At 48.2% G+C, this 143,358-nt stretch overlaps 1 protein-coding gene and 1 long non-coding RNA gene across 6 annotated transcripts in view; both read left to right on the plus strand.

Moving 5' to 3' along the window:
- Positions 1 to 9,128: 9,128 nt before the first annotated feature.
- On the plus strand, positions 9,129 to 117,845 carry IL1RAP (interleukin 1 receptor accessory protein). 5 transcript variants are annotated; one of them, XM_079977892.1, is made up of 12 exons: positions 9,129 to 9,217; positions 11,277 to 11,416; positions 44,775 to 44,842; positions 56,114 to 56,399; positions 58,256 to 58,448; positions 64,521 to 64,686; positions 68,935 to 69,006; positions 72,299 to 72,428; positions 77,372 to 77,520; positions 80,982 to 81,131; positions 84,122 to 84,265; positions 116,764 to 117,845. In XM_079977892.1, exons 3-12 carry the CDS (start codon positions 44,776 to 44,778, stop codon positions 117,492 to 117,494), a joined length of 2,088 nt encoding a protein of 695 aa, XP_079834018.1. In that variant the 5' UTR covers positions 9,129 to 9,217; positions 11,277 to 11,416; position 44,775; the 3' UTR covers positions 117,495 to 117,845. The 5 variants fall into 5 exon arrangements, with proteins under 5 accessions (XP_079834018.1, XP_079834022.1, XP_079834019.1 ...); XM_079977896.1 differs by lacking the exon at positions 116,764 to 117,845 and adding an exon at positions 107,205 to 109,429; XM_079977893.1 differs by lacking the exon at positions 9,129 to 9,217 and adding an exon at positions 9,310 to 9,621.
- Positions 117,846 to 138,576: 20,731 nt separating this feature from the next.
- Positions 138,577 to 143,358, plus strand: part of LOC307217218 — a 671,692-nt gene continuing 666,910 nt past the window's right edge. The window contains exon 1 of the long non-coding RNA XR_013839447.1: positions 138,577 to 139,382. This is a non-coding gene — a long non-coding RNA (uncharacterized lncRNA). The remainder of the gene's footprint in view (positions 139,383 to 143,358) is intronic.

The raw sequence follows: 143,358 nt of genomic DNA on the forward strand, positions 1-143,358 counted from the left end.
GCACTCACTCAGGGGAGTCCTCCTGGGCAGCAGGCAGCAAGCAGCAAGCAGTCCTTGTGAGGCTTCAGGCCCCGCCCCAGGCCAGATGGTAAGTGGCAAGAGCAGGGCCCTCAAGCACTCACTCAGGGGAGTCCTCCTGGGCAGCAGGCAGCAAGCCACATGCAGTCCTTATGAGGCTTCAGGCCCCGCCCCAGGCCAGATGGTAAGTGGCAAGAGCAGGGCCCTCAAGCACTCACTCAGGGGAGTCCTCCTGGGCAGCAGGCAGCAAGCACCACGCAGTCCTTATGAGGCTTCAGGCCCCGCCCCAGGCCAGATGGTAGGTGGCAAGAGCAGGGCCCTCAAGCACTCACTCAGGGGAGTCCTCCTGGGCAGCAGGCAGCAAGCAGCAAGCAGTCCTTGTGAGGCTTCAGGCCCCGCCACAGGCCAGATGGTAAGTGGCAAGAGCAGGGCCCTCAAGCACTCACTCAGGGGAGTCCTCCTGGGCAGCAGGCAGCAAGCACCACGCAGTCCTTATGAGGCTTCAGGCCCCGCCCCAGGCCAGATGGTAGGTGGCAAGAGCAGGGCCCTCAAGCACTCACTCAGGGGAGTCCTCCTGGGCAGCAGGCAGCAAGCAGCAAGCAGTCCTTGTGAGGCTTCAGGCCCCGCCCCAGGCCAGATGGTAAGTGGCAAGAGCAGGGCCCTCAAGCACTCACTCAGGGGAGTCCTCCTGGGCAGCAGGCAGCAAGCACCACGCAGTCCTTATGAGGCTTCAGGCCCCGCCCCAGGCCAGATGGTAGGTGGCAAGAGCAGGGCCCTCAAGCACTCACTCAGGGGAGTCCTCCTGGGCAGCAGGCAGCAAGCAGCAAGCAGTCCTTGTGAGGCTTCAGGCCCCGCCCCAGGCCAGATGGTAAGTGGCAAGAGCAGGGCCCTCAAGCACTCACTCAGGGGAGTCCTCCTGGGCTCAGAGGTCAGAGTGAGTCCAAACCAAAGGCCAGGCGGAACAGCTCTGTCTTGCAGGCCCTGTGGAAAGATGTCAAGTCCCGCAGGGCCCTAGTCTCTTGTGACAGAGCGTTCCACCAAGTGGGGCCAGTACTGAAAAGGCCCTGGCCCTAGTTGAGACCAATCTAACCTCCTTGAGGCTCAGGACCTCCAAGATGTTGTCATTTGTGGACCTTAAGGTCCTCCGTGGGGCATACCAGGAGAGGCTGTCCCGTACGTATGAGGGTCCTAGGCCACATAGGGCTTTAAAAGTCAAAACCAGCACCTTAAACCTGACCCTGTACTCCAGAACAGGACAAATTCATTGAGGAGAGGGCTATCAGTCGCTATTAGCCAGGATGGTTACGCTCTACCACCACAGCAATAATTCTGAATCCCAACTGCTGGGGATCATGAGGGGAGAGCTGTTCTTATGCTTAGGATCCTAGAATTCTAGACTTGCAGAGTTGGAAGGGAACCCCAGGGGTCATCTAGTCCAACCCCCTGCAAGGCAGGAATGAAAGCTGAAGAATCCCTGATGGGTGGCCACCCAACCTCTGCTTGAAAACCTCCTGTAACGGTGAGAGTGTTAGAATTCCTGCTCCATGATTGCAGTCGTGGGATTGTTGTCTATCACATGACGGTGTATGTTTTGACTCCACAGATTTGGAAGTGACAGAGACAGGATGTTTGTGTTCCTGTGTTCTGTGAAGTGGGACTATTGTCCTTTGTTCTTTCTCTCTTTGCTGTCTGATGCTAGAGAGAGAGGGAGCCACGTTGCAGGGCTCCGTGTGTGTTTAGATGTAAATAAAGTAGATTAGCCAAAATGCTGAGTTGCTGAGGTCTCTTACGCAAGCTGCGAAGGCTCTGTGGATCCCTAAGTGTGCCGGTGTCTGTTGGCACCGGTCGCTGTGATGTTGGGGCTGAAGAAAGCTTTTGAAGCTCCCGAACGATCGACCAGGAAGGAGAGAACATGCCAGTTGGGCATGTGTCTCTGCCAGGGTCCGACTTGAGTGTAGGACGAGCTCCTGACAGAGAGCCCACCACCTTCTCGTGTAAGTCTTTTCCCTCCACTGTTGAACTGCTCTTACTGTCAGAAAGTTCTTCCTGGTGTTTAGTCGGAATCTCCTCTCTCGTAACTGGAATCCTTTGGTTCGATTCCTGCTCACCGAAGCAGCAAAGAGCAAGCCGGCTCCATCTTCCAGCCAACAGCCCTTTAGGTATCTGAAGATGGCTCTCGTATCACCTGTGGCAGTGGCATCATATCAAAGCTGGTAGGCCAGGTCCTTCATGATGCCTAAGAGAGCGGCAGCAAGAGGGGTCAAGGATCTTGAGGGCTATGAATATGCAGGGGCTCTCTCAAAGCTAATCACTGCATATATGTCAGCAGGGCCAGATTTAGGTTTGATGAGGCAAGGGATGAGGGTGGCAGTGTGGTTTAAAGCACTAAGCCTCTTGGGCTTGCCGATCGGAAGGTTGGCGATTCAAATCCCTGCAATGAGCTCCCATTGTTCAGTCCCAGCTCCTGCCAACCTAGCAGGGAGCCGGTGTTTGTCCACTTCCACAGTTTTTCTGGGTCATGTGGTCAGCATGACTAAGCTGCTTCTGGCGAACCAGAGCAGTGCATGGAAACCCACCAGAGTGTTACCTATTTCTCTACTTGCACTTTGACGTTCTTTCGAACTGCTAGGTTGGCAGGAGCAGGGACCGGACAATGGGAGCTCACCCCGTTACGGGGATTCGAACTGCCGACCTTCCGATCGGCAAGTCCTAGGCTCTGTGGTTTAACCCACAGTGCCACCTGCTTATACTATATATTAAAAGTGCCATGAGTTTATATGAGTTATGGACCTTTCCCAGGACGAGATTTGGCCCCAAAGACTTAATGTCTCAGAAGAGGGAAGTTATGTGTGGTTGCAAAGAGGGTACAGATACGTAACTCTCTCTCATGTTAGCATGACTCAAAATACATAGCAAATTCCTGGATCTTCCTCCACGATTTCACAACCAGGGCTGGGAAATTATAGGAGGCCTTCACATTTCCTCCCCGCTCTGTTCTGTTTGTTTTTAATAATTTGGGCCTCAAGTGTGTTTTGTCTCCAGAGAAGGAGCTGAAATGAGAAAGCAAGCAAATAACCAACAGGATTATTTTTCTTTACTTCAGCCTTCTACTTCACTTCATTGAAATGAGGAGGAAATTCTCAATGGGAGGAAATAAAACTTTAACAGAAAACATGGAGGTGGCCCAGATACAAAGCTAATCTTTTGGTCCGTGAGCCTTGAGGGGCTGGATCTGCAGGCAAGGTTCTCCATCAACAGGGCATCCAAAAAGAAATGTTTCCCAAACAACAGCAAGATGCAAATATTTTAATAAAACAAGGCTTTGTGTCAACATATAGCACCTGTGCCCAGAGATGGCACTGGTTTCCGATTTGCTACTGGGTCAGGTTCAAGGTGGGATCACTTAACCTACAAGATCACCTCACCCATATATGCACAACTTCTAGTGTGGCAGCACAGAAACTATGGAACTCCCTGCCTCTTGAAATAAGGGAGGTGCCTTCACTGTACTTTTTTTGGCGCCAGATGACAAGATAGTTGTTTCGACAAGCCTACTCAGATGTTCAGAAAGTTCATTCAAGTTTGAATATGTTTTAGTCTATTGTTATCATCACTTATTGAAAGTTTTGAACTACAGTACTGTGCTTAATTTACTGTGTTCTTTTTTAAAAAACCACTTTGGCATGTGGTCCTAACCAATGTTGATGACCTGGTTAGTGGGGTAGAAGTGGAAGGATCATTAGGCGTGAGTGATCATGCTCTTCTGAAGTTTACTATACAGCGGAAAGGAGCAGCCAAGCATATTAGGACTCAATTTCTTGACTTTAAGAAAGCCGACTTCATAAAACTTAGGGAAGTGCTGGGTGAGATCCCATGGACAGTAATACTAAAAGGAAAGGGAGTTCATGATGGCTGGGAGTTTGTTAAGAGGGAGATAGTAAAAGCACAACTTCAGGCAATACCAATGAGACGGAAACATGGAAGGTGCCTAAAGAAGCCAGGGTGGCTATCTAAAGAACTTTTAACTGAGTTAAGATTAAAAAAGGATGTGTACAAAAAATGGAAAAGGGGGGAAACCACCAAAGAGGAATTCAAACAAATAGCCAGCACGTGTAGACACAAAGTCAGAAAAGCTAAAGCACAGAATGAACTCAGGCTTGCTAGAGAGGTTAAAAGCAACAAAAAAGGCTTTTATGGGTATGTTCGTAGCAAAAGGAAGAACAAAGAAACAGTGGGGTCACTCAGAGGAGAAGATGGTGAAATGCAAACAGGGGACACAGAAAGGGCTGAACTCCTCAATGCCTTCTTTGCCCCAGTCTTCTCCGATAAAGAAAACAATGCCCGACCTGAAGAATTTGGAGCAAATGATTCAGCAGAGGAAACACAGCCCAGAATAACTAAGGAGATAGTACAAGAATACTTGGCTAGTCTAGATGTATTCAAGTCTCCAGGGCCAGATGAACTGCATCCAAGAGTATTAAAAGAACTGACAGATGTGATCTCAGAACCACTGGCAGTCATCTTTGAGAATTCCTGGAGAACAGGCGAAGTCCCGGCAGACTGGAGGAGGGCAAATGTTGTCCCTATTTTCAAAAAGGGGAAAAGAGAGGACCCAAATAATTACCGCCCAGTCAGTCTGACATCAATACCAGGGAAGATTCTGAAGCAGATCATTAAGCAAACAGTCTGTGAGCACCTAGAAAGGAATACTGTGATCACCAATAGTCAGCATGGATTTCTGAAAAATAAGTCATGTCAGACTAACCTGATCTCATTTTTTGACAGAATTACAAGCCTGGTAGATGAAGGGAACGCAGTGGATGTAGCCTACCTTGATTTCAGCAAGGCATTTGACAAGGTGCCCCATGCTATTCTTGTAAAGAAGCTGGTAAAATGCGGACTTGACTATGCTACCACTCAGTGGATTTGTAACTGGCTGACTGACCAAACCCAAAGGGTGCTCATCAATGGTTCCTCTTCATCCTGGAGAAGAGTGACTAGTGGGGTGCCACAGGGTTCTGTCTTGGGCCCGGTCTTATTCAACATCTTTATCAACGACTTGGATGATGGACTCAAGGGCATGTTCAAGAAGGACACTGACAAACTGGAATGTGTCCAGAGGAGGGCAACCAAAATGGTCAAAGGCCTGGAAACGATGCCTTATGAGGAACGGCTAAGGGAGCTGGGCATGTTTAGCCTGGAGAAGAGGAGGTTAAGGGGTGATATGATAGCCATGTTCAAATATATAAAAGGATGTCACATAGAGGAGGGAGAAAGGTTGTTTTCTGCTGCTCCAGAGAAGCGGACACGGAGCAATGGCTCCAAACTACAAGAAAGAAGATTCCAGCTAAACATTAGGAAGAACCTCCTGACAGTAAGAGCTGTTCGACAGTGGAATTTGCTGCCAAGGAGTGTGGTGGAGTCTCCTTCTTTGGAGGTCTTTAAGCAGAGGCTTGACAACCATATGTCAGGAGTGCTCTGATGGTGTTCCCTGCTTGGCAGGGGGTTGGACTCAGTGGCCCTTGTGGTCTCTTCCAACTCTATGATTCTATGATTCTGTGTTGTTGTTGTTTTCAATCAAGTGCTTTGTAAATTTTATGAAATAATGATAATTTTAAAATAAGTGTTTCTCTTCCTCTGAATTCAATTGCCGAAATAGGGTATTGACATGTGTTTGTGGGGGGAAAGTAAGAGAGTTAAGGGGGTTAGTTTCTAAAGGCAACAATGTGAAGTAACAGCTTGCCCAACTTTGATACTTCACATCCTGCTTTCTAAAACAAATAAGCATTTCTAAATGCAACCTCTTCACCTCTCCCTGCCTACCAATGAGAAGTCAGCAGAAGTTTGAAGAAAAAATTTCCTCTGAGTCTCATTTGAGCTGTAGCTATGACACGCCACAAGAAACTCTTTTCTGTTCCACTGTTCCAAATAACAGGGGAAATGGGGAACGGCGGTCTTGCAAAATGATCAAAAGCATTGCATGTTATTATAAGTAGAAGAAAGTGCGGAGAAGGAACGGCTGTCAGTCCTTTGGGGGAAAGAGTGAGCGTATCATTAATGGTGCCGGCGGATCCACGTTTCACTATCGGATGGATGCCTGGGATTAATTGATGCCTTCGCTGCTTCTGGCTGTTTCAGGGAGGGCGCGTGTGCAAAAACATCTGCCCACCTCTGGATTCAGCAGCTAGAGCCTATGCTTTGCATGGAGAAGAACATCTCAAGTTCTTTCCTCAATGGCATCTCCTGGTAGGGCTGGGAGAAACCTCCCTTGGAAACTCTGCAGAGCCAAATGAGCAGTAGAAGAGCCGGCTGGGCCAGGCCAGTGGTCCATCGAGTGCAGCATCCTGTTCTCACAGTGGCCAACCAGATGCCCCAATGGGAAACCCGCAAACGGGATCTGAGCACCAGAGCCCTCTCCTCATCAGTGGTGAAATAAGTAAATGTACCAAGCAAACACGTACATAAATATATAAACCACATGTCTGAAGCAGCACAGGAAAGCAGTCCTGGAACCATTTGGGCTCCCAGACTGACCAAATGGTTTCTTTGCAAGGTCAAAGGAAAATGGAAAAGCCTCCCCATTGTCTTGTCGTTCACAAAACCGGTCTTAAGGGTATATCTGTGTATGATTAGGGTGAGCCTGTGACCTGGCTCAGGAACTAAGTATTCGTCACTACAAAAGACTGGCCAGGCTCCGCAGGGTATCCAATCAAGTAAGCATTAACAGGTAGCCTGCCAGACAGGAGCTAAACAATGCACTCAGATTTCTGTTGTAAACCGCCCTTTCTGTGATGTAGGTATGATGTATCGGGGTGTGTGTGTGTTGGGCTACACTTCTTCTGTGGTGTATGTATGATGTTTCTGGGGGTGCTCTTGGACGCCAGGCTGGGCAATTTAAAATCTCTATAAGGGCAGACACACCTTGGTTCTGGGTGCTGGGCAACAGTTCAATAAAGATCAGGCTTACTAGCTGCTTTCTTCTCAATATTCTCTGCTTGGCCTCTGTTATTTTCTCTGACTGATGGAGAACCTGCAAAGGACTCTATAAGGGCTCTTGTGTCCCCTATAAGGGAATCAGAGGAGATTTTCGTTTATTACAGTGGTTTCCAGCAACTAGTATTCATAAACATTACTGTCTCCAACTGCAGAGGCAGAGCAGAGCTATCCTGGCTAGAAACCACTCATAGCCCTCTCCTCCTCCACAAATTTGTCCAGTCCTCTTTTGAAGCCATCCAGGATGGTGGCCAGTGGTGTAGCGTGGGTTGTCAGCACCCGGGGCAAGGCAAGTAATTTGCGCCCCCTAACCCGTGGATTTGCGCCCCCTAACCCGTGGATTTGCCCTAACCCCAGATGTTGTGCCCGGTGCGGCCGGCCCCCCCTGCACCCCCCACGCTACGCCACTGATGGTGGCCATCACTGACTCCATGGGAGTAGCCAGGGGGGCAAGGGGGGGGGACAGCTGCCCCACAAAATACAAATCAATACAAATCAAAGCTTCTGCCCCCCCCCAACAAAAGCCTGCCCCGTATTCCTGGCAATGCCCATGACTACCTCCTGCAGGAAAGAGTTTCATAGTTTAACTGCTTCCTCTTTCTTTGGCGATCCCTCGTAGCCGAGGAAGATTGTCTTCCATAAATACGGTTTTAACATTGAGTCCATAAGTGACTGTGGAGGCCAATTCTGGATCCACACGTCCTTCCACAGTGGGGAATATGCATTGCAGTCTTCTGAACTGTACGAAAATTAATTTGCTCATACTCAAAATACAAATGGAGGCAGCCATTTGTCAAAGGAAGCAGTAAGCTTTCCATCGGCCTTCCCCAACCTGGTGCCCTCCAGCTGTTTTGAACTACGGATCTTATCAGCCCCAATAAGCAAGACTGAGCCTTGCTGTTCTTCTTTGGCGATCCCTCGTAGCCGAGGAAGATTGTCTTCCATGAACACGGTTTTAACAATGAGTCCATAAGTGACTGTGGAGGCCAATTCTGGATCCGCACGTCCTTCCACAGCAGAGACATAGGTTTCCGGGCAGGAGCTGATCACGGTGTGGATTTGCCAAGCGTGCCTTCTTCTTAGCAAGTTTCTCCCTTGTGTCCTGAGTTCGAGTGTCTTCAAAGCCCATGACACCTTTGGTCAAGGCTGTCCTCCAACTGGAGCGCTCGCAGGCCAGTGTTTCCCAATTGTTGGTGTTTATACTACATTTTAAAGATTTGCCTTGAGACAGTCTTTAAACCTTGACTTTATTTCGCCTGTCCTGAATCTTCCACTTTTCACTGTCCTCGAATGTCCCCAAGTTTTAGTGTTAGGAGACAGGGAGAAAACCTTCTCTCTAAGCACTTTCTCTGTGCTATACCTAATTTTACACATTTCTTTCTGCTGCCGTCGGTCAGTCTAGAAACAGTCTAGAACTTCCAGGCTCCTTGGTTGGGCGTTCATTGGCAGCCGCCTCTTAGGACTTCTGGCGTGGGACTTGGGGGAGGGGGGAGAGCATGCCTTGTGGGCCAAACTCTGACCCAAGCTAAGCTTATGTACATACTGTAAATAAAAAGCAAATCAAGAGTTAACGGACAATAAGTTTCTGGTCCTGCGCGCCAAGGAGCCGGGTTTAAATGCAGCTCAGTGACAGATGACGTGCAGCAGATCCCATATACTTACTCCAGAGGAGGCTGGCAGCAGCAAAAGGCAAATATTGGAGAGGACAACACTTTGTACTTAATAGATAATTTATTACGGTCAAAGACCAGCTCACTTTGTACATAGTAACTGTTTTTTTTGTTTTAATGCAATAAAGTTTGCATTTTTTTAAAAAAGGAATGCACTTAGCAGGTGGCGCAATCGGAGCCTCCGCGCTGGGCGCATCTGGGAGGCGGCTCGCGCCCTCCGGGGGCAAAGGCGGGCCGTGCCGCGCACCTCCCCTTCCCCTCCGGCATCTGGAGGAAGGCGCCGCCCCGGCCTCCGCCTCCCCGGCCGCCTGGAGCGCCACCCCGGCCCGGCGCCGCCGCTCCGCCCCGCTCGGCCCCTCCGGCCGCCCGCTGCTTTGCATACCGCCACGTCACCGCCAATCAGCGCGCCGGAGAGGCGAATGGGGGCCGAAGGAGGCGCCGCCGCCGCCGCGGAGCAAGCGAGCGAGGCGGACCGGCCGAGGGAGCCTTCCTCCGTCGGCAGCGCGGCAGCCGCGACGGCGCCCCCGGAGGGCGAGGTGAGCGAGGCCGGGAAGGGCGCGAGGGGGGCGGACGCCGGCTCGGCCGAGGAACCCTTGCCAGGCTCCGGGACGGGGGTGCCTGCGCTGCGCTGCGCGGGGCAAAGCCGGGGCGCTTCGGGTCTTGCGCCGCTGCCGCTCGACGGCGCGGTGTCCGGGCAAGCGAAGGGGACCCGGACCCGGAGGAGTTAATCCGGGGTAGCCCCCCAGGTTCACACGGGAGGGAGGCAGAGCCCCCATCCCCCGGGTCGCAGCTCCGGGGCAAAGCGCCTGCCCTCCAAGGTCCCGGGTTCAAATCTCGGTTGCGTCTCCGGAAGGGCGGGGAGAGAGGCGCCTTGCTTGCTTGGAATCCCGGAAAGCCGCTGCCGGCCCGTGCAGGCATCACTGAACTAGGCGTAGCAAAGGTCGGTTTGTGGCTTCCACGCCGGTGTCCGTGGCGAGCGATCCCCGGGAAGGGCTCTCTGTTGCGCAGCGCCCGGAGGCTTCCAGGCACGGCTGGGTGCTGGTTACGTGGTTCGGTTCGGGGAGAGAGATGCGCTGCTTCGGGTCCCGTCCTACCTTTCCGGGCTGTCGTCTCTCCAAACCGCGCCAGGCTCCAGTTCCGTCCATGCGCCCTTCGGAAGGCGTTTATTTTTTCCAAGAAAACCAGATTGCGAGCGTAGGGGCTCCGATCCGGAGAAGGTAACGCAGGGGAGACTTTAACTCCCTTATCCTCCTCCACCTCCCACGAGATCGGGATCCGAATCCGGATCCCTTTTCAGCTGCGCTTTGGGTTTTCTGTCTCTTTGGGGAGTCAGAAGGATGCGCCCGGCTCCTGCGCCAACTTGCCGAGAGCCTTCCCCGCCTCCGGGGCTTCCTGGTCGGCGGCTACGAGCTGGAGCGCCGCGCGCTGGAAGAGCCACCCGGAGGATTGGAGGATGGAGGCGGCAGCTGCGCTCGGAAGGTCCTTGCTGCTTGGACAGCTGCCAGTCTTCCCTTCTCCCTCCACCCCCTTCTCCCAAATCGCCTAGGATAGGAAGGGGAATTAATGTTAACCGGAGGAACGTCTGGCTGCAGGGTCCGATCCAAGAGGGCCTTCTTGGTAGTGGCGCCTGCCCTCCCATCAGATGTCAAGGAAATCAACAACGCTCAGACTTTTAGAAGACATCTGAAGGCAGCCCTCTTTAGGGAAGTTTTTCCAAGTCTGATGTTTTGTTGTATTTTTAATATTTTTTTGGAGGCTGCCCATAGTTTATACCACATGGGCAGGGTATAAATACATTATATTATATTATTATTATTAATTAAGGCTCTGCTCTTCCAGCATCCTGGTCTGACAGTGGACAGCCAGATTGCCCCCCCCCAAAGCAGGACCCTAGCGGGACAACAACAACAACAACAACAATAATAATATTTATACCCCGCCCTTCCCGGTTCAAAAACCGGGCTCAGGGCGGCTAACAAATTTAAAACACTTTAAAACATTTAATTATAAAAGCAGCATAAAGTACAGTATAAAAACATGAATAACAATAAAATTCAAAAATCAATTAGATAATCCCCAGGGCTAGCTGGCCGAATTGGTCCTCCTTGGGCCAGTGAGGAGGCCAGGGGAGAATTAACAACAGTTCTTATTTCCTGCACCTGGGGGTCATCTCGCATGTGATTCTGACAAGCAGCTTCCTGGGGGCAGTGCAATGTTTGTAAGAACCTAAGTGCTTGCAGGATGAGGCCAGAGGCCCCTTTAGCCCAGCATCCTGTTCTCAGCCAGAGGCCCATGACAAGCAGGATCCGAGCACGGCAGCCACTTTCCCCTTCTGGTTTTTCCAGCGACTGGGGCTCAGCAGCATTGCTGCCTCTTACCATGGTGGCAGAGCAGAACCATCGTGGGCTGGCAGACATCGATAACTTCCTCCTCCTTCTCTGTGGATATGTTTCCCTTCCTCCAGCGCAGTTTCCACCACTGCTTTCTGCGGCAGCGAGTTCCAGAGTTTCCACTTTTGAAGGCAGGCGCATGTTCTTGCCATCCGAATCATACCACATGGGGAAGACTAACTCCCGTTGCTTGACTTTGCTACAGGGTGGAAGCGGGAGGAGGCCTGTTCAGAAACAGCAGCGAGGCTGCAGATGACCCCCCTCTCTGTGGAGGAGCATCTATATCATGTTTTCAAGCCCTTGGAGGGTTTTGTGTTTGTGACCACGAGGATCTTCAACTGCAAGGTAGGCCAGTGTGATTATTGTCCTGTTACAGGTGTGGGGGGCAGGTGCTCTGGGGGCAAGAAGACAGTGGCTTGCTTAAGGATGCTGCCCAAGAGAGATTTGGCCCGGAGGACCTTATTTCTAGCTCCCCTTTCTTAGCTGTGTCTCTGTGCCACCAGCCGCTGGACCCCCGACAGCTTCTGAGAACCAAAATGGCGCACACTGCAAGGATGAGGGTCATGTGGTCCTCCAGGTGTTACTGGACCACAGCTCTCATCATCTCTTGAATTTAGCTGTCTGGCTTGGGACTAAAAGGGGGGGGGAATAAAAACCCTCCTCCCCGCAGCCTTTAGCCTTCCTGGCTTTTCTTAGCCTCTAAAGGACCATCCACTGTCTTTGCACCGTGTGTTTTGCCTTGGCGTAGATCTTTTAGGTTCTGTGGTTTTTTGTCTTTTCTGGCAATGTTTTTACTGTCTCGCCGATCCTCGCGCAGATTGCCTTGAGTACCTTGTTCATTGCAAAGGTGATTCCTAAGTTTTGAAAACAAACAAACACACACGTTTTTCCAGCTGCCTGTGGAGAGCTTTCCAAGTACCTGTAGGGTAGCGGCTTGAGATCAACAGTGAACATAAGAACTGTAGAGTCGCTTCTGACTTCATTGGGATTAATTTGCACTTTCCTTCTGAGCAAACACAGGCTCCTTACCACTGGGTTGTTTTAAACTTGGTATCGTTTGATGTTCGTTGTCCTGGGTTCGTTTGGTAGGAACGGTAGGATAGAAATTCAATGCATAATAATAAATAATGTCTTGCCCCTAGAATCAGACCCTCTCTCCTCCCCCCCGCCTTCCTACATACATTTCCTCTCCCACCTTTCCTGATTGACCTTCATTTGTACATCTTGCAGGCAAGGCCAGTTCCAACTTTTAATTTTTTGCACCTAGCAATTTCAGACACGTTAAATGATGCCTGGTTAGGAGCAAGCGGAACTTGATGTTTCGAAGAGGAGTGAATGTGATAAGGAGATAGATTGCTATCTCCCAACCTAATCAGCCCTCTAATCAGAAACAAAGTCATTTCCCTTCCAAAAACCCAGAAGCTCACTTCTTTTAAAAATTAGCCTCGTGAGCTTCAGTAGCTGAGTAACTCAGACAATTGGGTGCGTGTCTGTGTGGCACAAGGAAGGGACATCATCTTCACTGCATCGGATATCTATGGCTTTTCAGGGTGAGTTTAGGCATTGCTGAATGTGACTCAAGTATTGTGTGGGGATTCCCTGGTCCTGAATGGGGCAACTGTGCCCCTGAAGGACCAGGTGTGCAGCCTGGGAGTCATTTTGGACTCACAGCTGTCCATGGAGGCGCAGGTCAATTCTGCATCCAGGGCAGCTGTCTACCAGCTCCATCTGGTACGCAGGATGAGACCCTCCCTGCCCGCAGACTGTCTCGCCAGAGTGGTGCATGCTCTGGTTATCTCCCGCTTGGACTACTGCAATGCGCTCTACGTGGGGCTACCTTTGAAGGTGACCTGGAAACTACAACTAATCCAGAATGCGGCAGCTAGGAGTGGCCGCCAAGACCGTATAACACTAGTCCTGAAAAATCTTCATTGGCTCCCAGTACATTTCCGAGCACAATTCAAAGTGTTGGTGCTGATCTTGAAAGCCCTAAACGGCCTCGGTCCTGTATACCTGAAGGAGCATCTTCACTCCCATTGTTCAGCCTAGACACTGAGGTCCAGCTCTGAGGGCCTTCTGGCGGTTCCCTCACTGCGAGAAGCCAAGTTACAGAAAACCCAGCAGAGGGCCTTCTCAGTAGTGGCACCCGCCCTGTGGAATGCCCTCCCACCAGATGTCAAAGAGAAAAACAACTACCAGACTTTTAGAAGACATCTGAAGGCAGCCCTGTTAATAATAATAATAATAATAATAATAATAATAATATATTTGTACCCCACCCATCTGGCTGAGTTTCCCCAGCCACTCTGGGTGGCTTCCACAGAGACCAAAAATACACTAAAATGTCACACATTAAAATAAATTAAAAAAGATATGCATAATTAAGGGAAGCTTTTAATGTTTGATGCATTACTATATTTAAATATTTTGTTGGAAGCCACCCAGAGTGGCTGGGGAAGCCCAGCCAGATGGGCAGGGTATAAATAACAAATTATTATTATTATTATTATTATTATTATTATTATTATTATTTTCAATTTATATACTGCCTTTACCTCCGACTGGAACTCAAGGCAGCTTCCACAAATTAAAGCAACACGGATAAAATACTGGACTACTGCAATGTGCTCTGTGTGGAGCTTCCCTTGTGCTTGATCCAGAGCTTGCAGTTAGTGCAGAATGCTGCAGCCCAGTTGCTGACAGCAAATGTCAGCAAATGATACCTGCGCTCAGAGTCCTGCGCTGGTTTCCGAATTGCTACCGGGCCAGGTTCAAGGTGTTGCTGTTGGGGTATAAAGTCAACATCCCACATGCGTCCACCGCACTGCTTGGGTGCATGGAATTAGCACTGCCACAGCTGCCACATAATACCTGTTCCACATCTGTAAGGAACTTGTTCTTTTAGTCTGGCAGCCCCTGCCTATACTCTGGAACTCCCTGCCTATTGATATCAAGCGGGTGCCTTCGCTGTACTCTTTTTGGCACTTGCTAAAAACATTCTTGTTTAGACAAGCCTACCCAAAGGCTTAGAAAGTGGAGGTAATTTTAATTTGTTTACCTTTTTAACATGTGTATGTTTTAAAGTATGATATGTATTTTTTCTTGGTTTCATTGTTCTGCCCTTTTGTAAACTGCTTTGAGATGTATTGTTTCTTTGAAACAAATGAATGAAATAAATAGCCAGCGCTTCAAATTGTGCCTGGAAACAGGTAGCCCGGCGAAGCTTTTGCAGCAGGAGAGTCATGTGCCCCTTGTAATGTGAGAGTGAGCAGGTCTTGCTGTGGCTGCGTACCTTTGCATGACTTAATAATAGTGCTCTGCATTTTTGACATTTCTGCCGTGCTGCTGGTGTGGTTGAAGTGCTCTGCGCACAGCTCCCCAGATTCCAAAGTGATGGTCGTTGGTTTGGGGGTGAAAGCAGCCAGAAATTGCACCTTGCAGCTTCTTAGTGGATTCCAACTTACTCTCCCAATGTGTTACCAGCAGATTTGAGTTGCGTGGACTTGGCTGGGTCTTGCATTAGCTCTGCCAATGGGGCGTGGCTCTCCCTTGCAGCTCCTCACTTTTCATGTGTGATTTTTCAGTGCATAAGACTAGTTTTTTTTCCCGTTAAAAAAGTCGTTGTCAGGGGCTCAGGAGCAGAGGCACAGGGAAGAGAGGAGATGGAGAGCGAAGGGGAAGAATCCGAGGGGAGCGTAGGAGAAGAGGACAGTGGACCGAGGGATTCCATGAGCCTCTCCAGCGAATCGGAAGATTCACAGAAGGGGGCGCCAGTGGCCAGGGGTAGGGGGTTCCCAAGGGGAACGCCCCAGGAGCAAGGGGGCAGCAGGGACTCCCAGAGCAGTAGTTGGAAATCAGGACCAGCTTCCCCACCAGAGCAGAGTGGGGGGGAAGAGTCCCAAGGATCGGGGCCAGTGCATTCCCCACCAGGGAGAGAAGATAAGGCAGGGCTGACCACACCTCCATCGGAGAGTCAGACAACGGAGGGGAGGTCAGATCCGGCCAGTATCCCGGAAGAGGGAAGCAGTGACAGAAGTAGTGTAACGGTCAGGAGGAAGGTCACTGGGTTGGCGCGAGAGGCAAGTTCAAATGTACAGGAGCGCGGGACAGCAGAGAATGAGGATTGGGAACCGGGTCCTAAAGCCCGCCGGAGGCAGGGGGAGGAGTTAAGCGACTCAGCGTCAGAAGAGTCCAGAAAGGGCAATGCCCCAGCGGGCAGGAGGACCCAGAGGAGGAGAAAGCAGCGGAAAAGGTGGAGCAGGGCTAGGATCTTAAACTGGTGTCAGAGGGGAGGAGATTCAGACGGGACTTCGCCGGTCTAGGGTTTAAGACGTAGAGCTGCGCGCTGCGGCTTTGAAATGGAAACTGAACCTCAGTACAGACTTTTGTACATAACGACAGCCTCGCGTTGGTCCTCTGTGAGCTGGGACCTAGAGGCAGCTCTGACAGTCGTGCTAAAAATGGGGGTCATCTTATACATTGGTGGTGCATAGGGCAGGCGTTTGATTGGTTGCTGCCATGGCTGTAACCATTGTGCCATGGCCATTGTGCATGTTACTGGTTGCTACGTCAATGGGTGGTGTTGATTAGCTGACGCTGCGGCAATTGGGCATGCGATTGGCAGCTTCTTCTGACAAGGGGACAGCCAAAAGGTGAATTTAGTGATGCTCAACAACTCTGTGCCATCTCCCCCCATTTTCTTAAATTTGAGTCCCCCAAAAGAGGGGCGTGTTATACACGGAAAAGTACGGTATATATTTACTGTCTGCTCAGTACAGTGGTGCCTCTGGATGCGAACGGGATCTGCTCCAGAGCCCCGTTCACATCCTGAGTAGAACGCAACCTGTGTCAGCGTGGATCGTGATTCGCCGCTTCTGCGCATGCACGTGATGTCATTTTGAGCGTCTGTGCATGCGCGAGTCGCGAAACCCGGAAGTAACCTGTTCCGTTACTTCCGGGTCGCCGTGGAGCGCAACTTGAAAACACTCAACCTGAAGCGTATTTAACCCGAGGTATGACTGTACTGTCTCCCGCTTGATCCATGTGATGAAGAGGACTCTGCCCTAGAAAAGTGAACTATCAAAATAAATTCGTTTGTCTTTAATGTGCCTCAATATCCTTTTTCTCTTGGGTTATATATAATCTCATTAGCCTTTACAACTACCCTGTGAAGTGGGCCAATGTTATCCTCCTCATTTCAAGTTGGGGGACTGAGGCAAAGGTGGCTGGAATGAGACCCTCCGAAGAATTTGTATTTAGCAATCTGGAGAGTGCTTGACCTACAGTCTTAAGCTGTGGGTGCCTGCTTAGGCATGTAGAATGTGGATGTACGTTTTAATTCAGTTTTTGGTTTATTAGTCAAGTTCTGTTTTGAATGATTTAAACAGTTTTTAAGGTTTTTTGCTGATAATTATATTGTTCTCTTTGTAAACCGCTTTGAGGTGTTTTTTTTTAAAATCAATAGAGCAGTGTATAAACTCTTTAAAAGAAACAGACATTGTGGAAGTTTGTAAGTTTATGCATGGCATAAACAAGAACTGGGGGAAATGCAGTGAAACTGAATCCTGGAAGATTCAGGAAAGATAAATGAAAAGTCCTTCATGCAGTGTGTAGCCAAACTGTGGAACTCCCTGCAGAACAACCCAGAAGGCTTTAAGATTACTGCAATGCATTATACATAGGGCTGCCTTTGTAGACAGTTCAGAAACTTCAGCTGGTGCAGAATTCAGCAGCCAGGCTGCTCACCAGACCAAGACAGTCTGAGCATATTGCACCTATCCTGGTCCAACTGCACTGGCTCCCAGTTAGTTTCCGGGCCCAATTCAAAGTGCTGGTTTTGACCTATAAAGTGCTAAACGTCTCAGGACCCTGAGATCATCTTCTGAGGCCTCCTTCGTGTGTCTCCTCCTTGAGAGGTTCAGAGGGCGGCAACACGAGAGCGGGGACTTCTCAGCAGTGGCTCCCCATCTGTGGAATGCTCTCCCCAGGGAAGTTTGCCTGGTGCCTTCATTGTACACCTTTAGGCGACAGGCAAAAACGTTCCTTTTCAACCAGGCCTTTGCCTTGTCTTGATCTACATCCTATATACCCTTTTAAAAAATGCTGACTCTTTGGGGTCTTTTTTATTGGGTTGTTGGTTTTTCTCTTGATTTTATGTATTTGATATTTTATGGGAACCATCCTGAGACTTTCGGGTGTAGGGCGGTATAGAAATTAAATAAATAAATAAATAAATAAATAAATAGTAATAATAATAAAAGACGCATTCACAAAGGACAAGAGGGCTATCGATAGCTCTTGTGCACAGATCCTGCTTGTGAGTTTCCCGTAATGGGCATCCGGTTGGCCACTGTGAGAACAGGATGCTGGACCAGAGAGGCCACTGACCCGATCCGTCAGGGTTCACCTTATGTTCTTATGTTAGTACAGTGGTGCCCCGCAAGACGAATGCCTCACAAGACGGAAAACCCGCTAGACGAAAGGGTTTTCCGTTTTGGAGGCGCTTCGCAAAACGAATTTCCCTATGGGCTTGCTTTGCAAGACGAAAATGTCTTGCGAGTTCCTGTGGGTTTTTTCCCCTCCCCCCCCTTTTCCTAAGCCGCTAAGCCACGTCTCCACCCCCATTGTTCAGCCCAGACACTGAGGTCCAGCTCCGAGGGCCTTCTGGCGGTTCCCTCATTGCGAGAAGTGAGGTTACAGGGAACCAGACAGAGGGCCTTCTCGGTAGTGGTGCCTGCCCTGTGGAACTCCCTCCCATCAGATGTCAAGGAAATAAGCAGCTATCTTCTCTTTAAAAGATATCTGAAGGCAGCCCTGTTTAGGGAAGTTTTTAATATTTAATGCTGTATTGTTTTTAACACTTGATTGGAAGCCGCCCAGAGTGGCTGGAGAAACTCAGCCAGATGGGTGGGGTATAAATAATAAATTATTATTATTATATGATTATTTGTGCAGGAGGCATGTTTGCAACCCCCCAGCGCCGCGATTCTGCACTTCTGTGCATGTGCAAAGCGCAATTTAGCGTTTCTGTGCATGCGCAAGTGCCGAAACCCGGAAGTAACCGGTTCCGGTACTTTCGTGTTTCAGCATGTCCATAACCCGAAAACGCACAACCTGGAGCGTCTGTAAACCAAGGTATGACTGTATACACAGCTAAAAGCTTCAGAAGAACTGCTGTGCTTGCCTGATATTTCTTTGCAGTCGGCATCCATTCCTCTGTTTGCTTTCGGCATCCATTCATTGTTACTAAAGAATGAATGAAGCGGCAGGTTTTATGCAGGAAAAAACAAAGCACTGGGAGATATTCTCTGGCTGAGGGCCATCCAAGTGGAGGAGGCAGGAAGACAAGGCTCTGGCACAGTTTAGGCAAAAGGCGAGTCCCATCCTTCAGAAACATTCATTCTAAATTTAGAGTGGGTCAGGCAGCGGAGAGCCAACTGGAACAAGCGATTGTGTACGAGAGAAGAGGCAGCTCCGGGCTCTCATTGAGCATAAATCCAGCCTGACAAAAGCAGCCCATTCAGAAACACTGTTGTTACTAAGCAATATACCTGCTTCTTTGAAAGAGGGCAGAGGGAGAGAAATGAACTCATCCACAATGCACGTAAAAAATAACTCCCGAGAGGATGAGTTTGTTGCTATTGGGCTGGTAGGTGTACAAATTCATGAGCTGCAAATTCCGGGCTGCATTTTGAGCAGACCTGGCAGTATCTCTGCCTCTATATTGGGTTCAGGGTTGTATTAGGGTGGCTCTGTGGTCTAAACAACAGAAAGGGTCAGTCAGTTTTATTGCACATAGCCAAAGGCTGCCACAATGGACACAGAATCATTCAACAGTCTAAACCACAGAGCCTCTTGGGCTTGGCGGTTTGAATCCCCACGACGGGGTGAGCTCCCGTTGCTCTGTTCCAGCTCCTGCCAACCTAGTAGTTTGAAAGTACACCAGTGCAAGTAGATAAGTAGGTACCGCTGTGGCAGGAAGGTAAAAGGTGTTTCTGTATGCTCTGACTTCCATCACGGTGCCCCGTTGCACCAAAAGCAGTTTAGTCCTAGTCCTGGCATTTGTTGTGTACATAAGCTTCAAAGTCTCCTTTCCTTTTTAAATTTATTTTATATTTTGCAATGTTTTCCCTCAATATTTAGTAGTTTCTCCATGTTTAGATATTTTTCTTCGGTGAAGCGAAATTACCTAGATTACCTATTGATTTAAAATACAAAAAATAGCAAAAGTAAAAAAAACAACAACAAATTGATGTTTTATAAACCCAGGAAAAGAATTTTCAGCACAGTACAAAAGTATAAAGCAGAGGAGGGAGAAAGGTTGTTTTCTGCTGCTCCAGAGAAGCGGACACGGAGCAATGGTTCCAAACTACAAGAAAGAAGATTCCACCTAAACATTAGGAAGAACTTCCTGACAGTCAAAACAAAATAAAAGATCTGAAGAAGTGTGCATGCACACGAAAGCCCATACCTAGAACTAACTTAGTTGGTCTTTAAGGTGCTACTGGAAGGAATTTTTTTTCTTTTATTTTGTTTTGACTATGGCAGACCAACACGGCTACCTACTTGTTCCTGACAGTGAGAGCTGTTTGACAGTGGAATTTGCTGCCAAGGAGTGTGGTGGACTCTCCTTCTTTGGAGGTCTTTAAGCAGAGGCTTGACAACCATATGTCAGGAGTGCTCTGATGGTGTTTCCTGCTTGGCAGGGGGTTGGACTCGATGGCCCTTGTGGTCTCTTCCAACTCTATGATTCTATGATTCTATGAAAGCATTCCTTTCTTTAATTTTGTAATTTACTGTGGAAAATGCTCCAAATATCGCTACTGCTGTAGTTAGCAGTAGGAATTGATAGCTGAGCAAAGAGACATAAAAATTCCTTAATCACTGAAAAAGAAAAGAAAAGAAGCAGAAGCAGTTTAGTCCTGCTGGCCACATGACCTGGAAAGCTGTCTGTGGACAAATGCCGGCTCCCTCTGCCTGAAAGCGAGAGGAGCGCCGCAACCCCATAGTTGCCTTTGACTGGACTTAACCGTTCAGGGTACCTTTACCTTTACCTAGATTTATTTTTCATTTCCATATGCTAGGAAGCAAACTTCTTCTCGCAGCGCAGAGTTAAACTATGGAACTCCTTGCCACAGGAGTCATTGGTGGCCACCAACTTCAGAGGGGTTTAAAAGAGGACAAATTAATGGAGGAGAGGGTCATCAGTGGCTCCTAGTCAGGATGGCTTGGCTCTGCCTCCAAGTGGCCATGGTTCTGAACACCAGTATCTGGAAACCCCAGGAGGGGAGGGGGCTCTTGTGGGTTTCCCATAACGGCATCTGTATGGCTACTGTGAGAACAGGATTCTGGATTATGTGGTGCCCCCTTGGGTCTGACATAGCAGGCTCTTCTTAAGGTTTTCTGGGGTCTCCCTCCCCACTTTTGTCTTATCTGGTTTGGGTGTGTAATGGTTCTAGGGGGTTGCTCATGCGTAAGTCCTCGCCACACCTGGCTGAGTTACCTGGGTGAACCCTTTCTGTCCGGACAGCCACCCATCCATGGCTGTCTCAATCGCTGGCAGAATCCGTCAGTGGGCGTTTCTTAAACTTCTTCCAGCAAAGAAGTTCTTTGACGCCAAGTCTCCTCCTACTCTCCCTGCATGGAAGTCTTCTGCGCAGGGAGGGTGTGGGCAGCGGAGGACCCGTGCTCTCCCCACTTGTCTCCGGTGAAGAGTCCTGGAGCCTTCTCTCCAATTCCCCCATCTGCCCCCTTCACCCCTGGTGTTACGCTGATTTCCTTCCCCAGCAGATGGGCTGCCTCTCTCCCTGCTGGGACCCTCTCCGGCATCGCTCTGGAGCCTTCCCTCCGCCTCTGGCTCCGATGGCAGTTCCCTGACAGGGTGTCTGTTGCTTAATGTGGATATGTGATTTTATGTACTGAGGTATGCACACACATACAGATATATGGATAAAGGTAAAGGTAAAGGTACCCCTGCCCGTACGGGCCAGTCTTGACAGACTCTGGGGTTGTGCGCCCATCTCACTTAAGAGGCCAGGGGCCAGCGCTGTCCGGAGACACTTCCGGGTCACGTGGCCAGCGTGACATCGCTGCTCTGGCGAGCCAGAGCCGCACACGGAAACGCCGTTTACCTTCCCGCTGGTAAGCGGTCCCTATTTATCTACTTGCACCCGGAGGTGCTTTCGAACTGCTAGGTTGGCAGGCGCTGGGACCGAGCAGCGGGAGCGCACCCCGCCGCAGGGATTCGAACCGCCGACCTTTCGATCGGCAAGCCCTAGGCGCTGAGGCTTTTACCCACAGCGCCACCTGCGTCCCAGATATATGGATGGGGAGGTTTAAATAGTCACATTTTTCCTGATGTTGCAGTTTGAGAACAGAGAATGTAAAGATTGCATAATAATACAAGCAATCCCGATACTTTCATCTTGGAATGGTTCATCTCATCGCAAACTACTTAAACAAGTACAGTGGTACCTCGGGTTAAGAACTTAATTTGTTCCGGAGGTTTGTTCTTAACCTGAAACTGTTCTTAACCTGGAGCACCACTTTAGCTAATGGGGCCTCCCGCTGCCACTGTGCCGCCGCTGCATGATTTCTGTTCTCATCCTGAAGCAAAGTTCTTAACCCGAGGTAATATTTATGGGTTAGCGGAGTCTGTAACCTGAAGCGTCTGTAACCCGAGGTACCACTGTACATTTGAACATTGCTGCCTCTTGCACACATTCTGATTTGTTTGGGGAGAAGTGGAGGTTTCCTTTTGGGGAGGGTTGTTGTTGTTTTTTCTGCATTTTTCTGCAGCCCAGAACTTCACGTGTGCCTGAGCATCCCTGACTCTGAAGCAACCCTTATGTGCACAATTATTATGCCGAGCAGAGATGTTTTGATGTTAACGGGTGGCGACAGACGCCTCTCTGAACAGTACTCTTTCATTTCCCCTCTATCTCCCAGCTACATTTACTGGAACCCCAAGACAACTGATGAATTCCAACTTGCGGAGAGAAATACGGTTAGAGTTTTAGAGCATAACTTTGGGATGATAGGTATTCAGGCATGGAAGAGGCTATAAATTCAGTGGAGTGCTACAGTTAATGAAGGGGGGGGGGGAATACTGCTCCTCCCTTTCAGTGTCTTCTTTCTTCAAATATTCTTCCTTCCTGCGAAAGTTCTGTTTTGTTTTGACCTGAGATTTCAGTCATTGCTTTCCATGACCTTCTCTTTCTTACCCTAATTCCTTCTTGTTGTTGCTGTTTTCAAATCTCAGACCTGCTACTGTTCAGCTGACTTGCACCTGGAAGTGCCATTCAGGTCCTGAACCAGGTTTTCCTGCGAAGGATCAGTGCTGTTATCATTTATCATCCTTGCTGAAGGCAATCTGCAGGTCCATGTCACACCCATTTATAGTGCCGTATCTTTGAGAGCCCAGGGAGAGTTGGCTTATTATCGAGTCTTGTCCCAGAAAAAAAACCGTTGCAAACTCCAGTTTGTGAGTGTCAGTTCTTGGATGCTCACCTTCCAACAGGTCACCTTAGGCCACTACCCCAAACGCAGCCCCTTTGGGCCACATTTGAGAGCCAGTTAGAGCTTCTTAACCCCACCAGTTTGGTTGATTACCTGAGACTGAAAAACAGGGGGGTTGCTGAGCGCTTGCCAGACCAGAAGCGATGGCCGGCGGTGGTCTTCCAGACCGGTGGGGTGCCCATTTGTACAAAGTGTATTTTTGGCTCTCTTCGTGCCCAGGTACAGGTTCTGCCACCTGTTTCCTGGGGAGAACGGCCCCTGTGCTCCATCTTCTGATTTGTGCAGCCGGTCTGTTTTGGCCCCTGTGCCCCAAACCGAATCCAAGGTATGAGCTCATGCCTTTTCCGCTTGACTGTCCTCTACTGTCCCTCCTGTGTCTTGCTGCGGCTTTGCGTCCGGCCTGTGGAGATGGCAAGTAGGCAGGGAGGTCAGGCAGGCAGCAGGAGGAGGCTGCCTTGAAGGCTGAGCCAGGAGGAGAAGTTTCATTGTAGGTGAGCATTTCAAGCTGCCTGCCTGCAGCCCAGGAAGGCAGGAAGCTCTCTTCTACAGGGTCAGACCATAGTGGGGACATTGGTTTCTGGGTGGGAGTTGATCACAGTGAGGTGTCAGCATCGCCCTTGAGCCAGTGTCACCAACTGGACTCATGCACTTCACCCCCGACTGGGCTAGGCGAGCTGGGTAGCACTTCCAGAGACCACCTTTTACCAAAGTGCTGTGGACTCACAGCTTAGAGTTGTGAGCACCGGATTCACTTCCACAATACAGTCGTCGCACAGCAGAGTATAGCAGAGTCTAGCAGTGTATACACGACTTGGAGAGCAGCTCTGTAGAATATCTTCTTTTATTCTATAACTACAACTATAATACAAAACTATATACAGAGCTAAATAGGTCTAAGCATAAATGAATGCTGCACTGAGTGTCTGCAGCTGCTCTTAGCAGCAACCTTATCTCTACACACGATCTCTAACACTCAGTCTCTCTCTCTCTCTCCGACACACTGACTGACTGACTGACTGACTTGGTGCTGGAGCTGAATAAGTAGAAAGCAGAACACTGCTCCTCCTCTCTGGAGAATCAGCAGACTCGTCAGGAGATTCTTGGATATGGGAGGGGTGAAATCTCCTCATGAGGGTCTGCCAAGCGTGCCTTCCTCTTAGCACATTTCTCCCTTGCGTCCTGAATTTGAGTGTCTTCAAAGCCCAGGATACCTTTGGTCAAGGCTGTTCTCCAACTGGGGCGCTCGCCGGCCAGTGTTTCCCAGTTGTCAGTGTTTATACTACATTTTTAAAGATTTGCCTTGAGATAGTCTTTCAACCTCTTTTGTTGACCACCAGCATTACGCTTTCCTTTTTAAAGTTCGGAATAGACTAGTTGCTTTGGAATACGATCATCAGGCATCCACACAACATGACCAGTCCAACGAAGTTGATGTTGAAAAATCATTGCTTCAACTCTGGTGATCTTTGCTTCTTCCAGGACACTGGTATTAGTTCACCTGTCTTCCCAAGTGATGTGTAAAATTTTTCGGAGACACCGTTGATGGACTCTTTCGAGGAGTAGGAGATGGCCTTTATAAGTGGTCCGTGTTTCACAAGCATACATGTTAAAACCCTGTTTATGGAAGACAATCTTACTCGGCTACGAGTGATCGCCAGAAATGAAGAAGAATACCTGAGAGCTTTCCCAGTGTTTTTGTCAAGGCTTCCTTCCTTCCTTCCTTCCTTCCTTCCTTCCTTCCTTCCTGTAATGGTAATAGGGGTTGCTCGTGCGTAAGTCGTCGCCACACCTGGCTGAGTTACCTGGGTGAACCCTATTCTGTCTGGACAGCCACTCACCCATGGCTGTCTCAGTCGCTGGCAGAATCCGTCAGTGGGCGTTTCTTGAACTTCTTCCAGCAAAGAAGCTCTTTGACGCCTAGTCTCCGCCTACTCTCCCTGCGCGGAAGCCTTCTGCGCAGGGAGGGTGTGGGCAGCGGAGGACCCGTGCTCTCCCCGCTGGTCTCCGGCGAGGAGTCATGGAGCCTTCTCTCCGATTCCCCCATCTGCCCCTCTTCTCCACTGGTGCTACGCTGATTTCCCTCCCCAATAGATGGGCTGCTTCTCTCCCTCCTGGGACACTCTCCGTAATCCCTCTGGAGCCCTCCCTCTCCCTCTGGCTCCGATGGCAGTTCCCTGACACTTCCTTCCTTCCTTCCTTCCTTTTATTTGAAGGCCCCTTTTCCACACATGCAAAAATCCGGATTAAAGCCTTTTACAACAAAGAAAGCAGGCCTTATTAGAAAAACTAACCAACAAACTGAAACTGATGCAGGGACAAATAGAAGAAGACGCCTTCACCCTGGTGTGGTTCCCCTTTATCACATACACAGCCCAACAAGATGACAACAAGAATCTGCCGACAGCATATGAATCAGTCTGGCTCACCTGATCCAAACACACACACACACACACACACACACACACACCCTGCTCACACACAAAAACAAATATCACTACAGCCACCCAAAGACAACCAGCCACCCCCTAGACCAACCCCAACCTCTCTCACCTCCAAGGAAATACAACAAGCGAATAGTAAGAGAACCCACACAAGTGACGCTGAAACAAAACCCCACACATACACTAAGTAGAAGAATAGAAGTTTTCCCACCCAACCCCACTCACCATTCCCCCCTCCACCTCTTTCCCCCTTTTCTTCCTAATGTAACACTAATGTTTCACAACAAACGCAGCTGATCTGTAGAAAACACAACTTGAAAAAAGAGGCAATGCACGTATTTTTGTAAACTAAGAAATCTTTAATAAAAATATTATTATTTTTTAAAAAGCAGGAGTGCACATCAGAACCTAGCATTGCAAAAGCAATTTCATAACTGCACAGCAAAACAGCTCAATAGCAAACATGATAACATGCAAAAAAGCAACATTTCTGTATGTTAAATAGACCAGGACTGCATAAGCAAAATCCGGCAACCGTAGCTAAAACAGCAAAGGAGTTTGATGGTTTCCCTGTGGTCCTGGAACACCCCCCCCCCCGCCCCCGGTGATGTGCCTCCATCACTAGGCGTCACTTAGTTACTTTACTGAGGAGACGCAAAGAGTGAGCAAGAGAGCAGATCCATGTGCAGAAATATGCGCTCCCACAGCCTGGGTCTTGAATTGGGAAGTGATGTGGAATTTCTGCAAAACACATTATCAGTGGGGCTGGACTGGAAAAACTGGTAAAATCCGGTTCAGGAGGAACCTTACAGCTGAACATTAAACTTGAAAACAGCTCCATGCAAATTGCAAGGAGGTTTCTGTTACATACAGTGGAAATGGGGGGAGTAAATCCTGTTGAAATTTGCACCCAGCAGTAACCTTTGAGTTTCTGTTGAACCGAGAGCGATGCTCACAGACCCAGTTTTCTTTGGTTTTACTCATTTAAAAAGTTACTGTTTAGGGCTGGGGTTGTCAAGGCTTTCTGTAAAGGACCAATGATGCAGCAAGCTATACTCTGGGTCTCATCAATTTCCCACTGTATTTCCATTTAGAATGGCATCCTTAGAGAGACCATTATCAGACAGGGCATTGCGTTTCTGAAAGGTAGGAAATGAATCCCATCCACTCTCGTGTCCGCAGTATTATTTTGCACGATTGTCTTGTGACTCACACAGGGGCCCTGAAGTCCTGGACTTTGATTAAGACACTTCCTGCAGTTTTTAAACTGGGTTTGATCAGTTACAAATCCAATGAAAGTGTGTGTGTGTGTGTGTGTGTGTGTGTGAGAAGAATCGCTGCAAAGACATAGCTGTCAACCGTCCCTTATTTGGCGGGAAAGTCCCTTATCCCAGTGCTGTGTCCCGCTGCTGTCCCTTACTGATGATGTCCCTTAAATTTCCCGGGTTTCAAAGGAAGCAGCTCCACTCCCTCCCTGCCGGCCAGGGAGGAGGAAGGCTCCAGCTGTGTTGCTTGGCTGTGTTGCTCACCCAATAAGGAGTCTAAGAACGACTGGGGGGTGGAGCTTGCCTGCCTTGTGCCAATCAAATCGGCCGCGTTGCCTGGGGACTCGCCTTTGCTCAGCGCTTCCCAGCGGAGAGGTGACGGTGGTTTTCCTTGCTGCATCCCCTTTGCCGGGTTGCTGTGCTGTGGGAACCCCCGCTTGAGGCTTCGTTTGGCTGCTGGCTGGGTTTTCTGCCTTTGGCTCGGAGGGGCTCAGAAGCTGAACATACCTGTGCTGGGAAAATCCCTTATTTTGGCTGCTGATCCCTTATTTTAGAGGCAGCTGGTCCCTTATCTTCAAATGTGTAAGTTGACAGCTATGTGCAAAGACCAGTCATAGCTGACTTAATATTTTGGAGTGCAGTCCTTCTCCATGCTGTCTTCTACAGAGAAACAGAGCAGGGGTTGAACACAAGTGTATCTATTTTCTGCACAGCAATAAACTGCATTTTCTGTTTGTCTCGTGCCAAGGCTTTTTCCACCTCTTCCGCTGGCAGCGGAGGTTGCTTGTCGTACGGTAGCTGCTAAATCAATTACCTTAATACAAGCTGGGATTTCAACCCTCTCCATCAAGGGGAGCAGAGGAGCTCTCCACTCTGCAAGACACTTGCTTAAATTGCAGAGTTTAAGATCACATTGACATTGCAACGGTTTGTGCCATGGTTTGGCAGCTCTGGTGGAAATCCACAGAATCTTAGAATTGCACAATTTGAACGGGCTGCCCCCCAATGGTCATCTATTCGAACCCCCTGCAATGCAGAAATTGCAGCTAAACTTAGAACCAAAATTGGATCTTTCATGAATCTAGGTGGCATGGCTGCTTTGGCAATGGAGGGGAGGCAGTGTTATGGGTTGGACAGCAGGAGCTGAGCAGATCTCTCCAAGGGATCTTAATCCACTGGGAAGTTCTCTTGCAAAAGGAGGGAGCCAACTTGTTTTCTGCTGCTTCAAAGGGTAGGACCAATGTATTATTAAACTGGCAAGAAAGGATTCCGGCTAAACATTCAGAAGGGCTTTCCGATGGCAAGAACTATTCAACAGCAGAACAGACTCCCTTAGAAGGTGGTGGATTCTTGAAATATGCTCAGAGTCGAGAGTGGATTTCATGCTCTTTATTCAGCTCATAGTGGTGAGGAGGAATGGAAGTTCCCCCAGAATGTCTGCTTTATATACATTATTTACACAATGGACCCCACGTGATTGGCTAATTCCGGGATTCTTCTGTAGCCCAATCAGGTTGCAGATTCACTTCCACCTGGAGCTGAATTGGGTGGCTCCTGTGGACCAATCAGACTGCTGCATTCTGAATCCTATTGTTCTAGGACCAATCAGACTGCTGCATTTTGGATCCTATTCCACTCAGTACACAACATTTCTCCTGAACTGGAAGTTTTAAAAGAGCATTTGGAGGGTCATTTGTCAGTGATCCTTTAGCTGTTACTCCTGCATTGCAGAGGATTGGGCTAGATGACCCCCAGGATACCCCTTCCAACACTGTAATTCTGTGTTTCTACCTCCCTGCTATGGAAGTGAGAGCTGGACCATCAAGAAGGCTGATCTCCGAAGAATGGATGCTTTTGAATTCTGGTGCTGGAGGAGACTCTTGAGAGTCCCATGGACTGCAAGAAGATCCAACCTCTCCATTCTGAAGGAAATCAGCCCTGAGTGCTCACTGGAAGGACAGATCCTGAAGCTGAGGCTCCAAGACTTTGGCCACCTCATGAGAAGAGAAGACTCCCTAGAAAAGACCCTGATGTTGGGAAAGATGGAGGGCACAAGGAGAAGGGGACGACAGAGGACGAGATGGTGGGACAGTGTTCTCGAAGCTACCAGCATGAGTTTGACCAAACTGCGGTAGGCAGTGGAAGACAGAAGTGCCTGGCGTGCTCTGGTCCATGGGGTCATGAAGTGTCAGACACGACTAAACGACTAAACAACAAAAAGGCTTCAAGTCTCTCTTTCCATTGGACTGCATTATATTTGGGTGACATGAGGGGGCGATAGGAAAAGACCTCTTCCTGTGCAGAAGGTGGTCTCTGGAAGTGCTACCTCAGCTCGCCTGGCCCAGTCGGGGCTGAGTGGATGAGTCTAGTTGGGGGCACTGGCTCAAGGGTGAGGCTGACAGACACGACTAAACAACAATCAACAACAACCTCCCTGCTGTGAAAAGCTTCACCCACTTTCTGAAGTTCAAGCTCCAGTTAGAAGGTCAAGAGGCAAGCCAGGCTGGCTTCTGCTCAGTTGGCAACCTTTGTATGGTCTTTCTCTCTCCCCCCCCCTCTGACAAGGGGAGTGGTTGTGGGCGGGAGCTGAGCTCCGCCCCTAGCAGGGGGTGATAGCCCCCTGCCTCCTCCTCTCACCTGGCTGGCGCCCGCGCCCCTCAGCAGGCACCCAACCAGGTGCCTCCGAGGGGGCGTTTACAGCAGCCTTTTGTTGCGGTGCCAGCCTCTCCTCGGCCTCATTCTTCTCCGTCGTCTCGTCGCGACTCACCCACCCTCCACTCCCTTTTAGCTTAGGGTCTTAGTTTTATGGCCTTGCTATGGACCTTAGGTTGGTCGCCCTGGTTGTCCGGGGGGCCTGGTAGGAATTTTTCCATTTGGCATTAGGCTTTTGGGTTTTTTCGCCTACCTCATAGCAATCGTCACAACTTTCGTGGTATTGGTGGGTAGGTTAGGCATTGGAATAATGTGTTGTGGTGTGTCAAAGGGTTAGGTGTGGCCATCGCCTATGCCTTCAATTTTTGGGTATTCCGTTAAAGGAATCTGGAGGTTGTGTACTCTGTCCGATGCCTGCTTGGCGGGAGGCCATGGCGCGACCCTCGGTGACATCAGGGGAGAGCCTATAGTTGGATGAGCATCAACAGGCTCCACCTACTGATGAATAAACCCACTTGTTCTAGACATCCAATGCCTAAGCCAATACCTTTTCACTGCTGTAATCAATAAAGTTGTGGCCTTTTCTTGCCCATTAACCTTATATCGCGTGTCCTTGTGTATTCATTTCACATTGCAGGGGTCGGGTCCTCGAACCACAAACATCACAGAAAGGGGCCAAATGCCCCAGCCAAAATGGCAGATGTAATTGCACTGGGGAATTTGTTCCGATTGGCTGCCCTGCTACCATGTGACCAGGCTACCCCATGTCCTTGCCTGCTCTCCTTGAGGAAATTAGCAGTTTCCCCTAAGTGAAAAGCTTTGGAACCTGCCCAAAATATGCTCTGATTTATTACTTGGAGAGTCTTTTCCAAGAGAAGAGCGATCGCTCAGACGTTTCTCTGTCCCCATGGCTTGCAAGAAATTCGGGAGGATATTCATCACGTGGAATTTAATGAACCACAGTTAATGAAATCATCCGGAGGAAGCCTGAGTGATATTGTTTAACCAGGAAAATGTTGGCTGTCACCAGGCTGTGCTCCTGCAGCATTTTCCCTGAACTGAAGGTGTTTTTCCAGACCTTTGAGACCTGCCCATGGACTTTCTAAATGTGTTAATGAAAGCTTTTGCCAGGCTTTGCTCTTCTTCTCTGCCAGGTGTGAATTGGTGGGAAGAGAACATCTCTCAGTTCCATCACATCTGACCTTATGAGATGCTCTGAATTCCCTGTGGAGATGACACACGGCAGAGTGAATCAGCACGGGCTAGGGATGGCTCTGGACATGAGAACACGAGAAGAGCTATGCTAGATCAGCCGAGAATAATAGAATCCTAGAATTGTAGAATTGGAAGGGACCCCAAGAGCCATCTAGTCCAGCCCCCTGCAATGCAGGAATCTCAACTCAAGCATCCATGGAAAATGACCATCCAACCTCTTCTTAACAACCTCCAAGGAAGGAGAGTCCACCACCTCCAAAGGAGACCGTTCCACTGTCAAACTGCTCGTACAGTGGTACCTTGGTTCTCAAACACCTTGAGAACCTCAAACACAACTTAGAACCCAGACACTGCAAACCCGGAAGTAAGTGTTCTAGTTTTTGAACCCGAAGCCGAACATGCTCCATTTTGAGTGTTATGCCTCTGATTTGAGTGCCACACTTCCGCTTTGAGTGTTACGCTGAGGTCTGTCTGTTTTTGCTATTTATTTTGAGTTTTTGTGGATCTCTTTTTTGTGTGTGTGACACTGTGGACCCCAGTTCAGCTATTGATTGATTAATTGTGTGACTGCAGTACATTGTTCATTGCTTTTGTTTTAGGGATCAGTTTTCTCATTAGAGAGTAAAATTCATGTTAAACTGCTGTTTTGGGGGTTATTTTGAGAAGTCTGGAATGGATTACAGTCATACCTCGGGTTGAAGTAGCGTCGGGATGAATATTTTCAGGTTGCACTCCACAACGACCTGGAAGTAACAGAACCCGTTACTTCCGGGTTTCACTGCTTGCGCATGCGCAGACACTCAAAAAGAAGAAGAAGAGTTTCGATTTGATATTCCGCTTTATCACTACCTAAAGGAGTCTCAAAGCGGTTAACATTCTCCTTTCCCTTCCTCCCCCACAACAAACACTCTGTGAGGTGAGTGGGGCTGAGAGACTTCAAAGAAGTGTGACGTCATGTGCATGCGCGGAAGTGGCGAAACGCGACCCGCGCATGCGCAGACGTGCAGTCGCGTGTTACTTTCGCTTCAGGATGCAAACGGGCTCCAGAACGGATCCCGTTCGCATCCAGAGGTACCACTGTAATCTGTTTTGCATTACCTTCTATGGGAAAGCGCACCTTGGTTTTGGAACGGACTTGCGGAACGGGTTAAGTTTGAGAACCAAGGTACCACTGTACTGTCAGAAAAGTCTTCCTAATGTTTGGAATCTCCTTTCTTGGAAGTCGAAGCTTTGAGTCCCTCCAGAGCAGGAAGAAAAAAGGCCTGCTCTGTCTTTCATGTTACCTGCCAGGGATCCCTTATCTGTGCTCTTTACATTACTGGGGGTGGGGCTAGATGACTTTTGGGCTCCCTCCCATCTCTACGATGCTATGAAAAAATAGCAGTGGTACGCCAAGTTCCAAGCGATGGAACCTCTCGCTGGAAAGCTTGAGAGAATCCCAGATGGCTGTGCCCATGCCAGGCATTGCAGCCCCCAGTTTCCACAGCCCCCGCTGTTTTCTCTGCATTGTGTTCTCTGTTCAAGAGCTTTGGAGGATCAATTGTAGCGTGTTCCTTCCCTCCAGGTAATACATATTGATGAAGGACATTCACGCCAGCCTTTCCGTGTCCTTACTGGTGCAAGGCTCTGCATGCAGAAAGCTTTCCAGATAGACCGTTTAGAGAAGGGCTGTAACTCGTAAGAAGCGCAATCCATCACAAAAACGGAGATGGTACTCAGCCTGTTCTTAGTGTGTGTGTGGGGGGGAGGATTTCATCACAAGGGGCTGGGCAGGTGGATTTTCATGAGCGCTGCCTGTTGGAGCCAGTGAGTAGGGAAACTGTCATGTACTGAGTTGAATAGGATCCAAAATGTAGCAGTCTGACTGGTCGTACAACAATAGGATCCGGAATGCAGCAGTCTGATTGGTCCTAGAACAATAGGATCCAGAATGCAGCAGTCTGATTGGTCCTAGAACAATAGGATCCAGAATGCAGCAGTCTGATTGGCCCTAGAACAATAGGATTCAGAATGCAGCAGCCTGATTGTCCCTAGAACAATAGGATTCAGAATGCAGCAGTCTGATTGGCCCTAGAACAATAGGATCCAGAATGCAGCAGTCTGATTGGTCCTAGAACAATAGGATCCAGAATGCAGCAGTCTGATTGGCCCTAGAACAATAGGATTCAGAATGCAGCAGCCTGATTGTCCCTAGAACAATAGGATTCAGAATGCAGCAGTCTGATTGGCCCTAGAACAATAGGATCCAGAATGCAGCAGTCTGATTGGTCCTAGAACAATAGGATCCAGAATGCAGCAGTCTGATTGGTCCTAGAACAATAGGATACAGAATGCAGCAGTCCACAGGAGCCACCCAGTCCAGCTCCAGGTGGAAGTGAATCCGCAACCTGATTGGCCTATAGGTGAATCCCGGAATTAGCCAATCACATGGGGCCCATTGTGTAAATAATGTACAGTATATAAAGCAGACATTCTGGGGAAACTTCCATTCCTCCTCACCACTATGAGCTGAATAAAGAGCATGAAATCCACTCTTGACTCCGAGTATATTTCAGATCCCGTACCCTGTTGAGTGTCACGATCATTCGATCATCAGAGCTTGTGAAGATTCTTGGCTTGCAACTTCCTTCAAGCCAGGCAGCTCATGCCAGGGGTCAGGGATGGCAGGAGGAGTGATCCGAGGTGAGAATATTCTCTGCTAGAAAATCCTCGGGCAAATATTCTCCACAAGCTGTAAATTCTAATGTCAGAACCAGTTTGACAACCCACATTTAAAAAAATCTAGGAAAGAATAAGTCAAGCTGTGATATTTCTGGTGTAAGTAATGAAGAACGGTTGTTGGTTTTTTTGATCCAGTTAAACGACTGGGCATTGTGTCATTCACTATTGGCAGTTCTGAAATGTGAGCTACAGAAAACATATATTATTATTATTATTTTAGTTTTTAAAATGCTAGTCATTGAAATTGATGAACATTTGAATTCGTATGTATTTCAGCTACATACAATAGAGGGAAATGGCTTGGGCTTAGATTTATGTTACTGAAATCTGAAGTGGGGGAAGGGAGTGTGGACAGAAAGAAGACTGAAAATAAATAAGTGTGTGCACTACTTTGGTATTGCATTCTAGAAACGCCAGAAACCACTTTATGCAGAGTCAGATCATTCGTCCCCCCAGTTCAATGTTGTCTACACTGACTGCCAGCAATTAAGAACATAAGAATGGTCTTCTGGGACAGAGCTCACTCACCCGACTGACTGCTTTTGAAATAAATAAATGCTGGTTTTGATGGACTCGTGATCTGGCCCAGCACATCTATTCTCACATTGCAATTCCTGAACCTCCTCTTGCCCTCAAACATCAATGATACATTTTGGAAAAAATGTATTTTTGTTTTTGATTTATAAATTATTATTATTGGTTTTACATATAATCACACTGGGACGCGGGTGGCGCTGTGGGTTAAACCACTGAGCCTAGGGCTTGCTGATCAGAAGGTTGGCGGTTCGCATCCCCGTGACGGGGTGAGCTCCCGTTACTCGGTCCCTGCTCCTGCCAACCTAGCAGTTCGAAAGCACGTCAAAGTGCAAGTAGATAAATAGGTACTGCTCTGGCGGGAAGGTAAACGGCGTTTCCGTGCGCTGCTCCGGTTTCGCCAGAAGTGGCTTAGTCATGCTGGCCACATGACCCGGAAGCTGTATGCCGGCTCCCTCGGCCAATAAAGCGAGATGAGCATCGCAACCCCAGAGTCAGTCACAACTGGACCTAATAGTCAGGGGTCCCTTTACCTTATAATCACATTACATAACATCATACCCTCTTATTGGTTCGGCTGAGCCTAACAACTTCCCTCCCTCCCATCTGATGATTTACAAAATTAAACTTTACATCTTTACATTTCGCTTTGTTTCCTATCCTTGTTATATCATTACCTAAAATATTATACAGTGGTGCCTCACAAGACGAAAAGAATCCGTTCTGCGATTCTCTTCGTCTAGCGGTTTTTTCATCTTGCGAAGCAAGCCCATTGACGGCTTAGCAGATTAGCGCTATTAGCGGCTTAGCGGCTTTTAGCGGCTTAGCGGATAAGCGGATAAGCGGCTTAGCGGCTTAGAAAAAGGGGGGGGGGAGGGAAAAAACCTGCAGGAACTTGCAAGACATTTTCGTCTTGCGAAGCAAGCCCAAAGGAAATTTGTTTTGCAAAGCACCTCCAAAACGGAAAACTCTTTCGTCTAGCGAGTTTTCCGTCTTGCGAGGCATTCGTTTTGCGGGGCACCACTGTATTATTCAACCTGAATAGGTAGCAATTTCACCTTGCAGATCTTCAGATAACCCAGCCAGTGATGTCAATTGCTTACAGTTCTCTGCCAAATATAATATAAATTTGTTCCAGTCTTTTTGGAATACTTGGTCTCACTGGTTCCTGATTGTTCCCGTCAGTTTTGCCAGTTCTGCAAAGTCCATCAATTTCGCCTGCCGCTCTTGTTTTGTTGGTAACTCCTGTTGTTTCCCTCTTTGGGCTAAGAAAATTATTGCCAGAAAAAATGCTTCTTGTTTGCTTTGCATTTGAAAACCTCATCGTAACCAAATTTTGCAGGCTTGCATCTGCATTTGAATACAGTTTGGCACTGTTCTGAAATGAGGTGGCACACTTGAACCTTTCAAAAGGTGATTTTAGCTGCTGATTCCAAAACTGATTTCTTAGAATTCTGATTTTTGTTTGTTTGTTTGTTTGGTTTGCAGAAGGTTTCTTAGAATTCCTAAGCAGATTCTGAGATTCTAGGTAGGAATAGGATGTTAACTTGACTTGTACCAATATGAGGGTTGGGTGAATCTGTCAATTTCAGTTTCCAATATTTCCATTCTCGCGTTCAGTTCTGTATATTTCCCCATCAAATTAATCAGTGATTTTTCTGCTAAAATGCATTTTTTTTGTATGCACCTTTGCCCAGTACAGTCATACCTCGGGTTAAATATGCTTCAGGTTGAGCGTTTTAATGTTACACTCCACAGTGACCCAGAAGTAACGGAACGCGTTACTTCCAGGTTTCGCTGCTCGCGCATGCACAGACACTCAAAATGATATCACGTGCAGGCGCGGAAGTGGCAAATCGCAACCCACGCAGTTGTGGGTTGTGTTCCACTCAGGATGCAAATGGGGCTCCGGAACAGATCCCATTCGCATCCAGAGGTACCACTGTAATTCATATTTTTGCAAGCACTTTCCACTGATGAAAAAGCATTTCTATACACATTACTCCTGGTACATGTGCTTTGGAACACATGGCTTGGCTTGAGAACTGCATTGCAAAATTCAGCACATTGCTAATTTGGGCGGATGGTTGTGTTTGGGGTTTTGTAAATCAGGTAGCTTTGCCTTTAAATGTGAACTGGGTTGACTTTCCCCTGCCCCCCAGCAGGCACCATTGCTGCAACAGATTTTGCAGGGGCCCTTCCCATTTATTTGGAAAGTTTGCATAGCACAAAAGCAAGGAGCAAGTAGATCCTGTTGAAAGCAGCAATTTTGTCTTTCTGGGACTGCTGCATCAGCAATGCTCTCTGCTAAGCCAGGGAAATAAAAAATAAATGTTGTCATCCCGTCACGACCTTGAAAGGCCATGCCCTATTATGTCGGGGAGTCTGGCCGCTTGTCAGTCTGGTCTGTTTGCTGTAGCTTGTCGTTCTGCTTGCCGGGGCTCAATGCAGGCTCTGTCCCACTGATCCGCCTGCCGAGGTCCCGATAAACTCTGATAAAACGGCAACTGATGTTCAGAGGCACCAATCGCCCCCAGAAGAGCAATCTGGCTCCCTGGAATGTATTTTCTATTCCCCGCTCAATGGAGCCCAGATGGCTTCTGCTACAGTAATTTTCTCCATTGTCCAATTTCCGCAAATCCCCCCCCCCCCACCGCCTTATTTTCTGCAGATCCCGGTAGTAAGAAGCAATAGCATTTCCTGGAGGGTCTGAAGGACCTTTTCCAGTATCTGTTCAATTCTGAATCCCCTCCCTCCCGCCCACTGTCTCGCCTTTTGTCAGCTTCTTGAGTAAATTGTTTTCTCTTTCTGTGATTTCCTCATTTTCCCCCACCCTTCACTCTCGCAGTTCCCTGGATTTCATTATTTCATTATCATTATTTGTATACCATCCTTCAACCATAGATCTCAGGGCAGTTGCAGCCTAAAATTACAATATAGGGCAGGGGTAGGCAACCTAAAGCCCGTGGGCTGGATGTGCCTTCTCAGTCCGGGCCACGGACGGTCTGGGAGTCAGTGTGTTTTTACATGAGTAGAAAGTGTGCTTTTCTTTAAAATGCATCTCTGGGATATTTGTGGGGCATAGGAATTCGTTCATTTTTTTCTTCAAAATATAGTCCGGCCCCCTACAAGGTCTGAGGGACAGTGGACCGGCCCCCTGCTGAAAAGATTTGCTGACCCCTGATATGTTCTTGTTGTTTAGTCGTTTAGTCATGTCCACCTCTTCGTGACCCCCTGGACCAGAGCACGCCAGGCCCTCCTGTCTTCCACTGCCTCCCGCAGTTTGGTCAAACTCATGCTGGTAGCTTCGAGAACACTGTCCCACCATCTCGTCCTCTGCCGTCCCCTTCTCCTTGCACCCTCCATCTTTCCCAACATCAGGGTCTTTTCCAGGGAGTCTTCTCTTCTCATGAGGTGGCCAAAGTCTTGGAGCCTCAGCTTCAGGATCTGTCCTTCCAGTGAGCACTCAGGGCTGATTTCCTTCAGAATGGAGAGGTTTGATCTTCTTGCAGTCCATGGGACTCTCAAGAGTCTCTGACCCCTGATGTAGGGAAACACAAAAAAACTAAGAACAAAAACAGCCCGGCCCTGATATAACCTGTAACCCAGTGCGCAGAGTCTCGCGTGTGACTTTACCTATAATTAAAGGTGCTCTTGAACCACTTAGATGAGGAGGAGGTTTTGGGAGAGAGAAAACTGCTCAACTATATGCATGTCTTTTTCCTTGATCTCACCTTCAAACACTTGTGTTGGCCTCTCCTTCCCAAGGATGCTGAAGGCTTTGTAGACAGCATTGAACCATGTTGCAATGTGACACTTGTGCTCTCCCTTGCCCTTGGTGCAGGGGCTCCAGGTTGGGGGGGGTGAGGGGTCTTCGGCCCCTTGCCTGATGTTGTGTGGGGAGGAGGGGGCTGAGAGTGGAGTGCCAGTGGCGGGGCATATGCCCCCGCTGCCCAGGGTTGGCGGGATCCCAGGTTTTCACCCCCCCTCCTCCTCCTCCTCCAGGGGTTACTCAGATTCCTTGCTTCAGCCTCTGACAACCTGGCATCATCCAGATGTTTTGATCTACAACCCCAGATGAAGAGTCAGAATGAAAGGCTGTCTTAATCACAGAACTGGAGAGATGGAAGGGACGTCTGCAACGCAGGAATCGCAGCTAAGCTGGGCCCATGGCAGAGGCCCCCAATTCCTTTCCCTTGGTGACCCACTGAGGGCTCTCAGGGGCCCAGACCCACCCACCTCCCGTGTCGAAGCAGACAATTGACCTGACCCCATGGCAGCCAATCTGGTCACAGAGCAGGAGGCGAGTTTTCTTTTTCAGTTGCTGTGCTGCTTTGCTGCCGGCACAAAGGGGGGGGGGGTGACATTCAGCACGCCCACGACTTAGACTCCCACACCTTGTTGTTTAGTCGTTTAGTCGTGTCTGCCTCTTTGTGACCCCCTGGACCAGTGCACGCCAGGCACTCCTGTCTTCCACTGCCTCCCGCAGCTTGGTCAAACTCAAGTTCGTAGCTTCGAGAATACTGTCCCACCATCTCGTCCTCTGTCGTCTCCTTCTCCTTGTGCCCTCCATCTTTCCCAACATCAGGGTCTTCTCCAGGGAGTTTTCTCTTCTCATGAGGTGACCAAGGTATTGGAGCCTCAGCTTCAGGATCTGTCCTTCCAGTGAGCACTCAGGGCTGATTTCCTTCAGAATGGAGAGGTTGGATCTTCTTGCAGACCATGGGACTCTCAAGAGTCTCCTCCAGACCAGAATTCACAAGCATCCATTCTTTGGCGACCAGCCTTCTTTATGGTCCAGCTCTCATTTCCATACATCACGACTGGGAAAACCAGAGCTTGAACTCTACGGACCTTTGTTGGCAAGGTGATGTCTCTGCTTTTTAAGATGCTACTCCCACACCTACCCTGAGCAAAGTGGCGCAGCAGCTCCCCCCTTTCCCTGGTGGCTCATACCCCTTTGCCGCTTTGCTTGTGGAGGCATGGGAGTCTGAGTCGCGGGCGGATGGCCCGGCCCTCAGAGATGACAACCAGGGCGGTGCACACGCCCCCCCCCGCACCCATCTTCTTCTGCCAGTGTGGATTGCGGAGCCCAGATCCATGCTCCCCATTCCCCACCCAGCGCATCCGGGCCCAGGGGCTGGATGCCTCACATGTCTTGTGGCACAACACATCTCACGATGAGCCACCGCAATGTGGGGGGCAAGTCGGCGCCCTTGCCTTGGTGGACCTTGAGGTGGGCATGTCTGCAATTTCCAGAGAGAAAGCCAAGCAGCCAGTCTGCAGCACAATAACAGGCCAGATCACGTTGCAGAGTTCTTATCTTCCCATCTCCAGAAGGCTCTTGCAAGTGTGGTTGACTCAGATAAGAATGTAAGGAGAGCCTGAATGTTCAGGCCAAAGGGGAACCACCTAGTCCAGCATCCTGTTCTCACAGTGGCCAATCAGATGCACCACTGGAAAAGCTGCAAGCAGGATTTGAGATCGAGAACAACAACTCTCCCCTCCTGCAGTTTTCAGCAGATGCTATTAAGAAGCACTGCTGCCTCCAGTTGTGGAAGAAGAAGAAGAAGAGTTTGGATTTGATATCCCGCTTTATCACTCCCCTTCAGGAGTCTCAAAGCAGCTAACATTCTCCTTTCCCTTCCTCCCCCATAACAAACACTCTGTGAGGTGAGTGGGGCTGAGAGACTTCAGAGAAGTGGGACTGGCCCAAGGTCACCCAGCAGCTGCATGGGGAGGAGCGAGGAAGCGAACCCGGTTCACCAGATTACGAGACTACCGCTCTGAACCACTACACCACACTGGAGGCAGAGCAGAGACATCCTCTCAAGTAAAGGTAAAAGGTAAAGGTAAAGGACCCCTGGATGGTTAAGTCCAGTCAAAGGTGACTCTGGGGTTGCAGCGCCCATCTCTTTTTCAGGCTGAGGGAGACGGCGTTTGTCCACAGACAGCTTTCTGGGTCATGTGGCCAGCAGGACTAAACTGCTTCTGGCACAACGGAACACTATGATGGAAACCAGAGTGCACAGAAACGCCACAGTGGTACCTATTAATCTACTTGCGCTGATGTGCTTTTGCATTGCTAGGTTGGCAGGAGCTGGGACAGAGCGACGGAAGCTCACCCTGTCATGGGGATTCGAACCGCCAACCTTCTGAGCTGCAAGCCTAAGAGGCTCGGTGGTTTAGACCGCAGTGCCACCCGCATCCATATGCTGGCTAGTAACCATCAATAATCCTAGCTGCCTCCATGAATTTGTCTCATCCTCTTTTAAAGTTATCTATCTTAGTATATAATTGCACATTGTATTAATTAACATTATTTTTTAATATATTAGTGGCCATGTGATGATTTTAGCCTTTAAATTTTATTGTTTAACCTGTATATTAAGGTATTTTTATAGCTCTGTTTAGAGTAGGTCATGTCTTGATAATATAAATGTTTTAAGTTTTTTTTATTAATCCAGCATATTTTCTTTTAATTGTTGAATGATTCTGTGTACATTGCGGCAGCCTTTGGCTATGTGCAATAAAACTGACTGACTGACTGATCTAGCTTAGTGGCCGTCAATTCTTCCTGTGGGAGGGAGTTCCGCAGTTTAATTATGTGCTGCCTGAAGAAGTCCTTCCTTTTATCCATCCCAAATCAGCTTCATTGAATGTCCATGAGTTCTAGTGTTATGACAGAGAGAGAAAAGAGTTTCTCCTCCACTTCTCCATGCCAGATAGCTGGGAAGAAGGGATACAAATGGGTATTAATTTGGTGGCTATCCAGTTCTGGCTCTGTGACTCCCGAAATTCCCCCTAGAAGTTCCACTGTGAGAACAGGATACTGATCCTGCACGATGCTCTTATGCTGTTTAGGGAGTCCTCCTCTTATAATATCATATAATGTGGATTTTTAACCCTCCCTGGACATCACCACCAGGTTTTGAGAATTGGTTGGTGTTACAAATTTGTGACGTACACAGAACTATTAACTGAATGTGGTATAAAAGGAGAGCCACTGCAAGCTTCTGTTTAGGATTCTGCCGTAGTTCTCCAGTATCCAGATATTAAGGGTAATAGTAGGTAAAAAGTGGGATAACAAAGACAGTTTTATTTCAGCAAGCCTCTGGGAACTGCCTGTTGTTGTTTTTTTAAAGGCTTTTGATAGTGCTGTGCATTTTAATCTACCGGTTATTTATTTTTAATTCCATCAGCGTCTGATTACTTTTTTAGCCATTTTCTTTCGTATGTTTTTCACTTTTTCTGTTTTATCTGCATTGTTTTAATTTGTCTGAGCCGCCTTGAAGCATGGGGGAAATTGCAGGAGATAAACAAGTATAATAATGATTAATAATAGCAAAGGTGCAAAACGGTTTGGTCTGTTTGGTTGCGTCCTTCAGTCTTCCATTTGCAGTTTGCTTCGGAGCCTTCGGGTCAGTCGCAGGTGCTTAAAGCAAAATGAAAACAGATCATCTGCATTTGGTGTGACGGCTGGTTGCCACGGCATTTGTCTTTCGTTGCTGAGGGTCCGGTGGTTGAGTGGCAGGTTGCTGTTCAGCCTTGCCCAGGGGACAACTCCGTGGTGGGACTTCGGGAAGGACTACCAAAGAGGGGACAGAAAATCCTTGGCAAATGGAAACAGGAGAGTGTATACAAGATTGGATCCAAAAGCTGACAGAATTTGCAGAATTAGACTATCAGGAAAAAATAAAGAAGAAATCAAAACAGGAATTTGTTTCAAAATGGGAGGTTTTCAAAGAATATTTGAAATATAAATATAGTAGTTTAAACTCGGTTGCAGCATTCGAGGAACTTCAGTAATAGTGGAAAGGCAGATATAAGAATTAAGATATATTAAGAAAAAGTTTAATAATGATAAAGTGTGTACAGTGGTACCTCGGGTTAAGAACTTAATTCGTTCCGGAGGTCCGTACTTAACCTGAAACTGTTCTTAACCTGAAGCACCACTTTAGCTAATGGGGCCTCCCGCTGCCGCTGCGCCGCCGGAGCACGATTTCTGCTCTCATCCTGAAGCAAAGTTCTTAACCCGAGGTACTATTTCTGGGTTAGCAGAGTCTGTAACCTGAAGCATATGTAATCTGAAGTGTATGTAACCTGAGGTACCACTGTACTGGCAATACAATATGAAATCAAAATATGGAATAGATGGGAGGTTCGGTCTTTAGTGTTAAGACCAATTTATGTCTCATTTTTTGTTAAGAAAATTCAGTATCTATTGTTATTCTTGTGTGTAATTTGGTATTTGTGTTTTCCCTTTTTTCTTTTCTTGCTGTATCAATAAAAAAAGAAAAGAAACAAGAAACAGGAGACTGGAGACTGGCCCAACTTGGGATCTTGACATGGTCTCTGTCCAAGGTGCTTAGTGGATGGTGCTGAGGGGGCTTCAACTTAATGAATCAAGGGTCAAATGGAGCCAATAGCTTTGTCACAGAAGGTTTAATATATATATACATTGATTTATTGCATTTTAGGGGAGTTAGGGGAGGGGATGGTACCTCTGATACAGGACACATCATGCTCCTTCTGGTGTAGCTTGTTTACCTTTCGTCCCCATCCTGCACTCAGCCTTCACCTGGGGCTCCTAGAAGCTGTCAGCAGGTGACAGCGGCTGTATCCTGGGAATGGTTTTGACTGGCTGACTGAGCCAGGTTAGGTGAGCCAATAGACCTCAAACCCTCAGTGAGGGAGCTACTGGCATACAACTAACCCAGAATTCGGCAGCTAGACTGGTGACTGCGAGCGGCCGCCGGGACCACATAACACCGGTCCTGAAAGACCTACATTGGCTCCCAGTATGTTTCCGAGCACAATTCAAGGTGTTGGTGCTGACCTTGAAAGCCCTAAAGGCCTTGGCCCAGTGTACCTGAAGGAGCGTTTCCACCCCCATCACTCTGCCTGGACACTGAGGTCCAGCGCCGAGGGCCTTCTGGTGGTTCCCTCCCTGCGAGAAGCGAGGTTACAGGGAATCAGGCAGAGGCAGATGGGGCTCATGAGCCTGCGAAGTCAGTCCACGTAGGAGAAGGAAAACTCTGATCCTAAACTCCTCCTGTCTTACAGGATCTGAAGTGGCAGGGAGTTCCAAAGTTCATGCCACACTAATTTCATGCACCCTGACGATGTTTAAACAAATGTGGCTGGCCCCATCATTTCTGATTTGGTATTGAGAAGCGGCTCTGGGCAGGATCAATGTCTTGGGTCTTTGTTGTTTAGTCGTTTAGTTGTGTCCGCCTCTTCGTGACCCCCTGGACCAGAGCAGGCCAGGCACCCCTGTCTTCCACTGCCTCCCGCAGTTTGGTCAAACTCATGCTGGTAGCTTCGAGAACACTGTCCAACCATCTCGTCCTCTGTCGTCCCCTTCTCCTTGTGCCCTCCATCTTTCCCAACATCAGGGTCTTTTCCAGGGAGTCTTCTCTCCTCATGTATTGGAGCCTCAGCTTCAGGATCTGTCCTTCCAGTGAGCACTCAGGGCTAATTTCCTTAAGAATGGATGCATTTGATCTTGTTATTCATGTTTTTATACTGTATTTTATGCTGCTTTTATAATTAAGTGTTTAAAGGTGTTTTAAATTTGTTGTTAGCCGCCCTGAGCCAGGTTTTTGAACCGGGAAGGGCGGAGTATAAATAAAAATTATTATTATTATTATTATTATTATTATTATTTATTATCATCTTCATCTGCCCCTCTTCTGTCATTGGTACTTCTTCTTGTTTCCATTTTGGGGCTAAAAGAATTATTGCCACAGTTGTTGCATACATGAACAGTCTTTTATCTTTTCTTGAGATCTCTTCGCCTGCTATACCCAGTAAAAAGGCTTCTGGTTTTTTTTAATAAAAGTGTTTTTAAACATTTTCTTTAACTCATTACATATCATTTCCCAGAAAGCCTTTAAATGGCATGGAGGTTTTTTCCCCTTTCCACTAGAACTCGCCTAGTTAACCTGTGGAACTCCCTCCCACAGGAAGTGGTGATGGTCACCAAACTAGATGGTTTAAAAGGAGACTGGGCAAATTTATGGAGTAGGAGAGGGCTGTCAATGGCTACTGGCCGTGATGGCTGTGCTCTGCACCTCCACATTTAGAGACAACAATGCTTCTGAACCTCATGTAACCTATAGCCTCTGGGTTTAGGGCGGTATATAAATTTGATAAATGAAATACAGCAAATGGGGGGGGGAATGAAAGTTTGTGGAAACCACAGGAGGGGAGAGTGTTGCTGTTGCTCTCGAATCCCACTTGCTGGTTTCCCATAGGCATCTGTAATAATAATAATAATAATAATAATAATAATAATAATAATAATTTGTTATTTATACCCCACCCATCTTGCTGGGTTTTCCCTGCCGCTCTGGGCAGCTCCCAACAAAATATTAAAATATAGTAATGCATCAAACATTAAAAGCTTCCCTGAACAGGGCTGCCTTCAGATGTCTTCTAAAAGTCTGCTAGTTGTTCTTCTCCTTGACATCTTTTGGGAGGGCGTTCCATAGAGAGGGCGCCACTACCGAGAAGGCCCTCTGCCTGGTTCCCTGTAACTTGGCTTCTCGCAGGGAGGGAACCGCCAGAAGGCCCTCAGAGCTGGACCTCAGTGTCCGGACAGAACAATGGAGGTGGAGACGCTCCTTCAGGTCTACTGTGAGAAGAGGATGCCGGACTAGATGGACCATGGGCCTGATCCAGCAGCCTCTTCTGACCTAGTTATGCAACCATCATTATCACTTGAGGCTCAGGTGTCCTCTGTGGCTAGAAGTGCTTTTTATCAGCTTTGGCTGGAGTCTTAGCTGTGGCCCTGCCTGGATAGGGATTTTCTGTTTGAACGGTTTTTAATTACGATTTTTAAATTGTCGGCACCTTTTTCTTGGGTCAGGGACCTGCCTGCATTGCCTTTAGACTATACCAGGTGCATTGATGCTTCTTTATAAATACACTGTTTAAAAAAGCCAATGGGGGCGTGTTGTAGTGTTATATTTATTATAATTATTGCTATGTTTTAAAAGAGATGGTATATAGCAGGCACCCCCAAACCCGGCCCTCCAGCTGTTTTGGGACTGCAATCCCCATCATCCCTGCCCACTGGTCCCGTTAGCTAGGGATGATGGGAGTTGTAGTCCCAAAACAGCTAGAGGGCTGAGTTTGGGGATTCCTGGTATATAGCTTTTAACTCCATCAATGCTGAATTGTATTTTAATAATTGGGTTTTCTATGTTTTTAGTGGTTCTTGTTTTTATGTCTCAGCTGCCTTGAGTCCTGTCAGGGGGAAAGGTGGGTTATAAATATAAGTACATCATCATCAACAACAAAATCGCTGAAATAACCATTCTGTCCCCTGTGGTTGTTTTTCTGTCTTTGCAGGATGAAGGTCCACTGCCTCCTGCTGGCAGCTCTTTGGCTCTGCGCCGTTGACCTTGGCAGCCCCTCTGGTAAGTGACCCCATCCCACCTTGGCCTTGGGCAGGAAGCTACAGGTAGAGCTTCCCTGGAAAATGCAAAATAAGCATCTGGCAGGCATGTCCAACCAGTCATTCACGATCTGCCGGTCGATTGCATGGCGTCCATGGCTGATCCCGGTTGATTGAGGGATCCTCTTTTTTCCCCAAAATTTTTAAAACTGGTTTTCACAACATTATAAACAAACAAACACATATGACAAACAACCATAAATCATAGCCTTATTGAAAATTACACTTATTAACATTGTTAAGTGACTTCCTCGCTCCCCCCTGGTTGAATTTCATTGCATATACTTTTAACGGTTTTCCAAATCACAGTTCTTATAAAATTTAACTTAAACATGAACATCCTTAGATCTTCACATTATGAAATTAAACATATTAATTCATCACTTAACATAAATAAACTCCTAAGCCAATTAAGTATCTGCAAGATGTCTTCAGTTAATTTAACTTAACATATTTAACTAAATAATCATTAAATTTAATCCACTCTTCCTGATACTCCTCCTCCTTCTGGTCACAGACTCTTAGATATCTAAGAGTTGATATCTCCCCCCCCCCCCGAAAAAGAAGCTCAACAGGTTTGCCTCCCCCAAAAAAAAAGCTCAACAACTATGCCTCCCCCAACTTTGTCTCCCCAGCTTTGACATTGAGTAGATCACAGCCAGTATTTTTATACTGTGAGTAGATCACAGTCTCTTGGGAGTCGGACATGCCTGGCATCTGAGATCCCAAGAGCTGCTCCTCTGAGCATGGACAGAGGCAAAGGACCCAGGCTGTCCCACGGTGATGCAGAGAAGCATCCCCCCTTCCTATTGCCAAAGTCCAGGAGGGCGCTGAGTGTGCAAACGTGAAGCCCAGGACGGAAGCCAAGTGCCTACCGTATTTTTCGCTCTATAGGACGCACCTTTTCCCCTCCAAAAATTAAGAGGAAATGTGTGTGCGTCCTATGGAGTGAATGCAGGCTCCTTGGCTTCAGTGATAGCAACGCGAAGCCTCCGGAGGCTTCGCGTTGCTTTTGCTGAAGCCTGGAGAGCAAGAGGGGTCGGTGCGCACCTTTGCGCTGTGCCCCGACCTGGCCTTTGGGGCTGGCGGTGGGGGAAAGCAGCGCTTCCCCCTGCCAGCCCCAAAGAGCAGGTCGAAAGGAACCCGAAGCCTCCGGAGCGCAGCGGGAACTCCCGCCATGCTCCTGAGGCTTCGAGTTGCCTTCACTGAAGCCTGGAGAGCGAGAGGGGTCAGTGCGCAGTGACCCCCTCTCGCTCTCCAGGCTTCCAAGGTAGCCGCCTGAAGCCTCCAGAGCGCAGCAGGAACACCCGGTGTGCTACGGAGGCTTCGGGTGAATGCACCTTGAATGCACTGGACACACCTTGTTTTAGAGGGGGTGAACAAGAAAAAAAAATTCTCCCCCTCTCTGCGCAGCACCCCTTCAGCGAAGCGGCAGGAGAAATGGAAGGGGCTCTGTTTCTCTTGCTGCTTCGCTGGTGTGGTGCTGAGCAGAGAGGGGGATAAAAAAAATTTTCTTGTTCTCCCCCTCTAAAACAAGGTGCATCCTATAGAGCGAAAAATACGGTAACTGAGGGGTGCAGCCCCCTCAGTTCCCACAAGGCAAGGCTGCCCCCTCCTCTTTTGCAAAGCGGGGCGGTGGTTCGGGGCTCTGTCGGCCAAGGGCTCCCTTGAGGGAAGCAGATGAGCCCAGAGCAGAGTGAGATGAACATGTCGGCATGCAATTAGCCAGATCCGCTGACAGGCCCATTTGTCACAGTCAGGAGGAATCAACTCTGGGGATTCCCAGGTCCTGAGTGATTCCGGCTTCCTACTGATGGGTCTCTGGGAGTCCGAGAGAAATGGACTTATCCTCTCTCAACGATACTCTTTGCTCTCCTCATGGCCTGATCATCTTTGGGAAAGTTTTGCTGCAGCTTGGATTAGGGATGGCAGGTCCTGTCAATTTTGGGTCTCTTTGTTTCTCAAGTTTCCAGTCCTAAATTCATTCATTATCCACATTTTGCAACAATTTGCAATTGGGGGGGGGGACACACACACATTGGCATTTTAGTGCGAATTTTTCTTTGTTAAACATATATTTGCATGTGGTCTTGACTAATGTATTTGCAAGCAATTTCTGTATGTATGTTATTTCTATGATTATCTTCATTTCTGTGCACACTTTCCCCAAAAAATGTGCATTCTTAAAATGCTGTTTAGGGAACTGCATTGCAAAATTCAGATAACTGTGAAATTCTAAGGACAGAATCATAAAACTTTAGAGTTAGAAGGGACAACCAATGGCCATCTAGTTCAGTTCCCTGCAATGCAAGATTCAGGTAGGTAGCCGTGTTGGTCTGACGTAGTTGAAATAAATAATAATAATAATAAAATGTCCAGTAGCACCTTAGAGACCAACTAAGTTTGTTCTGGGTATTAGCTTTCATGTGCATGAGGAAGTGTGCATGCACACAAAAGCTTATACCCAGAAGAAACTTAATTGGTCTCTAAGGTGCTACTGAACAATTTTTAAATTTTATTTACCGTACTTTTCCTTCTATAACACGCAGAAATGTCTGTGCGTGTTATTGAGCGAATGTGTGGTCCCTGGAGCCAAATGGCGCGAGGGGAGGCAAAAAAAATCAGGCGAAAATCAAATTGCGCGTCTCGGAGAAGGGAAACCTGAAAAGAGGAAGCGGCTGCTTTCCTGCATTCTGCCTCAGGGTCTTACTGCCCACCCTCCTCTGTTTCCTTGCTGTGTTTGCTCAAACGGAACAAAGAGCAGGGAAAGCCCCTCCCCTCCAGGCAAGCAGAGGGGAAAGCAGAGTGTCGTCTCTGTGCTCCGTGCTGCTGAAAACATGCAGAAGGGAGGGAGGGAGGGAGAGAGAGAGAGAGAGAGAGAGAGAGAGAGAGAGCGCTGGCTGGCTTGGGTGGGTAGGTGAGGGAAAACTTTTGCCTTCCTTTCCTCCCTCCCGTTATACCCCTCTCCTGCATTCTTAGCCAGCTGCTTCTCTGCACACCCCTCTCGTGCTCCTTGTCCCTTCTGTGTTTTTCCTTCCCTCCCCACTTAAAATGTGGTTAAAAAGCATGGATCCACATGGATCCTCAGGATCTTTGCATTGGGTCACCCCAAATTCACCATCAGATCACATAGCATGTCCATGGCTACAGCCTGCCCCTCCCCCAAATCACGCACCCACTGTTGCCTGGGGCTGCAATGGTGCAAAAACGTGGTTACAAAACATGGATCCACATGGATCCTCAGGATCTTTGCATTGGGTCAGCCCAAATTCACCATTAGAGCACATAGCATGTCCATGGCTACAGCCTGCCCCCCAAAAATCACGCACCTACTGTTGCCTGGGGCTGCAATGGTGCAAAAACGTGGTTACAAAACATGGATCCTCAGGATCTTTGCATTGGGTCAGCCCAAATTCACCATCAGAGCACATAGCATGTCCATGGCTACAGCCTGCCCCCCCAAAACCACGCACCCACTGTTGCCTGGGGCTGCAATGGTGCAAAAACGTGGTTACAAAGCATGGATCCACAGGGATTCTCAGGATTTTTGCATTGGGTCATCCCAAATTCACCATCAGATCACATGTCTGTGGCCACAACATGAAGCACAAAAATGATACATCCACTGTTTCATTCAGAATGTTTTTCCCCTTGTTTTCCTCCTCTAAAAACGATGTGCGTGTTATGGTCAGGTGCGTGTTATAGAGCGAAAAATATGGTATTTATTTCGACTGCAATGCAAGGCAGCTGTGTTTTGGTTCCCATGTTGTTTTTGAAAGTGCAAATTCAATATTTGGCTTTAAATGCATACTGAATCAAAGTTCTACTCCATCCCGAGCTGGGATTTCTGGGTGAGGAGTCCTTGCCTCCGCTTATCTTGTTCTTCCTGTTGGCCGCTGAGCTGAAGATTAATAATGGACCACTTTAAATGGTGTTGGGGGCAGGGAAGTGGACGGCAAATATTTGGGCCCACAAGAAAGGATAAAAACACAAGAAAAGCATACTGGAACAGGTCAATGGCCCATCTAGTCCAGCATCCTGTTCTCACAGGGGCCAACCAGATACCCATTCTGGGAAGCATCTCCAGGGACAATAACAACTCTCCCCTCCTGCAGTTTCCAGAAACTGAGATTCAGACGCATTGTTGCCTCCAACTGTGGAGGCAGAACAGAGCCGTCCTGGCCAGGAGCCAGTGATAGCCCTCTCCTTTTCCATGAATTTGCCTAATGCCCTTTTAAAGCCATCCAAGTTGGTGGCCATCCCTGCCCCTTGCAGAAGTGAGTTCCACGGTTTGTGCTATGTGAACAATATGGTCTGAAGCTCAACATCAAAAAACCTAAGATCGTGGCCACTGGTCCCATCACCTCCTGGCAAATAGAAGGGGAAGAAATGGAGGCAGTGAGAGATTTTACTTTCTTGGGCTCCATGATCACTGCAGATGGTGACAGCAGCCACAAAATTAAGAGACGCCTGCTTCTTGGGAGGAAAGCAATGACAAACCTAGACAGCATCTTAAAAAGCAGAGACACCACCTTGCCTACAAAGATCTGTATAGTTAAAGCTCTGGTTTTCCCAGTAGTGATGTATGGAAGTGAGAGCTGGACCATCAAGAAGGCTGATCGCCGAAGAATGGATGCTTTTGAATTATGGAGCTGGAGGAGACTCTTGAGAGTCCCATGGACTGCAAAAAGATCGAATGCATCCATTCTTAAGGAAACCTGAGTGCTCACTGGAAGGACAGATCCTGAAGCTGAGGCTCCAATACTTTGGCCACCTCATGAGAAGGGAAGACTCCCTGGAAAAGACCCTGATGTTGGGAAAGATGGAAGGCACAAGGAGAAGGGGATGACAGAGGACGAGATGGTGGGACAGTGTTCTCGAAGCTACCAGCATGAGTTTGACCAAACTGCAGGAGGCAGTGGAAGACAGGAGTGCCTGGCGTGCTCTGGTCCAGGGGGTCACGAAGAGTCTGACATGACTAAACAACAAAAGGGAGCAAGGGAAGGGGATGACAGAGGACGAGATGGTGGGACAGTGTTCTCGAAGCTACCAGCATGAGTCTGACCAAACTGTGGGAGGCAGTGGAAGACAGGAGTGCCTGGCGTGCTCTGGTCCAGGGAGTCACAAAGAGTCGGACACGACTAAACGACTAAACAACAAAATGTGAACAATTCCTTTCTTTTATCTGTCCTGAATCTTCCAACCTTCAGCTGCATTAAAGGTAAAGGTAAAGGTACCCCTGCCCGTACGGGCCAGTCTTGACAGACTCTGGGGTTGTGCGCCCATCTCACTTAAGAGGCCAGGGGCCAGCGCTGTCCGGAGACACTTCCGGGTCACGTGGCCAGCGTGACATCGCTGCTCTGGCCAGAGCCAGAGCCGCACACGGAAACGCCGTTTACCTTCCCGCTGGTAAGCGGTCCCTATTTATCTACTTGCACCCGGAGGTGCTTTCGAACTGCTAGGTTGGCAGGCGCTGGGACCGAGCAGCGGGAGCGCACCCCGCCGCAGGGATTCGAACCGCCGACCTTTCGATCGGCAAGCCCTAGGCGCTGAGGCTTTTAACCCACAGCGCCACCTGCGTCCCTATCTCAGCTGCATTGGACGTCCACAAGTTCTGGTGTTATGAGAGAGGGAGGGAAACTTTTCAATAGTCACTCCCTCCATGCCATGTATAATTTTATAAACTTCTATCACATCGCCTCTTACATGACTTTTCTCTTTGAGAAAACTCCCAAATGCTGCAACTTTTCTTCATACGTAGGGGAGTGACTCTGTCCTCCTGGATCAATTTCGTTGCCCTTTTCAGAACCTTTTCCAGCTCTGCAATATCCTTTTGGATGTGGGGCAACCATAATTGTACCCATCTGCGTTTCCACATCGAGAGATTCTGAAGAGTGTAAAATCTTGCATAACGCGGGGAGTCCTTGCACACTTTGAGCAATGTTCAACTTTCAGGATGGCGAAAGTATACGAAGTGAATGAATTTTCCTTCCTGCTCCTTCACGGTTTCCTGAGTGGGGAGTGAATGGGTGCTTTGATCTTTCCTGCTATACAATGAGCTCCATCTGCCTTGCGTATGATTCATCCTTTCATTAGAAATCGGAAACGATTGCAGAGAAGAATGCAAGAAGCTGCCTAGGATGATGTCAGACCTCGTATTATGTCAGTCACCCAGTGACTGGCAGCTGCTACTCTTCAGCATGGTCTCGGGCAGAGGGGTGCCTCTCCCCTCCCTTGCTCCCTTTTGTTGTTTAGTCATGTCAGACTCTTCGTGACCCCCTGGACCAGAGCACGCCAGGCACTCCTGTCTTCCACTGCCTCCTGCAGTTTGGTCAAACTCATGCTGGTAGCTTCGAGAACACTGTCCCACCATCTCGTCCTCTGTCATCCCCTTCTCCTTGTGCCTTCCATCTTTCCCAACATCAGGGTCTTTTCCAGGGAGTCTTCCCTTCTCATGAGGTGGCCAAAGTATTGGAGTCTCAGCTTCACAATCTGTCCTTCCAGTGAGCACTCAGGGCTGATTTCCTTCAGAATGGAGAGGTTTGATCTTCTTGCAGTCCATGGGACTCTCAAGAGTCTCCTCCAGCACCATAATTCAAAAGCATCAATTCTTCGGCGATTAGCCTTCTTTATGGTCCAGCTCTCATGTCCATACATCACCACTGGGAAAACCATGGCTTTAACTATACAGACCTTTGTCGGCAAGGTGATGTCTACTGCCCTTATTAATGTGAAATCTGCCCAAGGTGGCGGTTACTGTTTGCCAACTTGGACGTGCAAGAGTTCAGAGGAAGGTGGGACGGCTAAAGATACATCTGTCAGAATCAGTCATCTCTTTGAGGGCTGCGCGTCACCTCGACTTCATACATTGCTGAGTCATGGAGCCCATTTCCTTCCTTCCTTCCTTCCTTCCTTCCTCCCTGGGCAGGCAGCCACAATGGTTCAACACCCGCTCTGTGTTAACGGAAAATGCAGCCAGATTTCTCCTTGGCGCTGGGCCAAGGTCAGCTCCAAGCCAACGGGCGCTTTTCTGCCTCTTTGCTCGAGATTAAAGAGGCTGCTAGAAGCGGACTCCTCACATCTGCAAGACTCCTTTCTTTTTAAATTGAGAACGCTGGGATTCTTGTGAGGCCGAGCTCTAGGAATTTGGGGAAAGTCTAGCTTTAATGTATGTTTTATTGGGTTGGCGGGTTTTGTGTGTAAGTGTCGTGATACTATACAAAACGCTATGTTCTTCTTCTTTTTCTTTGGCGATCCCTGGTAGCTGAGTAAGATTGTCTTCCATAATCACGGTCTTAACAGTGAGTCCGTAAGTGACTGTGGAGGCCAATTCTGGATCCACACGTCCTTCCACAGTGGGGACATTGGTTTCCGGGTGGGAGTGGATCACGGTGAGGGTCTGCCAAGTGTGCCTTCCTCCTAGCACTTTTCCCGTTCGCATCCTGAGTAGAACGTAACACACGACTGCGCATCTGCATGTGCGCAGGTCGCTTTCCGCTGCTTCCGCGCATGCGCATGATGTCATTTTGAGCGTCTGCACATGTGCGAGTGGCGAAATCCGGAAGTAACGCGCTCCGTTACTTCCGGGTCACCACAGAGCGCAACTGGGAAATACTTAACATGAAGCTACTTTAACCCAAGGTATGACTGTATTATTATTATTATATCTCCTCTCAGTCTTGTACGCGCAGATGCGGGTTGTGTTTGCTTCAGGATGCGAACGGGGCTCCGGAACGGATCCCATTCACATCCAGAGTACATCACTGTACATCGTTGACTAGATTAAAATATACCTAATTGCTATAGACGTCCCTTTGCTATATATCAATGCAATGCAATTAGAAATATTATATTATTATTTTTTATAAATCCCCCTATACCCCCCACTCCCCTTCACCCATGTGTGATCTCAATATATTTTTTTTAACTTCTTCCATCTTGTTGTTGTAGTTTAATAATTATTCAGTTGATTCTTTTATTGTTTCCTTGCTTACCCCTGCACGTTTTACAGATTATCTATTAATATTCCAGTTCTGGAACCATATTTTTTCATGTATTCCTTCACTCCATCCCACTCTTTAATTATTCTCTGATTTGAATGGCCTCTAACGATTGCCGTCAAAAAAATGTATTCCTTTACGCAACAGCAGCGGCCAGAATATTGATCGCAAAGAATTGGAAGGGGAGAAAATACCATCATTATTAGAATGGCAAAGCAAGCTCTCTGAGTTTGTGGAAATGGCCAAATTGATTATCAGAAACATTTTCATTGAATCATAAAAGTTGGAGGGGACCACGAGGGTCATCTAGCCCAACCCCCTGCCATGCAGGAATGTTTTGCCCAATGTGGGGCTTGAACCCCTGACTGAGGTTAAGAGTCTCATGCTCTAGTGACTGAACTATCCCTCTTTGTGCATTTTGTTCTTAGAAATAAATAAAATTCTGACGCAAAAGTTGCTGTAGGCTGACCGTATCTCTCTTTTGTGACTTGAGTATGCATGGATTGAACTGCCAAGGGCCCATCCCATCTAGACCTCAAGGAAAATAGAAAAATGTAGGATTATACACGGTGTGACGAAAGCAGGCAGAAAAATGTGTGTGTCCCCCTGTAGAAGTGCAAATATCCAGAGTGTGGGGTCAGGTGGGATTACTATTATAAAATATGCATCAAGCCATTGTGTCCATGATGAATGCATTGTGTTGACTAGGTTTGATACGTTGACAATAATTTCTAATCAAATCCCACAACCCTCCGCATCTCTGGCCATTTCCTCTACTGCCCATTTCTCTTGCTTGACCAGTCATGTACACAGCCCAGTTGCTTAGCCAGGTAGGCATCCTGGGCCATCAAAGACAGTGAGCAAGTGTTTTATTTACCCAATGCTTAATTAGTTTTGGTAGTTTAACTTTGTCCCCACGTGGGGTTTGTTGAAATGCTCAGAAGAAATCTGATTGTTTCTTACAAACACTCTGTAAAAAGCTCTTTTGTGACCTGGGCCAGGGCCTGGAGGGACAGAGATTATTATACGCACCCTTCCCAGGGACTTGCTGGTTCAAGCCTCTGTGTCTATTCTTATTAATCAGAGTTCAATCCTTCCTTTACTTTGGGAACGCCTCATCCCCCTTTCTTATAACTGTAGAATTTGTGGGCATCCGCAACGAAACACCCAACAGTTGGGAGATTCAGAACAGAGTCAAGAACTGCATGGACTTTATTTTCCATAATGGGCATGATTCTATGCTTCTCTGAATCCTGCTTCAATTCTCCCATTTGGTAACAAGATTAGACCCTGCGCTATTCTGAACTGGGAGCTCCGTGAATGGCGTTGTGCCCCAGATCCATACCTTTGCAAGATAAAACTTATTAACATGTAAATTGAGAATCCCGGGAGGGAGAGACAGGCCGGACGAATGCATAAATATGCTCGCCGAGTGTGACAGACAACATTCGGCCATGGTAAATTAGACGTGGAATTAAATCTACACACGCGCCAGTTGCCAGCGACTGCCGCCAGACATCTTGCCAGATCTCGGAACGATTCCTGCTGTTCCACAGGGTCCAAACCCGCAATCCGACTTTATGCTGATTTCTGGGAGATGTTTGGACAAAGTCCTTCACCCAAAGGCTCTTGCGTATGAATATAGCAATCTGGGGAGGCTAGATTATTTTGCAGATTGGAAAATCGGTTCAGCAGTGCAAATCTGAGGATGGGGCAGTTATAAGGATGGAGGGAAATAAGAATTGGGTTCAAAGCAGCATTTCTGCCCAGGAAAGTGTGCAGAATATGTTTTGACCTGCATCTTTTTCAATCATTTTGTTTCCTCCCCGCAACATATGGCTGTTTTATACCCCTCAGCAAGTGGCCGATTCTCTGTACCACTTGACTTAAACCATTTTGATTTTGTAATGGGTAAGGTGTTTGAGCCCTCTGCCTCAGTGCCATTCCTCCACTTACATAGTCGACAAATTAAATGCATTTTTATAAAATTATTTTGTTTAATAAAATTTGCACACTGGTGGGTTGCTTAAGAAAAAAACTGTCAAAGCACTTTAGAGTAAGCAAAAACAGTAAGATCAAGGAGAAAAAATTCAACAGTGTTTTAAATATTTTCCTGTAGGACTAATTGCACACATTAACAGTCGTCAACTGGTTGACCATACCCATACTATCCCTTGCTTTTTCCTGTAGGACTAATTGGAGTTGTTAACAGTCGTCATGAGTCAATCACCCATCTCCTAAAACCCCACCCCACCCTCCCACTATATATAAGGGTCTGGTGACTTCTGCTTCAGTGTATCTGAAGAAGTGTGCATGCACACGAAAGCTCATACCCAGAACATACTTAGCTGGTCTCTAAGGTGCTACCGGACAATTTTCTAATTTTATTTATTTATTTATTTCGACTGCGTCAGACCAACATGGCTCCTGCAATTCATTTCAACAGTATTTTAAAACATCCTGAAGTTAAAATACTAAAACTGATTAGCATTAGCTGGTTGAGCGTGAGACTCTTATGGGTTTGAGCCCAATGTTGGGCAAAAGATTCTTGTGTTTCAGGGGGTTGGACTAGATGACCCTCATGGTTCCTTTCAACTCTAAAATTCTATGATTCTATACTTCAGCTTTCTAAGCATGTAAAGGGGTGAGAAAGAACCACCCTGCACCCAGTCATCTTCATGGAATGGTCCTGAATATTGCGTAACAAAAAATTATATATAATTATATATATATATAAAGTTTTTATCGTTAAAATAATTCAGCATTAATACAAACATATTGCGAATATACAAGCATACAAACATACATTTCATACAATCCTTAAAAATGTTCAAACATACCTACACTCAATCCCACAGATAATTCCTTTTCCCATCACCATCCACCACCCCTCACCCCACCTTTGTGTCAGACTTCCAATCTACTCAATTGCAGTTTCTTTCCACTTCTATTACTTTCTTTCACACACCTTTAACCTAATTCCATGCTTCTTTTTCTATTACACATTGTTATCCATCTTATTTAGTATTCCAGTATTTAAAACGGAACTTGTTTATTCTAATAGGAGTTCTGAATTTTCGATATGGTTTTGCAAGTATACTTTAAATAAAATTATATTTTTATCCCAGCAATTTGGCAAGCAGCGTTCTTTCTCTGTTTACCTTCATAACAACCCTGTGAGGCAGGTTAAACCAAGTGCCAGTGACTGCAAATTTGTCTCCCTGCCCCCCTAGAGCGCTGTGACGACTGGGGTGTGGACACCATGAAGCACAAGCCGGTCTACAACGGGGAGCCGGCCAAAATCAAGTGTCCTCTCTTTGAAGCCTTCCTGAAGTACAACTACAGCACTGCCCACTCCGCGGGCCTCACCCTGATCTGGTACTGGATTGGGCGAGGCCAGGACATCGAGGAGCCCATCAATTTCCGCCTCCCCGACAACCACATCAGCAAGGAGAAGGACACACTTTGGTTCCACCCCGCTCTGCTCAACGACACCGCGAACTACACCTGCATGCTCAGGTAAGGAGGCCGATGGAGAGGGGGCCATGCTTGTAGGGAGGGGTTTTAAGGTTGGAAGATTGAAGGTGTTTGGGTCATCTGATCATCTTTCTTGCTTTTTCTGTGATTGTTTAGAAAATTGTTACAGCTGCTTTGTGTTCTGCTTGAGAGGAATTTGTTGTTGTTTAGTCGTGTCCGACTCTCTGTGACCCCCTGGACCAGAGCACGCCAGGCACTCCTGTCTTCCACTGCCTCCCGCAGTTTGGTCAAACTCATGCTGGTAGCTTCGAGAACACTGTCCAGCCATCTCATCCTCTGTCGTTCCCGTCTCCTTGTGCCCTCCATCTTTCCCAACATCAGAGTCTTTTCCAGGGAGCCTTCTCTTCTCATGAGGTGGCCAAAGTATTGGAGCCTCAGCTTCAGGATCTGTCCTTCCAGTGAGCACTCAGGGCTGATTTCCTTCAGAATTGAGAGGTTTGATCTTCTTGCCGTCCATGGGACTCTCAAGAGTCTCCTCCAGCACCATAATTCAAAAGCATCAATTCTTCGGCGATCAGCCTTCTTGATGGTCCAGTTCTCACTTCCATACATCACTACTGGGAAAACCATAGCTTTAACTGTACGGACCTTTGTTGGCAAGGTAATGTCTCTGCTTTTTAAGATGCTGTCTAGGTTTGTCATTGCTTTTCTCCCAAGAAGCAGGCGTCTTTTAATTTCGTGGCTGCTGTCACCATCTGCAGTGATCATGGAGCCCAGGAAAGTAAAATCTCTCACTGTCTCCATTTCTTCCCCTTCTATTTGCCAGAAGGTGATGGGAGCAGATGGGAGGAATAGTGGCAGATATAAATATGAAGAAGCAAACAAATATTTATTGGTTTGTTTAGCTTGCAGATTACTTTGTATTTCAAGGAATCTCTACGCTGTTTACATATCTCAGTAAATATATATATATATATATATATATATATACACACACACACACACACAGAGAGAGAGAGAGAGAGAGAGAGTGAGTATATATACATATGTATATGTATATGTATGTGTGTATATATATGTGTGTGTGTGTGCATATATATATATATATATATATATATATATATATATACTGTACGTGATAAAAGTACAAATTCCACATTCAGTACAGCTACTGCTGCAAATAATCATAACTATACATTTTTAGCAACTTAATTGCTGTGATAAATCTCTGAAAGCAATGCACATAAAATAAGTGAAAGCAAATTGCATTCAGCAGAAAAGAACGTCAAGGTAGAATGCCAGGATAAAATATAATTATAATATAGGTCTAAAAAGAAAATTACCAACAGAAAGAAAGCTCTCATGAGTCAAATTGGGAATTCAGGAATTACAGTGGTACCTCGGGTTAAGTACTTAATTCGTTCTGGAGGTCTGTACTTAACCTGAAACTGAAGCACCACTTTAGCTAATGGGGCCTCCCGCTGCTGCCGCGCCGATGGAGCACGATTTCTGTTCTCAACCTGAAGCAAAGTTCTTAACCTGAAGCACTATTTCCGCGTTAGCGGAGTCTGTAACCTGAAGTGTCTGTAACCTGAAGCGTATGTAACCCGAGGTACCACTGTATTCTTTCAATCACCTTCTCTCTTTGCACCCACCACACCCCATGGGTTGGACCAAATGACCCTTTAGGTCCCTTCCCATGCTACTATTTTTGAAAATTCTATCTCATCCCTGCATCCTCTCAGTTCTCACTTCAATAAAACACTAAATTCTTCAACAGCCGACAGTCACATGCAAGAAAGATATTCGGGTGACCGGTGAGTGCTTTTGTATTTTGAGTGTGAACCTTCCCTCTTAGCCTTGTGGTCGAAACCTTGAAATCTCTTTTTTTCATGCAGAAACACCACCTACTGCAGCAAAGTCGCTTTCCCGCTGGAAGTCGTTGACAAAGACCCCGGTTCCTGCGTCAGCCAGGCCAACAGGCCGGAAGAAGTCCTTATGTACCTGGACTACACAAACAAGAACCTCACCTGCCCAGATGTGGAAGGGTTTTATCCAGCCGGGACCAAGCTCAAGGTCTGGTGGTATATGGTAAGCTCTGGAGCCTGGGGCTGGAGGCTTCATTTTGCAGAGGGTTTTGACTGTATGCATTTGCAAGTTTATGAAGCTCTGGACGAGCGTATTGGCAAGGCAGCTGCAGCGATGGCTCGCTTCTGCAAAAGGGTCTGGGAAAATGTGATGCTAACATCCAATACCATGATGAAGGTCTATCAGGCCTGCATGTTGTGCACACTGATTTATGGAAGTGAGTCATGGGCCACTCACAGCTTCCAGGAGTGACGCCGCAATGCCTTCCACATGGACTGTGTCACGAGGATTTTGGGAATCCGATGGCAGGGCAGAATGCCAAACAAACATTCCCAGCATGCTTGCACTTCTGTCTCAGTGACCTCTAGGTAAGGTAAAGGTAAAGGTAAAGGTAAAGGACCCCTGGATGGTTAAGTCCAGTCAAAGGCGACTATGGGGTTGCGGCGCTCATCTCGCTTTCAGGCCAAGAGAGCTGGCCTTTGTCCACAGACACCTTTCCGGGTCATGTGGCCAGCAGGACTAAACCACTTCTGGCACAACAGGACACCGTGATGGAAACCAGAGCGCACAGAAACGCCGTCTACCTTCCCGCCATAGTGGTACCTATTTATCTACTTGCACTGGTGTGCTTTTGAACTGCTAGGTTGGCAGGAGCTGGGACAGAGCAGCAGGAGCTCACCTCTTTGCGGGGATTTGAACCACCGACCTCCCAATCGGCAAGCCCAAAAGGCTCAGTGGTTTAGACCACAGCACCACCTGTGTCCCTACACAGCGACGTCTCGCTGACTTGGTCACGTCCACAGAATGGAAGTTGGCAAGATCCTCAAGGACATCCTCTATGGGGAGCTGGCTCCCGGCACAGACCCGTTGGCGGACGAAACATGCCCACAAACATGACCTGAAGGTTGGAAGCATCAACCTGCCAGGTTGGAATTCTCTTGCAGACAATCACAGTGCATGGAGACAGACAGTCGGGTTGTTCCTCTGCAGCAGTGACCAGAGGAGGAATGTCTATTGGGAGGAGCACAGAGAGAAGAAACATCCTCTGCATCAGCATAACTGCATGTCTTCTGCCCCAGCTGCAACAAAACATGTCTCTCCTATATCGGTCTCTACAGCCACAGCAGACGCTGCAGTTTGCCAGCGGTTTGACTTCACTCCTTCATTGCCTCTCGAGACAGACAGACGCCAACTCACAATCACAGGCAATTGAAGCCATCCTCAAGTTACTTGTGATGTTGCTGGGCTGTTCACAGTACTGCTAAAAGCCATGTTTCAGTTTTGTTCTTCATCAGTGGTTCCCAAACCGTTTTTGGCCTCTGCCCCCTTGGTTACATAAACTCATTCCCAGAGCCCCTGGCCCTGTAAGAATCATAAAATTCTTATAGTGTTGGCAGGGACCACAAGAGTCATGTAGTTCAACTCCCTGCAAGGCAGGAATCCTTTAGCCCAATGTGAGACTCAAATCCATAACTCTGAGATTGAGTCTCATGCTCTATGGATTGAGCATTTTTCAGAATAGTGGGTTTCACGACCCACTAAGGAAGACAGTAACCCAACAAAACTCAAAGCAGTAACAATTAATTGCACATTTGTTCAAAATCCAATTAAAACTATTTCCTCTAATTGAGTGACCAAAATTGAGGGACTTGATCCTGTGATCCCAGACGTTTACTAATAATTGGATATCTTGTGACAACTCGGAATCCTACATACAAATATGTGTGACCCAAGGAAATTGCTTTGAAAGTGATAAGAGCAGTAAAGCGAGGAATGTGTTTCGCTCCAGGCTCTCGCCTGGTCAGTTGCAAGTAAGCCATTCATGCACTTGGAAGGGGCCACAACCCCTTTGTCCCCCCTTGTTCTGCGAGGCAAGAAGCAGGTGATGAGCTTTTCTCTTCCTGCTATTTCCAGAGACCCCCCCCCCCACTTTGTATCCTGTTTTAAGATAAAAGGACCTCTGACCATTAGGTTGCGGTGCTCATCTCGCTTTATTGGCTGAGGGAGCCGGCATGCAGCTTCCGGGTCATGTGGCCAGCATGACTAAGCCGCTTCTGGCAAACCAGAGCAGCGCACGGAAATGCCATTTACCTTCCTGCCGGAGCGGTACCTATTTATCTACTTTGACGTGCTTTTGAACTGCTAGGTTGGCAGGAGCAGGGACTGAGCAACGGGAGCTCACCCCGTCGCAGGGATTCAAACTGTCGACCTTCTGATCAGCAAGTCCTAGGCTCTGTGGTTTAACCCACAGCACCACCCACGTCCCTGTATCCTATTTTAGGGGCTCTCTAATGACCTCTGTGGATCACGAAATACGTTCCAGGTTTTGCAATCCACTCTGGAGTTTGGGAGGGGTTCAAAACTGCGCACAATTCTGCAGTTCCATTATCTATTCCAAAATGGCCCTTGTCTGTAGCTCATTGAGTAGCAGAAGTGGATTAAAGCATGGAAAAAAAGAGGAGAAAAAAATATTCTTAAATGAAGATCAGGTGCAGACGCCACTTATGTTTCAGAATTCTGCAGGTGGAATTTTGTTAGATGCAGTTTTGAATCCCAGCGAATTGAGAGCTTTGCTCATCCTTCGCTCTTTGGGTCAGCTTCCAAGGGGAGGGCATTCTCCCCACCCCCTCCACCTCCCTGAGACCAAATACTCTTCACACTCAGATGCCCTCTCTGTGGAAATGCAATTCATGGCTCCAGCAGCGGAGCTGGAAGACTCCTGTCCCTTTGATCAATACCCCTTTTCTTCTGGGCTAAGAGCAATCGCCTTTATTTGGCTTCAGGAGCTGGTCCATTAAAATTCAGCTCCCGACCGTCAATTAGCAAAATGAAACCGAACCCTCTCTGGAAATAATTTTTTTGCAGATGGTAGATTGCTTGTCCCCGCTAATAAGACTTCGTCAGAAATGGTATATTGCCACTGTCTCCCCTTGCCATGTGGAGGTGGACGTCATCTGGAAAGGGGCCACAGAGGAATAATTGCTGCAAAATTGTGGATTGCCAACCTTCTGTGATTGGGAAGATGGTTCACCTGAGCTTTTCCCTTCCTCCCTTCTTGACTCCCTTCAAAGGAACCATAAAAAGAGGTATGGCACATGAAGGAAGTGGCTTAGCTCAGCTGCCAAACTCAGAAGCCTAGGATTTTTACCACACAGCAACTCTGTTTCTGCCTCCCTGCCATCGTGCCATTTGAGAATATGTTGGGCACCTTGACAAGTGACGCTTTCTCTTCTCTAGTCCCTTAACACTAGAACTCCTGGACATGCAATGAACCTCAGAAGACTCAGAGAAGATGAAAGAAAATCATTCACAGAGTGTGCAGTTAAACCGTGGAACTCCATCCTGCAGGAACGCAGTGTTGATGACCAACAAAAATGTATTTGAAAGAGGCCTACTGGCCCTGATGGATTTGTTCTGCCTCCACGGGTCTTCACAGTTCTCTGAATTTTGCAATGCAGTGCTCCAACCAGAAATATATTTTAAAAGGTTTTTGTTGGGGGGGGGGGAAGGGTGTGTATGCAAAATTATATGGAAGTGCATGTATGCCAAAATGCATTATACTGCTTGCCAAAAAACCCCCCACATGTTTAGAGCAATGTCCACTAAAACTTTAGTGAGGTCTTTTATTTTTTTCTAATTGCAAAAAAATATATATAACATGAAGATGTGAAGAACGGAATCTAAGACTGGAAGAAGAGGGATGAAAATAGATTCCGGTCCATCCCTATGTGCAGTGAAAAACCCACATGTGTGATCGTCACATCTGGTGATTCCCATCTGGAGTTACAGATTAATTTTAGCATGTGCCTTTTCCTGTTCTTGCTCATTTCAAAAGGCGGAGAGAAATTCTCAGGAAATCACAATTACAGAGTATGCAAAGAACATAACAAGCATGAGAACGTAAGAAGAGTCCTGCTGGATCAGGCCCATGGCCCATCTAGTACCAATCTTGCTGTGTCTGAATTGTTGGTTGTTGTTTAGTCATTTAGTCGTGTCCGCCTCTTCGTGTCCCCCTGGACCAGAGCACGCCAGGCACTCCTGTCTTCCACTGCCTCCCGCAGCTTGGTCAAATTCATGTTCGTAGCTTCGAGAACACTGTCCCACCATCTCGTCCTCTGTCGTCCCCTTCTCCTTGTGCCCTCCACCTTTCCCAACATCAGGGTCTTTTCCAGGGAGTCTTCTCTTCTCATGAGGTGGCCAAAGTCCTGGAGCCTCAGCTTCAGGATCTGTCCTTCCAGTGAGCACTCAGGGCTGATTTCCTTCAGAATGGAGAGGTTGGATCTTCTTGCAGTCCATGGGACTCTCAAGAGTCTCCTCCAGCACAGAATTCAAAAGCATCCTTTCTTCAGCGATCAGCCTTCTTTGTGGTCCAGCTCTCACTTCCATACATCACTACAGTGGTTACATACGCTTCAGGTTACAGATGCTTCAGGTTACAGACTCTGCTAACCCAGAAATAGTGCTTCAGGTTAAGAACTTTGCTTCAGGATGAGAACAGAATCGGGCTCTGGCGGCGCGGCGGCAGCTGAAGGCCCCATTAGCTAAAGTGGTGCTTCAGGTTAGGAACAGTTTCAGGTTAAGAACGGACCTCCGGAACAACTTAAGTACTTAACCCAAGGTACCACTGTACTGGGAAAACCATAGCTTTAACTATACAGACCTTTGTCGGCAAGGTGATGTCTCTGCTTTTTAAGATGCTGCCTAGGTTTGTCATCGCTCTTCTCCCAAGAAGCTGGCGTCTTTTAATTTCATCACTGCTGTCACCATCTGCTGTGATCATGGATCTGTTTCTGAGTAGACACCCCCAATGGGAACACCCCAAGCAGGATTCGGGCCCCAGAGCCCTCTCTTCTCCTCTTTTAAAGCCCTCCAAGTTGGTGATCATCCCTGCCTCCTGTGGGAGGAAGTTCAAGAAATTTCCTATGTTTTTTGTTGGATTCTGTTCCCTGGCTGCTTTGGAGACAGGTGTGTTGCTGTGGATTCCTGCAGTCCATGCTATTTGGGGCTCTTGAACCGGCCTCTGCAAAGGACTCTGGAAAAGTGAATATGCCAAATTAGACGGTCTATTGGAAAAAAATAAAGAATAAATCAAACCAGGAATTTGTTTCAAAATGGGAGGTTTTCAAAGAATATTTGAAATATAAATATAGTAGTCTAAACTCTGTTGCAGCATTCGAGGAACTTTAGTAATAGATGTAAGAAATAAGATATATTAAGAAAAAGTTTAATTATGATAAAAGTGTGTAATGGCGAAAAGTAATATGAAACCGAAATATGGAATAGACGGGTCTTTGGTGTTTAGACCAATTTATGTTTTATTGTTTGTTAAGAAAATTCTGTGTCTATGGTTATTCTTGTGTGTGATTTGGTATTTGTCTTTTCTCTTTTTCTTTTCTTGCTGTATCAATAAAGAAAAAGGAAAAAAAGAAAGAAAAGTGGACCTTTTTACTCTGTATGAAGGCAGCTTCCTATTCAAGCTCCAGGCTAATTCCTGGCTGAAAAGCCAATGAAGCAGAATGTTGGGAGAGTCAGGACAGAGGGAAAAAGAAAGTGCTTCTCCATGCAGCACAGGGTTAAACTGTGGAACTCCCTGCCACAGGAGGCAGTGATGGCCTGAGAAAAGGATTGGATAAATTCATGGAGGAGGACAGGGCTTTGGAGGACTATTAGTTAGAGGCAGAAATGCTTTCAAATACCAGTTTCATTCTGGAATCCGCAGGAGGGGAGAAGGCTTTTGGGTCCAATCCTGCTTGCTGGTTTCCCACTGGGGCATGTGGTTGGGTAACATCAGGAGCGGATGCTGAACTAGATGGACCATTGGCCTGATCCGTCACACTCTTCTTATATTCTTAGTTTTCATAGTTTTGGTGGCAAAATGTTACAAATGGAGATGACAGCTTCTGAAATTGTGAGTTTCCGGCCAGGGGCTGCCCGGTGTTGAGCGAGATGCTGCTTCCGGGTCCTGGGCTCCAACCTTCCTCTTCTCGGAGGATGTCCACCTTGTGTGCTTAGCAGATGTGCCTTTTCTGCATGCAGAGGATGTGAGTGAATGTGCGTTATCCCCCTTTCCTGCAGAACTGCAAACTCATGGATAATTTCAACGAGCGATACCCCAGCGGCGTCAACCTGACCTTTGGCTTTGTCCGCGAGGCGTACCAGGCCGACTACACCTGTGTCGTGAGCTACAAGGAGAACGGCAGGGATTTCAACCTCACACGGACTTTGAGGGTCAAGGTGGTAGGTAAGGAGAATCAAGGGACAAGGGGAGCCACGACATCAACTGAGCTATTATTGATGTGCATCTGGTGTCTAGCTCATAAAGCCCTGGTGACTCAGGCCCAAGCTATCACATTTCCCCATATGAACCTGCCTGGGCTCTGAGATCTTCGGGGGGGGGGGGGGGGGCTTCTCTCAGCCCAGCCATCCTCACAGGGATGCTTGGTGAGAACATGATGAGAGCGCCTTCTTGGTGGTGGCTGCTCCCAGGCAACTTTGGAACTCCCTGCCTAGGGAAGTTAAGAAGAAGAAGAAGAAGAAGAAGAAGAAGAAGAAGAAGAAGAAGAAGAAGAAGAAGAAGTCTGGTGTCACCATATTCTAGTCTTATGCCTTTCATTTTAAAATACATGTCAATACAGGGCTTCTTAGTAGTAGTAGTAACAACAACAACAACAACAATTTATTTATACCCCACCCATCTGGCTGGGTTTCTCCAGCCACTCTGGGCGGCTCCCAATGGAATATTAAAATACAATAACCTATTAAACATTAAAAGCTTCCCTCAACAGGGCTGCCTTTAGATGTCTTCTAAATGTTTGGTAGTTGTTCTTCTCTTTGACATCTGATGGGAGAGCATTCCACAGGGCAGGTGCCACCACCGAGAAGGCCCTCTGCCTGGTTCCCTGTAACTTGGCTTCTCGCAGTGAGGGAACCGCCAGAAGGCCCTCAGCGCTGGACCTCAGTTAGGCTGGTTCCCTCCTTGCCGTCCTCCCTTCTGACAGGCCTTTGGGAACTGACTTGTTTTGCACCTACCCATCCCATAGCTAAACCTAGATTGTAAATTCCTCAGGATAGGGACCCCCCCCAGATCAAGGGAAGTCCTAGTCCCGCTCTATTCTGCCTTGGTCAGACCACACCTGGAGTCCAGTGTCCAGTTCTGGGTGCCACAATGTAAGAAAGATGTTGACAAGCTGGAATGCGTGCAAAGGAGGGCAACCGAGATGATTAATGGTCTGGAAACCAAGCCTGATGAGGAATGGTTGAAGGAGCTGGGTTTGTTTCACCTGGAGAAGAGGAGATACACAGGAGATGTAGCTAAAGGACTCTCCCATGGAAGATGGAGCAAGCTTGTTTTCTCCTGCTCTGGAGAGGAGGCCTCGAACCCACGACTTCAGGTTACAAGAAAGGAGAGTCCAGCTGAACATCGGGAAGAACTTTCTGGTGGTAAGAGCTGGTTGACAATGGAACAAACTCCCTCAGGAAGTTGTGGACTCTCATTCCCTGGAGGTTTTTAAGCAGAGGTGGGATGGCCATATGTCAGGGACTCTTTCGTTGTGATTGCTGCGTTGCAGGCGGATGGTCTAGATGGGTCCCTTTCAGCTCTATAATTCTGTGATTCTAAAGCAACAGACCCAGTGATACCACTATCTGAATAAATACTGTCACTGGCAAGAACAAATAAGAGGTGTTGTGGTTGCCCTGAGATTTCTTGTAAGAGGTTCTTTCAGGGCACCTTGAAAATGGCTTTTGGAAAAACAAGACAAAAGCAGAAAGCATTGCTTTAAAAAAAGGTTTCCTAAGAAAATAACACACATTTTGAGCTGCTGGGGTGGGATTTGTGTCCTGGTGTCCTCTTGGAAGCACCTTCTCCCCAGTGGCGTAGCGTGGGGGGTAAAGGGGGGGCCGGCCGCACCGGGCGCAACATCTGGGGGTTAGGGTTAAGGGGCGCAAATCCACGGGTTAGGGGGCGCAAATCCATGGGTTAGGGGGCGCAAATTACTTGCCTTGCCCCGGCTGCTGACAACCCACGCTACGCCACTGCTTCTCCCTCCTCCGCTGCCCCCTGAGCTCAAGAGTGCTTTGCTTTGTGCAGCTGCCTGTCACGAAGAGAGCAGGCTTGTCGAAACCGTGTCATTACAAATATCTGCTTCATCCAAGCCCTGAAGCATGACAGGATGCTTAAAAGCACCTGCGCTTTGCAGAGGTTGCAATTTTTGGAGAGTGAGCTGGGCCAGGTTCAAAAACTTCCATGATAACCGAGGAAAAGCATTATGGGCTATATCTGGTGCGGCACTAACTTCTTCCACCGCTGCAGGAATTTAAGCACTTTCCTCCTGCTTACCAGATCTGTTCTGGAGGGTTCAGGGAACCCCCAGAAGAGATTTGGGAGGGGGTGCATGGTGGGGAGAGGAGGGGAGGTTCCCATGCGCAACTGCAAATCCTTGCGCTGACGAGATAGTTGGATATTTCATAGAATTGTAGAGTTGGAAGGAACCTGAGGGACAGTGGTGGAGCTAGCCGCTCGGGCCCCTGGAGCAGCGCACATGCGGGGCACCTGGGGGGGGGTGATTGGTGCCCATTGGGGGTGATTGGTGTGGCAATTGGTGCCCATTGGGGTGATTGGTGTGACGATCGGCGTCCAGGGGGGCGACCGGCACGGTGATCAGCGCCCAAAAGGGATTTTGTCACCCTCCCCATGGATGCCACCCAGGACACCCTGCCCCCACTGCCCCCATTCCTATGCTCCTGCCAGGGGACACCTATTGTATTTTTCGCTCCATAAGACGCATGTTTTTCATCCTAAAAAGTAGGGAGAAATGTCTGTGCATCTTATGGAACGAATGTGGGGTCCCTGGCAGCTGCGGAGCTGGGGACTTTGGTTCCTGGAGTAGCGTGGCGTGGCACGTCGCTCGTGCAAGCATCCCCTGCCTGTGCGAGGGGATGGGGAGAGGAGAGGCGGGGGGAGAGGGCTTTAGAACACTCTTCAGAGTTCCCTGCGTCCGAGGGGCTCTGTGACTTGCATGAGAGCAGCCGGGAGCCAGCGTGGAGGGGGATCTTTCTCCCTCGCGCGCCCTGTCAAATTGGGACAGGGAGCTTTTCTCTTGCTTTCCTCCACTAAAAAACTAGGTGCGTCTTATGGTCAGGTGCATCTTACGGAGCAAAAAATAAGCTAGTTGAACCCCCTGCAGTTCAGGAATCTCAGCTGAAGAATCCAACCTCTGCTCAACAGCCTCCACGGAAGGAGAGTTGACCTCCTTCCAAGGGAATCCATTCCACTGTGGATCAGTTTTTGCCCTCAGAATCTTCATTCAGAAGTTGCAGGATCCTGAGAGATGTGAGCCTGACTCAGGCAGTCCTTAAAGGCACACGTGTTTTCTGAGTTTCTGCCTGCCAGAGCCATTCATGTTGGGCTGATGCCTGAGTGTATCTCAGAGACAGCCCTGAGGCTCGAAGCTGAAGGGCCTAGCGATTGTTCCCTTGGGGCACAGAATGCAGCCTTTGCTCCAAGTGGCTTCTTCAAGGTCTGCAGAAACTCAAGATGCACATTTTAATTTTCCCACGAAGAAACCCATGCCAAACAAACTTTCCCCTTCATTCCATCCCATTCTACGAATCAGGCCCCAAACACTTGAGAGGCTGCCTTTTTCCCTACGGACCCTCTTGGATGCTGAGATTGATGGAAGGGGCCCTCTTGGTAGCCCTCAGAGGTTTAGGGTGAAGATGACCCAGGGGAGAGGGCTTTCTCTGTGGCAGCCCCAAAGCTGTGGGACTTCCTCTCCACAGTCGCCTTCATTGCACGGCTTCCAGAAGATGCTGAAGACCTGACTTCTGACCATAGCTGTCAACTGTCCCTTATTTGGCGGGAAAGTCCCTTATCCCAGCGCCGTGTCCCTCTGCTGTCCCTTATTGATGATGTCCCTTAAATTTCCCGGGTTTCAAAGGACGCAGCTCCTCTCCCTCCCTCCCTGCCGGCCAGGGAGGAGGGAGGCTCCAACTGTGTTGCTTGGCTGCGTTGCTCACCCAATAAGGAGTCAAAGAACGACTGGGGGGGTGGAGCTTGCATGTCTTGTGCCAATCAAATCTGCCGCCTTGCCCGGGGACTCGCCTTTGCTCAGCGCTTCCCAGCGGAGAGGTGACGGTGGTTTTCCTTGCTGCATCCCCTTTGCCGGGTTGCTGCGCTGTGGGAACCACCGCTTGAGGCTTCGTTTGGCTGCTGGCCAGGCTTTCTGCCTTTGGCTCGGAGGGGCTCAGAAGTTGAACATACCTGAGCATGTAAAATCCCTTATTTTGGCTGCTGATCCCTTATTTTCGAGGTTGCTGGTCCCTTATTTTCAAGTCTGTAAGTTGACAGCTATGCTTCTGACACGGGAGCTGCATGTTTTCAGGACCCACCATTTGCTTGCTTTATTTATTTTTAATATTGTGTTTTGATGCCGTAACCTTCCCTAGGCTGAAGGGCAACTAAACAATCATGATCCTATTCTGTTGGCAGGGCCTCCAGACAAGGCAACGGTTCCGACGATCATCTCTCCAAATAAGCAAGTCGGTTATGAACTCACACCAGGTAAGGTCTGCCAGCAGCTGCCCGTCCTCTCAGTTCAAAATCTGCCAGTTGAAATGTGTGCCTTCTGCATGCTTCAAACAAGGCGTTGACTGCGGAGAAGCTTTCAAATCGCTTCTGGCTTGACTGCGCTGCTCAGGAAGCTGCCTTGGACTGAGTCAGGCATTAGAATCGCAAAATGATTCTACAGTTGATTCCACTCTGCAGAGTGGAAGGTGAAGTGAAGGTGGAGTCACCTTATTGGAGGAAGAAGTCCAGTCGGGTGGTGTGGTCCCATGGTGTCAAACTCCTCAATGTGGCCCTGGGTGGCCATGACATTCACTCTGTGTGATCTGCCTCGTGGCTGCAGTCAGTGATTTCATCTCAGCTGAGGCGACGGTTGCCCAGCTGTGATTTCAGCTCATGAAAGCTAGCTGGTGCTGCATAATAATAATAATAATAATAATAATAATAATAATAATAATAATATTTTTTTATTATTTTAATTTATTTATACCCCACCCATCTGGCTGGGTTTCCCCAGCCACTCTGGGCGGCTTCCAACTGAATATTAAAAACAATACAGCATCAGACATTAAAAACGTCCCTAAACAGGGCCATCTTCAGTTGTCTTTTAAAAGTAACATAGTTTTTATTGCCTTGACATCTGCTGGGAGGGCGTTTCACAGGGCAGGTGCTGCTACTGAGAAGGCCCTCTGCCTGGTTCCCTGTAACCTCACTTCTCGCCAGAAGGCCCTCGGCGCTGGATCTCAGTGTCCGGGCTGAAAGATAGGGGTGGAGACGCTCCTTCAGGTATACTGGGCGGAGGCCGTTTAGGGCTTTCAAGGTCAGCACCAAGACTTGGAATTGTGGCCGGAAATGTACTGGGAGCCAATGGAGATCTTTCAGGACCGGTGTTATATGGTCTCGGCGGCCACTCTTAGTCACCAGTCTAGCTGCCGCATTCTGGATTACAGTGGTAAAGGTAAAGGTAAAGGTACCGGTATCCCTGCCCGTACGGGCCAGTCTTGACAGACTCTGGGGTTGTGCGCCCATCTCACTTAAGAGGCCAGGGGCCAGCGCTGTCCGGAGACACTTCCGGGTCACGTGGCCAGCGTGACATCGCTGCTCTGGCCAGAGCCAGAGCCAGAGCCGCACACGGAAACGCCGTTTACCTTCCCGCTGGTAAGCGGTCCCTATTTATCTACTTGCACCCGGAGGTGCTTTCGAACTGCTAGGTTGGCAGGCGCTGGGACCGAGCAGCGGGAGCGCACCCCGCCGCAGGGATTCGAACCGCCGACCTTTCGATCGGCAAGCCCTAGGCGCTGAGGCTTTAACCCACAGCGCCACCTGCGTCCCTGTAGGATTACAGTGGTACCTCGGGTTAAGTACTTAATTCATTCCGGAGGTCCGTTCTTAACCTGAAACTGTTCTTAACCTGAAGCAACACTTGAGCTAATGGGGCCTCACGCTGCTGCAGCGCCTCCGGAGCACGGTTTCTGTTCTCATCCTGAAGCAAAGTTCTTAACCCGAGGTACTATTTCTGGGTTAGCGGAGTCTGTAACCTGAAGCGAATGTAACCTGAAGCGAATGTAACCCGAGGTACCACTGTAATTGCAGTTTCCAAGTCACCTTCAAAGGTAGCCCCACGTAGAGCGCATTGCAGTAGTCCAAGTGGGAGATAACCTAGGCTAGCATTCCACCTTCGTCGCCAGTGAGGTTCAGGTGGGTTCCCATGAGGCAAGACACAGCGATAACAGCAAGAACCTTCATTGAACTGCATAACTGGGAAACAGGGCAAAGCAACTGCTTATATCAGTGATGGCCAAACTTGGCCCTCCAGCTGTTTTGGGACTACAACTCCCATCATTCCTAGCTAACAGAACCATTGGTCAGGGATGATGGGAATTGTAGTCCCAAAACAGCTGGAGGACCAAGTTTGGCCATCACTAGCTTATATACACTCCTGAAAGCCTGGACCACTCCCACTCCCAACGTGATTGGCTGTCTAAACTTCCAAGCTGCGAATCAGGACTCAAGAGTTCAATGGGGCCAATGGAAGAGGCCCAAATCCTGAAATGTTCTGTGACTGGACATCATATATCGAATCAGAGCACAGGAGCTCAGAATCCTCAGTCCAGACGGGACCCTTGAGGGTACTGAAGTCCAGCCCCCTTGCAATGTTGGAACCTCAGGTGCAATGGGGGATGGAGCAACAAATCTAAATGTTACCTTTATATGGTGGGCTCGTTTCTGCTCCCTAAAAGTGTGGTGAAGGAATGGGTTTCCCAAACCTCAAAACTGACTGTGCAGGCAGTTTTTAAACTGCACCAAAATCCCCATTTCTCCTTAGCTAAAATGCATAAACTTTAGCCGTTGAGCAAATGCAAAACAAGAACACAGCTCTCTCCCTTATCAGTTTGACGGCAAGACTGGCCTTGACTTTACCAGTAGAACAGACACAGACATATCTTATGTCCTGACCACAAATGACGCAGAGACCCAAGTCTGGGACTAACGCCAGAGCATGTTCTCGGAAGTAGTGACCTCTTGCTCCAAGATAGGAGTAGGAACAGGAATATCCTTTTTATGGTCACAAGTACAGGAAGGAATATCCTTTTATGGTTGAGAGTACCAGAGCAGGAACATATGTGATGTCAACCTGTGTACGTACGCCGACGTGGTTGGGCTCCTAGGGGAGGAGGGAAAGGGTGCCTGGAGGATATATAAACTGCATGAAACCTGTCATTTCTTTGTACTTGCTGTGGACTCACCGCGCAGATGCCTTCTGCTATCCGGAGAGCAGAATAAACTCTTTCTTTGAACCAACCTCGGTGTCATTTTGACTTCCTTCCTCCCGTCCCGGAGCAACGCAGACCCAATCGGTGAACTCCAATAAGGCTACAGTGGGGATGTTATGAGTAACAGGAGAGGATCTATTGATTACTATTCCTTCCTAACTTGCACTAGCAAGTGTCTTCATATAGCAGAGTGCATCCCCCTATTACACAGCAGGAAGCTGGTTGCAGACTCGTTAGACTCTCTTAAGATATATAGTCCGGCCCCCCACAAGGTCTGAGGGACAGTGGACCGGCCTATGGTTGCAAAAGGTTGCTGAGCCCTGATCTAGGGAAACCCAGGTCTGCCCCTACCCTGTGACAGACAAATCTGCCCAGAACCACCCAGTTCATTGGCCCAGTCCAGTTTGGGACCTGGGGTTTGTCCAGAAAGGACGCGCATAGCCCTAATGTCTGCTATTGAATGCTCTTCCTATTATTGCATTGAACATTGTTGTTCTTAACCTTGCGCATGCCAGGAGAAGCGCTCGAGATCCGTTGCGAGGTCCAGTTCACGTTCCTGAAGGACTCTCCGCAAGAGGTCTGGTGGATGGTGGACGGGAAGAGCCCAGAGGACGTTGCTGACCTGAAGTTCAACATCACACTGACGTGAGTGCAAAGCATTTCCTCGTTGTCTGCAACGGGGAGACAGCTTAGTCCAGGGCGAAGGGGGAGATGGAAATGCTTAGCAAGGACTGGAGGAACCGCAATGGAGACGTCTGTCCGGAGGGGGGGGGGGGGCTTGGGCAAATATCAGTGACTTGCTATAAAAGAGGGGCTGTATAGGAAGACCCTCCGTTTCCCTCAGCCTCATCTTAAAGACCTTGCTCCTTTCTGTGCTTGTAGAATAGAATCATAGAATCATAGAGTTGGAAGAGACCACAAGGGCCATCGAGTCCAACCCCCTGCCAAGCAGGAAACACCATCAGAGCACTCCTGACATATGGTTGTCAAGCCTCTGCTTAAAGACCTCCAAAGAAGGAGACTCCACCACACTCCTTGGCAGCAAATTCCACTGTCAAACAGCTCTTACTGTCAGGAAGTTCTTCCTAATGTTTAGGTGGAATCTTCTTTCTTGTAGTTTGGATCCATTGCTCCGTGTCCGCTTCTCTGGAGCAGCAGAAAACAAACTTTCTCCCTCCTCTATGTGACATCCTTTTATATATTTGAACATGGCTATCATATCACCCCTTAACCTCCTCTTCTCCAGGCTAAACATGCCCAGCTCCCTTAGCCGTTCCTCATAAGGCATCGTTTCCAGGCCTTTGAACATTTTGGTTGGCCTCCTCTGGACACGTTCCAGTTTGTCAGTGTCCTTCTTGAACTGTGGTGCCCAGAACTGGACACAGTACTCCAGGTGAGGTCTGACCAGAGCAGAATATAGTGGCACTATTACTTTCCTTGATCTAGATTCTATACTCCTAGTTTGTGTCTTGCTATTTAATTGTATTTATTATTACTATTAAAGGTAAAGGTACCCCTGCCCGTACGGGCCAGTCTTGACAGACTCTAGGGTTGTGCGCTCATCTCACTCTAGAGGCCGGGAGCCAGCGCTGTCCGGAGACACTTCCGGGTCGCGTGGCCAGCGTGACAAGCTGCATCTGGCGAGCCAGCGCAGCACACAGAAACGCCGTTTACCTTCCCGCTGCTAAGCGGTCCCTATTTATGTACTTGCACCCAGGGGTGCTTTCGAACTGCTAGGTTGGCAGGCGCTGGGACCGAGCAATGGGAGCGCACCCCGCCGCGGGGATTCGAACCGCCGACCTGACGATCGGCAAGTCCTAGGCGCCGAGGTTTTACCCACAGCGCCACCCGCGTCCCTATTATTACTATTAATTATATTTAAATACTGCCCTATACCCGCAGGCCTCAGGGTAGTTCACGGGATAAAATCAGAATATAAAACCATTATTGAAATAAAAGCAGCAGCAACTCAGTGACCCCTTTTTGTTCCCATTTGAGAAAAGCCTAAGAAATTGATTGCAGGGTGGGATGAAAACCTCCATGGATAAATATGAAGTTCCCGTAGATGGAGTCTGATCACAGGTCCATCTGTTTGTTTGTTTCATTTACCATATTTTTCGCTCTATAAGGTACACCAGACCATAAGACGCCCCTGGTTTTTGGAAGCAGAAAACAAGGGGGGGGGGGGAATCTGAATCCCAGAAGCGGGATTGCAGCGCAGCAATCCCGCTGGCTGTCCTGGCTTATGGACAGCCGTGCTCCCTTTAAAGAGCGTGCAGAGTGTGTGTGCGGCTCTTGGGGGCTTTTCCCTCCATGGGGAAAAGCCCCCAAGAGCCGCACACATGCTCCACTGGGCTCTTTGAAGGGAGCGCTGAGCAGAGCCTCCCACCTGCATTTGCTCCATAAGACGCACACACATTTCCCCTTACTTTTTAGGAGGGGAAAGTGCGTCTTATGGAGCGAAAAATACGGTATATCCCACCCTTTTCTCAGCCCCTGCCCTGCAATTCACACTACTCTGAATTTTGTGGTGCAGTACGCCGACTAGAAATAGATCTACAAATGTGTTTGTTAGGAGGGAAAGCGTGTGCATAAAAATGTATAGGTAAGTGAATGCACCATGCCAATAATAATAATAATAATAATAATAATAATAATAATAATATACTGCTAATAATGATGATGATGTTTGGAGCAATGTCCACTAAAATGCATTGAATTTTAGTGTGGTCTTTTTTGTTTAAAAAAATGCAAAATAATTGCAAGCCAACGTGAAGATGTGAGGAACGGCATCTAAGAATGGAAGAAGAGGAATGAAAATAGATTCCTGTCCATCTCTATGTGCAGTGAAAAACCCACATGTGTGATCGTCACATCTGGTGATTCCCATCTGGAGTTGCAGATTAATTTTAGCATGTGCCTTTTCCTGTTCTTGCTCGTTTCAAAAGGTGGAGAGAAATTCTCAGAAAATCACAATTACGGCATATGCAAAGAACACAACAAAAGCATGAGAACATAAGGAGTCCTTCTGGATCAGGCCCATGGCCCATCTAGTCCCGGTCTGAATAGACACCCCCAGTGGGAACCCCCCCCCAAACAGGATTCACGCCCCAGAGCCCTCTCCCCTCCTGAGGTTTCCGGAAACTCGGATTCAGAAGTGTTGCTGCTTGCGACTGTAAAGACAGAGCAGAGCCACCTTGCCTAGTCGCCACCCATAACCCTCTCCTCCTCCTCCATGAATTTGTTTCATCTTCTTTTAAAGCCATCCAAATTGGCGGCTACCGCTTTCTCCAGTGGGAGGGAGTTCCACAGATTAACCATGCACTGCACAGAGAAGGGCTGGCGTTTCTCTGCAAAAGGGCTCTTGTGCCGGGTTTTCTGCTTGCAGCTTCCCACTGGCGCATCTTCCTGCCCCCCCCCCCCGGAACAGGATGCTGGACCAGATGGTCCCCCTTGTTGGAAAATGCCCTAGGGGTGCCTGCAAGCCGCCGGAACTCTGAGCATCCTCTGGTACATGCAACTCTGGAGAAGGCATCTCCCTTCTCTTCTAGCGACATACATCCTAATGATATGTGCACACTAAGCTTCTGGCAGAACACAGCAAGAAGGTGAGACATTGCAGAGCTAATCTACTATTTATTTACACACTATGTACAGACAAAAGCAAAAGTAGAGAGCCAGTGTGGTGTAGTGGTTCAGAGCGGTGGACTCATAATCTGGTGAACTGGGTTCACGTCTCCGCTCCTCCACCTGCAGCTGCTGGGTGACCTTGGGCTAGTCCCACTTCTCTGAAGTCTCTCAGCCCCACTCACCTCACAGAGTGTTTGTTGTGGAGGAGGAAGGGAAAGGAGAATTTGAGACTCCTTCGGGTAGTGATAAAACGGGATATCAAATCCAAACTCTCCTCCTCCTCCTCCTCCTCCTCCTCCTCCTCCTCCTCCTCCTCCTCCTCTTCTTCTTCTTCTTCTTCTTCTTCTTCTTCTTCTTCTAGTTTCCATTCTCTCCAGCTCTGAGAGAATAACAGGCACAAGTAAGAGTGAAAGTACATTACAGCGGTACCTCGGGTTAAGAACTTAATTCATTCTGGAGGTCCGCTCTTAACCTGAAACTGTTCTTAACCTGAAGCACCACTTTAGCTAATGGGGCCTCCTGCTGCCACTGCACAATTTCTGTTCTCATCCTGAAGCAAAGTTCTTAACCCGAGGTACTATTTCTGGGTTAGCAGAGTCTGTAACCTGAAGCGTCTGTAACCCGAGGTACCACTGTATAAAGTACATACAGCGGAAGAGATAAGACTGTCTTCCGTTTCTCACACAGGCATGTGATTTGCACCAATCGCCAATGCAGCGTCGGAGGAGTGAAATTGCTAACACCCCTTTGACCTCCTCCAACAAGCTCTTCTGGGGTTATTCCCTTAGGGATGGTGGTTCCTGTGGATCTTTTCACCCCTTTCCATTGCAGGAATCTCCTGATGTTTTCAGAAAGGAGGGGGAAGAGTCTGCTCTTTGCTTCTTCCGCTCCTACCTGACTCTGTGTGGAATCTGTGTGTTATCTATGTAGTGATTAGATGGCTGAGTGAGAGCTGTAACCCTCATGCAAGCCAGTACCTCTTTAGTGTTTAGTTTGCAGTAGCTGTTAGAAATAAAAGAAGTTATGCTTCACAGTTTTCTTCCGTGCTGTTCATACTCTGCTGAGGTTGGTGCTCACAATGGACAGTTGTGGGTCCAGTGCACTTAGACCTGCTTTCCAGGAGTGGAACGTCTCTGGAAGTGCTCCAGTCGCCTAGCCCAATCGGGGCAGAACTGAAGGAATGGGTTTCCCAAATCTAAAACTAACTGTGCAGTCAGTCTGAACGGGCCCCCAAAATCCCCATTTTTCCTTCTTCAAAGAATCCATTAGCTAAAATCCATTAGCCTGAGCTGTGTAGCACAAACCCAGCTGTATAAACAAAGACCTCTCCCTTATCAGTCCATGAAGGCTGGTAATGACCGATGGCCTTGTCAGTTCCGAGTGGAGCAGGGATGGCACATCTGGGTCTCATCTTACATCCTGACCACACTGACGCACAGACCTTGTCACGTCTGACAAGAGACCCAGGAACGGCACCAGGAGTGCTCTTAGAGATGATGACCTTCTTGCCCCAAGATAAGAGTATAGGAACAGGAAGATCCTTTTATGGCCAAGAGTACCAGAACAGGAACATCTGTTTATGGTCATGGATGTCAACTTACGTGTATAAGCTGACGTGGTTGGATTCCTGGGGAAGGAGGGAGAGGGTGCCTGGAGGATATATATACTGCATGAAATTTCTCATTTCTTTGGACTTGCTGTGAACTGACCACGCAAGTGCCTTCTGCTATCCAGAGAGCAGAATAAACTCTTTCTCTGCATCAACCTCGGTGTCATTTCACTTCCTTTCTCCCTTCTGGGAGCAACGCATACCCCACCAGTCGGTAAAGTCTAATAAGGCTACAGAACCAGTTGTTGAGCCTGGGCGTTGGCGTCGGCTCAAAGGCATACTGACAGTCCCTTGGCATCTCAGAGAGCTTCTGAGCTCAGACCTCTCTTCTTCTTTTCCCTTTCCCCAGGGAGATCCCCTCCAGCCTTGGTGAGATGACCATTGTGAAGACTCTGGTTGTGCCCAAGGTCACGGAGAGAGACCTGAAGCGAAACTACACATGCTGGGCGCACAACCTGAAGGGGACCGTTCACCAGGAGGCCATGGTGAAGATGAAAGGTAAGGGCCTTCTCAGTGGCTGCTCCCAGATGTGGGGGCTCCTCCCGTGTTTCCCTCCTTGATTCCTCTTCCTTCCAGCAAAGACTCTTTTATCCCATCAGAACTGGCTTTCAACAGCACCGCGCTGTTTTTATGACCTGCATTTTAATAGCTTGTGTGTGTGGTTTTTTAAATATATATATATATTGTTTAAATTTTGGGGAGTGGATGGAAAACAAAATAAAATAGGAGTGAAAGGATTGTGGAGGAGATAAAAGTATAAAGCGGCATAGAAGGGTAACTACACACAACCTAACACAAACCAGTGGAAACATCCACATTCTCAGTCTTGCAGAGAACACGAGAAAAAACAGTAGCTAGCAAACTAAAAAGGCCCATCGCTGAAATCTGAAAAAAGGCGTTTACTTATTTCTAGCAAGTGAATGGGGGGGGGCTAAAATGGGGGTAACAGCACCACAGAAGAAGGTTGGGAAGTCATCTTTTAGATTGTGCCTTGAATTTGATGTTCATTTGTTTTTTCAAAAACCTTGAAATTCAATAAAAATCAATTGGCCAAAAAAGAATTCCCTTAGAGCAGTGGTGTCCAAACTTTTTTCAAAGAGGGCCAGGTTTGACAAAGTGAAAGCCGACCAAAGTTGTTTGCCTTTTTTTAGGATTGAAGTTGTTGTGATTTGGGGGGGATTTTACCCCAGGAAATGAACTGCCACATGGGCTGGATTAAACCGACCTGCGGGCCGGATTAGTACCCTGAAACGGACTTTGGTCATGCCTGCCTTAGAGTCTAGAAAAATGCAACCTGTGCAGCTGATAGAATTAGTACGACTCATGCAACACATTGGCGACTAATATACACACAATAATTACCAAAATAATTATACGTTCTTTATCAATCTTCTGAGAAAAATACAAGATCTTGTGCAAAGCCACAGAGAATCCATTGAAACCAGGCATTATACAGGTGAAACTCTGAAAATTAGAATATCGTGGAAAAGTTCATTTATTTCAGTAATTCAGCTTAAAAGGTGAAACTAATATATGAGATCACCTCCTGGCAAATAGAAGGGGAAGAAATGGAGGCAGTGAGAGATTTTACTTTCTTGGGCTCCAAGATGACTGCAGATGGTGACAGCAGTCACAAAATTAAAGGACGACTGCTCCTTGGGAGAAAGGTGATGGCAAACCTAGACAGCATCTTAAAAAGCAGAGATACCACCTTACCAACAAAGGTCCATATAGCTAAAGCTATGGTTTTCCCAGTAGTGATGTATGGAAGTGAGAGCTGGACCATAAAGAAGGCTGATCACCGAAGAATTGATGCTTTTGAATTCTGGTGCTGGAGGAGACTCTTGAGAGTCCCATGGACTGCAAGAAGATCAAACCTCTCCATTCTGAAGGAAATCAGCCCTGAGTGCTCACTGGAAGGACAGATCCTGAAGCTGAGGCTCCAAGACTTTGGCCACCTCATGAGAAGAGAAGACTCCCTGGAAAAGACCCTGGTTGTTGGGAAAGATGGAGGGCACAAGGAGAAGGGGACGACAGAGGATGAGATGGTTGGACAGTGTTCTCGAAGCTACCAGCATGAGTCTGACCAAACTGTGGGAGGCAGTGGAAGACAGGAGTGCCTGGCATGCTCTGGTCCAGGGGGTCACGAAGAGTCGGGCACGACTAAACGACTAAACAACAACAACAATATATGAGATAGACTCATGACATGCAAAGTGAGATATGTCAAGACCAACACCAGCTGATAACATGGCTCCCCAAATCAACACAGACTGTGGAAACTTCACACTGGACTTCAAGCATCTGGCATTGTGTGCCTCCCCATTCTTCCTCCAGACTCTGGGTCCTTGGTTTCCAAATGAGATGCAAAAGCTGCTCTCATCAGAAAAGAGATTTGGGGAGCCATGTCATCAGCTGGTGTTGGTCCACTGTGCTTCATTAAGTCCAGGGTCAACGCAGCCGTCTACCAGGATATTTTGGAGCACTTCATGCTTCCTTCCGCAGATGAGCTTTATGGGGATGCTGACTTCATTTTTCAGCAGGACTTTGGCACCTGCCCACACTGCCAAAAGTACCAAAACCTGGTTCAGTGCCCATGGGATTACTGTGCTTGATTGGCCAGCAAACTCACCTGACCTGAACCCCATAGAGAATCTATGGGGCATTGCCAAGAGAAAGATGAGAGACATGAGATTAAGCAATGTAGAAGAGTTGAAGGCTGCTATTGAAGCTTCCTGGTCTTCCATAACACCTCAGCAGTGCCACAGGCTGATAGAATCATAGAATCATAGAATCATAGAATCATAGAGTTGGAAGAGACCACAAGGGCCATTGAGTCCAACCCCCTGCCAAGCAGGAAACACCATCAGAGCACTCCTGACATATGATTGTCAAGCCTCTGCTTAAAGACCTCCAAAGAAGGAGACTCCACCACACTCCTTGGCAGCAAATTCCACTGTCGAACAGCTCTTACTGTCAGGAAGGTCTTCCTAATGTTTAGGTGGAATCTTCTTTCTTGTAGTTTGGATCCATTGCTCCGCGTCCGCTTCTCTGGAGCAGCAGAAAACAACCTTTCTCCCTCCTCTATGTGACATCCATTTATATATTTGAACATGGCTATCATATCACCCCTTAACCTCCTCTTCTCCAGGCTAAACATGCCCAGCTCCCTTAGCCGTTCTTCATAAGGCATCGTTTCCAGGCCTTTGACCATTTTGGTTGCCCTCCTCTGGACACGTTCCAGTTTGTAGCATCCATGCCACACCGCATTGAGGCAGTAATTGATGCAAAAGGGGCCCAAACCAAGTACTGAGAACATATGCATGCTTCTACTTCTCAGATGTCCGGTATTGCTCTATTTGCAATCCTTGTTTTGCTGATTTCATTTAATATTCTAATTTTCTGAGATTGTTAATTTCGGGCTTTCATCAGCTGTACGCCATGATCATCACAATTATAACAAATAAAGGCTTGACATTTCTCGCTTTGCATGTCATGAGTCTATCTCATATATTAGTTTCACCTTTTAAGTTGAATTACTGAAATAAATGAACTTTTCCACGATATTCTAATTTTCCGAGTTTCACCTGTAAGTTCATCTTAGGTTGGATAGTTCGTACGTCTCTGTGGCTTTGCACAAGGTTTTGCATTTTTCTCAGAAGATTGATAAAGAATGTATAATTATTTTGGTAAATATTGTGTGTGTATTAGTCTCAAACGTGTTGCATGGGTCGTACTGCCTTAGAGTCTAGGCTTCCTTTTAACAATGGTCTCTCCCCCCCCCCCCATGTATTTATTTTGTCCCTTTGTTTTATATAAGCCTCCTTGAGACGTGGTCTGGGGAAAGGGCGGGTTAGAAATAAATCTAATGATAATTAATTAATGATGATGATGATGATGATGATGATGATGATAATCCACAGCGAATGCCCCCCTTCCTCTTCCCCTGACCCCCACAGTCCCTGTGCCCAGGTACACGGTGGAGCTAGTCTGTGGCTTGGGGGCCACCATCGTCTTGGTGGTTCTCCTGACCCTCGTCTACCACTTCTACTGGCTGGAAATGGTCCTCTTCTACCGGGCTCATTTTGGGACAGACGAAACCATCTTAGGTAAGGGGCATTGCTGGAGGTGTTTGTCTTGTTTTTTAAAAATAAATTCTTCTTACGTTTTACAATTTAAGATTCAACACATTTATCATATGTAAGAAAATACAATAAAACAAAACTCCCCCCAGCCCATGACTTCCCTCAACTTCCCCTGGTTCTTTAACTATTTGCTACTTCTGCTTCATTTTGTCTTATTTTCCATCTTTTAGCTGAAAGCTCTTATATTCTTAACATTTTTATACCAAATTTTCCATATTGTTGTTTCTTAACCTTTCATTTTCTTCATTGTAAGTGTTTACTCAGACCCTACTAGTGAGTCCATTTCCTTACAATATTTCTGTAAATACAGCATAAACGATTCCCAGTCTTTTTATAAATATTGTCGATGTCTCTGAGTCTTCTGGTGAGTTTCGCCATTTCTGCGTATCCCATGAACTTGACTTGCCATTCTTTTTTCGTTGGTATCTTGTCGTCTTTCCATTTGGGGCTAGTAGACTCCTAGCCGCTGTTGGAAACCCAGCCCTGACAACTCAGAACTCCAGAAATGCTTCATAGTTGCTGAGTCTTATTTTCTAAGTCTTTTAATGGTTAAACGTTGCTGCTGATTATTATTATTATTATTAGTTTGCAATGCTTATTGGACATTAAATTGTTATTTTCATTACATTGTTTTGTAGCATTGTTGCATGCCTCTTGGAGTACTTTGTGAAGCATTTCATTAATCGCGGTAATTTTCCCCCAGTGGCATCCAAGAAGGCAAAATGCAACTGCAACATTAAAGCCTTCAATTTGTATAGAGCCAAATAAGCACATTAAATACGTGTATGATTAAATAAATAAATACATTTTAAGCTCGCCTTAAGAGTCGCGGCTGAATGTGGCGGATTATGATAATGTCAGAAACTGCAGAAAGTCTAATTGCTCCTTCGCCTTCTCCCTCTCTGCATTCCCTCCCATCTCTTGCCAGAGCCAAGGGCTTTCCTCCGGGCTAGAACTTTAGAATTAAAGGCCACAGGGTTGCCTCTAGCAACCACATAGACCTAGTCAGCCTTCCGCCTTTGGCGGCTTGAAAGCCTCAGTCCCTCTTTGGAGATGTCCTCTTGCAGATCGGGAATAATAATAATAATAATGGTAAGTAAGCAAGTACAGCTGCAAGGAGCAGGAATAAATGGACAGTTCTCCAAACAGAGAGACGTAGAAAGCAGAGCCCCCCAAGGACCAGGATCGGGGCCTGTGCTTTTTAAATGGTTCATAAACAAGAGAGGCAGTGTTGTGTAGTGGTTAGAGTGTCCAACTTGGACCTGCGGGACCAGGGTTCGAATCACCAACTCACACTCCTTGGTGAAAAAAACTGGGTTATAAATGCAATAAGCCAACAGACAGGCAAAGAATGAGAAATCTGGAGCTAGCATTGAGCCGTGAGGCAGCCAGGTTTGCCGATGATGCTAAATTCTCTGGGGCTGTTGGAACAAAATGAGATTGAGCTTGAAAAGGAGCAACGTGGATGGCTTCAAAGAGGATTGGACGAATTCATGGAGGGAGGAGAGGGCAGCTGATGGCTCCTAGCCGCAATGACTCTGCTCTGCCTCTATAGGTGGAGTCAGCGATGCTTCTGAATTCCAGTTGCTGGAAACCACAGGAGGATAGAGGGCTCTTGGGCTCAGATCCTGCTTATGGGTTTCCTTTCTGGTTGTGAGAACAGGACTGTGGACCTCCATCGTTCTGCCCGGACACTGAGCTCCAGCGCCGAGGGCCTCCTGGCGGTTCCCTCGCTGCGAGAAGCCAAGTTACAGAGAAGCAGGCAGAGGGCCTTCTCGGTGGTGGCACCCACCCTGTGGAACGCCCTCCCACCAGATGTCAAAGAGAAAAATAACTACCAGACTTTAAGAAGACATCTGAAGGCAGCCCTGTTTAGGGAAGTTTTTAACGTTTGATAGGTTATTGCATTTTAGTGTTCTGTTGGAAGCCGCCCAGAGTGGCTGGGGAAACCCAGCCAGATGGGTGGGTATAAATAATATATTATTATTATTATTATTATTATTATTATTATTATTATTATTAGGCCTGATCCAGCAGCCAGGCTCTTCTGACGTTGCTGTGGAGCCTCCAGCTCCAGAGACAGTCTATCTGGATTTTGAGGTTCTTCGGGGGCATTTGGCCCCTGTGGGAACAGAACGCTGGTTTAGATGGGGACCCTTTGGCCTGTAATAATAATAATAATAATAATAATAATAATAATAATAATAATTTATTTATTTATACCCCGCCCATCTGATTGAGTTTCCCCAGCCACTCTGGGCAGCTCCCAATCAAGCGTTAAAAACAGTACAGCGTTAAATATTAAAAACTTCCCTAAACAGGGCTGCCTTCAGATGTCTTTTAAAGATAGGATAGCTGCTTATTTCCTTCACAGCTGAAGGGAGAGCGTTCCACAGGGCGGGCGCCACCACCGAGAAGACCCTCTGCCTGGTTCCCTGCAACCTTGCTTCTCGCAATGAGGGAACCGCCAGAAGGCCCTCGGCGCTGGACCTCAGCGTCCGGGCAGAATGATGGGGGTGGAGACGCTTCTTCAGGTCTACTGGACTGAGGCCATTTAGGGCTTTAAAGGTCAGCACCAACACTTTGAATTATGCTCGGAAACGTACTGGGAGCCAATGCAGACCTCTCAGGACCAGTGTTATGTGGTCCCAGTGGCCACTCCTGTATCCATCAGACTCTTCTTACGAGGTTCCTTTTAATGAGTTGCAGGCTGAGTCCTTTTCCAGGCTCTGTGTTGGAAGGGAGCAAGAGTGTTGAGAGGCAGAAAGCCCCCCTATTATCCTGACTTCTCTGCCCCCGCCCCAGCAGGGCCTTTGCTCTCCTCTTGGCACGAGGGCAGAGGAGCCAGAAGCCGATGTACCCGCAGCTACTCCGAACTAACCAAAGCCTATTCCCCCCCCTTTTTTTTCCCTTTTCCTCGTCTGCACGCTTCCCTCTCTGACTGGGGCCGTCAGACGGGAAAGAGTATGACATTTATGTGTCCTACGCGAGGAACGCCGAAGAGGAAGAGTTTGTGCTCCTGACGTTGAGAGGGGTTCTGGAGAACGAGTTTGGCTACAAGCTGTGCATTTTTGACAGAGACAGCCTCCCCGGGGGAAGTGAGTATCTCTGGAGCATTCAGAGCAGCCGAGAGCAGCAGGCTTTCTTGCTTTCGCACAAACCGCACACCCACAGACACACACACACACACACACACACAGCCCTTCGGCAAAGAGAGCAAATCATCCACATTTAGCAGCCTTTGCGGTTAACGTTGGGTTTGAAAGCAGCTTGCCACAACTTTCTTAAAGAAGTCCCCACTGTGGTTTTTTTGAAGGGGGATATTTTGCTCCCATTCCCAGAACCTTCAGGTCCCTATCATCATCATCGTCATCATTTTTTAATTTGTATACCGTCTTTCTATCTTGCAATACTCAAGGCGGTTTACAAGCTGAAGAAACCAAAAAAGGAACGTCTTATAACAATCTAATGCAAGACAAAAATGTGACAGTACTTCAAAATAGGCAACCTACATCAAAAAGGTAACATTCAACCATCATTAGAACAGTATTAAATAATAATAGCATATAAAAGTTAAACAGAAATCCGCTCAACAGTTACAATAAATAATTTCTAAACTATAATCAATAAAACAACAGCAAGCCCACTGTACATAAGAGAACACAGTACATATACAGTGGTGCCTCGCAAGACGAAAAGAATCCGTTCCGCGGTTTTTTCGTCTTGCGAAGCAAGCCCATTGACGGCTTAGCGGATTATCACTATTAGCGGCTTTTAGCGGCTTAGTGGATAAGCAGATAAGCGGCTTAACGGCTTAGAAAAAGGGGGGGAAAGGAAAAAAAACCCGCAGGAACTCGCAAGACATTTTCGTCTTGCGAAGCAAGCCCATAGGAAATTCGTTTTGCGAAGCACCTCCAAAACGGAAAACCCTTTCGTCTAGCGGGTTTTCCGTCTTGCGAGGCGTTCGTCTTGCGGGGCACCACTGTAATAATTCCTCCTCCTAGGAGGAAAACCCATGAAGAGTGGAATTGCAGGAAGGGACCCCAACGGTCATCTAGCCCAACCCCCTGCAATGCAGGATTCTCATCCATGACAGATGACCATCCAACCTCTGCTTAAAAACCTACATGAAAGGAGAGTCCACCACATTCCAGGGGAGTCACTTTTGCTGCCAAACAGCTTTTATTGTCAGAAAGTTCTTCCTGATGTTGAGTCGGAATCTCCTTTCTTCTAACTTGAAGCCTTGGGTTCGAGTCCTACCCGCAAGAGTAGGAGAAAGCAAGCCTACTCCATCTTTCACATGACAGTCCTTGAGACATTTGAAGATGGCTCTCATCTCAGTCTCCTCTTTTTGAGGCTTCCTCAACCTCGGCCCTCCAGATGTTTTGGGACTACAATTCCCATCACCCCTGACCACTGGTCCTGCTAGCGAGGGATTCATGGGAGTTGTAGTCCAAGAACATCTGGAGGGCCGAGGTTGAGGAAGCCTGGGTTAAACCTACCCAGATCCTTCAACCACAAGGCCTGGTTTCCAGACCCTTGATCTTCTTGGCCGCCCTCCTTTTAAGAAGGATATTGAGAAACTGGAAATGAAATGAAATATTATCCCTGGTTGCTAGGGAGGGGGTACGAGCAGTTGGGACCAGAAGTGGCACCCATCTTTGAAATCGTCTTCTCTGCAGACGTCTGTGTCTGTCAAGTAATGGTAACCGCTCCTGAATCTGGGGAATCTGCTTGTCTCCCAAACTCCTTGACTCGACAGTCAAAGTCAGGAGAGCAGCCGCTGGCCTTTTAGAAAAAGCCGCCCTTGTTCCTTTGCAGTTCCTGCCAAGGGAAATCCAAATGAAGGGCCGGAAGATCAAATTCTGCAGGGTAAATGATGAGAATGAATGCGAACCGTTGGGCCTGTTCCATGAAGGATTTCCTGTTTTATTCTGTAGTTGGCATTTTTCTGCATATGGTGCTGGTGTGTTAGCTGAAAGTAGCCCAGTGGCAGAGAGGAGAGTCTGAGGATGGGAAAGGGCAGTTTGGGTGGAGGGCGGGATGGGGAGCCAGGGGCAGTGGGAGACTGCTGAGCTTTCCGTACTTAGATTCATAGGATTTTAGAGTTGGAAGGTCATCTAGTCCAAGCCCCTACAATGCAGGAATATCTTGCCCAACCCATCACCTTGAGATTAAGAGTCTCTTGCTGTACTGACTGAGCTATCCCAGCTGCAATCATGGAAAAACAGAATTGTAGAGTTGTAAGGGACACCCAGGGACGCGGGTGGCGCTGTGGGTTAAACCACAGAGCCTAGGACTTGCCGATCAGAAGGTCGGCGGTTCAAATCCCCGCGACGGGGTGAGCTCCCGTTGCTCGGTCCCCTCTCCTGCCAACCTAGCAGTTCGAAAGCACCTCAAAGTGCAAATAGGTACCGCTCTGGTAGGAAGGTAGGTAAACAGCGTTTCCGTGCGCTGCTCTGGTTCGCCAGAAGTGGCTTAGTCATGCTGGCCACATGACCCGGAAGCTGTACGCCGGCTCCCTTGGCCAGTAAAGCGAGATGAGTGCTGCAACCCCAGAGTCGGCCACAACTGGACCTAATGGTCAGGGGTCCCTTCACCTTTAAGGGACACCCAACAGACATCTAGCCCAACCCCTGTGCGGTCGGTCATATTGCAGGTGGTGCTGAGAGGTGGAGATGAGCTCACCTTAGGCTTCCTAGTGATTTCATGCAAGAGGCAGCATTCGAATTGGGGACCTCCTGATTCGCAGCTCAGCCTGTATTCTATGCAAAGTGCTCTCTTAGGCCTGTGGTGTTCCTACCCATGTTGCTCCCCTGCTTCCCGGTGGTATTTTGGAGCATTCCTTTCTGGCTTAGGGCCCTCATGTTTACGGGATCGCCCCTCCTGGTCTGCCCCGCAGAGGACCTTAAGGTCCATGAATAACCATAGTTTAGAGGTCTCAGGCCCTAAGGAAATCAGATTATCCTCCGCCAGGGCCAGGGCCTTCTCAGTGATGGCTCCGACCTGGTGGAATGCTCTGTCCCGCGAGACCAGGGCCCTGCAGGGTTTAACTTCCTTCCGCGGGGCCTGTAAGACAGAGCTATTCCCCCTGGCTTTCAATTTGAACTTAGCCTGATCTTTTATTCTTCTTCCTTCCCTCTACCTCCCCTTTATATGAAGATTCCCCGCTCTGGAATCCCACAGCTAATTCTCCACTGGTCTCCTTGCTGGCCCAAGTAGGTCTAATTTAGCCAGCTAGCCCTGGTGATCATCTAATGTTTATTGGATGGATTTTCCCCCTAAATTGATTTTTGAATTCTGAATTTATTGTTATTCACATTTTATGCTGTATTTTATGCTGTTTTTTGTTGCGTCAATTAAGTGTTTTAAATTTGTTGTTAGCTACCCTGAGCCCGGTTTTCTGGACCGGGAAGGGTGGGGTATAAATAAAAAATTATTATTATTATTTATTATTACAGAACTGGGGCATGATCCAAACCTTATGTTAAGGAGCCGGCTAGCATAGCTTTGCGCCCTCCCTGTAGCAGCCTAGCCCAGAGGATGAGGGGGGGGGGCTGCTCAAGAATTGTGGGGGGCAAGCTCCCTTTCTTCCCAGGGCTGGCCAGCCTGGGGCCTTCTGTCCAGTTTTGGCCAAGCAAGCTGCTCGTCCGGTTCCTTCCTCCTCCTTTCATCTTGGTCAGGACAAGGAAACAAGGGAGGGCCTGATGGACAGCCCCGTCCCATCCTGACTGAGCCCTCCCTGTGGTTCAGAGGTTCCTGTGGGGTGACAAGGGTCCTCATCACCCCACCGTGACCTTGGTCCTTGCATATCCTTTTCAGATAAGACCTGGTCCCACTTCCCATTCCGTTTCTGGCCTCGGGTTTCCATCTACTTAAAAGCTCCCTGTGTTTTTATTCTTATTTGGAAACCCCCTCCAGGCTTGAGATGCTCTAGAAGTGCACATATATGGCTTTTGGGCCCAGGAGCTGCGGTGGTTAAAAACAGCATCTGTTTGCCCTGCAGTTCTCCCTGCCTTGTGCATCCAGAGCCAGAGCAACTGACGTGAGCGTCCAAATTTAACTTCCTCCCTTCCTCCCTCGCTCGTCCTTTTGCAGAGACCTGGCCCAATTCTGGCAGAAGGAATGCAACTTTCTCTTCTCTCTTCTGCAGCAGCAATAGCCTTTGTCATCTGCTGCTGCAAAAAAAAGAGATCTATTTTAATTACACTGGCCTAAGTTTGGTGACGGGACGCAGGTGGCGCTGTGGGTTAAAGCCTCAGCGCCTAGGACTTGCCGATCGAAAGGTCGGCGGTTCGAATCCCTGCGGCGGGGTGCGCTCCCGCTGCTCGGTCCCAGCGCCTGCCAACCTAGCAGTTCGAAAGCACCTCCGGGTGCAAGTAGATAAATAGGGACCGCTTACCAGCGGGAAGGTAAACGGCGTTTCCGTGTGCGGCTCTGGCTCTGGCTCTGGCCAGAACAGCGATGTCACGCTGGCCACGTGACCCGGAAGTGTCTCCGGACAGCGCTGGCCCCTGGCCTCTTAAGTGAGATGGGCGCACAACCCCAGAGTCTGTCAAGACTGGCCCGTACGGGCAGGGGTACCTTTACCTTTACCTTTAAGTTTGGTGACAGCGTCAGCAAGCTTTTTGGTTCCACAGAACCCTTCGTCGAGCTGTTGCTGTCGAGTTCTGTGAAACTGGAAAACGTGCATACTCTAAAACCAATTAAAGATGGTCTTGACGGAGCATTGGCATCCCTGCTAGTAGCCATCAATAACCCTCTCTCTTCCATGAATTTCTTGAATCCTCTTTTAAAGCCATCAAGTTGCAGGGAGTTCCACAGTTGAACTGTGAACTGCGTGAAGAAGTTCATACAGGGACAGGCAGTCCTTCAAACAACCTGATCCCAGACTAGATCATCAGGGATCCTCTCTGGCTATGCTCTCCAAATTGTAAGGGGTTGGACTCGATGACTTTTGCGGTCCCTCCCAAGTCAGTGATTCCAAAAAAAACTTTCCTCTATCCACTTCCCATCATGTCACCTCTTACTTCTCGTTCCTCAAAGCAGCAACCATTCTTCATCTGTGGATCCCCTTGATCATTCTGGTTGCTCTTGGCTGATCCTTTCCCGACTCCACAGCATCCCGGCAGGATGAGCCTGGGGTTCTTAAAGGCCTTTGGAAAGAGCTACCTGTTGCATCCATCACTGTCCTGTGAATCATAGAATTGTAGAGTTGGAAGGGACTCTGAAGGTCATCCAGTCCAACCCCCTTGCAATGCAGGAATCACAGCTAAAGCATCGCTGACGGGTGGCCAGTTCATGACCTCCATAAAACAGAGCACAGGGGAGGCTGAGGAAAGGTGGGCATGGGATTCAGGGAATGGAGCCCGCTGGCTGCCGTCAACGATCTCTCCTTTCCTCCCGCTCTTAGTCACAGATGTCTTCTGACAGATGGAATCCGCCCGCCACGCCCTCAAGCTTTTGCTCTGCTCCTTCTGTTCCCCTGCTATTTTAGACGAGATGGGAAGGCTGCCATTCTCTGTGTCCTCCCCCCCCCCAACATCCTCGTTGGGCTCCTACAGTTCCCAGACGGCCACCCTTCTTTCCTTCCTAGCCTCACCTTCTTCCTCTCCCCAGTTTCGGTTACAGAGATGATCACTCCTTGGGTCTCACTATGTACTTTTTAATTTCTGGTATTTCATGATATGCTGCCTTTTGAGGCAAAGCCCAGAGAGGTGGGGAAGAAGAAGAAGAAGAAGAGTTTGGATTTTATATCCCACTTTCTCACCACCCTAAGGAGTCTTGTGGGATGCGGGAGGCGCTGTGGGTTAAACCACAGAACCTAGGGCTTGCCGATCAGAAGGTCGGCGGTTCAAATCCCTGCGACAGGGTGAGCTCCCGTTGTTCGGTCCCTGCTCCTGCCAACCTAGCAGTTCGAAAGCATGTCAAAGTGCAAGTAGATAAATAGGTACCGCTATAGGAAGGTAAATGGTGTTTCCGTGCGCTGTTCTGGTTCGCCAGAAGCGGCTTCGTCAAGCTGGCCACATGACCTGGAAGCTGTATGCTGGCTCCCTCGGCCAATAAAGCAAGATGAGCACTGCAACCCCAGAGTCGGCCACGACTGGACCTAATGGTCAGGGATCCCTTTACCTTAAGGAGTCTCAAAGCAGCTCACAATCTCTTTTCCTTTCCTCCCCACAACAAACACTCTGTGTGCTGGTCCCATGGGTTACCCGAGAGGAGAGGTCCAAGTCCGGTCCGTGGTCAAAGGTGCAATGGGGAGGCAGTCCGTAGTAGCTGAATCTGGGTGCAGGGCAGGGAGTCGGGTGAAGTCAGGAACCGGCTTGCAAGCTGGGAGCCAGGGTGGGTCAGGAGCTCAGGCAGAAAAGCAGGACAGGATTCAGGCAGGAACTAGCAACCAACAATGTTGCTCCCGCAACTTGGAACTGGGCTGGCTGGCTTTCATCTGCCCTGAGGCATAGGGCGGCCCCGATCCTCTGGTGACTCGCCTCTCCTGGCCTGGAGGCGAGCACTCCTCCTGCGGGAACTCAGTTCCCTCTGCCTCTCTGCCCTGAGCCTCTGCAGCTCAGGAGAAGCTGGAGGGTTACCAAACCCAGAGGCAACCTCACGTTCCTCTGACAGGGCTGAGAGTGGAGCACCTGCAGGCAATGGGTCCTCCATCACCTCAGGAGCCAGAGCAGACTCAGCTGACGCCTGCACCTGAGGATCCAGCACAGGTGGGGACCCTTCAGGCTCAAGCCCCAGCCCCGGCTCAGCTGGTTCTGGAGGCGGGGAATCCTGTGCAGGCTGGGATCCCTCAGGTTCAGCCTCCGAGTCCGAATCCCAGGCCATCACACGCTGTGAGGTGAGTGAGGCTGAGAGACTTCAGAGAAGGTCACCCAGCAGCTGCAGGTGGAGGAGTGGGGAATCGAACCCGGTTCCCCAGATTACGAGTCCACCGCTCTTGACCACTACACCACACTGGCTCTCTGCCTTCCATTCAGAAGGTCCCAGGTTCAACCCAAAGGGCATCTCCAACAAGTCTGGGGGGAAACTCCCTTCCTGGAGCCCTGAGCAGCAGCTGCCACTCAGTGTGGGCAGTTCTGAACTAGAACATAAGAAGAGCTCAGCATCATCTCCTGGCAGTGGATGGGCAGGTGCCTCTTTTAGGAAACCCACAAGCAGGATCCCAGCACAATAATAATATAATAATTTATTATTTGTACCCGCCCATCTGGCTGGGTTTCCCCAGCCACTCTGGGCAGCTTCCAACAAAGATTAAAAATACGTACATTAAAATGTCACACATTAAAAGCTTCCCTAAACAGGTCTGAGGTAGCTGTTTATCTCTTTGACATCTGATAGGAGGGTGTTTCACAGGGCGGGTGCCACCACTGAGAAGGCCCTCTGCCTGGTTCCCTATAGCTTTGCTTCTCGCAGTGAGGGAACCGCCAGAAGACCCTCAGAGCTGGACCTCAGTGTCCAGGCACAACGATGGGAGTGGAGACGCTCCTTCAGATATACCACTCTCCCTTCATGTGGTTTCCAGCAACTGATATTTGGATGTGTTGCTGCCTGCGACCACAGATGGCATAGCCCTTGCGGCTAGTAGCCATTGAACGAGATGGATCAATTGGTGCAACTAGGGAGGGCAGGAACTGAGGGATAGAGCATTTCCTCTGCAGGGCTGTCTTAAGCATATGTGGTGCTGGGGTGCAAAGATCCGCCTGGTCCCCCCCCCCATTGCCCAGTCCCAGGTGCACAGGAGGGCGGAGCAGGCCGGCTGCCTCAGCGTCTCGCTGGCTCGGTTGCCCTCGAACTCACGGCACAGAGCCACACGCAGCAGAAGAGCCCACCGCGGTGCTCTGACTGACGGGCGGGCTCTTCCCCAGACTCAACTCTCAGGCCCCGGACTCTCAGTCTGGCACCCCCAAGAGCCCGGCGCCAGGGTGCCCCGCACCCCTAGCACCTATGGGTAAGACGGCCCTGCTCTTCTGCATGCAGAAGGTCCCATGTTCAGTCTGGCAGGATCTCCAGGTGGGGCTAGGGAAAAGCTCCCTGTCTTTTAATCCTTCAGAGCCACTGCTGCCAATCAATCAATCAATCAATCAACCAACCAACCAGTATCATTTTATTCGAATGCTGCCTTTCCACAGTTAAAACCATTCTCAAGGAGGCTTGCAACATGTAAGGATTAAATAATTACAAACACAATGAAAGTAGCTGTAAGCTATAAGTAAAACATCAAAATGAACACACTGAACAAAGAAGATACAATCAATCAATCAATCAGTTGTCCAGTAGCACCTTAGAGACCAACTAAGATTGTTCTGGGTACAAGCTTTCATGTGCATACACACTTCTTCAGATACACACAAAGTGTGCATGCACATGAAAGCTTATACCCAGAACAAACTTAGTTGGTCTCTAAGGTGCTACTAGACAATTTTTTAATTTTTTATGTTTATTTCGTCTGTGTCAGGCCAACACGGCTACCTGCCTGAACAAAGAAGGTACAAAATAAAGACACAAAAAAGGTTATACCCCCCCCCCCCATGAACCTCTTAAAAGCACCCCGGCCCAAGAGATTGTTCATCAACCTCTGCTTTTGTAGCTGGAGTCAGTCTGGCCCCTGCCCTCAGAGCCTGCAAGGCAGGGAGCAATCTTCCAGGACTCACAGCTAAGAAAGTCTCAGCTTTTGTAGCTGGAGACCAAGACTCTGACTCCGTGCAAGCTTCCTTTGTTCCTATGAAGCAGCTTGTATAATATTAGTTTCAGTTGTACTGAAATACAGTACAACAGTCTAAAAACTCTCTGCGGCCCAACCCAGCACCTCAAAGGAAATAAGCTAAAAAAGGATTGCCTTAGAATCATGAATAGCCCCTTTAAAGAAAGCGGGCCATGCATATTAGTTCCAAAAGAAGAGAGATGGAAGCAGAAAGGTCTTCATGTCCTTTTTGAAAGCTTGCCCTCCATGTTCCTATTTGACCAGTTTGGTCTGAGGACTTGCACACAAGGGCCAAACAGTTTTTGCTCTGTGCCTTTACAGAGTTGAGCTTTCAACACAGCAACCTTCCTATTAAAGTTTGGCAGTTTCAGATACCTGCGCTTTTTTAATTTAAAAAGTCTGTTTCAGCAAGCTTAACCCAGATGCAAAAACCAATTGGGTATGCCCATTTTAAAATGTTCCTGCTTTTATTTATAGATCAGTGATGGTTTTAATGTACGCTGCACAGGGATTATTTGATTTAAATGATTTTCTAAATTATCCTACGTAAAATAAATCACGTGAAAGATAGGTGCATTCGATATCACTTGGGAGGGAGTTCCGAGACCAAGAGGCCAACACCAAAAAGGCTATGACTCTATTGCCCGCCAGCCTTTTAAATCTTAGTATTGGGCTTCATACAGGGACAGGCAGTCCTTCAAGCAACCTGATCCCAGACTAGATCTTCAGGGATCCTCTCTAGCTATGCTCTCCTTTCTATGTCCAGCTATCCTTTGTCAACAACAAATTGTTGCTGTTTTTTGTTGTTGAATATATGCTATATGAAGGGACGTGGGTGGCACTGTGGGTTAAACCACAGAGCCTAGGACTTGCCGATCAGAAGGTTGGCAGTTCGGATCCCCGTGACGGGGTGAGCTCCCGTTGCTCGGTCCCTGTTCCTGCCAACCTAGCAGTTCGAAAGCACAGCAAAGTGCAAGTAGATAAATAGGTACTGCTCCGGCAGGAAGGTAAACGGCGTTTTTGTGCGCTGCTCCGGTTCGCCAGAAGCGGCTTAGTCATGCTGGCCACATGACCCGGAAGCTGTACGCCGGCTCCCTCGGCCAATAAAGCAAGATGAGCGCTGCAACCCCAGAGTCGGCCATAACTGGACCTAATGGTCAGGGGTCCCTTTACCTTTACCTATATGCTATATGGTAATTGATGGACCTCATAGGTACCTAAGGCCATTTGCACGTGTTGCCCTGCAACCAGTCCATGCAGAATGTAGGGACCCTATATATAGAAAGGAGCAAACCAGTGATATTTGAGGGAGCAGGCGAGGCCCATGACTTACACCATGGGAGCCTACACAACTCAAAACACTGTTGCTGTAGGTAGGATTTATTTTATTTGTTTTTTATCTTATATTTTGGAAATGTGCATCCAGGTTATTTTTCCCTTTAAATTTTTTTTGGGGCCCCCAAGAGAGTGGAGCCCTAAGCCATAGCTTGTTTAGTTTATACAATGGACGCTTGGGTTGTGAACGTGATCCGTGCGGGATGCACGTTCGCAACCAGCAGCATTCGCAACCCGTATCTGTGTGTCTGCGCACGCGCGGGTTGCCATTCGGCGCTTTTGTGTGTGCGCAAAGCACGATTTAGCGCTTCTGCACGTTCAGAACCACCCAAACCCAGAAGTAACCTGTTCCGGTACTTCCAGGTTTCGGCGATCCACAACCTGAAAAAACGCAACCTGAAGGGCCTGTAACCCGAGGTATGATTGTACATAAATCTGGCACTGGTGCAGATGTACCCTTTAACTTCGTGGCCAAGTGAGGATTCAAAGCCTGGTCTCTAGTCTGACACTCTAACCACTATGCCCCCATTGCCTCTCTGCAGGTGCACTGTGTTTCTCCCAGACTACACCACATCTGACAGGCGTATTTATCACTCATTCACCCGCTAGCTCATCGTTAGGCAGACTCTGCCCCTCCTTTAATTGTTCTTGAGGTTTTTTTAATCTCTCCGTTTATGTTTCTTTTCATCCTTTGATTAGTCAACTGCAGATTACAGCAGGTGCGCGAAGCAGATTGAGGCCTGCATTATCTTGTTGCAACTTTTGAGTGGGGGGGGGGAGACTGCGCCCCAGTGCTGGGTGGGGCCAGAGCCTCCAAAAGCAAGGGCAGAGCATTGCATCTTCTGTGGAAGAGCCCTTTCAATATTTGAAGGTGGCTCTCCTATCTCCCCGGGGACGCAGGTGGCGCTGTGGGTTAAAGCCTCAGCACCTAGGGCTTGCCGATCAAAAGGCTCGGTCCCAGCGCCTGCCAACCTAGCAGTTCGAAAGCACCTCCGGGTGCAAGTAGATAAATAGGGACCGCTTACCAGCGGGAAGGTAAACGGCGTTTCCGTGTGCGGCTCTGGCTCGCCAGAGCAGCGATGTCACGCTGGCCACATGACCCGGAAGTGTCTCCGGACAGCGCTGGCCCCTGGCCTCTTAAGTGAGATGGGCGCACAACCCCAGAGTCTGTCAAGACTGGCCCGTACGGGCAGGGGTACCTTTACCTTTACCTTTACCTCCTATCTCCCCAGCTCCCTCAACCATTCCTGATGCGTAATATATACATATATCTTAGAGCCGGCTCCATGGAATTGAATGGTACTTGTGTCCGAACAAAAAACAGCTTTCTTGGCAGCAGATCCTATTGATGGTGATAATGATGATCTATCTATCTATCTATCTATCTATCTATCTATCTATCTATCATCTATCATCTATCATCTATCTTCTTCTTCTTTGGCAAGCCCTCGTAGCTGAGTAAGATTGTCTTCCATAAACACGGTTTTAACAATGAGTCCGTAAGTGACTGTGGAGGCCAATTCTGGATCCACACGTCCTTCCATAGTGGGGACATTAGTTTCCGGGCAGGAGTTGATCACGGTGTAGATTTGCCAAGCATGCCTTCCTCTTAGCACATTTCTCCCTTGCGTCCTGAGTTCAAGTGTCTTCAAAGCCCATGACGCCTATGGTCAAGGCTGTTCTCCAACTGGGGCACTCGCCGGCCAGCGTTTCCTAGTTGTCGGTGTTTATACTACTACTTTTTTTTAGATTTGCCTTTAAACCTCTTTTGTTGATCACCAGCATTATGCTTTCCATTTTTAAGTTCGGAATAGAGTAGTTGCTTTGGAAGACAATCATCAGGCGACTGCACAACATGACCAGTCCAACGAAGTTGATGTTGAAGAATCATTGCTTCAACATGGGTGATCTTTGCTTCTTCCAGTACACTGGCACTAGTTCGCCTGTCTTCCCAAGTGATGCGCCAAATTTTTCAGAGACCTCGTTGATGGAGTCTTTTGAGGAGTTGGAGATGGTGTTTAGAAGTGGTCCATGTTTCACAAGCATAATTTATTATTTACAGTGGTGCCTCGCAAGACGAAATTAATCCGTTCCGTGAGGCTCTTTGTAAAGCGCTTTTTTCATCTTGCGAAGCAAGCCCATTGGCAGCTTAGCGGATTAGCGCTATTAGCGGTTTAGAGGCTTTTAGCGGATCAGCTGATAAGCGACTTAGGGCTTAGGAAAGGGGGGGGGGAAAAAACCCCGCAGGAACTCGCAAGACATTTTCGTCTTGCGAAGCAAGCCCATAGGGAAATTCGTTTTGTGAAGCGCCTCCAAAACGGAAAACCCTTTCGTCTAGCGGGTTTTCCGTCTTGCGAGGCGTTCGTCTTGCGGGGCACCACTGTATTCCCTGCCCATCTGGCTGGGTTTCCTCAGCCTCTAACAAAATATTTAGGAATATTGAGGAAGAGGCAGAAGAGGCAGAGGCAGAGGAACCAGAGACCAAATTGCAAACATGCGCTGGATTATGGAGAAAGCTAGAGAGTTCCAGAAAGACATTTACTTCTGCTTCATTGACTATGCAAAAGCCTTTGACTGTGTCAACCATGGCAAACTATGGCAAGTTCTTAAAGAAATGGGAGTGCCTGATCACCTCATCTGTCTCCTGAGAAATCTCTATGTGGGACAAGAAGCTACAGTTAGAACTGGATATGGAACAACTGACTGGTTCAAAATTGGGAAAGGAGTACGACAAGGCTGCATTTTGTCTCCCTGCTTATTTAACTTATATGCAGAATTCATCATGCGAAAGGCTGGGCTGGATGAATCCCTAGCCGGAATTAAGATTGCCGGAAGAAATATCAACAACCTCAGATATGCAGATGACACAACCTTGATGGCAGAAAGTGAGGAGGAATTAAAGAACCTTTTATTGAGGGTGAAAGAGGAGAGTGCAAAATATGGTCTGAAGCTCAACATCAAAAAAACGAAGATCATGGCTACTGGTCCCATCACCTCCTGGCAAATAGAAGGGGAAGAAATGGAGGCAGTGAGAGATTTTACTTTCTTGGGCTCCATGATCACTGCAGATGGTGACAGCAGCCACGAAATTAAAAGACGCCTGCTTCTTGGGAGAAGGGCAATGACAGGCCTAGACAGCATCTTGAGAAGTAGAGACATCACCTTGCCAACAAAGGTCCGTATAGTTAAAGCTATGGTTTTCCCAGTAGTGATGTATGGAAGTGAGAGCTGGACCATAAAGAAGGCTGATCGCCGAAGAATTGATGCTTTTGAATTATGGTGCTGGAGGAGACTCTTGAGAGTCCCATGGACTGCAAGAAGATCAAACGTATCCATTCTTAAGGAAATCAGCCCTGAGTGCTCACTGGAAGGACAGATTGTGAAGCTGAGGCTCCAGTACTTTGGCCACCTCATGAGAAGAGAAGACTCCCTGGAGAAGACCCTGATGTTGGGAAAGATGGAGGGCACAAGGAGAAGGGGGCGACAGAGGACGAGATGGTTGGATAGTGTTTTCGAGGTTACCAGCATGAGTCTGACCAAGCTGCGGGGGGCAGTGGAGGACAGGAGTGCCTGGCGTTCTCTGGTCCATGGGGTCACGAAGAGTCGGACACGACTAAACGACTAAACAACAACAACATATGCGAGGATGACATGCAAAGGACCGGACTGCAAATATTTTGGCATTTTGAGTTCCTCAGTGTGTGCATCCTTGCAAGCTGCGTCTTGTGCCCCCCCTCCTCCTCCTGACCCCTTTCCTTGTGTCTTTGCAGGAGTGTCCTGTGGCCCTTGAGCCTCTTCTCTCCTGCTGAGCACAGCTGGGTGGCAAAGTTGTTTTTCCTGCTTGTGTTTTGTCCTCCCCTCTTACTTCAAAGCAGCCGAACTCTGCCTTTTCACTTTGAAGCCTAAGTGGATCTGATTCTTAAGGGGGCCTGGCAAAGCATGAAATTGCTGTCAGCTCATCTCTGGCTTCTTAGAGAGCATCCTGCGCTCTTTGTCTCTCTTGTAGGTAGAGGATTACGCCATCCTCTTGAGGAACTGGCAGGAAGGGAATTATCCCAGGACTCCTTTGGAGTCACAGCAACAAGGAAAGCTAATGCTATTCTAGGCTGCATCTGCAGAAGTCTAGGGTCCAGTTCAAGGGAAGTCATTGTCCCACTCTATTCTGCCTTGGTCAGACTACATCTGGAGTCCTGTGTCCAATTCTGGGCACCACAATTTAAGAAGGATGTTGATAAACTGGAAAGTCTGCAATCAAGGAGGGCGACCAAGATGACCAAGGGTCTGGAAACTAAGACTTATGAGGAGTGGTTGAAGGAGCTGGGCATGTTTAGCGTGGAGAAGAAACGACTGAGAGGAGATATGAGAGCCATCTTCAAATATCTCAAGGGCTGTCACATGGAAGAGGGAACCAGCTTGCTTCCTCCTGCTCTGGAGGGTAGGACTCGAACCCATGGCTTCAAGTTGCAAGGAAGGAGATTCTGACTCAACATCAGGATGAACTTTCTGACAGTAAGAGCAGTTTGGCAGTGGAACAGACTCCTTTGGGAGGTGGTGGTCTCTCCTTCCTTGGAGGTTTTTAAGCAGAGGTTGGATGGTTTGAAAAACAAAAGGTTCTGACCTCCTTTTTACTCCTTTGCCTAGTCCTCAGACCTTAGTTGGCACAAAAGAGTCTTTGAGAAAGAGTATTCTTGCAGAGTATTGCTGCTTTTATTCTTTAAAAGTCTTCTTCTCCAACCACGAGTGACAGCTTTTACACACACCAAACACAACCAGCTTTCTACCACCCAACAAACTCACACCAGGAAACACTAACATTGACCACTCTATATATACAGGTACAATTTGGTGAAAGGTTGCATGAGTCATTGTAGGCCACTGACTTAGTTCTTTTAGCATTAAAGAAACAGTTGCCAATTTTTAGCCAATTTTTAGCCATGACAGGTCATCTGTCATGGGTGCTTCAGTTGAGATTCCTGCCTCGCAGGGCTTTGGACTAGATGACCATTGGTGTCCCTCCCAAGGCTATAATTTTATGAGTCTATGAATTAGGCATTTCCCCCTGTCCAGGCATTTCCTTGGGGTAGGACAACCCCAAAGGACACCCACTCAGCAGCATGGATGTGGGCAAGAATGGCAGGGAAGGGCATTCCTCCCCCCCCCAAAAAAACCCCAATAAAAATACATAGATAACTGAGGCTCCCCCCTCAAAAAAAAAACACCTGAAAAATTCTGGCTAAGCCCTTGCCCAGCAACACCAAGTTTGGGATCTCTTTCAGTTAGCCATGACCCCCCCCCCCTCAGAGCTGCAGTGGGATCCCCCCCCCTTTCTCTGCTGTCTAGAAGTGACACTTTCACACCGACTTTGCATTCATTATCTAAAAGCAGCTGCAGAATTTTACGCCTGCAAAGGGATAAGTCCTGCCACAAGCATGCTTGCATTTGACACTTTGTAGGGCATCTTCCCCCCCCCCCCCATGCTAGCACTTTCTTGCAGGGCTCTGGTATGAGTGCACAGCGTTTCCCAGCTCCTCCCAGCTCCCGGGCAGGATGTAGCCCCCCACTCCCATTTTGATAGGGGAAGCTGATCCACAGGCACGCTCCCTTTGTCTGTGTGTCCTCTCCGTCCTCTGAATTGACTAGGGCAATTGTTGTTTACCTTTCTCAACCTGTGGGTCCCCAGATGTTGTTGAACTACAGCTCCCATCACCCCTAGCTAGCAAGGCCAGAGCTCAGAGATGATGGGAGTTGTAGTCCAACAACATTTGGGGACCCACGGGTAGAGAACCACTGGACTAGGGCAACCCATGTAAAGGTCAGCACAAGATCTCTGTCAGATTCGTCCCCCGGTCCTGGCTGCTAGGGGTGGGGGGCTTTTTCGGTGAGAGCAATGGTGCTGTGTCCCAAATGAGATTCTGGAAGAGACTACCAGGGAGGAACTGTCTTAGGAAACCCCCCCAACCCCCAAAATGCATCCTCCCCTCTTATGTAATCATGCCAACGGAAGAAACATCCTTAGTGAAATATAAAAGCTTTGTTTTAACTGTGATGCAAGGTGCATGTCAGGCAGATGAGAATTAGGAGTAATTATGGCTACTCTTTTTATGGCTACAGCTGGAAGCAGAAATGCTTCTGAGTCCCAGTTGCTGGAAACCAGTCTTGTGTTCGAATCCTGATTGCTGGTTTCCCTTTGGTGAATCTGGTCAGTCCCTGTGAGAACAGGTCGCTGGGCTAGATGCCCCCCCACACACACACTTTGGCCTGATCCAGAAGGCACTTCCGTTCTCGTCTTCATTTATTTTTATTTTTTATTTCATAAAATTTATACTCTGCTTGAATGCGGGTGGCAAGGGGGCACCCTCAAAGCAGTTTATGGAAAAATAAAACCATAACATCAGGAAACAATTCACAATGCATTGAAACGTACACAAACTTAAAATGCAAACTTAAAAAGGTAAAGGTAAAGCAGACCCCTGACCATTAGGTCCAGTCGTGGCCGACTCTGGGGTTGCGGCGCTCATCTCGCTTTATTGGCCGAGGGAGCCGGCGTACAGCTTCCGGGTCATGTGGCCAGCATGAGTAACCCGCTTCTGGCGAACCAGAGCAGCACACGGAAATGCCGTTTACCTTCCCGCCAGAGCGGTACCTATTTATCTACTTGCACTTTGATGTGCTTTCGAACTGTTAGGTTGGCAGGAGCAGGGACTGAGCAATGGGAGCTAACCCCGTCGCGGGGATTCGAACCGCCGACCTTCTGATCGGCAAGTCCTAGGCTCTGTGGTTTAACCCACAGTGCCACCCGCGTCCCTTTAAGAATACAAACTTTGCTGGTCTCTAAGGTGCTACTGGAAGGATTTTTATTATTATTATTATTTTAGAATACAAAAATAGATTAAAATTCGCGCCAGCATTTTCTGTGCGCCTGGGTGGGCGCCGAAAAGAATGCAGTGTAGATGCCTGCTTGGTATCATGAGGCAGGGAGTTCCAAAGTGTAGGTGCTGCCACACTCGCTTCATGCTTAAGCAAACATGGCTGGCCCCACTGCGTCTGCAGTGAATCCTGGAAACTTTAAAATTAGCAGCAGAAAACAAGAAACTGCATTGCAGCTGGCCAAAGACAGCTGGTCTGACAGCCCCTCTGCACAGGGGAATGACAACTGTGTTCTCGGTTCTGTGCAGGGTGGAATCTCCTTGCCTCCGCAGTCGGAGGCATCAATGCTCCTGAATGCCAGGAGGCAAGACTTGCTCATGTGCTCGGATCCTGTTTGCTAGTTTCCAACAGGCAGCTGGTCGGCCACCGTGAGGACCAAGAAAGGGATGGTAGAAGGCAAAGAAATGCTGAGCCAATGATGCCCTGCCTCTGTTTCCCCCACTTTTCTTCTTCTCCGCTATTTCATAAAAAAAGAAAGAACTCAAAGTGACAAAAATTATTATTAATAATAATAATAATAATAATAATAATAATAATAATAATAATATTTTTTATACCCCACCCTCCCCGGCTAGAGCCGGACTCAGGGTGGCTAACACCAGTAAAATGACAATAAAAACATAATGGGGGGGGGGCAATTTAAAATACAAGCTAAAAATGCAATTTAAAATGCAGCCTCGTTTTAATTATAGCCCATAGATCAAAACCATAAGGGTCAGACTGAGTCCAAACCAAAGGCCAGGCGGAACAGCTCTGTCCTGCATGCCCTGCAGAAAGATGTCAAGACCCGCAGGGCCCTAGTCTCTTGTAAAAGAGCGTTCCACCAAGTCGGGGCCAGTACTGAAAAGGCCCTGGCCCTGGTTGAGACCGATCTAACCACCTTGCAACTTGGGACCTCCAAAATGTTGTCATTTGTGGACCTTAAGGTTCTCCGCGGGGCATACCAGGAGAGGCGGTCCCGTAGGTACGTGGGTCCTAGGCTGCATAGGGCTTTAAAGGTTAAAACCAGCACCTTAAACCTGACCCTGTACTCCACTGGGAGCCAGTGCAGTTGGTAAAGCATTGGGTGAATACAGTGGTGCCCCGCAAGACGAACACCTCGCAAGAAAACCCGCTAGACAAAAAGGTTTTCTGTTTTGGAGGCGCTTCACAAAACGAATTTCCCTATGGGCTTGCTTCGCAAGACAAAAATGTCTTGCGAGTTCCTGCGGGGTTTTTTCCCTTCCCCCCCCCCCTTTTCCTAATCCCTAAACCGCTTATCAGCTGATCCGCTAAAAGCCGCTAAACCGCTAATAGCGCTAATCCGCTAAGCTGTCAATGGGCTTGCTTCGCAAGACGAAAAAACCGCTATACGAAGAGCCTCACGGAATGGATTAATTTCGTCTTGCGAGGCACCACTGTATGCTCCCATGGCAAGGACCCCGTAAGGAGCCTTGCTGCAGCATTCTGCACCCGCTGGAGTTTCTGGTTGAGCTTCAAGGGCAGCCCCACGTAGAGTGAGTTACAATAATCCAGTCTGGAGGTGACCGTCGCGTGGATCACTGTGGCCAGATCAGGGTGAGAAAGGAAAGGGTAAAGGTAAAGGGACTCCTGACCATTAGGTCCAGTTGTGACCGACTCTGAGTTGTGGCGCTCATCTCGCTTTATTGGCCAAGGGAGCCGGTGTACAGCTTCCAGGTCATGTGGCCAGCATGACAAAGCTGCTTCTAGCGAACCAGAGCAGCACATGGAAACGCCGTTTATCTTCCCGCCGGAGCGGTACCTATTTATCTACTTGCACTTTGACGTGCTTTGGAACTGCTAGGTTGGCAGGAGCAGGGACCGAGCAACGGGAGCTCACCCCGTCATGGGGATTCGAACCGCCGACCTTCCGATCGGCAAGTCCTAGGCTCTGTGGTTTAACCCACAGCGCCACCCGCGTCCCAAAGGAAAGGGACCAACTGCTTAATACAGCGGAAATGGGAAAATGCCACATAAAGCAATACAGACAAAACATATATTTAAACAGTTGAAAGCAGGAGTCAATGAAGCATTGTGGAAGCAATTGCTTGAATAAGGAAAAATCCACAGGTGCCTGAAAGTTAAAACAGAAGGTGTTTCCTGTGTGACAGTAATAGTACCTCCAGTTTGGGGGCAGTTTGTCTCTTAGTTCCTGTTGCTGGAGATCAAGAGCAATAGAGGGCTGTTCCCTTCATGTCCTCTGTTAGATCGGTCTTGGGTCTGATCCTGCAGCCTCTCCCTGTTCTTTTTTTGATGTTCTCCACTGTGCGTTACCCAGGAGACACCCGCATGTCAGCACGTGACAGAGCTCAGTGTCCTATCTTCTCCCTTGCAGGCTGGAGTTTGCAAGTAAGCTCCTTAGGGATCAGCGACTGGGGGCAGGAAAGCTTCAGCCAGGTTCCTATGCACCCTTTTCCCACTTCAAAATGGGGGGGGGTAGGTCTCAAACTTAGCCACCCCCAGATCTCCTCCAGGCGACTTAAATTTCACATTAGGGATTTGTGCAAATAAGGGGGAAGTTTTGGGCATTGCATAATTTGCTCCCCAATCCAGATGTTTCTTAGCCCAGCTGGATTTCTTAGCCCAGCTACTGGGGGGAAAGGAAGGAAGTTTATGAACATTGAAAGAATTCATTCATCCCCTCGTTCGTTTTTAGCAGTTATTAGTCATCTTTTCCGAGTCCTGAAAGCCACAAGAATGAGGAAGTCCCATAGCTCAGTGGGGCAGAGGGCCACCTTTGCACGCAGAAGGTCCCAAGTTTAACCCATGAAAGCATCTTAGAGTGGGAAGGGATCCCTGGAGGTCATTTAGCTCAACCCCGCGCAGAGCTAAAGTCCAATCAGAGTTCAAGAATTCCTGAGAGTCGAGCATCCAACCTCTTCTTGAAAATCTCCAGGGAAGGATCACCCCCACCCTGCCTGTAATTCTGGAGAGATGCTGGTACAGATCAGCTTCATCTGCTCCTCAGAATGATCTTAGAGCAGGGCTCAGCAAACCTTTTCAGCAGGGGGCCGGTCCAGTGTCCCTCAGACCTTGTGGGGGGCCGGACTGTAATTTGAAAAAAAAAATGAACGAATTCCTATTCCCCACAAATAACCCAGAGATGCATTTTAAATAAAAGGGCACATTCTACTCATGTAAAAACACGCTGATTCCTGGTCCATCCGCAGGCCAAGTTTAGAAGGCGATTGGGCCGGATCCGGCCCCCGGGCCTTAGTTTACCTACCCATGTCTTAGAGCATCACTAGCATTCATACTTTGCTTTGCCTCCGTTTGTGCCATGCGTCGCCTCCCTCATCTCAGTTTATTTCGGATCCTGGTGCATAATCAATTGCACGCCATCTAATTGGAGAGGAAACGTGTTTTTTTACGAGGAGAAGGGATTTAATTAAACGTGAAATGCCTATCTTCGGAGAACGCCTGTAAATTATGGATGCGCCTTTGTGCGTAATATTAATTGATGCGACAGACGCCACGGCACTTTTCCATCAGAGGGAAAGAAAAATAGGAAAGAGCTGAAATTGCGTATATGGGTTACGCAGTAGGTGACATCAGATGTGGGGCTTTCAAAGCACAATGCTTTGCTGGTCTTCGGAGCTAGCAGAGCGCTGTGCTTTTGTCACCCCCGCTTTGATTTCAAACTGCACAGGCAAAAACAGGTCGCCTGACTGCTTTGTGGTGCCAAATTATTGACAGGTGAGGAGCTCCATCCGCCTGTCAAACTTGGCGAATGCTGGGGCTTGGAGGACCATCAGCTGGACCCAGATCTCCACCTCTGGTATAGCTACTGTGTGGGAAAAGAATGATCATAGATGATAGCTTAAGAATTGGAGAGCTGGAAGGGACCCCATGTGGTCATCTAGCCCAACCCCCTGCATTGCAGGAATCAAACAAAAAGGGCCCCTGACAGAGAGCCATCCGACCTCCAAGGAAGGAGAGTCAACCACCTTCTGAGGAAGTCCATTCAACCAGCTCTCAGAAGGTTATTCCTGCAAGAACCTCCTTTCTTGAAACTTGAATCCATTGGTTTGGATCCTTGCTCCATCTTCCATGGGGCAGCCCTTTAGGTATTTGAAGGTGGCTGTCATAGCAACCTTTCAGTCTTCTCTTCTCCAGGCTAAACCTACCCAGCTCCCTCACCCGTTTCTCACAAGGCTTGGTTTCCAGGCCTCTGAACATCTCTGTACATTTTCCAGCTTGTTGGTTTCCTCCTAAGATGGTGGCACTTAGAACGGGACACAGGACAGAAAAATGATTTCTGTGGGGGACCTCAGGCCCCACTTACCCCTGAACATCTTCTGTGGTCCCCACTGCACCCCAGACAGCCCTCCATGGGCATTGCTGGTAGATACCTGCATGCCAACCTGAGCCCAACTGAATTTGTGTGTGTGTGTGTGTGTGTGTGTGTGTGCATCTTTTGATCCAAAGGAGGTTTTGTATCTGAGGCCAACAGTTGATCTTCGCTGCTAGTTCCCTGAAGCTTCAGTTAGAAGCATGTCTGGTGGATGGTGAGAAACTGTTGACAGTTTAAAATAGAAAGGAACGCAGAAAATTGAGGGCCATAAATGTTTAAAAGCCTCCGCAGAGCACAAAGACAGCAGGATCAAAAAGGACAAAGTTGAAATGACTAAGTTTAAAAGCACCAAAAAGAGACACCGAGATGCCCCAGCGACTGGAAGGTCCTTGTCTCTTACGAAATGGTTAAGGAGTTCTGGTACCTGTCTCATTGGGAAGAGAATAGGGGGTATAAACATAGAATATGATCATGGAATTGTAGAACTGGAAGGGACCACAAGGGTCATCTAGTCCAACCCCCTGTAAGGCAGGAATCTTTTGGCCCAACATGGAGCTCAGACCCACGACCCTGGAAGAGCCTTGTGCTCTACCAGTTGAGCTATCCCAGAAGTGACAGAGAATAGTAGGATTGGCCCAGTGTCAGGCCCCTGTGGACCTCCTGGTGTTGCTAAACTCCAGCTCCCAGGCAGTATTGCCCAATGGTCAGGGCTGATGGCAGCTGGAGTCTAAATAAATATCCAGACAGCCGTCCCTGCACTGGGGTCAAATGCAGAGTTTTGTCAGGCAACCGAGAGGTTCAGGAAAGGGCAACCAACAATGATCAAGGGGACGGATCAACAATATGAAGGAAGCTTGGGACTTTTTAGAGAACAGGCAAGGAAGAGGCGGACTGATAGAGTTTTGCAAAATTATGCATGGCCGGGTGAAAGTGGGAAGATTGAAGATTTTCTTCGCCAGAAGGGTGGGGTATAAATAATAAATTATTATTATTATTTCTCCCTAGCACTAGAACTCGTGAAAGGTGAATGTTGGAAGATTCAGGACAGATAAAAGAAGGGGCTTCTTAGTTAAACTGTGGAACTCGCTGCCACAGGAGGCAGTTATGACCACCAATGACCCAACGATCAGGGATGGTGTTAGCTGGAGTCCAATTAATATCCTGTTCTGGGGTGAAAAGCAGAGTTTGGCTGGGCAGCCTCCTTACATTTTGCACATGCTCCTATGTCTGTGTTTATGATGCTTATTGATGCTGAAAAAGCCTTTGATAATGTCTCATGGGCCTTCATACTGAAGGTCCTAGAGGAGATGAATTTTGGAACGACATTTATAAGAGAAATAGAAGCTATTTACTCCAGGCTAGAGATTGATTATTAATAATACCATTACTGAAGAATGCAACCTTATGAAAGGAACAAGGCAGGGCTGTCCTCTTTCTCCGCTGTTATTTATATTAGTGTTAGAAGTCCTGACGCGTAATATAAGAGCCGATGAAAATATTAGAGGAGTAAAGGTAGGCAGTAAGGAATTTAAATTGAAAGCATTTGCAGATGGTTTAGTAATTACGGTAGAAGACCCAGATGTTTTGAACTGCAGCTCCCATCAGCCACAGAGATGGCAGCCCCAACATCTGGAGGGCACCCGTCTTTCTTAGGGGCTAGAAACTTCACAAGGAGGAAGCTGAGAACTCATAGACTCCTGGGCTCAGTCTGCCTGCCCCAACCTTCCCTAACCCGCTTGGTGTGTTTTCTTCCCTCCTTGCCCTCCGCCAGTTGTCACGGATGAGACCCTGAGCTTCATCCAGAGGAGCCGCCGTTTGCTGGTGGTGCTGAGCCCCAACTACGTCCTCCAGGGGACGCAAGCTCTGCTGGAGCTGAAAGCGGGCCTGGAGAACATGGCGGCCAGAGGGTCTATCAAGGTGATCCTTGTCCAGTACCAGGCCATCAAGAAGAGCAAGGTCAAGGAGCTCAGGCGGGCAAAGGCCGCCCTCACCGTCATCAAGTGGCAGGGGGAGAAGTCCAGCTACCCTCGGGGAAGGTTCTGGAAGCAACTGCTGGTGGAGATGCCCGTCAAGAGTGGCCGGACCAAGAGCTCCAGCCAGGAGCAGAACTTTGCCCAGCCTCCTCTGGCAGATGTCTGAGGACAAGGGGAGCTTGAGCACCCAGCGCTGGGGTGAGGGAGAGGTGTAGCTGGAGAGCGAGGGTTTCTGGGATGGAGGGCACCCTCTCTCAAATCCCAAGGGCCCAGCTGCCTCTCCCCTCCAGCGCCTGACTTGAGCCTGCCGAGCCTGCCTCGGTTTCCCTTTGGACGCCAGCCCACAAAAGCCAAATTGTTTTTCTACTGGAGCGAATCAGTATCCTTCCAGGTTGATGTGGGAGCAATGAGGTCTTGCCTGCCCGCCCCCCAGTTTGGCGCAAGAGATCTTGAGGGCCTCTGAAGGCCATTCTCCCTACCTTGCAACCGATCCCCTGGCCTAGAGACCAACTGTGATATTTCAAAACTCTGCCAGGGTTGGTTGAAAGCCCCCACCGTCCGTAACCCAGAACGCAGAGCAGGTAGGGAGTTTTTTGCCCTGTGAAGGCAAGGGGCTGCATTTCCTCACCCACCCGCCCTCCTGTTGAAGCAGCCGATGTAGAATCATAGAACTGCAGAATTGGGGCCCAAGGGTCATCTAGTCCAACCCCCTGCAATGCAAGGTCGTGGGGGGGGGTGCCTTCAGGTCAAAAGCCCCATTCTCTTTCCTGCATCCTAGGAGAGTCTGGGTGTTTCCTTTTCCTTCCACCATTTCCCATCAGCCTCCCTTTGCTCCCATCTCCTTTCGAACGGAAAGCCATGTTTGGAACGGTACGTCTTTTTTTTTTAACCCCCATGTTCAGTATTATTTCTCATGCCATCTGCCTCTAATCTGCTGGGAGAGTCACACGGACAAGTTTACATAGAGTTCTTGCTGGTGAGCCTGGGAGAACAGCCCCACAGGGTGGGATTTTCTTTTCGTTCTCAGATTTGATGGAAGCAGTTTTCCATCTTTCGACTTAATTCACACAAACACACACACAGAAACCACAATGCAACTGGCTGTGGGGTTCCAAAGCCCATTTACGCAGCTGTGAGATCTCCATCCCTGAACTCGCTCCAATGGTGGGTTGCATGTTCGGCGGCTGACACCAGCAAGCCAAAGAAGAACCATGTGTGATCCTTCACCACAGAGACGCAGAGAGACGTCTCAGGGTTCCTGATTCCTTTCTCTCCCACATCTCAGGGTCTGTGGCCAACAGCAGGTGCTTGCCTTCTGTGGCAGACTCAGAACATCCTAGAGCCAAACCATTTCTAGCATGTGCATGATAAAAGATAGGCTGAGCAGGTTGTGCCTGGAACACCCCAATGACATTTGACCTCTGGGCTGCTGTTTCGGGAGACGTGATCTTAAACTTCTTGATGGAGCAAAGATTTAAACTTGGTGCATGGAGGCTAAACCCATTACGTGCACCAGTCCTGGACCATGCATCTTCTGATGTGGGTGTTCTAGTGAATGAATTGGCTCTTCCAAGCACCCTTGCAGTTAAGCACCACCCTGCTCACCGTAGGCGACTAGGGCTTCCACACAGGCGAGCAAGTGGGCTGGCAGAGATGGGGCAGAGTCCTCCAGAGCCCTCTCCCATACCCTACAGTGGCCTGTCGGAGGAGAGAAGCCCTGCCCTCCGCTCTGCCCAATAAATAACTTTGATAGTACTCACGGAGTTGGAAGGGACCCCCAGCGGTCATTTAGTCCAACCCGCTGCAATGCATACATATCCCAAAGCAGCTGGAGGGCAAAATAAGGTTGGCAAAGAGGTTGCAGTTGAGAATCCATCCATTCATCTCCTTTTGTTGCCATTTTTGTTAACACGTTGCCAGTTCCCCACCTCCCTTTCCTTATATCATCTGCTTTGAAAAGGGACCTTGTTTTAATTTTGTTGCGTTCAGTTTGCATTGAAATAAAACGCTTATTTTGATACTTTTCCTTTTTGTGCTTCAGTTCATTCTCCATGTCTCATGTGTGTGTGTCTGCTCCTTCCTCCTCCACAACCCCAGTTTATTTTCCCCATTCGGCCATCAAGAGAGGGGTCGGCCATTAGCCAGGTCTCAGAAGTTCCTTTGCAGTCTTGTCACAACGAGTAGGAGCGGAGTCGGGTCACACCACCCTGGGCTCAGATGGGACTGACGTGTCCATGAGGCAGTAAAATTCACAACCCTTCCCCAAGGAAGCGGATACATTGGGTGGTCTTCAGCCAAGACTCACTTCGAGGTTGCCCATTGAAATAAATGAGCATGACTCAGGTCCATTAATCCCAATGAATCTACTCTGAGTAAGACCTAATGCCACCCACTAGGAATATAATAAGATGCCTTTCAGTGGGTTGTCTTGTTTGGCAAACACTCGTAGCCAAATAAGATTCCTTGAACACGGTTTTAACAGTGAGATAATAACAATAACAATAATAACAACAACAACAATAATAATAATATGATGGTGGTGGTAATGATGATAATGATGATATATTATTTATACCCCTCCCATCTGGCTGGGTTTCCCCAGCCACCCTGGGTGGCTCCCAACAGAATATTAAAAACATGATAAAACATCAAGCATTAAAAACTTCCCTAAGTGACTCTGGAGGCCAATTCTGGATCCACACATCCTTCCACAGTGGGGACATTGGTTCCTGGGCAGGAGTTGATCACGGTGTGGATTTGCCAAGCGTGCCTTCCTCTTAGCACATTTCTCCCTTGCGTCCTGAGTTCAAGAGTCTTCAAAGCCCACAACACCTTTGGGAAAGGCTGTTCTCCAACTGGAGCGCTCGCAGGACAGTGTTTCCCAGTTGTCGGTGTTTATTCTACATTTTTTTTTTAGATGTGCCTTGAGACAGTCTTTGAACCTCCTTTGTTGACCACCAGCATTAAGCTTTTCATTTTTAAGTCTGGAATAGAGTAGTTGCTTTGAAAAACGATCATCAGGCATCCACACAACACGACCAGTCCAACGAAGTTGATGTTGAAGAATCTTTGCTTCAACACTGGTGATCTTTGCTTCTTCCAGTACATGGGCATTAGTTCGCCTGTCTTCCCAAGTGATGTGTAAAAAATTTTGGAGGCACCGTTTATGTGGGTTGTAGTCAATGCTAGTCCCATGAGGAGCAAACCCACCATAATTAATAGACACGACTAGCTTAGATCCATTGATTTCAGTGCATGTTCTCTTTGTGCTCTCCTGCAAGCCCCTCTGGACCAGCCCTGGTGTTGTATACAATGAGGCAGCTGCCAAAGGGGACAGAGAGAAGGTGTTGGAGGACAGAACACTGGGTGCCGCTTGGCTGGTCCTTGCGCCCCCCCCCCCCAAGATAGCCTTCTGCTCTCAGAGGGCAGTGGAGGACCTTGTCCCGTCCCCAGTCATCACGTCTTGCCATCTTCTGTGCAAGGAACAAGAGGTGTGGGAATGTTAAGGATAGTAAAGGTAAAGGAACCCCTGACCATTAGGTCCAGTTGCAGACGACTCTGGGGTTGTGGCGCTCATCTCGCTTTACTGGCTGAGGAAGCCGGCGTACAGCTTCCGGGTCATGCAGCCAGCATGACTAAGCCGCTTCTGGCGAACCAAAGCAGCACACGGAAACGCCGTTTACCTTCCCGCCAGAGTGGTACCTATTTATCTACTTGCACTTTGATGTGCTTTCGAACTGCTAGGTTGGCAGGAGCTGAGACCGAGCAACAGGAGCTCACCCCGTTGCAGGGATTTGAACCACCAACCTTCTGATCAGCAAGCCCTAGGCTCTGTGGTTTAACCCACAGCACCACCCGCATCCCCATTAAGGATAGTAGGAAAGAGTATATTGAATACGTATTATCCTTCCTTCACTCACGCTAGTGAGTGATGTAGCAGAGCAGACTCCCCTTAATATAGCTGGAATCTAGTTTACAGACTCGTTTAAATCTCTTAGTTAAGATTATTTCCCAGTGTCCCCTTTGATCCCTCTTAAAAGAATAAAGACACGAGAGTCTTTCTAAGTAAAGTAACAAAATGTTTACTCACATTTCAGCTCACGATTTGTTCCCGGAAAGGCAGGCTTTACTTAATAGTTACACAAAGAAACTGTGAGTTGATCTCATATGGAGTCTGAACTCATGTGCTGCTGGCTGAGAGCCAGCAGACAGCAAAATTACATTAATACAACAAAATGGCTGCAGGAGAGCAGCATGGCAGCAAAAGAGCAAGACAATAGAAAGACAAAAGTGACCGAGAAAATGACTGCGTGATTTGGCTCTTTGATGGAGTCTGCCAGAGCCATGCCCATCTCCCAGGTCACATGCAGAGGGAGATATTCCATACCAGTGGAACAGGAAGTTACAACGAATGAATGAATTTTTATTTGTGTCAGCCATTGGCCATAGCAATAAAACAACAGTACAATATGCAAAGAATAGAAATAAAAAGTCAATTATATAAAATACATTTTAGGGTTTTGAATCAATAGTCAAATAGTGGACCTTATTCTGATTACCTCAGCTAATAACCTTGCAACCTTTGCTGTCACCTGCTCATCTTGATCTGCCAAGAGAAAGGACACGGTGGCAGTGGCTGGGCAACCCAGAATGGACAATAAAAGAGGGGTGGTAAGTCTTTATAAAGAGTGCAAGCCAGAAGGGCATGTGCCACCGATTCAGGACTGCCATCTCCACAGGGCCATAAGCATTTTTTGTGTGGCGTCTGTTGGAATCATCCCTCAAGTCCAGCCGAGGGCAACACATTCAATCTCGTGAGAGTAAAAGCATGTCTATAGGGTGCCAGAGAGTCAAAATGGGAAGGTGGAAAATAGTCATACCACGGGCAGAATTTCCTTATTGTGGCCAAGTTGTTCTGACGCTCGATATCATTTCGGCGCTGACAAATTAGACTGTTTGCCTTACTAAAACCCAACGTGAGTAGCTGCTGTGGTGATAAACCACAAGAGTGAAGTTTCTGATAGACAATTTTAGTTTCCCTGACTGGATGTCCCCCTGCCTGTGCCCATGCTAGGGAAATAAGGAATGTTGCATTTGACTGCATCAACGGATTACATCCCACAAGATGAGGTCCTGACCCTTCACCTGTTGTCAGGATCCCAGAGAGCTGGTCACCTCAAAAAGGATACTGTGGAGTTAGCAAAGGTTCAGCAAAGGGCAACCAGAATTATCAGGCAGATGGAGGGACTCACCTTGGAGGAAAGGTTTGGGACTTTTCACTTTAGCGATTGCCCTTGGGGTCCCTTCCAGAGATTCAGCTCTCGGACAAACATTTCTCCGATGAAAATAGGGGCATCAGGAAGCTTCTTCCGTGTCTGATCTCCTGCACACATTTTGTTGTTGTTTAGTCGTGTCCGACTCTTTGTGACCCCACGGACCAGAGCACGCCAGGCACTTCTGTCTTCCACTGCCTCCCGTAGTTTGGTCAGACTCATGTTTGTAGCTTTGAAGACACTATCCAACCATCTCATCCTCTGTCGTCCCCTTCTCCTTGTGCCCTCCATCTTTCCCAACATCAGGGTCTTTTCCAGGGAATCTTCTCTTCTCATGAGGTGGCCAAAGTATTGGAGCCTCAGCTTCAGGATCTGTCCTTCCAGTGAGCACTCAGGGCTGATTTCCTTAAGAATGGAGAGGTTTGATCTTCTTGCAGTCCATGGGACTCTCCAGAGTCTCCTCCAGCACCAGAATTCAAAAGCATCCATTCTTTGGCGATTAGCCTTCTTTATGGTCCAGTTCTCACTTCCATACATCACTACTGGGAAAACCATAGCTTTTACTATATGGACCTTTGTTGGCAAGGTGATGTCTCTGCTTTTTAAGATGCTGTCTAGGTTTGTCATTGCTTTCCTCCCAAGAAGCAGGCGTCTTTTAATTTTGTGGCTGCTGTCATCATCTACAGTGATCATGGAGCCCAAGAAAGTAAAATCTCTCACTGCCTCCATTTCTTCCCCTTCTATTTGCCAGGAGGTGATGCGTCCAGTGGCCATGATCTTCATTTTTTTTTGATGTTGAGCTTCAGACCATATTTTGCGCTGTCCTCTTTCACCCTCATTAAAAGGTTCTTTAATTCCTCCTCCCTTTCTGCCATCAAGGTTGTGTCATCTGCATATCTGAGGTTATTGATATTTCTTCCAGCAATCTTAATTCTGGCTAGGGATTCATCCAGCCCAGCCTTTTCGCATGATGAATTCTGCATATAAGTTAAATAAACAGGGAGACAAAATACAGCCTTGTCGTACTCCTTTCCCAATTTTGAACCAATCAGTTGTTCTGCACACATAGATGTGGCTATATACCTGCACACATAGATGTGGCTATAAACATCTTCACCTGTCACCTTCATCCAATTAAAACCTCTCCACCCAATCCACCTCACAGCATTGTTGTAAAGTAAAAAATGTGTGAGGGAAGGGATCATTTGCAACAATTTCATCGATAACCTGCCATGAGTCCTTGTCAGGGAAAAGAGTTGGAAATATAATAATAATAATAATAATAATAATAATAATAATAATAATAATAATAATAGAAGAAGAAGAAGAAGAAGAAGAAACTGTGAGAATGATCAGGAACATTACTAAAGGGTGAATCCTTACTTCTGAGTAAATATGCTGAAGTTTGCAGTGTCAGGCTGCCCGGTCTTGACCCAGTTACATGGGAGCAAGCTGCATTGAATACAGTGGGACTTACTTCTGAGTAGACAGTGTCAAGCAACACTTCCCATGTTCCCTAAGAAATAGCTGGTTTCGGAAGCATTGCAATGTAATAATAATAATAATTTTATTATAATTTATTATTTATACCCCTCCCATCTGGCTGGGTTTCCCCAGACACTCTGGGCTGCTTCCAACAAAATATTGAAATACAATTTAAGAATTTACAGTGGACTGGTGACATTTTCCACCAAAATTATAGGAAGGGCTTTGTATGCCAGCGTCACAATTTCCTTCATTTGGTGCAGGAATTTTATTGTCAGTATAAACAGGGCTCCGCTTTTTCCACCTACAGACACAGACACACACAGCTTTTAATTGTTTTCTGAGAGGAGGAAAAAAAAAGGAAAATCAGAACATTCTGGGATCAAATCAGAAACTGGGGTGGCTTCTGTAATTCCAGGACTGTCCCTGGAAAATCAGGGAACTTGGAGAGTATGCAATGATTCTCTGACTAGAACCCACTGCTGGAGAAAATGCCTATATATATATAATTGTAGAACTGGATGGGACCCCAAGGATCATCCAGTCCACCCCCTGAAATGCAGGAATCCACAGCTGTACCATACGGGGATCAAACCTGCAACCTTGGCGACAGCTGCAAGAATGCTTTTTGCCCAGGGGTGGAAAGAAGAGAAAACTCCAACCAGAGAAGAATGCAGAGTCAAAATAATGGAATGTGCCGAAACAGCAAAAATGATGGGGAGGATAAGACACCAAGATGACAAGAAATTCAATAAGGATTCGGAAAAAAATTATTGAGTATCTTAAAGATCACTGTAAATATCTGAAGATGTTAGCAGGGTCGATTTAATACTTGTAATATAATTTGATAAGGTTAAATGTGGGTTTAAATAAGTGTGGGTAAGTATAATTCGATGCAGTAAGGTTGAAAACGAAAAGATAAATGTTGGAAGCTGGGGGGGGGAGGTAGTCGGGGGATTCTGAGAATCCCGCTACAGTGGTACCTTGGTTCTCAAATGGCTTGGTACTCAAACAACTTGGAACCCAAACACTGCAAACCCGGAAGTAAGTTTCCCAGTTTGCAAACCTTTTCCGGAAGCTGAATGTGCTCCATTTTGAGTGTTGCACTTCTGATCTGAGTGTAACGCTTAGATCTGTCTGTTTTTGCTATTTATTTTGCATTTTGGTTTTTGTGGCTCTTTTTGTTTTTGTGACTCTGTGGAACCCAGTTCAGCTACTCATTGATTGATTGATTGTGCGACTGCAGTACATTGTTTCTTGCTTTCATTTTATGGATCAATGCTCTCATCAGATAGTAAAATTCATGTAAATTGCTGCTTTAGGGGTTGTTTTTAAAAGTCTGGAACAGATTAATCCGTTTTGCATTACAGTGGTACCTCTGGTTACATTCTTAATTCGTTCCCTAGGTCTGTTCTTAACCTGAAGCAGCACTTTAACTAATGGGGCCTCTCGCTGCTGCCGCACCGCCACTGCGCAATTTCTGTTCTCTCTTTTTTTATATATATAATATTTATTCAAAATTTTAAAGGTTACAAAAAAGAGAAAAAAGAAAAATAACAAAAACAGAAAAAATACAATCAATTATAAAAAAAGAACAAATCGAACCTTTACATAGCTTTCTTTCCTTTACTTATTTCCTTGACCTCCTCACACCTCCCATTTTTGTATTCTAATTCAAATTGCTATTTCAGCAAATCCTTTCAACCTTGTTTTTATCTTTATAATTTGTCTTAATATACTATAATAATCCTTCATCTTATTTTTATCCTTATATCTTATCTTATTATACTATAATTTCCAATTCTTTCTTTCACCACATAACCGTCCACTTTTACTTTGTCCAATCTTAACTCTCATCCAAACCTATATATCTATACTTATTCTTAAGACGTTTCCCTAAGGTCAAAAAAGATTCCATTCCACGAATTTCCCATCTCTCATTAAGAAAACAAAAAACAAATTATATTATATACACTTTAAATTCCCAATTTCCTTCCACCAGATCCCTTCCCCGGTTTCGGTCCCCAGCAATAGTCCATCAATCTCGTAAAGCCATCAACCCGGAGGCTCTCAAATCTCTTCCATGTCCCCTTTGCCAGTCCTTTCGATAGTCTTTGGTATTGAAAACTAGATCTCAGGGAAGCTCCAACCCAACAGTAATCATATTCCTTCCTACCAAACTTCCATGGTTAAAAATAGTGCCTATAGGATATTCCAAATCTTGTTTCACGCTCCTTTCAAATCCAAAGTTCAAAGCAAAGTTCATAACCCATGGTACTATTTCTGGGTTAGCGGAGTCTGTAACCTGAAGCGTCTGTAACCCGAGGTACCACGGTACTTTCTATGGGAAAGCATGCCTTGGTTTTGGAACGCTTTGGTTTTGGAACGGACTTCCGGAAGAGATTAAGTCTGAGAACCAAGGTACCGCTGTAATGTATAAATGTGATTCTGTTTAAAATGAATGTTATTTCTAAAAATTGTGGGGAGGGAGGAAGAACCTCCAACCTTGGCAATATCAGCGCCACGCTCTAACCAGCTGAGCTATCCAGGCTGATATGGGTGCAGAGACCTGACTGGCGTCCCTTCCTTTCCCCCTCAGATACCACAGAAGCCATTTTCGACTTCATCCAGAGGAGCCGCAAGATGATTGTGGTCCTGAGTCCCGACTACCTCCTGGAGAAAAGCATCAGCATGCTGGAGTTCAAGCTGGGTCTCTTGTGCCAGAACAACATCGCCACCAAGCTGGTGGTGGTGGAGTACCGCCCCCTTCTCCATGCCCACCCCAACATCCAGCAGCTGAGGGAGTCGGTGGCCTTTGTGGCCTGGAAGGGAGAGAGGTCCAAGCGCCCCGGCTCCAAATTTTGGAAAGCCCTGCGCTTGGCGCTGCCTTTGAGGAGCCTCAGCACCGCCAGCAGCTGCTCCTGGAATGAGAGCTGCTCTTCCCACTCGGACATCAGCCTGGACCATGTCCAGAAGAAGAAAGGACGCTTGAAAGGACCGGCCGAAGCACCCGGCTCCCGGCTGAAAGGCCTCCCCGTCCAAAGGGGCCTGGCGCCGCTGCCCAGGTCAAAGGCCAAAGACCACGCCAAGCCCTTCCTGGCCTGCCGCTGCTGCGTGGCCTATTGCAACGAGAACCACAAACTCGGGGGCCACGGGCGAGGTGGGGCCAAGCCCAAACCGGGGCCACAGTGCCACCGGACTCCCGCGGGAGAGGCCAAGGGGCGGAGGTTGCAGAAGAGCGAGAAGCCATTGCAGCAGCACCCACCCTCGGCACTGAGCCTTCGCCACTACGCGGACTTGTCAAACAACAATGACTTTTATGTGCTCTAGGTGTCCCTCTCGCCCCCTGGGCATTGGGGTGAGGGGAGAGGAGGTCTCCCGTGGATCGAGGGTCCATGCCATTGGGGTGAGGGAGCCGGCACAAGGGCACAACGCTCTGTGGGATGAGTTTGCGGCCGTGTTAGGAGGCCGGGGTTCCTGTTCCATGAGCCTAGGTAAAGGTAAAGGTAAAGGGACCCCTGACCATTAGGTCCAGTCATGACCGACTCTGGGGTTGCAGCGCTCATCTCGCTTTACTGGTCGAGGGAGCCGGCGTACAGCTTCCGGGTCATGCGGCCAGCATGACTAAGCCGCTTCTGGCGAACCAGAGCAGCACACGGAAACGCCGTTTACCTTCCTGCCGGAGCGGTACCTATTTATCTACTTGCACTTTGACGTGCTTTTGAACTGCTAGGTTGGCAGGAGCAGGGACCCAGCAACAGGAGCTCACCCCATCATGGGGATTCGAACCGCTTACCTTCTGATCGGCAAGTCCTAGGCTCTGTAGTTTAACCCACAGCGCCACCCACGTCCCTTCGTCGAGCCTAGGGATCCCCCAAAATGCACACACAGATCAGGCAGCTCAGAATGTCTCGAAATTAGGTACAATCCCTGACACTGGAGAAGGTATCTGGCTAAAGGTGGCTGAAGGTCTTGAGTATTCCCTTTAGCAGGTGCTTCAAAGATGTCTAGGTCCTCAAGGATGGCCAGGAGCATTGTAAAGGGGCAGAAGCTGCTGCTCCAGAGGGGACGACCCAAACCAATGGAGTAATGCATCTCGTTCTGGGCACCCCAGTTTAAGAAGGACATTGACAAGATGGAAGGTGTGCGCAGGAGGGCAACCAAGATGATCAAAAGTCTGGAAGGGATGGTTGAGGGAGTTGTGTGTGTTTAGTCTGAGCAAGAGGAGACTGAGAAGGGAAAGATGGCCATCTGTCATGGATGCTTTAGTTGGGATTCCTGCATTCAGGGGGTTAGACTAGATGTCCCTCCAGGTCCCTTCCGAGACTACAATTCTATGGTACGAGAGCCAACTTCAGATATCTGAAGGGGCGTCACATGGAAGACGGAGCAAGCTTGTTTTCTGCTGCTTCAGAACCCACAGATTCAAATGAGGAGGAAGGCAATTCCAACTAAATTTTAGGAAGAACTTTCTGGTGGTAAGATCATTTGGAATGGCCTCCTTGAGAAGGTGATGAGCTCTCTGTCTTTGGAAGTTCTGAAGAGGTGGTTTGATGACTCTCAGGACCCCTTCCACCTCTACCATTCTTTAACTCTCGTTGCAATGCTGGCATCCCAAGGGTAGTGGAGAGCCACTGATGTGTGGTTTTCCCTATGGAGCCCAACCACGGCAAACCCACTCACCCATCCGTTCTGCATTTCTTGTGGGTTCAGACTGCTTATGATTTAGATCTGGAGTGAGTCATCTCAAATTAGGCAAGAACTTGGTCAGAAATGCAAAAAAAAAAAAAAGAGGATTATTTTGGTGACAAATGTTTGGAGTTCTTTTTAAACCTACCTTTTCAGGATCTTAAATTATTTTTTACAAAGGCATGTTGTATGGGTTTGGGGAGAGTCGTGTTGTTTGGTTTGGGGAGAATTTTCAGATTCTTTGCTTTGGCGCTGTTGCTCTTTAAACACTTTGATAGATAATAATTTTTTTTAAAAAAACCCTTAAATGAAATGAAAAGAAAAGAAGAAGACTTGGTTGGGTTTTTGAAGTCAGGATGCTGAAAAAGCCATTGTTGGGAATTGGGAGTTCATTTCTACGAAAGATTAAAAAATAGAAGCTGAAGAGCTGCTATTGTGTCCTAGGTTCTCACCCTTGTTTCTCCCCGGGGCACCCACTGCAGCGGCTGCAGCGCCCACTGTCCCCCCCCAGAAAGCTCCCCTGCACCCCACTGTCTGGGAAGTGGGTGAGGAGTGGGATGCAGAGCCTGAGACAAGAGACGGGTGGTGTCAGAGCTGCCTCCAGGTCCCAGCTCACAGAGGACCAACGCTAGGCTGTCGTTATGTACAAAAGTCTTTATTGAGATTCAGTTTCCATTTTAAAGCCGCAGCGTGCAGCTCTACGTCCCGACCTTAGACCGGCGAAGTCCCGTCTGAGTCTCCTCCCCTTCCACACCAGTTTAAGACCCTCGCCTTGCTCCACCTCTTCCTAAGTTCCTTTCTCCTCTGGGCCCTCCTGCCCGCTAGGGTCTCATCCTTCCTGGACTCCTCTGACGCTGACCCTGATGATTCTTCCCCCTCCTTCCGGCGGGCTTTAGGACCTGGTTCCCTATCCGGGCTACCTTCTGTGCCGCTCGCCTGTACATTTGAACTTGGCGTGCGCGCCCAGCCTGCAACTTTCCGCTTGACCGTTCCCTCGCTTTCCGATGGAGGCGTGGCCACCCCTGACTCATCTTCTCTCGCTGGTGGTGCATATGTGGGCTCTGATACCTGGGACTCCTCCCCCCCACTGCGCTCTGGTGGGGAAGCTGGTCCTGATTTCCAACTGCTGCTCTGGGAGTCCCCGCTGGCCCCTTGTTTCTGGGGTGTCCCCCTTGGGTCCCCCCTTGCCCTGCCCATCGGCGCCCCCTTCTGTGAATCTTCCGATTCGCTGGAGAGGCTCACGGAATCTATTGGGCTGCTGTCATCCTCTCCTACGCTGCCCTCGGATTGCTCCCCTCGCTCTCCATCTCCTCTCCTCCCTGCGCTCCCGCTGAGTCCCTGACAGGTGGGTTTCTGGGAGATGAGAGGGCAATCAGGGGCCAGAATGGCTGTGCTCTGTATCCACAAGTTGGAGGGAGCAAAACTGCTGAATCCCAGTTTCTGGAAGCTTCAGCAGGCGAGGGGGGGGGGCTCTTGTGCTTGAATCCTGCTTGGGGGGGTTCCCACAATGGGCACCTGCTTAGCCACTGCTAGAACAGGAGGCTGGACCAAATGGGCCATTGGCCTCATCCTGCAGGCTTTTCTTATGTTCTTATGATTGCAGTGGACGCTCGGGTTGCAAACGTGATCAGTGCGGGAAGCACATTCGCAACCCGCAGCGCCACGCATGCGCGGGTCACAATTTGGTGCTTCTGCGCATGTGCAAGTGCAGAAATCTGGAAGTAACCAGTTCCAGTACTTCTGGGTTCGCCGCGGTGCACAACCCGAAATCGCGCAACCCCAAAGCATCTGTCACCCAAGGTATGACTGTACTAGGTCTTAAGAAAAATAGCTCCTTTTTTTGCAAATACAGTGGTACCTTAGTTCTCAAACATAATCCATTCCAGAAGTCTGTTCCAAAACCAAAGCGTTCCAAAACCAAGGTGTGCTTTCCCATAGAAAGTAAAGCAAAACGGTTTAGTCCAGGCATAGGCAAACTCAGCCCTCCAGATGTTTTGGGACTACAACTCCCATCAACCCTGACCACTCATCCTGTTAGCTAGGGATGATGGGAGTTGTAGTCCCAAAACATCCGGAGGGCCGAGTTTTCCTATGCCTGGATTAATCCATTTCAAACTTTTTAAAAACAACTCTTAAAACAGCAATTGAACATGAGTTTTACTATCTAACGAGACCGTTGATCCATAAAATGAAAGCAATAAACAATGTACTGCAGTCACACAATCAATCACTCGGTAGCTGAACTGGGTTCCACACAGTCACAAAAACAAAACAAAAAGAGCCACAAAAACAGAAATGCAAAATAAATAGCAAAAGCAGATAGACCTCAGCGTAACACTCAAATTGTCAGTATAACACTCAAAACGGAAGCGTAACACTCAAAACGGAACACAAAAGTTCGCAAACCGGAACACTGACTTCCGGGTTTGCCATGTTTGGGTTCCAAGTTGTTTGAGTGCCAAGGCGTTTGAGAACCAAGGTACCACTGTAACAGTTTTGAAAGCAACTTTCCAACTGGCCCCCAAAACAGAAATCTGCAGTCTGTTCTTTTTACATTGTACCCAGTCAGATGGGTGGGATACAAATAATAAATCTTCTTCTTCTTCCTCCTCCTCCTCCTCCTCCTCCTCCTCTTCTTCTTTTTCTTCACTTCCCAGCATTTGCAGGACAGGCGCTCACACCATGCATGTTTCCTGATCTGAATTGCACCCCCAAAACTGCTGTTTGCCTTACGGGTGTCAGAGGAAAACTGATTTTCTCCTTTACAGATATCAAATGTGAGCCAGTGTGGTGCAGTGTTTAGAGCGCCGGACTAGGACCTGGGAGACCCGGGTTCGAATCCCAGCTCCGCCCTGGAGCCCACTGGGTGCCTTGGCTGTCTCACAGTCTTGACCAGCCTCACAGGGTTGTTGTGAGGCTAAATGGGAGAGGGAGAGGTGTGTAGGGCACATTGAGCTTTTTGGGGGGAAAAAGGGGGGGGGGAATATAAATCTAAAACTGAATTAAGCTGACACTGCCCCGTTCCAAATCAACTCTCAAGGAAGTTACTCAGGACTTGATTCTATTTTTCCAGAGGGATGTGGGTTTGTTTTTTTTTAATTATTAAAGAATAAAGAAATTGTAGGAAAGCATAAACCCAGAGGGTTTTGTTAGACAGTTTGTAGGAACAGACCCCCCCCCCGCCCCCCGGCTATGATTTTGGGAGTTTTTCTCTCTTCCTAATAACTCTGGACTGGACAAAAAATAATTAATTTTAAAAGTCTTAGAAAATGAGCATCACCGAAGCGTAAAATTAAGGCTATCTGGGTGGACCAGAAAGAGGCAGCTTAAAACTGAAAAGGAGGTTTGGGGGCGGGGGAGAGAGAAAATCATTAAGATCTAAATTGTTTTAAAAATGGGACAGTGGGGGCGAGGAGGGAAGTGTCCCTTGCCGCACTTTCCCGCCAGCTGGGATGCCTCTTGGGTGACCTTCGCATCCATGGCTCCGCTCCTCTCCTTCAACCCCCTTTTTTTTGGGGGGGGGAGCCTGTTTCTTAGCACTCAGTCCATCTCTTTTTCCGTGCTCAGAGCATGATGGACGGTTTCCGACTGAGCCAGTCTCCCAGTGAATCGACAATGGATTCTGAAAGTTCCCCCAGAGATGTATTTTTGGACAGGAATGTGGCAAGGCTATATTTCCCCCCTGCCATTCCTCATCCCTTACTCTCCCCACAAACAGTATTTTCACAGTCCTGACATATGTGGGAGCTTGAAATAGCTCCTACTTCTGCCCCGGGGGAAGATTTAGACATTGCATCCATTAAGAGCATCCCTTCTCCATCTTTTGTTTAAAAAAAGGCCTTTTCAGAGATGCAGCTGCTATTCCTCCGCTGGCTGTTCCCCTCCCCAGATCGCGCCCCTCTCCAGGATTTTCTCTGCAAAAGGTCAGCAAACCTCTGGGTCTCAGGCCTGTGGAATGTGGCCCCAAATGTTTCAGACCTGAATCATGCCAGCTTGTTTGTGCCAGAACAAACCAGAACTTGTGGACATCCAGTGGAGATGAATGTTGGCAGGTTCAAGTTGGATGTGATTAAGGACCGGCATGCCTTTGCAGGGATTTGTTGCCGAAGCTTCTCTTTCGAATTAGAAACCGCTAGAAGATAATAATAATAATAATAATAATAATAATAATAATAATGAATTTTTATTTATACGCCGCCATCCCCGGCCAGAGCTGGGCTCAGGGCAGCTAACAGCAGTAAATTTACAATAAAAACATAATGGGGGGGGAGGGGGAAGAAGAGGAAAAAATACCAATTTAAATTATGGGTTAAAATACAATTTAAAATACAGCCTGATTTTAATAGTAGCCCATAGATCAAAACCATAAGGGGAGGGGAACATAAGGGTTAGACTGAGTCCAAACCAAAGGCCAGGTGGAACAGCTCTGTCTTGCAGGCCCTGCGGAAAGATGTCAAGTCCCACAGGGCCCTAGTCTCTTGGGACAGAGCATTCCACCAAGTCGGGGCCAGTACTGAAAAGGCCCTGGCCCTAGTTGAAACCAATCTAACCTTCTTGAGGCTCAGGACCTCCAAAGAGTTGTCATTTGTGGAGCTTAAGGTCCTCTGTGGGGCAAACCAGGAGAGGCAGTCCCGTAGGTGTGATGTCCTCTGGCTTGGTCATCTTAAAAGTACCTTGCCAACAAAGGTCCATATAGTTAAAGCTCTGGTTTCCCCAGTAGTGATGTATGGAAGTGAGAGCTGGACCATCAAGAAGGCTGATCGCCGAAGAATGGATGCTTTTGAATTCTGGTGCTGGAGGAGACTCTTGAGAGTCCCATGGACTGCAAGAAGATCAAACCTCTCCATTCTGAAGGAAATCAGTCCTGAATGCTCACTGGAAGGACAGATCCTGAAGCTGAGGCTCCAAGACTTTGGCCACCTCAGGAGAAGAGAAGACTCCCTGGAAAAGACCCTGATGTTGGGAAAGATGGTGGGCACAAGGAGAAGGGGACGACAGAGGACGAGATGGTGGGACAGTGTTCTCGAAGCTACCAGCATGAGTTTGACCAAACTGTGGGAGGCAGTGGAAGACAGGAGTGCCTGGCGTGCTCTGGTCCAGGGGGTCACGAAGAGTCAGACATGACTAAACAATTAAACAAACAGAGTGCCCTCCCCAGGAGTCCCCAACCAGGTCACCATAGCCAGGTCACCCTTGTGGAGGTAAAGCCAGGACTTGTGAGTTGCAGGGCGTGATTTCTTTGTAGACATGAGACAAATGCTCTACGCAGCCCCAGCTCAGTCCTGGCTTCTCTGCCTCAGCTCCAGTTTCAGTGCTTGTTCTTCTGGGATTGTTGCTTTTGCAGAGAAGCTGGCAGAAATGAGCCACGAGCTGACATTTCGGGAGCATCTGTTTACAGAGGCACCTGGTCACCATTGGGACTGGTTGGCGGGAAGGCAGGGAGGTGACCAGTAGGTGGCACCAGAGCCAATGAGAGCTTGAGCCAACTCGTCATGTCCCCATGCTCCTCTTCCTGGCTGAGTTCTGCAAGAACAGCGCTGAGACTGAGGAGGAGAAAGCTGGGAGGCAGGGTCACTCACTGGGCTGGAAATAAGTAAGGCAGTGTTATGTACTGGGTTGAATAGGATCCAAACTGCAGCAGTCTGATTGGCCCTAGAACAATAGGATCCAAAAGGCAGCAGCCTGATTGGTCCTAGAACAATAGGATTCAGAATGCAGCAGTCTGATTGGTCCTAGAACAATGCAGCAGTATGATTGGTTGGCAGGAACTACCCAATCATGCTCCAGATAGAAGTGAATCCACAACCTGATTGGCTTACAGTAGAATTCCGGAATTAGCCAATCATGTGCAGCCCATTGTGTAAATAATGTATATAAAGCAGATACCTTGAGGGGACTTTCATTCATTCCTCCTCACCACTATGAGCTGAATAAAGAGCATGAAATCACTTTGCGACTTTGAGTATATTTCACTGGCGACGAAGGTGGGATCCCGCTGAGCTGACTGCCACACACAGCACCGCAGCACCGCCACCTGCCGCATCGCTGCCTCGCACCGTGTATCCAGGCTTCAGCTCCGGGACACAAGGAACTCAGAATGGCAACCAACAGCAGCTTTTCGCCGTTCAACCCAGCATCTGGAGACTGGGAAGCATACGCCTCCCGTTTCACCTTCCTCCTAGAAGCCAAAGGGGTCACCGATGATGCCAAGAAGAGGGCAATATTCTTCAGCGTCTGCGGAGAGGAGACGTTTGAAATCGCCCGGGCTCTCCTTGCGCCTGAAGACGTCGCTACTGTTCCATACAAAACAATAATGGAACAGCTGAAGGGGCACTTTTCGCCGCAGCCCTCAGTGGTGGCTCGTCGAAATGCCTTCTACGCAAAGCGGCAAGCCCCTGGGGAAACCATAACTGGGTTTGTGACCTCTCTTCGCCAAGCCGCCCGGTTCTGCAACTTCTCAGAGCTGGAGAACATGCTTCGTGACCGCCTCGTCGGTGGCCTGAGGGATGAGAAGCTGCAACGACGCCTCTACGCTAAGAAGGACCTAACGTTCCAGGTCGCTCTGGAGGAGGCCCTGGCAACGGAAGCTGCCGAGAGGTCGACGCAAGAGGCACGGCCGAGCCAGCCATCCCAACCGAGGGTCCACCATGAAGACCTCACCGACGACTCAGGATCCAACAGGGAGGAGGTGCACCGAGTACAGCAGCGCACTCAAGCAGCCCACATACCACAGCTGCCTCGACGAGAAGGAGGGAACTGCGCAAGCTGCGGAGAAAGTCACGAGAGGAGGACCTGCCGTTTCCGCAATGCAGAGTGCAGGCAGTGCAGAAAATCGGGACACATCGCCCGGGTGTGTCGGGCTCGGCCCACCCGACGGCAGGCATCAGATGACCAATCCAAGAGCCCCAGGTCCCGGGGCCCAACGCACCAAGGCAACTCGACTGAGCTCACGGACTTCCAGGTATACCAGTTGCCCCACCCCAACGTAGAGAAAATTTATGTTGACGTACAGATAGAGGGGGCCCCATGCCGCATGGAGCTTGACACAGGTTCAACTCTATCCATAATCTCGGCAAGGACCTTAAGGAAACTGTGTCCTACTGGGGGTCCCAAACTCAGGCCGGCCCCATTCACCCTCCGGGACTTCCAGAAACGTAAGGTCCCCACAATGGGGGTGGGGACCTTCAGGGTGCAATACCGAGGGCGGACGCGGCAACTGGAATTGCTGGTGGTCAAGGGCCCCTACATTAGCTTACTGGGATTGTCATGGTTTGGACCACTGGGGCTAGCCGTCACCGGGGTGAACCACACTAGCTTACAAGTGGACGTGGACGCCATATGCAAGGAATTTCCGGGGGTTTTTGATGGGAAATTGGGACAGTATACGGGCCCCCCCATTGCTCTACAGCTTGACCCCGCAGTACGACCGGTCAGGCTCAAGGCCCGCCGGGTCCCGTTCGCCCTGAAACCCCGTATAGACGAGGAATTGGACCGGCTTGTGGAGCAAGGAGTGCTGGAGCCGGTGCCTAATGCCCCCTGGGAAACCCCAATTGTCACACCCGTCAAGCCTAATGGTTCGGTCCGCATCTGCGCAGACTACAAATGTACCATAAACAAGGCCCTTACGGCCCATGCATACCCAGTGCCAGTGGTCAGCCATGTTCTTGCCACCCTGGCTGGGTCGAAAATTTTTGGCAAGCTGGACTTGGCCCAAGCATATCAACAGCTGCCAGTAGATGAGGCCACAGCAGAGGCACAGACGATTGTGACGCACAGAGGAGCATTCAGGGTAAAGCGGCTGCAATTCGGTATCAGCGTGGCACCAGGCATATTCCAGAATCTAATGGACTCTCTACTTAAAGGGATTCCTGGCGTCACCCCCTTCTTCGATGATGTGTTGATTGCCGGGCCCACACCAGAGGAGTTTGAGGACCGCCTCCGCACCGTTCTGCACCGTTTCCAGACGGCGGGTCTCAAGGTGAAGCGGGAAAAATGTCTACTAGGAGTGCCGCAGGTGGACTTTCTGGGATTTATGGTGGACGCAGAAGGGGTCCACCCGACTGGGGACAAGGTACGGGCCATTTGTGATGCCCCAGCGCCCAAGAACAAGACTGAACTTCAGGCCTTCTTGGGACTATTGAACTTTTACCATTCCTTCCTTCCCCACAAGGCGGCGGTAGCGGAGCCCCTACACAGACTCCTGGACAAGCGGGCCCCTTGGGTGTGGGGCCAGCGCCAGGAGGCCGCATTCCAGGCAGTCAAGGACTTGCTTGTCTCAAACTCGGTCTTGGCACACTTCGACGAGAGGCTGCCGGTGGTGCTAGCATGCGACGCCTCACCCTATGGAATTGGCGCTGTCCTGGGACACCAACTCCCGGATGGAAGAGAGGTACCAGTGGCATACTTTTCCCAGACACTCAACGCAACCGAGCGGAACTACTCGCAAATCGACAAGGAGGGTCTGGCAATCGTGAAGGGAGTAAAAAAATTCCATGATTTCTTGTACGGGCGGCCCTTCACCGTGGTGACTGACCACAAGCCGTTGCTTGGCTTGTTTGCCCCTGAAAAGCAGACCCCCCAAGTGCTGTCTCCTCGCGTCCTCAGGTGGTCAATTTTCCTTGCCAGCTACCAGTATGCACTGATTCACCGTCCGGGGAAGGCAATGGGCCATGCGGACGCCCTCAGCAGGCTACCACTACCGGAAACAGGCCCCGACCCAGCACCTGCACAAGAGGTTATGAGCCTGGAGCTGCTTCCTGACCGCCCCATTCAGGCACAAGAAGTTGCACACCATTCCAAGAAAGATAGGGTCATCTCCCGGGTCCTGGACTGGGTGTGGAGGGGATGGCCCAGCAGCAGCCCCGGGCCAGAATTCGCCGGCTACACAACCCGCAAACATGAACTGTCGGCCCACAAGGGGTGCCTGTTATGGGGAAGCAGGGTCGTTGTTCCCCAGCCCCTCCGCAAAAGGGTCCTCACAGCCCTACACGAGACACACCCAGGGGTAGTAAGAATGAAGGCCCTTGCCAGGAGTTATGTGTGGTGGCCAGGGATCGACGGAGAGATAGAGGCCTGGGTCAAACACTGCCAGGCCTGCCAAGAATCCCGCCCAGATCCCCCAAGGGCCCCAGTCCAGTCCTGGGAGTCCGCCCGAGCACCATGGTCACGCCTGCATGTGGACTTCGCTGGCCCCTTTCAGGGGAAAACATTCTTCATAGTGGTGGACTCCTACACCAAATGGCTGGAAGTCGCACTGGTACCGTCCACTTCTACGTCTGCAGCCATCCGGGTACTACGCAGGCTGTTTGCAACCCACGGGCTCCCTGACACTCTTGTCTCAGACAACGGGACTGCATTTACGTCAGGAGAATTCCAAACCTTCACAACGCAGAACGCCATCCGCCACATCCGTTCGGCGCCATTCCACCCTGCCACCAATGGCCAAGCAGAACGCATGGTGCGGACCACCAAGGACACCCTTCGCCGTATGACACAAGGGGATTGGGAGTACCGCCTTGCCACATTCCTTCTAGCACAGCACAGCACCCCCAGCTCAACGACTGGCCGGAGCCCCGCTGAACTACTAATGGGTCGGCGCCTTGCAATCAGATTGGACCGCCTTCACCCCGATAGAGCTCAGGATGAGGCAGTGGTGGGGGAAGGCAAGAACCCCCGGACCTTCGAGGCTCAGGACCCAGTGTACGCAAAGAATTTTGGGGCAGGCCCAGCATGGGTACCCGCCACAGTCACCAGGGTCACTGGCCCCGTGTCGTATGAGGTGCTAACGGATGGGGGGCAATGCTGGCGCCGCCACTGCGACCAGATACGGCGACGATTCCCAGGAGAAAACCAGGAGGAGGAAAGGGCAGAGGAGTCCCAAGGGAACAGAGGGGCAGTGAGGCCCATAGAGCACGAGGGGCCAGCAGGAGAGGCAGAATCAGTAAATACAGAGAGGACCTGCGAGGCCGAAAGGACACCGGAACCAGAACCACGACTGAGTGAGCCGGTTGCGCCAGACCAAACAGCCCCATCACAGCCAGCATCCTTGGAACACGAGCCAGAACCTGAACCCCGGACCAGGGGACACCCCAGGCCGCAACGCACACGTAGGCCGCCGGCGTACCTCGAGGACTATGAATGCGACCTCCCGGGCAGGACTGGAACTTAGAGGGGAGGGGTGTTATGTACTGGGTTGAATAGGATCCAAACTGCAGCAGTCTGATTGGCCCTAGAACAATAGGATCCAAAAGGCAGCAGCCTGATTGGTCCTAGAACAATAGGATTCAGAATGCAGCAGTCTGATTGGTCCTAGAACAATGCAGCAGTATGATTGGTTGGCAGGAACTACCCAATCATGCTCCAGATAGAAGTGAATCCACAACCTGATTGGCTTACAGTAGAATTCCGGAATTAGCCAATCATGTGCAGCCCATTGTGTAAATAATGTATATAAAGCAGATACCTTGAGGGGACTTTCATTCATTCCTCCTCACCACTATGAGCTGAATAAAGAGCATGAAATCACTTTGCGACTTTGAGTATATTTCAGGCAGGCAGGTGGGGGCCGGATGAGGTTGGTGGGGCCGTGCCCCATTTGCCCCAATGTACCAGCCTCCTCTTGCAATGACCATCTTCTGAACGCCCTGCACTAGTAATGAAAGAAACCATGTTTAAAGAGGAGATTCTAGGAAAAACCAGTGCTTTTTTTCGGGGGGGGGGGGTGCAGGGGAACGCATACCTCTAAACATTTTGTGGATCTTTGTACTTTTGTCCATTTACTGTATTTATTTTCTCCGATTTGAACTATACAGTGGTGATATTCTTGAGTCAAAATGGCAGTAGCCCTACACTTTTTAAAAGAAAAAAATTGGACTGGGAAGAACTAATTAAGCAACCAAGATTATCAAGGTTCTGGAAGCCAAGCCTGATGAGGAACGGTTGAAGGAGCTGTGTAAGTTTAGCCTGGAAAAGAGAAAGCTGAGATGCGATATGAGAGCCGTTTTCAAATATCTCAAGGGCTGCCACATGGAAGAGGGAACAAGCTTGTTTTCTCCTGCTCCGGAGGGTAGGACTCGAACCCATGACATCAAGTTACAAGAAAAGAAATTCCAACTAAACATCAGGAACAACATTTTGATGATATGAGCCATTCGACAGTGGAGTAGTCTCTCTTGGGAGGTGGTGGGCTCTCCTTCCTTGGAGGTTTCGAAGCAGAGGTTGGGTGGCCGTCTGTCATGGATGCTTCAGTTGAGATTCCTGCATTGCACGGGGCTGGACTAGATGACCCCCTGGGGTCCCTTCCATCAGTACAGTCTCAGGGCTCTGCGTAATACAAGGCTGCTTTGTGTGGGTGTGTTTTCTTTTAATGGCCGCTAGAGGGCAACCAAGGGAGGCCCAATAAAAGGCACTTTCTTCTGTAGCAACACAAATCAGAATCACGTTTTTAAATAATTATAATAATAAAAAGAAATATTTGGGGGTGGCTAGAACTCAAATCACAGCATGATTCCCCTTTGCCCAAAGAACTGCTTGCTAGAGCCATTATTTTTGCAAGGAAACAAAACATACTTCAAGTCAGGAATCATCTTCAAATACTAGGGCTACTGCCATGCGCTCTACGTGGGGCTCCCTTTGAAGGTGACCCGGAAACTACAACTAATCCAGAATGCGGCAGCTAGACTGGTGACTGGGAGCGGCCACTGAGACCACATAACACCGGTCTTGAAAGACCTACATTGGCTCCCAGTACGTTTCCGAGCACAATTCAAAGTGTTGGTGCTGACCTTGAAAGCCCTAAACGGCCTCGGTCCAGTATACCTGAAGGAGCATCTCCACCCCCATCGTTCTGCCCAGACACTGAGGTCCAGCTCTGAGGGCCTTCTGGCAGTTCCCTCCCTGCAAGAAGTGAGGTTACAGGGAACCAGGCAGAGGGCCTTCTCGGTGGTGGCTCCCTCCCTGTTGAACGCCCTCGCATCAGATGTCAAGGCAATAAGCAACTATTTTACTTTTAAAAGACACCTGAAGGCAGCCCTTTTTAGGGAAGTTTTTAATGTCTGACGCTGTATTGTTTTTGATATTTGGTTGGAAGCCGCTCAGAGTGGCTGGGGAAACCCAGTCAGATGGGCGGGGTATAAATAAATTATTATTATTATTATTATTATTATTATTATTAATCCTATTTCCCCCCAGAAGTTTGGGGGGTAAGTAAAAGATGTAGCAGGGTACTATAGAAACAGGGGGACTGGGCTATGGGGCACAAGCCTTTGATTGTGGCCCCTGCATGGCCCCCTCCACACTGAGGATGGAAGGAACTCATGGACTGGCACTGAGTACGTATTTATCTTATTTGCATTTACGCCCCATTTTTCTTCCATCGCAGACCGTGAGGCAGCATAGGTGAGGCCTGCAAATTACCCCCTATCTCAGGGAGCTGTGTCAGGTACTTCCAGATCGTGCCCTGATGGGACCTCGACTGCTGCTGTTAAAATACTTTGACCCATGGAGCCACGATTCCTGGTTCAAGGCTTTGGAGCGCAAGGGAATTGAGCATGCAACATGGGTGCAACGTGAATGCGCAGCGCCTCCAACTGGATCGGGATGTGAGAGCTTGTATCAGAGCACATCATGTTTATTTATTTGTTGAATTTATATACTGCCCTATACCTGGAGGTCTCAGGGCATTTCTCAGAACAAAATCAAAATATGAAACCACAATATACTATATTTTTCTGTGTATAAGATTATAAAGGTAAAGGTAAAGGGACCCCTGACCATTAGGTCCAGTCGTGGCCGACTCTGGGGTTGCGACACTCATCTCGCTTTATTGGCCAAGGGAGCCGGCGTACAGCTTCCGGGTCATGTGGCCAGCATGACTGAGCCGCTTCTGGCGAACCAGAGCAGCGCACGGAAACGCCGTTTACCTTCCCACCAGAGCGGCACCTATTTATCTACTTGCACTTTGATGTGCTTTCGAACTGCTAGGTTGGCAGGAGCAGGGACCGAGGAACAGGAATTCACCTCATTGTGGGGATTCGAACTGCCGACCTTCTGATCGGCAAGTTCTAGGCTCTGTAGGACAAATGTAAAGGTAAAGGGACCCCTGACCGTTAGGTCCAGTCGTGGCCGACTCTGGGGTTGTGGTGCTCATCTCGCTTTATTGGCCGAGGGAGCCGGCGTACAGCTTCCGGGTCATGTGGCCAGCATAACTAAGCCACTTCTGGCGAACCAAAGCAGCGCACGGAAACGCCGTTTACCTTCCCGCTGGGACGTGCTTTCGAACTGCTAGGTTGGCAGGAGCTGGGACCAAGCAACGGGAGCTCACCCCGTCGCAGGGATTCGAACCGCCGCTCTTCTGATTGGCAAGTCCTAGGCTCTGTGGTTTAACCCACAGTGTCACCTGCGTCCCGTATAAGACTATATTTTCCCCCAAATTTTAAAATTGGATGGTCATCTGTCTTGGATGCTTTAGTTGAGATTCCTGCATTGGAATTTTAAAACTGAGGGTCGTCTTATACTTATTTCTTAATTTTGGGCTCAAAAAATAGGGGTAGTCTTATACATGAGGGGCGTCTTATAGATGGAAAAATACGGTATATAATCAAAATAAAAACAACAACCGAATACCCCCCCCAAAAAAACCACATTTTAAAAGGGCATAGGATGTCAATCAAATTAACCCGTGGCCTGGTAAAAAAGGAACCTTTTTGCCTGGCGCCTAAAGGTGTGTAATGAAGGCGCCAGGCAAACTTCCCTGGGGAGAGCATTCCACAGACGGGGCCACTGCAGAGAAGGCCCTGTTCTTGTGTTGCCACCTTCTGGACCTCTCAAGGAGGAGGCACACAAATCAGGCCCTCGGAAGATGATCTCAGGGTCTGGGTAGGTTCATGTGGAAAGAGGCGGTCCTTGAGGTATTGCGGTCCTGAGCCATTTAAGGCTTTATAGGTAAAAACCAGCACTTTGAATTGGGCCTGGAAACTAATTGGGAGCCAGTGCAGTCGGAGCAGGATTGATGTAATATGCTCAAACTGTCTTGTTCCGGTGAGCAACCTGGCTGCTGAATTCTGCACCAGCTGAAGTTTCCGAATTGTCTTCAGAGGCAGCCCTACACATAATGGAGTGTTCAGCGACGCGTAATTACTAAAGCAGATAGAGAAAAGGTTTTCTCCCTCTCTCATAATGTGGGAATCCAGTGAAACTGAACGTTCAAAGATTTTGGAGAGATAAAAGTCCTTCTTGCAGCTCATAATTGGACTGTGGAACTCCCTGCCACAAGAGGAAGTGATGGCCACCAAGCAAGATGGCTTTAAAAGAGGATTAGACGAATTCACAGAGGAGGAGAGGGCCATCGCTGGCTACTAGACCTGATGGCTGTGCTCTGCCTCCCCAGGCAAGAATGCTTCTGAATCCGAGTTGCTGGAAACCCCAGGAGGGGGGAAGTTGCTCTTCTCACTGGTCCCCCCCCCCCCAGGCATCTGAATGGCCACTGTGAGAACAGGGCTCTGGTCTAGATGTGGCATGGGCCTGATCCAACTTCTTCTTCTTGTGTTCTTACACATGCAAAGCAGAATCTCTTCCCCAAAAGTGTTCCAGGGGATATGATCTGAAATCACGGGAACACACAGAGAAAAAGATCTCTGTCTTCTTATCTTTTCAAAATTATTTTTAAATGCTTTATTGAGATGAAAAATAAGTAACAAACAAGAGGGTTATCCGGAAAGGAGGGGGAAAATGGCAATATTTGTTACATCACATCACATTATATTCTTCGTAAATTTCTAATCGCTTCCCATCAGGCAACTACCACTTAATCTATCTGGCGCACTATTTATTTCCCTTTTCTTTTCTTAAGTTTCAGTATTATATTCTCTTATGGTTATCCACCATACCATAGAAATCATTCAAGGGCTGCCACAGACGTCATGTTATTACAGTGAACCTTAAGACATTTTTTGTACACGTCCCATTTCCTAATAAACGTTTGATCAGTGTGGCCTCTCGGTTTTTCTGTCAATTTTGCCAACTCACATAGAGATTACAAACTCTAACAGATATTACAAACTCAAACTCATAAAGATATGTATAACACAATAATTCATTACAGAATTAAAGATAAGAGCTTATGAGCAGAGATAAGTTCATGTTAGTCCATAGTCAGATTTGACATGAAGATCTTAGTTTCAATCACTGAGCAGAAGTCAGAAATCAATTATGGATCAGAAACCAGGACAGGGCCCTGTTTCGATGTATTCACCTTCATCAGCTGGAAGTATCCAATATTACATGAAAATACATTTAAATTCTAAATTATCATAAATTATAAAACAGTCATAAATTATAAAACAATATTTTGGTTCCCTATCTAATTTTTAAAGGGTCGCGTAAGTTTGAAGACTTTCAGATAAACATATCCTGTTATTTTCTACGTTTCTCAGAGATAACAACTGAAGATAATCAATATTAATAATAATTACATGTGTTTTTGTTAACTATTGATATGCAATACTCCCACTATTGAAACTTACATTGGCCTGAGTTCTTGGTGTGCTTTTTTCATCCTATATTTAATAACAAGAACTCCAGCTTATTTTAATTTTGCCAACTCGGCACATTCCAACCATTTATTTTGCCACTCCAGCTTTCCAATTTGTAGCGATTAATATTCTTGCAGCTACGGTGGCATCTCTGTCTTGCTATCACAACGTCCCCTCGCAAGTGGCTGCAGTTTCAGATCCTGCCACCAGGTGTCAACATAAACCCAGAGCTGAGCCCACACATTCCTTTTGCTAAGTGGGGGGGGGGGGGGAAGATGCTTTGGGACTTTGGCGTATCTTCCTGGCCTCACCCCATCTGCTCTGCTCGACCAATCCGTGGGTTTCCAACGCCAAGAGAATGCTGCAATGTTCCCGTCTAGAAAGCGTCAGGCCAGGGAAAGGGACCGAGCAGAATCTTCACCCTTGTTGTTTAGTCTTTTAGTCATGTCCACCTCTCCGTGACCCCCTGGACCAGAGCACGCCAGGCACTCCTGTCTTCCACTGCCTCCCGCAGTTTGGTCAAACTCATGCTGGTGGCTTCGAGAACACCGTCCCACCATCTAGTCCTCTGTCGTCCCCTTCTCCTTGTGCCCTCCATCTTTCCCAACATCAGGGTCTTTTCCAGGGAGTCTCCTCTTCTCATGAGGTGGCCAAAGTATTGGAGCCTCCGCTTCAGGATCCATCCCTCCAGTGAGCTCTCAGGACTGATTTCCTTCAGAATGGAGAGGTCTGATCTTCTTGTAGTCCATGGGACTCTCAAGAGTCTCCTCCAGCACCAGAATTCAAAATCATCCATTCTTTGGCGATCAGCCTTCTTGATGGTCCAGCTCTCACTTCCATACATCACTACTGGGAAAACCATGGCTTTAACTATACGGACCTTTGTTGGCAAGGTGATGTCTCTACTTTTTAAGATGCTGTCTAGGTTTGTAATGGCCTTTCTCCCAAGAAGCAGGCGTCTTTTAATTTCGTGACTGCTGTCACCATCTGCAGTGATCATGGAGCCCAGGAAAGTAAAATCTCTCACTGTCTCCATTTCTTCCCCTTCTATTTGCCAGGAGGTGATGGGAGCAGATGGGAGGAATAGTGGCAGATATAAATATGAAGAAGCAAACAAATATTTATTGGTTTGTTTAGCTTGCAGATTACTTTGTATTTCAAGGAATCTCTACACTGTTTTACATATCTCAGTAAATACACACAGTGGTGGACAGGAAGCGGGCAGGTGTGGAGGATTCCCTGGTCCTGAATGGGGCAACTGTGCCCATCAAAGGACCAGGTGCGCAGCCTGGGAGTCATTCTGGACTCACAGCTGTCCATGGAGGCGCAGGTCAATTCTGTGTCCAGGGCAGCTGTCTACCAACTCCATCTGGTACGCAGGATGAGACCCTCCCTGCCTGCAGACTGTCTCACCAGAGTGGTGCATGCTCTAGTTATCTCCCGCTTGGACTACTGCAATGCGCTCTACGTGGGGCTACCTTTGAAGGTGATCCAGAGACTACAACTAATCCAGAACGTGGCAGCTGGACTGGTGACTGGTGGCGGCCACCAAGTCCACATAACACCGGTCCTGAAAGATCTACATTGGCTTCCAGTACGTTTCCGAGCAAAATTCAAAGTGTTGGTACTGACCTTGAAAGCCCTAAACAGCCTCTGTCCAGTAGACCTGAAGGAGCATCTCCATCCCCATCGTTCAGCCCAGACCCTGAGGTCCAGCGCCGAGGGCCTTCTGGCGGTTCCATCATTGCGAGAAGTGAGGGGAACCAGGCAGTGGGTCTTCTTGGTGCTGGCTCCCACCCTGTGGAACACCCTCCCACTAGATGTGAAGGAAATAAGCAGCTATCCTATCTTTAAAAGACATCTTAAGGCAGCCCAGTTCAGGGAAGTTTTTAATATTTAATGCTGTACTGTTTTTAACATTTGATTGGGAGCCGCCCAATTATTATTATTATTATTGAAATTTTCATCCTTTCAGTGCAGATTTCTAATAAACCACACGTTTTGGCCTGTATTGTTGCCTAATGTGTGAATTTTTGCAAGATATTGTGCCCGATATAATAAACTTTGTACGTTACTTTCATGCACTTGATGATGTGTTAACACACTCTTCCCTTTAATAGATGCATTTTTCTACACACACACAGAAGCAACTTCATCCTAAAATTCGGAGAAGTGTGAATTTTCAAGGACTGCTGTGTTTCGTTTCACATATTGTTTCGGGGATTTGTTTAGCTTTGTGTAGAAATGCAAACAAGGCCAAATATATCTTCTGTCTCTAATTTCCAGGAACAACTATTACCAGTCTCTCTCTCCCCCCCCCCAACTTGGGTTTGGACTACAACTCCCATTAGCCTTCAGCAGCTCTAGGGCAGGGGTAAGAATCTGCCCAGTTTGGCTCTCTCCATTTCTCTTTTCCCCCCAATCTTAAGTTACCATATTTTTTGCTCTATAAGACGCACCAGACCACAAGACACACCTAGTTTTTGGAGGAGGAAAACAAGAAAAAAATGTTCTGAATACCAGAAGCCAGAACAGCAAGTGGGATCGCTGCGCAGCAAAAGCAGTGATCCCTCTTGCTGTTCTGGCTTCTGGGATAGCTGCGGAGCCTGCATTCGCACCATAAGACGCACACACATTTCCCCTTACTTTTTAGGAGGGAAAAAAGTGAGTCTTATAGAGCAAAAAATATGGTAGGTTCTCAACACTTCGACACAAGATTTCCTTTTTCGAAACTTCTTATGAAGATTCTTTGATATTCTGGGGCAACTTTCTCCTAATAAAGACATTTTTGTGAGCCGTTTTGACCCTTGGCAAATTCATGGAGGAAGAGGAGAGGGCTATTGATGGCCAATCGCCCCAAGGGCAAGGCTTTGTCTTCGTGCTTGGAGGCAGCGGTTCTTCTCAATCCCAGTTGCTGGAGAGACAGGAGATGTGCTGGGCTAACCCTTGAAACACGGTCCAGGACCGGTCCAGAATCCGAAGGTCCCGCTAGGAGTCAGTCCAACAGGGCCAAGGCAGGAAACCAGGCAAGGACAGGTACAGGATTTCAAGCAGGATCTGGCATACAGCAATGTTGCTCCCGAAACGTGGGGCAGGGTCCGACAGCCTTTTATCTTTGTCGAGGTAACGGCCGGTCCTGATCCCCTGGTGACTCACCTCCCTGTCTCGCCCGAAGGCGAGCACGCCTCCTGCGAATACTCAGGTCTTTCCTTCTCTCAGACCTTCATCTCTGCAGCTCGGGAGACGTCGGTGGGTTACTGGACCCAGAGGCCGCCTCAGCCTCCCCTGACCCAACCAGTAGTGGAGCAGCTGTAAGTGATGGCCCAGCTGGAGGCAAGGAGGGAATCCCCGCATCTGGAGCCAGGGCAGGCTCAGGCCCCTGACTCAGCCCAGCAGACTGGGGCTCTTCAGGATCAGGCCCCAGACTTGGTACACCCCTATCTGGACAGGGATAGCCTAACTCCTGTTGTCTATGCTCTGATAACTTCAAGGTTAGATTACTGCAATGCGTTCTACGTAGGGCTGCCTCTGAAGACCGTTCAGAAACTACAGCTGGTGCAGAATTTGGCAGCCAGGTTGCTCACGGGAGCCAGACGGTTTGAGCATATTGCACCTATCCTGGTCTGACTGTACTGTCTACCAATTAGTTTCCGGGCCCAATTCAAAGTGCTGGCTTTGACCTATAAAGCCTTAAACGGCTCAGGACCGCAATACCTCAAGGAGCGCCTCTTTCATGCTTGAGGCAAAGGATCTGGTGCAGACTGAGACTCCTCTGGTTCCAAGTCTGAGCCCAAGTCCCAGGCCATCACAGGAGAGTTGGTCTTGTGTTTGAATCCTGCAGCTGGTTTCCCCCAGGCATCTAGTTTGCAACTCTGAGAACAGGATGCTGGACTGAAGGTTTAAAATTTACTGCATGTAATGCGTTAAAAGAAAATGTGGTGAAAATGATGTATAGATGGTACATCACACCAGTAAAGTTAGCAAAAATGTATAAAGTAAGTAATAAATGTTGGAAATGTAAGGAAAAAGAGGGAACATTTTATCACATGTGGTGGGAGTGTAAAAAGATGAAATGCTTCTGGAAGATGATATATAATGAATCGAAAAAAATGTTGAAATATACTTTTATAAAGAAACCAGAAGCATTTCTCTTAGGTATTGTTGGAAACGATATAAATAAAAAGGAATGTAAGCTTTTTTTATATGCAGTAACAGCAGCAAGAATATTATTGGCCCAAAGATGGAAGCAAGAAGAATTACCAACGATGGAAGAATGGAGGATGAAACTAATGGACTATGCAGAACTTGATAAACTAACAGGAAGGATCTGAAACTGGTGGGACCAGAAGTTTACCGAGGACTGGAGTAAATTTAAGGATTATTTGAAAAGTATTTGCAATGATCAGACGACGTTTGTAGGTTTGCAAGAAGCTTTGTGAGGAATAATATTAGAAATATTGCAAAAATGAAAAAGGAGATGGGATATGTTAAAAATGTAAAGGCAATATTAAGTTAGGAAATGCGTAAGAAGTGAATAAGATGGAGGATTATCAGAGGTGCTGATGGAAGTCCAATAAGAATGTATCTGTGATAAATTGTGTGGTATGTTTTATAATTTTGTATTTTAAAACTAATAATATATATATACAGTGGTGCCTCGCAAGACGAAAATAATCCGTTCCGCGAGTCTCTTCGTCTAGCGGTTTTTTCGTCTTGCGAAGCAACCCTATTAGCGGCTTAGCGGATTAGCGCTATTAGCGGTTTAGCGGCTTAGCGGCTATTAAAGGCTTAGCAGCTTAGCGGCTAAAAGGCTATTAGCGGCTTAGCGGCTTAGAAAAAGGGGGGGGAGCGAGAAAAATCGCAAGAGTTGCAAGATGTTTTCATCTTGCGAAGCAAGCCCGTAGGGAAATTCGTCTTGCGAAGCGCATCGAAAAACGGAAAACCCTTTCGTCTAGTGGGTTTTTCATCTTGCGAGGTATTCGTCTTGCGGGGCACCACTGTGTATATATATATATATATATAGAACAGGATGCTGGACTAAGAATGGGCTGCTGGCCTGATCGAGCAGGCACTTCTGAGGTCCTTATGGCAGTTGTCCTGGCCCCTTGATCATTTTGCTTGTCCTTTCCTGCACCTTTTCCAGCTCTTCGGTGTCCTTCCATGCCTCCTACGTCTTCTCTTTGAGGCAAGGGGCAAATATTCAGCTAATCTGGAGTCTCATGTAACATCTTTGTGCTACAAGGAGCTCACTCCCCTTCTTCTTCTTTAGATACACTAAAAGATAAATGTTTAAACAGCTGCAATTATGAGTTCTGAGTAAGAGAAAATAAAAGGCATTGTGCCTGTGTTGGAGCCGCAAGTCTGGACTTCCTCCAAAAGGGCGGAGCCGGTGGCTGACTCGACCGAATTGCCCCTCATTTTCCCAAATCCCCGGCATGGCGCAACTCTCGCTGCGGGAGATTTCCCTCCCCGACAGTTGAATGAAAAGGCAGAAATGTGGAGAAACCAGCTCGCGTGATTGATCACCTCGCGGCCGCTCCCGGGATTTTGTTCTCGGTGGCCATGGGTCTTTCCTGCTGCCTCTGCTGGGTGCCTTGGCTCCTTGCGAGGGCGGTGATAGCTATCGCCATTCTGCGCTTCAGCACGGATACTTAGGCAGAGTGAATTGGAGCCGCCGATCTTATCACCTGCCGAAGTCTGCCTATGAAACATGTCAGGCAGATGGAGGAAGGAAGGGAGGAGGAGGAACTCAGTGCCTCTGGGTCCGTTAGGAGTCCCCAAACCCTCTTGAGGAATGGGGTGCAGGCACCTTGATTATTTTGAATGTTTAATTTCAATGCAGCTTAATATTTCAAAAATGTATTAAAGCAGCATACAGAAAACAGAAGCGGCAACAGGTAGCTTAAGCAGAAGAGTACAAAAATGCACAGCTACGTATTACATTCACATAGAAAGTGCAGCAATAAAACTGCTAGCACATTTGCAATGCTAAGCAGGGTCTGGTATGGCTTCAAATTGGATGGGGGGCTGCACCTTGAAATCCCTGCATTGCAGAAAGTTGGGCTTAATAAATAATTTTTTTTTAAATTTTGATTTATTTATTTCTACCCTGCCCATCCAGCTGGGTTTCCCCAGCTATTCTGGGCAGCTCCCAGCAGAACATTAAAAACACTATGAAACATCAAACATTAAAAACTTCCCTAAACAGGGCTGCCTTCTGATGTCTTCTAAAAGTCAGATAGTTGTTTATTTCCTTGACATCTGTCCACAGGGCAGGCGCCACCACCGAGAAGGCCCTCTGCCTGGTTCCTGGTAACCTCACTTCTCACAGGTAGGGAACTGGCAGAAGGCCTTTGGAGCTGGACCTCAGTGTCTGGACAGAACGATGGGGGTGGAGATGCTCCTTCAGGTATCCTGGGCCGATGCTGTTTAGATGAACCTCAGGGTCCCTTCCAGCCCAAAGACGCTTTGATTCTATATAAATCAATATTGATTCCTTTTCCTTCTGACACACCCTCCCTCTCATCTGCCCGGTTATCACCCAATGAACTCTCAGCTCATCCACAAAAGTCTCACAACAGAATGAGTTTCTGGAAGGAGCAGACAACATCCTAATCTTGCCCTAGACTTCCCCAAGGTGGACGCTGCTTCCTCAGGCTGCCCACAGCTGTGTCCCATTCAGCCACATTCTCCACACCCAATTCCAGGGGCAGCAAGTTTGTTGAGTTTCCACAGGTGTTTCAGAGGATGAGGAAGGGGTCCCCAACACTCCCAGCTCTTTCTTCACCCCATGCCCTTTCCTCCTCCTTCTCCAGCTGCTTCTCCAGGGTTTGTTTTTGTGGCTCAAGCCCAGGAGAGAAGGAACCTGTGGACAGATGACATTGGTGCGTCTAGGACTAGTATTGTCTACACTGGCCGGCAACAGCTCTCCAGAATTTCAGACAGGATGGAGGAGCCAGGGTGAGAGTTAAACCAGTGAGTTGAGAACCTACTGCCTCACCTGGAGATCTGCTGGATCCTAATTCCACTGATCCCGGCAGATCTAGCCTTAGGCAGCCATTCTTAGGTGTGGTGGGAGGCACCTGGTTGATACAAAACTACCTGTTCACACTTCCCAAAAGAACATGGAACTGAGGCGCAGCTATCTTTGGAAATAAATAAAAACGCTCTGAATTTTGCAATGCAATCAATTCTTCAACCAAATAGTGCGTACAAAATTATAATATGAAGAGAAAGTGTGCATAAGAATGCATTTATAATCATATTTATTTGTGCATTTATTTCTCTGGAGGCCACTCAGTGCATCTAAGTGCTCCACAGTTAAAATAGGCTCCGAAAAAACCCAACAATGCAGCAATGAAAAGAGGTCGAGAGGTCAAAGCCGGTGGAATGCCAATGCAGATGATAATATTTATGAAAATTGCGTGCTGAAATGCATTGCATTTGGGAAAGTGTGTATATTAGGCAGCACTGGGTACAAAAATTGGGATAATTAAGATAAAAGTGCACTAAGATTCTGATGATCCTCGCATGAGGACCTTTTTTTAAAAAAAGGAAAAGTTGAAAGTGATATGCAAATGTGGAGAAATGCAAATTAACATTGGGCAAATGAGAAATGGAAAGATAGGGAGGTTGACTGGTTCATCCACCCCCCATTTCTCTTAATTTTTAAAATTATTATGTACTGAGTTGAATAGGATCCAGAATGCAGCAGTCTGATTGGTCCACAGGAGCCACCCAATCCAGCTCCAGGTGGAAGTGAATCTGCAACCTGATTGGCCTACAGGAGAATCCTGGAATTAGCCAATCACGTGGGGCCCACTGTGTAAATAATGTACAGTGGCATCTCGGGTTACATACACTTCAGATTACATACGCTTCAGGTTACAGACTCCGCTAACCCAGAAATAATGCTTCAGGTTAAGAACTTTGCTTCAGGATAAGAACAGAAATTGTGCTCCGGCGGCGCGGCAGCAGGACGCCCCATTAGCTAAAGTGATGCTTCAGGTTAAGAACGGATCTCTGGAACGAATTAAGTTCTTAACCCAAGGTACCACTGTATATAAGGCAGACATTCTGGGGGAACTTCCATTCCTCCTCACCACTATGAGCTGAATAAAGAACATGAAATCCACACTCGACTCCGAGTGTATTTCAAAAATGCTTCCCCAATTTGCATGCCTGCCCTGTCCCCCACTCCGTGCAGCTGCAGATCTGCACGAAAAGGCAGCAGCGTTTGGGGCGATGCAGGAGGTGCCCCACCCAATGTCAAGAGGAGGATTAACTGTTCCTTGACACCTGGAGGGCCGCGGCGGCCAATTCTGAGCGCAGTGACCTCAAAGCTCAGCCGAAACAGACATTATTTGCCTTACAAAGGATGGCAAATCAAACAAGGGAGAGGGAAGGAGGGAGATGGCATGGCAAGCAACTTCTCCTGTGGTGGGAAAGGCAAAATATGACATAGCATATCTGTAAGAAGCAGGCTCTCCAAATAGTATAGTATGGGGGGGGGGAGCCTGGGAGCTATTTACACACACACACCCCCAGTTCATCTCTCACACATGGAGGGATTGTGCCATCCCCTGACTCACACTGGATGAATCACAGGGTGGAATCCTTAAAGGCAACTGCAGAAAAAAGAGGAAGGGGGGGAATATCCACCTCGTTTTTATATGCATTTAATTTCTGGGGTGTATGAGGAATGGTCCAGGGAGTGGTGAAGTTGAGCCCGGAGAAGAGAAGATGCAGGGCTCATCCATAATTGCCAAAAAAGCGAAGGTCGGAGCAGCTACGTATAATAATAATAATAATAATAATAATAATAATAATAATAATAATAATTTATTTATAACACATCCATCTGGCTGGGTTTCCCCAGCCACTCTGGAAGTCTTCCAGCAAAATACAGTGGTACCTTGGGAGTCTGTAACCTGAAGCGTATGTAACCTGAGGTACCACTGTATTAAAATGCAATA

The sequence above is a fragment of the Podarcis cretensis genome, assembly GCF_951804945.1.
Source record: "Podarcis cretensis genome assembly, chromosome: 5".
In the NCBI taxonomy this organism is placed as follows: domain Eukaryota; kingdom Metazoa; phylum Chordata; class Lepidosauria; order Squamata; family Lacertidae; genus Podarcis; species Podarcis cretensis.

Bases quoted from the DNA above. Each gene is read 5' to 3' on its own strand.
- IL1RAP (XM_079977892.1), top strand. From the start codon at position 44,776: ATGAAGGTCCACTGCCTCCTGCTGGCAGCTCTTTGGCTCTGCGCCGTT. The intron at 58,449-64,520 runs GTAAGCTCTGGA...CCTTTCCTGCAG, and splicing joins TCAAGGTCTGGTGGTATATG to AACTGCAAACTCATGGATAA. The intron at 69,007-72,298 runs GTAAGGTCTGCC...TGCGCATGCCAG, and splicing joins CGGTTATGAACTCACACCAG to GAGAAGCGCTCGAGATCCGT.